Genomic DNA, 136,141 nt, shown 5'->3' with positions numbered 1-136,141 from the left:
TCTTCACTTGCTTTTTTATTAAGATATCAAATTTAATAAAAAAAACTTTTAGACTTTATGCATTTAGCCTTTTAAAAAGTTTTGAAAGCTATGTAATTAACAATCTTATTAAATGGTTTGTTTATATAAAAAAAAGGAATAAACTTGTCTGTATATTTGTTTATTAAAAAAGCTCGTTGTTGTTAATCTTAAAAACTTTTCTTTTTGGCATATTTTTTTTAAATTTTTGCCTCAATGAAAAGTGCAAAGAAATCAAACATAGCATAACAAATAGAGATGACCCTACCCACATGATCTTCATGTATTGCCGAGGGGTGTCGACTTGAAGCTGTGTTGATAGATCCAAAACTAAATCGCTGTTTTTTTCCTCCCGGGCCCTTTTGCCCTATCAGTGTTTGCATGACTTCAATTTTGGATCATTTTTTTCATGTGGTTACTCGGATCAATCTTTTGCTTATAGGTGTCCCTCAAGGATCATACCACAGTACCCCTTTTTTATACAGCACTTCCAGCTAACTTGAGAATGAAAAAAGACTTAACTTCAGACCATTAAAGAGACATTGTGTATCATTTAGCGCTTCCTAGTGATGGATAAAACATTAAAAAAAGATTATTGAAACATGCATTTATTTAAATAATCATAGGTCTAGAAATGTGTATGTAGTTTACATATGTAGCTCGGCTGAAGACAGCTGACATGATTGTCCACCATCTTGTTGCTCAAGGTAACCCAAAAGTCCAAAAACCTTGTGAAAGGCTGGGCAAAATTAGAAGAAAAATGTCACTTTTGAGTCTCCGTAGTTTGTATTTTTCCATGTCCTTTGGAGCGCTCTCTTTCAGTGGCTCTACACATTAGCGTTAACTAGTGGTCAATATTAGTGTGTTAAAAGCAATGCACTAGGGGGGACCACCGGAGCTAGGTTCTAGGGCCAAATGGGGTTTTCCACAAGAGAAGCGCTGATAAAAAAAAACATTGCATTGTTCTCATATGTAATATTTACCACTGACATTCTAGGAATTGATATAAAGGGATCCATAATTAGCATAGGCTTACATTAAACTTGGCCCCTGGGATGATAGTTTGAGTCCCCCGCCATAAGAAGAGTCCAGACTCATTGTTAAAATTTGTCTATTTTATACACATCTCTTTTACAATACCATGTTCTCATTGTTTTTCCACATTTTTTTAAGCAAACTGTTCTCTAATCATTTGTTCACATGCGGTCATTCATATAAAACACCCCCCCACATAAAATTTCATAGAGTAATAATCGGAGTTTAAAAAAAAAAAAAATCAAGTCACACTAATCGTAAGCCGATTTCATAATCATCTCATTTAAAGTGTGGATGGCACGAAAACAATCAGCGGAAGAAATCAAACTCGAAATGCAAAATTAAAAAAAAAAAAAACCTTACTCAACCAAGTGCTGTGTGAAATGTCAAAGTTGACAAAGTTGAAAAAAAAAAGGAAAAAGGGAATGTCTTCCTGCTTGGTCAAGTGGAGATTTTCCTTCTTGCACATTTAGTGGGCGCGTCTATCCCCGGTCTGGAAATGCAGAGTATACAAATCATTTTTTCACATTACAGTATTGTTAAAGTGTCATTGGATAAAAACATCCGAAAAACGAAAAGACCAATAAAGAAAAAGGGAAACAACAGCTTTACACCCGATCACCATCATTTGCAAGAACTACATAAGAAAAAGGTTGGTTTGCTATATTATCATGAGCATCATAATTACCGTATTTCCCGGACTGTTAGACGCACGGAAAACCCCCCAAATTATTCTAAAATTTCAAAGTGTGCCTTTTTATGTGTTTGATCCCTTAAGCACTACGCTTGTAGGGGCACCGTTTTCTTTGGTGTGTCTTGGGTAAGTACAGCCTGGTGGTGCCCATCCCGCGAAATGCATACAGTATTTATACATTACCACACAATGTTTTATGATATACTACCGTATTTCTGCAATGATCGATTATTCAAATAACATGAGTGACCAAAACGGGAATCGAAACTTGGGTCGTGGTGGTGAGTGCTCCAACACTTAACTAGACCCCCACTGGTACAGATGACATACAAAAAGTTGGGTTGGCCGGATCGATCCAATTATTCATATGATACTAAGCAAGTACTTTGTGATCGGAGCAATACTGTTGTCCCGGGATCGATACTTTACTCTACCACCATTTTCCTCAAAGCACTTCTATGTAGATAGCACAGCAGTTTGAGTTGTGACTGACAGAGGCACACTTAACACCTCACGCTACCTGGCCTGCCGCTGCAACCTGTCTGCCACACAGGCAGAAGAGAAAGCCGAATCTTTACACCCTTCCCAATAAGAAGCTAAAAATGACAAGAGACCAACAGGAAACGTCAGACTGGGATCATTTTAGCCAGCTTTAGAGAATTAATAACCGCAGTAACTGAGCCAAGCAAATTTGACCTGCTTTCATGCAAACGAAACATAATAAATGTATAAATATATTATATATTATTATATGTAAATATTTTGTTGGGTTGTAAAGTGCAACAAAATATGTCCTCCACACCCTTCTCACCTCTTGATCGCCAACCCATTTTCATGCCTAAATTACAGGAAAGAACAACGCCAGGTGTCATTTGTGTGGTGGGATGCTACTGTGGCAGCACCACAAATTTACATGAATATGTGAAGGAAGCTCACCCTGCAACCCCAAAAAAAAAATGTAAGCATGTTCCTGAACATAAATCTGTAAATCCATTGTCACTATGGAAACAGAATCAAAAGGGCTTCTTACTGACTTTTAAAAAAAATATTGCACAATAGACAATTTGTATTGTGTTCATTGTTATACAGTATTTGTATTTTCGTTAAAGTGTTGCTCTTTTTGGTTTGACTATCGGCCTTTGATCCAAAACAAATGCTATAGAAATGTTTTGAACTCGTCCTATAGCTGTTTAATAATAATCTTTTCAGTGCCTAAAATTTGTGCGCTTTTTTTTTTTTTGTAAATAAATATACTCATGGTTTGAGGTGCTACTATTCAACGATTGACGTTTCCAAGCAGAAAGTATTAGTATTGGGTTGGTAACGATTGACACTACACTGTATTTACTTAGATCGGCATGATCCTAAGGAAATGAATTGGATTTGAGTCCATCATCACACTAGTTTTACTCATGGTGCCAGAAACAAAAGTGAGAGAAAATAAAAATAAAGACAAAACCGATTCGTCATCAGATACACCAAATAAGCGTGCGTTTCCCCCCCCCTTTCTCTAAGATTTGTTTCTGGTGTTGTGAGTAAAAATAGTGAGATGATGAGATAAAATCGAATGCCTTTGGTGCGTCATCTGTATCACTAGGTGTTACGTTTAGGGGCTCTCACTGCCCAAACCTGGGTTTGGTCCCGGTTATGATTTTAGTCTGACTGACCAATCATTGCATTAATTTATTTATATATATATATATATATATATATATATATATATACACTGTAAGTGTGCGACGGTTATACACTTAAAAATATGTCAGCTTTTAACTGTAGCTTTAATTCCATGCGCCTTATAATTAGAAAAATATGACTAATGACCATTTTTGGGGGGTGCGCCTTGTAGTGCAGAAAATACAGCATTCTGATTTGTTATTGTTGCTGTGTTTTGGGGTGGATGTAGTCATTGGGAGGAGGCCTTTGTGGCAATGGTGGAGACGCAGTGCTGCTGGAAATTGGGCGAATTGCAGCCGAGCCGCTGGTGACGTCCGCCTTTTAATCCCGCGTCGCCCTCCATCGTCCACTGGGGGGCGGCAGCGGCCGAGGCGGGGGAGTTCAGGCCCCTGGGTGGCTCTTCAGAAGGGGGAGGTTCTGGCGGGGCCCCTTGGCTCTGGAGCAGGCTGCTTATGTGGTTGAGGAGGTCGCCGAAGAACTCTGGGACACCCTCGTAACCTGGAGGCGGGACGTGAGATTGACACGTGTCACAACTATTATTAAATAGAACCACAGAAAATAAAGTGGTACAGTAATCCCTCGTTTTTCGCTGGGGTTACCTTCCAAAAACGACCTGTGATGGGCAAAATCTGTGAAGTAGAAACCTGGAGTTTCTTTTACAGGTAGTCTTGTTATATCAAGGTTCCCACAGCTTTAGATATATTAAATTCAAGACTTTTTAATGCCTTTCTAATTCGTAATATTGGAATGTAATATTGTGAATGTGCTTAATTGCTGTTGAGATTGTCATGATTGTTTTCTGTTTTTAGTGTCAATAAATTTGTTCAAACCAAAAAAAATTTAAGACTAAGTCGACAAGGCAATTTTAAACACATGCCTATTTTAATACTATATTGAAACATTATGGTCCAGTTTCCATCTGAAAGATTGCCACTCTCCAAAGTTTTAGACATGGGAAAGAAGTAAAAAGAGCGTTTTCAGTGCAATGTCACAAAAGTAAATCATTATCTGCACTACTTATCCTCAGTAGGGTCGCGGGGGTGCTGGAGCCGATCCCAGCTATCTTCGGGCAGAGGGCAGGGGACACCCTGAACTGGTTGCCAGCCAGTCGCAGGGCACACAGAGACAGACAACTCACTCGGTTATTCACACCTAGGGACAATTCAGACCAGCCAATTCACCTGACATGCATGTTTTTTGGAATGTGGGAGGAAACCCACGCAAGCACGGGGAGAACATTCAAACTCCACACAGGAAGGTTCTATCCCATGACCTCAGAACACTGCGGTGCCCCAAAAGTAAATCAGTGAATTACTAAAAAAAAAAGTTTGAAGTAACGCTTATCAAACAAAAATAATTCTTGAAAAATGGCTGTAAAACCTTTTAATACCAATTCAGGCCTTTATTTTTTAGAACAGTGAATTCAATGCCTCAGGGCTTTTTAAGGATCCGCAGGAGCCCTGTAAATATTCTATCATACACAGGGTTTGAACAAGTGCTTGAAATCGCTTGAATTCATTTTAATGTTGTTGTCAAGGTTTGAAAAAATGGCTTAAATTTTGGATATAATACTTGACTATTTGCTAGAACAATTCCTAAATCAACTAGATTTCGATTTTCATAAAGTTAAGTAAAAAATGAGCAGTGTGGGTCAAGGGTGGACAAAGCCATTACAGTGGTACCTCAACTTATGAATTTCATTTGTTCTGGGAGATGTAAACTAAAACATTTATAAGTAGGGACGCTTTTTTGAATGTAAAGGAGTTAATCTGTTTCAAGTCCCGCAAAAGTATAAGACCATCAGCTAATGAAACAAATACATGTTAAAAATACATTAACACACAATAACACAAAATGAGAGGCACATAATGTCGGGGGGGGGGGAAAGAGAAAGAAATAATAAAAATCTTCATGTACCTTCTAATTTTACCTGGGAACACGAAAAGCATGCCGGGATTCACACTTATGCAGAGAGTTGTCAGAAAGAACTCTGGGAGCACCTAATAGCAGCACGTATTGTACTGTACATTTGAATTCCTATCCTGAAACGCCTTTGTACGAGAGGCAATGTTTTCCTGTTCAGGTACTTTGTAACCTGAAACCTTTGTATGTAGAGACATCTGTAAGTAGAGGTCTCGCTGTATTGGGATATGTAAAATGCGACATACAGACGCTCTCCTACTTACGACAATTCGACTTATTATAAACGGTTGACATGGAAAAAAATTCAGGATATCGAAAAATACTTGGACGTTGCTGAAAGGTAGATTTTGAATTGTGTGCACCTTTTTCCGAGTAGAGGACAGTACTGAAGTGCTTCTGTCCTCCGTGTGGCGCTGTGAGGTGACCCAGAATGCACCAAAAGAAGAACTCCACTTCCTCTTCCTAGTTTGTGTGTAAACATTCTATACCGTATCTCCAGCGCACCAAGAACTTTGACATTTTTACTGTTTAATATTTTGTGCATTATTTCTAAATTGTTGGTGTAAAGAAGAGGGGAGCCGATTCTTTTGTAATGAAAGTGGAATAAGAGTGCTTGATGCGGTTGAGAAAATGGTCAGAACGCTTTTCCCCCTCAACTTTTTACCATGGAGGAGACTCCCTTGAAGCCCATCTTCCAAAAGTAAGTTAAACTCAACTTTATTTTAATCGAGCGTATTATTTTATGAAATGTTTATTTTTTAATACAAAACAATACAGGTTACTTATACAAGCATTAAACATACATTCCGTACAAAATATAACACTGAAGCAACTTACGACCAAATTCAACTAATGAACGATCGTCCGGAACCTAACTTGTTTGTAAGTCGGGCAGCATCTGTATATGGTTTTTTCCTTCATTTAAGTTTTTTTGCCGGCGCGACGTAAACTCCCAAAAATATGGTACTTTTGTATAAATGAAACTTCCAAGATCACTTTAACATAATCTTAGTTTCAAAGATGATTCGTGCAAAGAAATGCAAATGCCAAAAGCCTATTTCTGTCTAAATGAAGCTCCTCAAATCACCAACAAGACAACGAATGATCTCCAAAAGAAGGCGAAGCCAAGCGGTCTTACCGGGGAAGGCGTTGACGTCAATGACCGCGTGCTGACCGCTTTGGTTGTTGATGATGACGTCGATGCCGAACAAAGACACGCCGAGCGCCTTTCTCAAAGATCGCGACAGTTCTCGGATCACGTCGTCGCTCGGGGGCTGAGATACTCCCTCCACATTCTCTCTCTACAAAGAAGACATGAGTAGGAAATTTGTCAATTATGGGTACCATCCGGTATACACCAACTATCACAAAACGGCAAATCAATCAAGTCAAACGAGTTTGAGTTGTATAGTGAAAGGAAGTCCGTCTATTTTTAGAGAACCGTTTTTTATGGCTCAACTCATTAAAAACGACTCACTTGCTTTGATGCATTATCTCATCTCATTAGCCGTACCGCTTATCCTCATTAGGGTCGCGGGGGTGGGGGTGGGGGTGGGGGGGCTGGAGCTCATCCCAGCCATCTTCGGGCAGTGGGCAGGGGACACCCTGAACTGGTTGCCAGCCAATCGCAGGGCACACGGGGACAGACAACTCATTCGCTCATTCACACCTAGGGACAATTTGGACCGGCCAATTCACCTGAAATGCATGTTTTTGGAATGTGGGAGGAAACCGGAGTGCCCGGAGGAAACCCACGCAAGCACGGGGAGAACATACAAACTCCGCACAGAAAGTCTGGAGCTGGATTTGAACCCACGACAGGTTCCCATGACATGAACTGTGCCGCACAAGCGCTAACCACTGCGCCGCCGTGCTGCCCCTTGATGCATTATATTTTGAATTATTATGTTGTATAAAAAAGTTAAGAAAAAAAGGAAGTATAAAAGGAGAAAATGAAAAAAGACAGGTTTGTGGTTATCCCTTTAAATCAGTATATTACCAACAATAATATAATCCAGAAAATGAATTCATAATTTGAATAAGAAAATGTATTATTCTACTCAATTATATTTGCATATACTTTTTCCATCTACAGTGAACGTCCAAGCTACTTAATTTTTGAACCTTTTTTAATACTAAACCTCATTCATGTCAAGCAACTCAGTATCTTACAACAAAATGTTAATTAACAATATATATGATATAACGAAACACATGTACAATATATGTTAAACTACATAAATAAACGCGTTTGAAAAAAAAATATGGTGTAAGATTATTTTGTAAGTGAAAATACGACAGTTTGTAAGGGCATGGAGCCGGGGAGGTTGACAGGTATGTAGTATAATGTGAAATAAGTCATTCTCAGGGGATATATCTAGCTTATAAATAGGTTTAAATTAGCCCTCGAAAACCAATCTGGCTCATTTCACACCAAACAACCGAAAGTATTCGAAAATCGGGCAGGCTGGTGTACCGAGGTTAAGTCCGAGGACGACTCCGGCTTGGAAACGTTGTGGCTGTTGAAGAAAATGGCTTTCCTGTCTGAAACGGAAAGAAAGTAGGAGATCCTGAACAGCAGGTGGCGACAAATGCTAGTTAAGATGAACGGGCAAGCTTTCTTACCTGCCGGCCCGGCTGGGAAATTCTTGAGCGAGGGCCTTTCCACCACCGTGTAGGAGTCGCCCACCACAAAGACTTTGTAGAGCACGGCGTTGTGGTTGATGAAACTCTGAATGACGCAAGGAGGCTTCACGTCCTTCAGGTCCTCCTCGCTGAAGATGATGGACATCTGAGAGCAGGAAATAGCAGAGATTGACTATTGGGTTCAGAGATCTTGCTACACGTACAAAAATAAATGCCATATATGCCATATAAATGAACACGTCAATAAATCACGTTATATTTAAATATGACGTATTAATTTATGCATTTCATTTTGTCAGTTTTTTCAGTGTTTTGTTGGATGTTCTTTCATGTATTTTATTTTGTCGTATATTTTGACAGCTGTGTATTTTGTCGCTGTTTTGCTGCTTATTTTCTTATTGGTCTTTTATTTTGTCGCATATATTTATTTATTTTTTCCAGTTATTTGGTCGTGTTTTTAACATTTATTTGGTCATTTTGTTGCTTATTTTGTCGCGCATTTTGTTGTTTATAATTTTTTTGCATATTTTTCATCTATTTTGTGTATTTTGTCTTTTTTTTGGGCTTTCATTTTGTCAGGTATTTTTTCTGGTCATTTCTTTTGTGGTGTATTGTATCATGTACTTTGTTGATTATTTTGTCACATATTTTGTTATTTTTCACCATTTTGTCGCATATTTTTGTTTTTTTTGTGTGTGTATTTTGTCATTTATTATTTCATTTTTTGGGCTTTCATTTTGTCAAGTATTTTATCTAGTCATTTATTTTGTGGTGTATTATATCATGTACTTTGTTGATTATTTTGTCACACATCTTGTTGCATATCTATCACCGATAGCCAATTCGTTCATCACTGATCAATTAATAGGTGAAAAGCTCAGGAAACTCATTTGAAATGTGGTTTGTTGTCCATAATAGATAACACAATAAATACAGAGGCTGCCCTACTTACGAACAAGTTGGGTTCCAGACGATCGTAAGTTGAATTTGTTCGTAAGTTGCTTCATTGCTACATTTTTTATGTTTAAGGTTTATAGAAGTATGTTTAAAGCTTATATAAGGAACCTGTTTTGTTTTGCACTAAAAAAATAAACGTTTAATAAAATAATGTGCTCTATACGGATAAAGTTGAGTTTAACTTAATCTTGGAAGATAATCTTCAAGAGGTCCTACTCCGTGTTGTAGAGTGGCCCAAAAAGCGTTCCAACCATTTTCTCAACCGCATCAAGCTTATTCCACTTTCATTTCAAAATAAACGGCTCGCTTCTTCTTTACACTTTACACCAACCATATTGAAATGATGCAGGAGATATTGAACACTAAAAATGTCAAAGTTCTTAGCACGCTGGAGATACAGTATAGAATGTTTACACACAAACTAGGAAGAAGAAGCGGATTTCTTCTTCAGGGTGGATGCTGGGTGACCTCTCACAGTGCCACACGCCGGTAGTGGCGGAAAGAAGCATTACAGTGATGTCCTGTACTCGGAAAAAGGTGCACACAATACAAAATCTAACTTGCAGAAATGTCCGGATATTTTTTAAAGTTCCGAAAAAATGTTCGTATCTACAGTTTTTCGAGAGTCTAATGGTCGTAAGTAGGGGAGCATCTGTACTTTAAACATATATGACAAACATGCCGAAATATATTAAAAAAAATGGCATTTGTGTCATATATTTAGGTATTACATGATTTTATTTAGGTTTTCATTTATTTTGAAGGCATATATTTGTAGGTATTTTTATTTAATACAATTAAGATGAGGCCAAAATCCAAGTACTTACCTCGTGGGAGTTGGTCCCGTGAGCCACCCGGGTTTTGCAAACTAAAATAGGAGAGACGAGTCAAAGTGACAACGGTTTAGGGGAACTGTGTGATCCGTATCGGGTTTATTAATCGGCCTCGGTGAGGACTCACTGAAAGGGAACGTGATTCCGTGCTTCTTGATCTGCTCCAGCGCACCCGCGTTGCACTCGCTGTTGAGCACCATGAACGGAGGGGAGCGAATCCTCTCGTCTAAAATGAGAAGAAGAGATTTGAGGAACCTCAAAAGTAAATACGGTCGATGACGTTCTACAGAGAGTAACAGAGAGTACATTTGTGGGGAAAAACATTTTAGACGTACAGGAGCCGCAGCCCAAAAAAAAAAAAAAAAGAGTTGCTCACGTTGTAACACGAAATATTTGCGAAGAAAGACATGAAACTGAAATAGTTCAAGATGTGACACAGCAGTAAAATAACACCAAAATATGGATTATTAAATAGGTCAGGTGGACGTTAGAGCACCCTCTGGCGGTCGATTTGATAGTGGCTGCGTCACGCGTGGTTACAAGTTGTGCTGGTAAGTGGCTTGCCAGAAGCGTAGACTTACACTAAATATGGATAGATAGAACTGTGATATTTTTGCTGTTGGCCAGAAAATATAATTGCTATGTCCTGGAAATCAACCAATATACACATGAGGCTTCTTTAGCATGTAAGTCGGAGTTTGCCTGTATCCCACAGTGCCTTGCGACAATACCCCTGATGAAGGGAACTACGTGTGCCAACATTGAAAACCCTGTTTCAAAATTGACAGAGAATTTTCAGATTTAACTTTTTTTTGTAGTAACCTTTAAGAAGGCCACCTTTAAGTCAAAATTACTTTATAGACAATGTAATCACCATTGCTTGACTTAATTTTGTTTTGTTTTTTTAGTTTTCATATAAATTGCGTATTTTGTAATCTGCTCTAAACTGCCATAAAAAACGACAAAAGATGCCTTTATATGTTATTTATATTGGTTTTAACTTTGCAGAAATTCACTTAATACAGGCGATAATGGAACGGATTAACCATGAAAATTGAGGGAATGCAGTAATCCTTGCTTCAACAGTTTATTTTTTAGTTTTGATACTTCATGGATTTGTGTTGTGCAATATGATTGGCTAAACAGTCTCTCTTACAAAAAATAACTGTTATTTCTTAATAAACAAACTAGGAAGAGGAAGCGGATTTCTTTACTGTCAAGCCTGTAAAAAGGGTTTGTTCTTTGGTATCTGTGAATGGAATGTTATTTAGTTGTAATACAGCAAAATTGGAAAAAAATAAACGTTTCTTCTTTACGGACTTCACACGTGACCAGTTCTTTTTGTGACGAAATCCCTGCGATAAACGAAGGAATACTGAACTGTATTAGAAATTGCAACTTACATACAATTCCCTCCTTGATCCATAAATTGGTTGAATCATTGTCTGAGCCACATTTTTCAAAAGGTAGGAAAAAAGTAGCGGTTCAGAGTGTCTCAAATTCGATACTTTGAGGTTACTGTGGGTACACATGCGATCATGATGACCTGAAATACGGGAAGCAGCAGACAAGAAAACTCTGAAGTCACGAGATGGATGATAAAGGGTCCGTGTGATCAATTGCTCACTCCTCTCGATGAAGACAAAACAGGAAAATGACGCAATGTCTGCATCTTTTTCTTTTTTTTTTTTGCACACCAATCTCTTGATTATCTCCCAGGCTGCTGGATTCATATGCAAGTGAAAAACGGCCCTGTCTTTTTTTTTTTACCCTCACAATTTATTGTCACTCGTTTTTTTCTCTCACAGGAGAGAAAATGAAGTACAGACGCTGCCCGACCTACGAACGAATTCAGGTTTGACGATCGTTCGTAAGTTGAATTTGTTTGTAAGTTGATTCAGTGCTATGTTTTGTATGTTTAAAGTTTATATAAGCAACCTGTATTGTTTTGTACTAAAAATAAACATTTATAAAAGTGAAATGCTCTATAAAAATAAAAACGCTAGCGATATAGTACACGTTGTTATGTTTACACTAACCAGGAAGTAGAAGCCGGATTTCTTCTTCGGGGTGGATGCTAGGTGACCTCTTACAGCGCCACACGGCGGAAAGAAGCACTACAGTAACGTCCTCTACTCGGAATAAGGCGCACACAATACAAAATCTAACTTATAGCAATGTCCGGGTATTTTCCGACATTGAAACATCAAATCATGACGTTATTAAAATATCTGATCTTGCTAAGCTCTTTTACGAAGTACAATATTACGAAGAGAAATGAGCAAGGACATTTCTTTGAGTCAGTCGCGCACTACAAAATGTCCAGTAAGAAAAATATAACATCTCATCGTTGTACTGGCAGATGATTTTCCTTAAATTGAATATCAGCGTTTCTAATTTTATTTTATGATTTATATTAAGATATATCTTAGGGAAATGAGTAAAAAGTGGCAAAACAAATACGATTTTACAATTTATGTTTCTCATTATTTTTGTCTTTTGATTCTAAATACTTTGAAGCAAAATTATTTATTCATTTAGAAAATATTTTCATACTTCACTTGTTGCTCAAATAAATCTCAAAATAAATTATAAAATGGAAATATTCAAAATGAGCAAAGTCATCAGCCATCTGCCAAAACAGACAAATGTGTTAATTTTAAACATTTCTATTTTCCTAATTTTATTTCATGATTTATTTTGATTATTAATTTAGTGAAACGTTTAAAATAATACAGCCAAACCTAAGATAAAACTTATTGTAATTCATTTAAAATAATTCATTAAATGTTCTTATTTTACAATTTATAATAATAATATATTTTCCATTATTTTTCTTATTTTAATAGAGATAATTACAGCTAAATGCAGGGATCAGAATGGAGATTTTCATTTTCAGCTGAAATAGCCAGCGTCCAGGAATAAACCAGGGCGGAGCCCCCCCAACGCCAAAAAAAAAAAAAACCTGGGTTTTAGGCAATTTACTTGTCCAAAACCATGCTTATATTTATCATTTAAGTAACATTTTTAGAAGATTAAAATAATTTGCCCACATAACTGATTTTTTTGTAAATACTGCAAGATAAGTTCAAATGCAGTTCAGTCCCTGCAGCTTGTGCGACAATGCGGCCAATTTTTCTAACGGCCGCCAGGGTGCGCCAGAGCAATAAAGGAAAGAGTGAGACAGTCGGATTTTGAATTTGTTAGCTACGCAAGAGAAAAAGTGAAAAAGTCGGAATGCCTTTGGGGTTCAAAAACAGCGGAAATCCGCGGATCCGCGGAAAATTCTGATCCCTGTAAATGATCTTTATTTTATTTCATTTAAAATATTTATTTTCAAACTATTTCACCTCTACCAAAACAAATTCTTAATAAATTATACAATGAAAATAAAATAAATATTGAAAATGTGCAGTATCATCTGCCATACCAGAATTTCTATTCATTTGAAGTATTTTTCATTTAAAAAAACTAAACTGTACTAACTGTATATATACTAAAAACATCTTTTTTTCTGTCATTTATTTTTCTTAAACATGGTTTGTTATTTTACAAAAAACATTTCCTAAAAACAAAACAAAAGAAATGATATTAAAAATGTGGAAAATGATCATACTGGAAGTTTTGAAAAGTATCTTAAAAGGGCTATGTGTATTATTTAGCGCCTTCTAGTGGTAACGACTATACGGATTACAAATAACAAGCAAACATTCATGAGCTGTCGTGTAAACATGCATTTTTTTAAATACTCAAAGGTCGAAATGTAATTTTACATAAGATGAGGCTCACCTAGAGGAAGCCGAGATCATTGGCGGCTATCTTGCTTCTGCGGGCACTCCAAAACCAAAACCAGCAAATAGCTGGGCACGAAAAATAACAATAAAATCGGGGCAGTTCTATCACTTTGAGTGTCCGTAGTTTGTATTCTTCCCTGTGCTTTTTAGGACTCGTTTTTGGTTGCACTACACAAAACAACGACATTGAGTTGTCAAATAATACACACCATCCCTTAAAGAATTAGTTTTACATTTCTCTAATGGACAAAACTTTGATATTGTTTTGCTTAGTTCACTAAAAACAACAATGTTGTGTTTTAGTTTCTTATTTTGCTAAAAGTAATTCCCAAAATAAATCATAGAAGAAAACGAATGTTTGAAATAACAATTAACCCTTATAAATAAGCAAAATATATACAATATACGGCAAGACCGAGACGCAAACGTAAGTGAACTGAGTGGGGAGTTCATGAGAGGAGAGAGAGTGGGAAAGGTGAGATGGCACAACATTCATTTGGACAGGTAACTTAAAATTAGTTTTACCTGGTTATATCAGTATCAGAAATTATTTTCCCCCCATTTTATTAACACTCCACTTATTGAAACATGAATATTTTGTTTGTTTGTTTGTTTGTACATGATTCAATTGTTTGTTTGTTTGTACATGATTCAAATTGAATCTTTTCTTCCGGCGCCGTCACAAATGGCAGCCACTCCAGCAGCTCACGTGTTATTTTCGATTGTTCTCGATTGTTCTCAGCTCAGGGATGCTGCTGGAAATGTGAATTTCCCTTCGGGGATGAACAAAGTATCTATCTATCTATCTATCTAAGTTACGGATAAATATATTGGAACTATTTTTAGGGAAAAAAATGTCTTAAAGACGCAAAATTATCTGCCAAAAAAGTAGACGCTCCCCAACTTCCGAACATTCAAGTTATGAAAAACGGTAGACACGAAGATTTTTTTGTGGATGTCGAAAAATATCCGGACATTCCTGTAAGTTAGATTTTGTATTGTGTGCACCTTTTTCCGAGTACAAGACAGTACTGTAGTGCTTCTTTCCACCACTACCGGCATGTGGCGCTGTGAGAGCTCACCCGGCATCCACCCTGAAGAAAAAAATACGCTTCCTCGTCCTAGTTTGTTTGTAAACATACTATACTGTATCTCCAGCGCACTAAGAACTTTGACATTCTTATCGTCTAATATCTCGTGCATCCATTCAATATGTTTGGTGTCAAGTGTAAAGAGCAGGCGAGCAGTTTCTTTTGAAATGAAAGTGGAAGAAAGCTTGATGCGGTTGAGAAAATGCCAACTTTTACCACATAGCAGGAAGTCGCCTAACTTTTGAAGATCATCTTCCAAAAGCAAGATAGACTCAACTTTATTTATCATTTTAGAGTATATTATTTTATGAAATGTTTATTTTTTTAGTACAAAACAATCCAGGTTACTTATATAAGCCTTAAACATACAAACTATAGCACTGAAGCAACTTACAAACAAATTCATTTTACAAACGATTTTCCTGAACCTCTCGTTCGAAAGTAGGGCAGCGTCAGGCTTTGTTTCTTAAACAAAACACAGCAACACAGCTAATATTTTTTTGTAACATGCCTGGAATAATGGCCTTTAATCTTTTTTAAAAAAAAGCATTACGTGTTATATTACCCAGCTGCCAAACACTTAAGACTGAAATAGTGTCTCCGAAGCTAACCAAGAAACGTTACGAGACACAAAGTTAGGATTTTCTAATAAACGCTGTAAAAATGTGTTGATGTCCAAAATACTTTTGGACGGACAAAGAAGAAGTGCAGGTGGGGCGGGCATCAATCCCGTTGTGTCTAAACAGCGTGTGCCAGTGTCAGACAGAGCGGAGTCTACAGTAAATTTTACAGGACTTCATTACGGGATTGCTTTTGAAACATCACCAAGCAATTCTATTGCTTTCTTTCTGGAGCCTTTCATGCGGCGACGACATTTGCGTCATGTCAAGTTGGACGGTTGAAGATATTTGGTTGTATTGAACAGTAGGATCCCGCATCAACTAATATCTGTTGATCTGAGCAATACGTGTGTAAATATTTTAGAGACAAATCTGCCCCCATATAGGTGTTGGGTAGAAATGACAGTAATATGTAGCTTACATTTTCAGTTACAGGAAGTTCTTCCAATTACATTTCACTAATGGGTAACCCTACCTTTACTTTAGAATGGCCCATTACCAATGACCAATATTGATACGCATTCCTTGCACTTGTAAACATTTCATAGTGCCCTGTTTAGGTGTTGCATGCAGCTGTCCTCTTGAGTGTGACGAGTAGGGGGCAATGGCACTTAACAAGACAATGCCATACAAACTAATGCCAGTTGCCGTTAATCACAAGGGAAGAAGAAATGCAATGGCAAAACAAAGCGACCAGAGAGCAGTGTCTGTGTCATTTTTAAGAAGGCTTGCTGGGAACCAAGGCAACAATTTCAAGCATTTACAAACACTTCAAAAAAATTCAAGCACTTTTCCAAACCTATAAAACACAACATTAAAATTCAAGCATTTTCAAGGATTCAAGCACCCATAGGGACCCTGCACATGAAAACAAAATCGCTAGGTAGATTAAATTTCACACCGATAGTCAAAACATTTCAAAGTTCGAAAAACCAACGAAGCAGCAATTCCTAAGATGATAAAACGATGGGGAAATGCTTACACTACATGTGTGTAAAAACAGCAGATTTGCAACAATGGCTACATTTGCATGCAGGAAATATTCAGTTTATGATCAGACACTGAAGGACGAAGCAAAGGAAGCTAATAATAACGATAGCAGCTAGTGATGATCCAAAGCCTTAAGCCAAGAGTATAACATGAGTGGCTAGACAAGGAAACAGTGGAAAAACACAAAGATTCCTGAATCACTGAACTAAGCGACCTCCGCTTGCATGACTAGTTGTGGAAGGCGAGTGACAAAGCAAGAGCAGCTAACAATAACGGCTAGCAGCAAGCCATAGCCTTCAACTGAGTGACTAACATGACCGGCTAGGGAATGAAACAGGCGGAAAAAAAGAGAAATATCCCTGAATTACAGGACTAAGAGACCTTCGCATGCATGAACAGCTATGGAAGGCAAATGACACTGAAGGACAAAGCAAAATCAACTAACAATAACATAAGCGGCAAGCCATTGCCTGCAGCCAAGTGTCTAATATGAATGGCTAGAGGGGGATACAGTAAAAAAAGACAAATATGCCAGAATAACTGGACTCGGCGACCATCACATGCAGGGTTTAGCTGTGGAGTGGCACAAGCTACCTATGCAAAATGGCCATTCGGGTTTCCGTAAAAGATGATAGCCCAACGTGTTAGCGTCTTTAAAGGGTGTACCAAGTTATGCAATATGAATACAATCTCCTAAAGCTACAAATCATGTCTATGAGACAGTACATGTGTTTTTGCCCACAATTTGAATCATATTTTATTTAAATGAATAAAGTATTTTCCCACCAACATGTGTCGCTCTACAATATACATTAGGCCTTTAAAGCTTTCTCAAGCAATTAAGGTTCTAAAAGTTTGACTCAATTACTTCCAACAGGACAAACAGAAACTGACATCCCAGAATGGATCGTCCCCATCGCTCGGGGATCCACTGCAAAATGTTTACTGTAGCCTTGAAATGAACCATTAGTGATCCGTCTATTATCATGACGGCTCCACACTCGCCGAGTGTTTGCCTTTCTCATGCCGCAACTACGCTTAATTATTAATCTCCCGCATGAACGAGACAACGGCACAGATTAACCGCTGCGGCCGCGGAAGAAAGCTCGAGACAATCTGTTTTTCTTGAACAAATCCCAACGTTTCATCCGGAGCGCCTTTAAAAATGCTGTTGACTTGACGACGGTTTCCGCCGGCAAAAACAGTCCGGCCCGTGAAAACGTGACGAGTATACAAAAGGAAAACGTAGATTCCAGCCCGTAACACAAAACCAGGCGCCTCTGATCCATTACTGTTAATGCTTTAATGTTTTGTTTGGCTCGTTGTACTCAAAGACGGAACCTGGTTGTTCGGTGACTCAGGCCGTTTTGTGATGAATTGATAAACTTTCTGGTTGTGATTGATTCCAAGCTCTAAGAATAGGGAAAAAAAGGGCCCGGATGAATGAGAATATTTTGGTTTTCCAGCAAAAGCTCTTCAAGTGCATCCTGCTATTGAATCCTATTCTGAGACACGTCTCTTTGACCTTTTGCCGAGCACTTATTTTCAGCGAGGCCGAGCTACTTTGTGGTCCAGGCTGATAAGGACAAGGAAGGAGATTTGAAGTTTATTCAGCGGAATGTTTTTGTGTTGTTTTTGCACCCCATGTGCTAATAATTGAATACTAATGCTTAGTATGGCTACGGCTAAAACAAGGAAACATGATAATTTTACATTACACGATCCCATATCAAGTCATGTTTATTTGCATAGCCCTTAATCACAAGGAGTCTCAAAGGGCTGCACAGACCACAGATTATTGCAAACCAGACTATTATGACACCATCCCCTGATCTAAAACCTACATGAGGGCAAGGAAAAACTCAAAATCCTCAACTTGAGAAGGGGCCGCACATGAGGTAATCCGCCTTCCGGGATGACCAGGCTGCCATGGATGTTGCTATAACAATTAATACACAGATATTGTCAACAGGAAATATTGGTCATTCATATTCTATGGAATAAAAGTGTGTTTTAATCCTAGATTTAAACAGTTTCACTGAGGTTGGAGATCAAATCTCAAGGGAAAGAGCATTCCACAGCACCGGGGCCCGAATGAAAAACGCTCTCAAACTTGCGGATTTCTTCTTGGCTCTTGGGATCACTAATAAACCAGCATCAATTTCCTTACAATGTATGTTAACTACATTGATGAAAAAATGTACTATTCCAGAGTAAATGTATTGGTTCACAACCCCACAGAGATTTTTTTTCCATTGTCAGAAATGTATCTTTTTATCTTAGTAGAAATAATTCTTTAAAAGGTGGGGTGCATCATTTTAGGTGTCCTTACAAATGTTGAAATTTAAATACATACATATTTTGATGTGTTAACAATGCCCAACTGAATTCAATGCCTTATGCTTTATTTTCAAATGCGGATATTAGCTTTGAGCTTACTTTTCGAAAAAGCTGTACAGGGCAGAACATTAGGTAGGAGGATTTTGAGTTATGTATTTATTTGTTAGTGTAGCATGGAAACGGTGAAAGTAAGAAAAGTCTTGTTTCAAGTACAATCCAAATGCCAGAGTGTATTCAAGCATATCCATGAAATACACTACTTGGTCGCTCATCATGAACAAGCTGACTGAGGCTGCAATGTTGACATTTGCCAAGAGATGGCAGCAGCAAGTAAAAAAGTTCAAAATTCCGTACAGCTCCTTTAAAATATGAAAAAGAATCTTCACTGTAAGGTCATTTTTTTTTCCCCTCATAGTAACGATTTTAAGTTAAGTTTTTGTGAAGTATCAAAGAACGAAAGTTTTAGTTTTGTTAAAACTTTAGCAAAAATATTTTAGGCTGTTTCAACTTTGGTATTGAAAGATTTAAGCCCAAAGTTCAAGTTTTAAAGCTATTGTTTTTTTTTTTAACTTTAGAGTTCACTAACCTATGGTTAAGTCTGGAGTGAGGACTTTAACTCTTGAGTAAAAGGCTTAAAAGACATATCAACTCGGTAGTTAGCTTTGGGGTCAAAAGAGCTTTAACGATTTAACTCTGAAGTTAAACCTTTATAGGTTATTTAAGTCTACAGTTAATTTTGAGGTCAAAACGGCTTTAGAGCTTTAGGGTTCAGGTGGGGAAGATGTGGAACTACATCATTTATGTTTTACTGCTTCAATTTCAGATTGTAATTTTAACTCTGGAGGAAAAAGCTGTGAAGATAAATCTACAGTTAACCGTGGGGCTAAAACAACTTGGAAATGTTATCTTTAAAGTTAAATATTGATAAGTGCTTTAAGTTTGGAGTCAACACTGAAGTCAAAACAGTTTCATAGCTTATATGGGTTTAAACGAAGTAAAAAGCTTTAAAGCTGCATCAACTCTCGAATTATCCTTTGTGTTATAAAGGAATATATAGCTCCAAAGTTAAAGCTTTGAAGGTGTTTTAATTTTGGAGCTAACCCTGGAGTTAACTTTAAATCTTGAGCTCCAAAGCTTTCACGCCAGATAAAGTATAAAGCTATTATTTTGCCATTAATAGCATTACTACTGTAATTATTTGTACAAATAAAAATAATATGTAACCAGCTACACGTAATACGATTGGCAATTCAAAAGCATCTAAAATGTGTCCCTGACACTGTTACCTGAATATGTGTATAATAAGATTAAATGAAGGTAATTGAAAATGAATTAGAAATCAAACCGACCTCGGAAATCGAGAAACAAATTTGACATATTTTGGAATAAAATCTTAAATTTCAGAAATGCATACCCAAACTAAGAGCCCTCTTCTCTAATCGATACTCAAGACGCAATCTCGGGTTTCATTTAGTTTGCCGATACCAGCACTGATGAACAAAAAGGCAAAAACATTGCACAGTTTTTTTCAACGGCCTGCCGGTGGGTGTCAAATTATAATGTCTTTCAGTGTTTGTGTCGAAAGCAAACCATAGTTGTCAAGGAGGTTTGGCATGCAGGGCCAACACCACCTACATTGATGGAAGCTGAGTGTTGGTGGTTGGGAAGGGACGGTGGGGGTGGAGGGCGTCTTCCTTTGCAAACCAAGTGCACAGAGGGGGACAACGATTCCCGTTTATGTAACCTTCAATGTTTGAAGAAAAGAAAAAAAAACGTCTCGTTGAGATCCTATTTAAGGAAAGCAGAGAGGCGATGTGTGAAACATCCCTCATCACTGCATCTCTACACACACACACAAACACCATCATCATCTTCATCTTCACTAAAAGCTTCGCTGCCATACATGGCCAGACAGGAAATGTGCATGAGTCACAGGTGTGTTCACAGTGCGAGTGGGTAGAGAACACGCCCGTATCGTCATAGGTTCCTGTCAAAAGACCCGGCAGTGATTTGATAGAACTCGACAATCAACAAAGGAGGTTAGATGAAAGCTGCATGAAAACATACGAGCTCTGATTCCAGCAGCAAGAAGATGCAAAGACGGCGTCGAGGGAAGGGTGGGGGCGACTTAAAATGTGAGCGTCCAGCCCCACAGGCGAGGATTAAACATCTGCTTGGAAACGACGGGGGCGTATTTCAAGTGGACGGTGACGTTGCAGTCGCCCGTTTTCCGCATGTCTTTAATGGAAGCGAAGAGCAAAGACAGAGCTGCCATGACGCTGGCAACCACCCATAGAATCATTACTTTAGCTTGGACATAATCAGATTAAGCACTCGTTGAGAATTGTGACAATCATTTAAATTGATTACCCCATATACTCGCCATGCTATATAAGCCCATCCTATAAAACTGCTTCAACATAGCCATATACTAAAAGAAATACTTACCTGAAATATTAATGAAATCTGTATCCAAACAATGATACTTGTGTAAATGAGTAGATAACAAAGATGAATATACAGGTAATAAAGCTTAAAATCAAACGATCATTTTCTTCTTTGAATCATTCGTTGTTGTGAAGGTTTTCCCTTTTTCCTTCTCCTTATCCCTGACTTTCTTAAGACCCATTATAATGAGCAAAAAAAAAAACAATAAAACACACTCAATCGAAATAAAATGAGATATGGTCCCTCTCAAACACAATCAGAACAGCGCCCAAAGACAGAACAGTAAGATAAAATTGGGCGAGAGGGAAGCATGGGGACACCGCACGCATGTGAAAAATGTAGTGGTTATGCATTATCTAAAATTGACTGTTGAATCGAGTGGAACTGAAGCCACCTGGCAGCATGTATCGAACTCAATGAGATTTCTTTTGTTATTTTTAGATAATGCTTGAGGTTATTTTGTTGTATGCAGGTATGCCTAATTTCAGTACTCATAGTTTAAAATTCAGCTTATATGTGTGTGTAAAAATGAACTGAATCGTAATGATTAATTAGAATGTATAACACTTACAGGCACAGCTGATTCAACATTGAGTTTGGTGTGTGTGCGTGTGATAAGCTTGAGAGCTGCCAAACATTGAAAATCATATTTCAAAATGTATAAAAAAAAGTTCAGATTTTAAATTTATTGTAGCATTTAGGAGCACCACTTTTAAGTTGAAAGCGTTTTTTGAGACAAAAAAACGCACACCAAACCTGCTGTTTCTGCAAGTGTCCAGCAGATAGCACCAATACTCTACAAATAACCAAGAAACGATCAAAATTGTCATTACAAAAAATAATTTCTAGCTTAGTTTTTCCTTTCAATTTCTGTAGTTTCCATAGAAAATGTGAATATTGTACACCTTGGTGTCGTAAACTACAGAATTTTCATAGCATTTGGTAGCAATTTCACCAGAGTACCGGTATCGACTCAACACTGACACCAACACCAAACCGCATTGTGGTATCAGTTTGATAATGATTCTTCGGGTGTGCGCCCATCCCTAATAATTCTGGAAATAAGCATTTAACTGGACTTTTTCCTGAATGGAAGCATTTCATTTTGTTGAACTGACCTTGCATGCAGCTTTCTATCCTGTGGATGAGCTGGTAAGACTTGCAGCGGTCCAGGAGAGTCCTGATAGCCGGGAGGGGGTCCAGGACAATGGTCTCGGGATGGGCATCAATGTAGTCCTGAGAGTAAAAAACATGCAATTTTATCCAGGATGGCTTGAGGAAACCTTTCCTTAAGTTATGTAAGACCGATACAGGAGCTGTGAAGATCAATCGCGACCAATCCTTTCCAGTCAGGTTTATGTGTCAACCGCAAAGTTAATTAAATGTGGGTGGAAATCTAAGTTACAGTGGCTTACAAAACTATTTGCCCCACTTGATTTGTAAGAAAAGTTTAAAATACCCAATGAAGTGTGTTCCACTTCATGATTGTGTCCCACTTATTGTTGATTCTCCACAAGAAATTACAGTTTTATATCTTTATGTTTGAAAGTCTGAAATATGGCAAAAAGTAAAGTTCAAGGGGGCCAAATAGTTATCATTTTATCTTCTGACAAAAAACATAAATGCACCTTTTTCGATATATCGGGGCATCTCTCATCAATATCAGATCAGGACACCCAACCACATCATATTGTGAAGAATTTGTTTTCATGTCGAGTTACCCTAAAACTCATTCACCACCTGACTCGATAAAGCTGATTTTTGACAGATATAGCCGTTAACGGCACTGATTATGCGCAGAGGATTTTTGATACCACTATAAATGTCAAAAGTAGAAACTTTCTATGTGGATGCTGAATGCCTATATTTTCTACTTTGTATCACTGCCATTACATGCAAATGTGAGCAGTTCCCTATGTCGCGTGTGAACAGTGTGGAGTCAATCTGTGGAGTTGATGGAAGAAGCAATCAGAGATGCCATCTAAACAACGACATCCCGCTCGAGGGTCCACAAGCAGAGAACGAAGAGCGCGCCAGCGTGGATTATACCACCCCCCCGCCACAGCACGGGGTTGCCTGTTTTACATAACAGCGAGCGATCCATCTCGCCTCGGTGGATTTCTCCGCCAACCGTCCAGGCAATTTCTTTTCCTGACACACAAACGCTGTCAGCTGGAGCTGGCGGACGAGCGTGTTAAACTAACAGGCTGCCTCTTCACATCACAGCTCTTTGAAAACGAAAAAAAAGGAGCAGCAGCGCCGTCACACTCAAATTAAACATGCGCCAGGGGCACGCATGCGATGGAAATCTCTTTTTGGAGAAGTGAGGATTTCATCTTAAGGATTGACCCAGATCTGAATGTGTTCTACTGATGAAATGACTTTACGTAAGACTGACATGATGCAACCAAAAGTGAAGCAGTCGAAAGCCTACATGGATAATGAGGACTGTCCACAGCTGATTTTGGCATCCCAAGGAGAGAAAAAAAACAGATTCAGCACAAAGTAAACGAAAAGAGGGTGTTAAATCCAGGCTAGGAAAACTACAGCTTGCGGGCTGAATCGGGTCTGCAAACGGATTTAATGTGGCCGCCAAAACCAAGCTGAAAGAAGCACAAGAAAAGAATGAGCCCAGCTTCAAATATTGACCTGCAGATTTAAATATGTCGACTGTACGTCGCCAAAGCTTAGTGCCGCTCTCAAAGCTGTATTTGCTGACTACCATTTATCAGCCGGAGAACATTTTATGAAACAATTCATCCCTATGTTATTTTACTAAAAGTACAAGTCACAGACGAGCTGTATAAGGCAATACGATTGCACTGGCCTGGATTAAAAAATACACACATAATAGCACCTGGGTGTATTTGCAAAAGTTTAACCCCTTAACGCTCCTGTAAAATTGGCCAAAAATCCCAATCCAAGGCACACCCAAAGCAAAACGAATACTGTTTTTAACCGTTTGGTCTGTGCACTGCGGCTTCGACGTGCGTCTGTGGATTAATTTTGGATTAAGTTAATCAGGCGGGTTTTTATGCTAGTTCGGACTTTTATACCCGCAAGTCGGGTCGGGCTGGATTTTTTTAGGCCTGATCTTACCTCTATTTGGAGAAGACCAGTTAATAGCACTAAAACTTCTGTAACTGTGTATATTACTTTTGAAAGAGTTGTAAATGTTGGATTTCTTTTTCCACATTGCTATCACTGTTGTGTACACTTGCACGTAAAAATGGTACGTCAAAATGAATAACGAGTGGCATTACATATGTTAATCTTGGGGTCTAATTTTACTAACACTCATCTGCGTATTGTTTTTTTCATAGTTTCACTGGATAACCAATGAGTCTATCATCAATTGAATCAGTTACTACTAGCTAAAGAGATTTGGAGCTAAACGAGGCGATGTCAGTTTTATCGATACAGGTCCTCAAGGCTAATGCTGGCTGTGAACCGTGAAAAAAGCATGCAATTGGCAGAGAGTTTAGTCAATCAAAGGTCAGAAGCTTACAGCTTTTTTAGAATTACTTGTGCTGGACTTTTACGAGGCTGTTTATCGGCAAATGGGAATTATGTGGCGAAACAGACAGATTGCAATACAGAACGTCCAACAATGCAGAGATGCTTTTAGGCGGATTTCCTTTTTAATATGTCGGCATTATCGTGAGTTTTTAAGTAAATATTTTACATGGTTGGATTCACTGAATGGACCTGGATGTCCATGTTTGCAGAGAATCATCTCATTAGTTGACTACCAGGGGGTGTTATTGGTGAGCTATTCCAACTTTGTAGTTTTTGGGTACCTCGTTTCAGACTGAGCCTGATGTTTCTGTAACGAGTACATTTTGAAATTGTACCTTGAATTCCAAGAGTTTAAGCTTTTCAAGGTCATGTGGCATGACATATTTCGGTACTGGTGACATCACACAGACACATATTTGCTTCACAACAGTTCGACGGCGGCTATTAAGGGGTTAAAGAAGCTTTAGCTCCTTTCTATAATAAGTATGAGAACTAACAGCGAGGCTCCCAAATTCAGGTAATTTTTTTATTAGAGAATAAAAACAGAAACAACTTTTACATCATTAAACAATAATTTAATACAATACTAACAGATCTGTTAAAAAAGTATTACGAATAGAAATGTGTTTATATTTTGGGGTCTTTCTCATCCCTTGCCCATTTGTGTACCCCATGTAAACATATTTTCCATCGCGCTAATGGCCAACATTCAAATAGCAGCTTTAATTTTTGTTTTAAGTTGCTTTTTTAAATCACTTATTCATCAAGATATTCAATTCCATGCAATAAAACACTTCTGAAGTAGTCTTTCTATGCAAATTATTATATTTAGTGCTTAAAAATGGAAAATATTACTTTGCTTTTACTTTTTATTTAAAGTTTTCAGTTCCATGTAAATATTTTTTTTTGTATAATTTGAGTTTTTCGAAACACATTGGATAAAATCGTCCCATTATTTATAACTATACGCTGAAAAATAACTTGCCGGTAAATGCAAACAAAAATAAAATGGATTGGTGTATCTATGGTCTTTATTTCGGAGGTAGGGATTTAAAACTATCGGCATATATAAAAAATTAAATCCATCAATCAGTCTTTTTTCCCCTTCTTCAGTCCCAATGCATATTTTTTCAAATCCATGTGGCCCACGTCTCAAAATGTTGCCCACCCCTTGTGTCAAATACTCGTGCCTCTCCCAGTGTAAATCAGGTTCTCATAGAGTCGAATCTATGACAGAGGTCACTTAGTTGACCGCTTTCATCATCGACTGTCAGTAACTAAGCATGCATTCTTGCATCAGACACCCAAGAAAAACTGGTTTATGGTCACAATAGAAGCACACCATCTCTACAGATTGTTTTCAGTACTGACATGCAGTGAGCTTTGGGTCTGGTGAAGCACAGCCAGATTTAAAAATGAATGAACCTACATTTACCATTTCATTGAGAGAGTAATAACGCAACATGTAAACTGTAGCAAAGAAATAAAAACGTTATATTGTCTTACCTCAACTTGCCTAATTTAAGTTTTTCCAACAGAGTGAGGCATCACTACAAGAATATCATCTCTGCTTGAGAGTCACTTTACTGCTGTCTCGGGCAGTAAAATACAGAAATGATGGCGTCAACACAAAGTACGTGTACCAAAACAGTTTGTGAGCCTGGATATGGAAAATGAAACGACTACTTGTAAATACTTGCTAAGTTTGCGAAGCAGACCTTGCGTATCATGGCAGTACCCTGGTGATGCATGAACATTTAAAGAGAGGAGTTAGACAGTTGAATGAAACTGAGTCTGACCCTCCTCTGTAATATTCTGGTAACATTCAAGCCAATACTGTTTTGATGACATGCATTGTACATTTTATATGCGTATATATTTCTATACGAGAGCTAGAGCGTTACACCAGACAGTTCCTGTCAACGTATTTGAAACAAAACGCATGCAGTCGGAAGAACGAACATCAGTAGTTAAAACAAAAACGACAAACGTCAATTATTAAACTGTTTGATTTCAAACTGCTGAGAAATCCTTAAGTTCTTTTTTTTACCGACTTTCCGGCTGACAATTAAACTTCATAAAATGCACATAATATTTCATTTACCATTTTACCGCTGCTAATAAGCCTGTTTTTGGTTTACAGGAACAAAAAGCAAAACGTTGTAATGCTTGATTTAAATTTTTTTATCCGCCGGTCCCTAACAAATGACAGAGGTTTATTTTAAGACCTATGTTTCTACTAACCGAGCGCTGTGCCCAATTTGTTTTAAATAAGGGATTTATTTTTCATTTTTGTACGAATCTGGAGTATGTTTTATAAAAAAGATATTTTTTTTGTACCAAATAAATTTTCTTGTGTTTATTATCATTTGCCACAAAAGAAATAAATTTAATGCTAAATTTCAGAAAATAATATTAATCATTAGACTAATTCTTGATAGTCAGTGACTTGGGAAACACTGCTTAGTGGTGAAAAAATAAAGCGATCCAAAGATATCTGGCCAAAACCAAGTTTTTAATGACTTGTTGCCGGAAGCCAAATCAAATCACAGCTCGCACAGTATGAGTTTTCCACATCAAGATTTAAACTAAGTTATCAAACCTTAAATACATTTTTACATCCCAAGCTAAGCAAACAATTATTTTTAATATGAGTATGGGGTAATATTTAGGGCACTGGCCTATTGTCTATGTAATGTCCCTCCCTTTGGGATGTTCCCAAAAAGTTGTGAGGATTTATGAGTTACCATAAGTTGTTAATGTGCTGATTTTTAGCTGCAACAAAGCAATCGGGATAGAGCGAACTGTTGGTGAACAATACCTGCACTCTTTGCACCAGCATCACCGCCTGAGAGTCATTCTGGTCGGCCTCCAGGATGAGGTCCGTCAGTTTGTGGATGATGACATCCAGGGGACCCTGCTCTTCTAGAGGCTGGCTAAGGTCCAGCTGAGGAGAAAATAGAAAAATCAACGCTGGGTTCATACAAGGGGAGAGATGACTCACTACGCTACATGGCCAAAACGATACCGTTCTGAAAGATTTCCTTTCAAGTTGCATAATTGTGATAAAATACTGTAGCCTAAAGAGAGGATAAATGTTTGAAAATGAAGATCTTCAGAATTGAGCCTCACTGAAATTTGGATAAAACTACAATATGCATCTTATAGCTCACTAATATTGTGACTTTTATGAGGGTACAAAGCAAATAAAATATACACGAAAAAAAACAAACCAGAACCATATTTTCTGTACTATAGAGCGCACCGGATTATAAGGCACACCCCCAAAGAATTGTCTTTGGTCATATATTTTTCATACGTAAGGTGCACTGCATAAAATCAAGACTACAGTAAGAGCTACCGCGCAACCGTTGGGCTCCTTAAACACTTACAGCATATTATAAGTGATTTATGATATTAATCAGTCGATAAGTAGTGCCAGTGTCTGAAACTCATGACAAAAAGTTACCTGAGACCAGGGCAGACAACTCTGAAAAATTGCCTGCCCAGCCATAAAAATGCCTGCCCCATTTTTCACAAATTGAAACATAATAAGACAACTCATCGCAAAAAAACCATTGCTGCAAAGTATTAAGGATTGATAATCAGAATATATAACAGAACAACACTTTAAAATTAAGTTTATCATACATCTACTTATAACATTCATTGCATGTATATGACATTGCTGTTTTCCATCTGCCAACAGTATGTACCTGGATTTACTCATCTTCATTCATGCAATGTTTGCGTTGCGTCGTCTGTACAAGCCACGCAAACTCCTCTTTCCACGATCCTTTACCTTCTGTAGTGTCATAAATTTTGTTAGCTTCTTTTGAATCTTTCTTCTGGGGCTGAGGTTTTGGCTTGATTCCTAAGGAGTCAGGTCGGTAGCCTAGATGGTAGGGCGCCCGCTCCGAGACTGGGAGGTCGCTGATTCAAGCCTCGGCCGAGTCATACCTAAGACTTACAACATTGGTACTCATTGCCTCCCTGCTTGGCGCTCGGCATTAAGGGTTGGAATTGGGGGTTTGGTCACCTAATGACTAAAATGGCTGCGCTCTGTTTGGCTGCGGCTGCGGCTGCATCGGCTTGGTTCAGTTTAATTGTACGGGTCAGGTGTATCGACGTTTCATTCTGTGTGCATGGTTACAAAGAATGACAATAAAAGTAAATTCTATTCTTTCTATTCTTCTATTCTTATCAGATTTTCTTGCGTTCTCTGTGCGTCTACTTTGTAAAATGATTGGCAAATGCGTGACCCTAAAACGATCGGGAAAGTCCGGAAGCACGAACTTATACGATGCAGGCTTCTGATCGGCTGCAGAGTATGCAAATTGCCAAACGAACCGAAATTTTGAAATTTCCAAACCAAACTAAGATTTTGAAATCTGAATAAAGCAAATGTTTGATTTGATTGTTTTTTTTTTTTTTTAAGTTGTTCGCCACCAGGGCGGAGACGTTTTGTAAGTTGTACGCCCGACGTAAAAGATGCACGCCCCTGGCGTCGGGGCAGACGTTGTTTCAGACACTGGTAGTGCTGATTAAAATTGCAAAATATTGTTTGCAATGGCCGGTTAAAATTGTCCGTAGGTGTTAATGAGTGAGTTGTCTGTCTCAGTGTGCCCTGCGATTGGCTGGCAACCAGTTCAGGGTGTCCCCTGCCCACTGCCTGAAGATAGCTGGGATGGGCTTCAGCACCCCCGCGACCCTACTAAGGATAAGCGGTGCAGATAACGGACAGATAGATGTTTGCAATGGGAATCAAACCCGTATTGACGCTGAAACTTTACCACTGAGCCACCAGTGGTACAGATGATATTTGAAAAGGCAATAGAGGTTTTTCATTCTCACACTATTTTTAATCACTATGCCAGAAATACTGATTTATATAGTGCATTCTGATAGGTCACCTGCTACAGTCATACCACCCTGACAACAACTGATCTCGGGAAGCTAAGCAGGGTAGGGCCTGGTAAGTATTTGGATGAGAGACCGCCTGGAAAAAACAGGTGCTGTAAATAGGTCATTTGGCGCATGCTCTGCTGCCACAGCACTGACTGTACCACCCCAGTACTGTCGGTGAAAATGAATTTCCCTAGGGGGCCCAAATAAATTGAATTAAAATACAACAGTCTCTCTGTTTCTCCAACTGTGCGTCTATAACCTCTCGGTTTAATATGTATACATACGAAAAGAGCTTGCTTAGTATTTTGCTGAAACATTTTCCATTTTCTGTTTCTGTTTTTTGCAACGTTAATGTTGGCACTCTCTTCACCACGACCCGGGTTTGAATCCTGTTTGGTCAGCGACACTTATCGAAGGATCAATCCTTGCACAAATTTGGTATACCCAAAAAACCTTGTGAAATACCGCCCACCAATAATTACTTGATGCATTACCCAAACTTAGCCGCCGTATTTTGCTGTATATAAGGCACACTAGGTTTTAAGGGGCACGTTCACTTTTCTTGCCAATTTGGGGTTTTTAGATGAACCTTATAGTCCGTTAAATACGGTAGTAATAATGTTGTAGCTATAGTAAACATAAAAGGCGGAAAAAGACAGTGACAATAAAAACATAAAGCATTAAATATTCCATGAACCCTGGTTCAAAGAAGGGCTACTCTCATAAATCATTCATAAATGCATTGTAGCGCGGTCATAAGCATTTTTAAGTATTAAACACATTTGAATTTAATATAAAATAATTAAACTTCTGAACTTTCAAAACACTTTATTTACAAGTCTAAGGGGAATGAAAGCCTGGCAGGCCGCCAGGCAAATGACGTACAGATGGAAACTCGGAATTTTAACATTCTCGAGTTGATCTTTGATGGTTATTTCATATAAAAGCCATACAGAGGGGTAAAAGTGAGTGCCTGAATCAACTGACAAATGTATCTGCTTCTTTTTATCACATAAAGCGCACAATTAATTTTCACTGTGAAGTACACAGCAGCCAAATCGTAAAACTTATAAGCATAATTAAATTAAAGCTAATGCAAATGTTCTTTGAAATTATCTTAGCATTTTTTTTAACAAACATTTATTTTATTACCAGTGAAGAAGGTCGGTCATCCTTTACATGCAAACCAAAGTCAACAGAACTTGAATTATCCTTTGTTTGAAATTTAAAATCGTGTGCACCAGCCAAGTTGTTGGCAAGTAGAAAAATTCAGTTCTTATAGAAAGATAAAAGCACACAAGCACACTTAAACGGTTATAAATTTTGGGTAAAGGGCACCTTGCTGAAGAAAAGTTTAGCCCACTAATACAAGACTTCACCAATTTTTTGAGAAAGGAATAGTGTTCCCTCATCATACTTCTGTTCAACTTTCGTGTCCTCAGTTCATTGCAGATTTTTTTTTATATTAATTAGTTCTGCGGATTTTTGTGTGCAATCAAAGAATTTTGCAGTCACTTTAAGAGTGCACGTTCACTCAAACCAAACAAAGAACTGCATTCTGTTTCCCGGGTACCAAATGGAGCTTCCAAATGAATCGTTTCCAAGTTTGTGAGCAACCTGATCAGCAACAGTGACGTCATCACGAAAACAAAAGTCATAAACGTCCATATTTAACTTTTGACATTAATTAAAGGATTTAATTTATGTCACTAACCAAAAATCAACGAAGTAACCTGTTTGTTACTGCGCCAAAAGTGTCGTCCGTTTCTGTTTTCAAGTGCTTGCACGTCGCTTCCCGTAAGCATGTACTTACACAACTTTGCTCCACCATATATGGCAGGGGCGTCAAAGTCAAACGCATAGAAAGGACAAGTGAAAAAGTTGAACTACAAGTCGAGGACTAAACTGCTTGAATATTGAACATTTTTAAAATATTGCATATAGTCTAGTCCATTGTTTTTGAACCACTGTGCCGCAGCACTCCAGTGAGAAACCCAGGGTTTGTCGGTGTACAAGTCCCACAGTGCTTTGCGGCATAAAAATATCCCAGATGAGGCAACTGCGCGTGCGCACAATTAAACAGATTAATTTTGTTCCACTCTAGTCCTGGTTTCCTTCTTTGCGGAAATTCACCAAATTTGAAATATGATTAACTGTGAAAAAGGGGAAAACTGTAGAAAACTAATTATTAACAAAATAGAGGGCACGATTTTCATTTTTTGAAATAGACTTTAATTTGCAAGGAGCAGTAAAAAGTATCATTTTTTGCAAATTGTTAGATAAATGCCCTACCCAGATCTTGGTTAAGGGCATCAAGCTAAAATGTCCGATTAGCTAAGATAAAACTGACACATCAAGAAGTATAGTACAATTTCCTGTACAGTACCAAACCTAATAAAATAAAATCATATAAGCAAAAAAAACAGACGAACCTGCATGCAAATTCAAATGTAACATCGAAGCACCTGCGCAAATAAACCTCCTGAGGTCAGGCGGTACAAACCGCAGTATGCAAACCCGCTTTCAGCACCATGGGGGCGATGATCAATGCCAGACCATAAAACGCTACGTGGTTTCGGTTAGTCAAGGGTGGGCCACATTCAAAGGAAGAACGAGTTAATGATTATAAAAATGAACAGATTACTCATTATAGAGCAGTAGTTCCTTCACCGAGGTTTAAAACATCCCACGATTATGTTTTTCTTCTTTATCCAAGATAAAATTCAACAATAGCTCCAGTCAGACTACAAATAGGGAAGATCTACAGTATTTCTGAAATTTTTGTTTAAAATCTACTGTAATACAGCAGTACAACAAAAAATGCAATGAAGTAAATAGTCCCTTGGTTTTCGCATCTAATGGGGACCGGAAGCGCCTGCGAAAAGTGATAATCCACAAAGTACTGGGCGCACCTTACCGCAAACTTACCTCGAGATGACATCCTTTCCAACTGAGACTATACAACTGTAACAAAATAACAGCTATAGATCTACAATAAACACACAACACGGACCTGCCGCCTCGCTATTGCCTTCTCTTTTGAAGACGCCTCAGTCTTTTTCCGGACCTAATAACACTCCACCGACCACCCACTGCTAATACCCATTTATTTGCCCTTTTCTGAATTTCCTCAGAGTCTGATTTAATTGCTGGATTTTTTTTTATGTAACAAACCGCTAAAAGCTAGCTGACGCCGTTTGTTTTGGGCTGAACTTGGGTGACTTGTGTGCCCGCTCCGCTGTTTGACTGACAGCATACACCAGCCTATCACTGTCAAACATACAGATAGTCACACCCACCAAACACACAAAGCCATCCCCAATCCGCCCCATGATTGCATGCAATGTGCTGCCCGCTCAAAACACAATGCGCAATATGTTGATATCAATGACAATAAAGACATTTTAATTCGATTCAGAATCTGGGAATCAGTGAAATAGCGATAACCAAAGGGCTACGTAGTGAGGGATTACTGCATATCCTCACTCTTGTATGAAATACAGTACACACACACACAACTTTTAGAGGAAGGTGGAATATTTTGACTGTTCTGTATAATCCTGAATTGCCGTTTGGCCACCACCATGGCCTTTTAGCGCAGTGCTTAGCATATTAAGCTATTGCTAGCAAGTCCGCTTATTTTGTCATACTTTATCATACATACTGAAATGACAAGGACATCATGATTGACATTTCGTGACAAATGACAGAAGATTGCTGATTTACTTTAACGACATCGAAGCACTTTAAAAGCCAGGTCGCTCCCATGCAGAGGAAAAGCAGCATTACTGTCTTTAATAGAATCAGAGCCCCAAAATAGCTTGTTCTTTTTTCACTAAAGGTTAAACCAACAGGCGACGATAACATTCCCACTGTGATTCCTGCAAGACAACCTGGTGTTTTTGCAACAATGAAAAACAAAATTCGTGGACTGACTTAAACATTTTATTATTTCTTTGCGTTACGCCTTGACGACATTTTTGAAAAACAGTTGCGTAAGTATGATACATATTCACATACCACTAAAATGAATCATCACTTCTCTGTTAAATGCACAATATAATTCTATTGATCAAAAATGTTAGGGGATTGATAATTGATAATAGGAGCCCCTGAACAGGAATATGTACAATAGTCTGAAGTTATATTTCTGAATATTTTTCTTCTGGCGGTGAAATAATACATTTTTGTGTACAAGTCATGATAGAAAACATTTTTTTTGGGGGGGGGGAATCCTTAAAAAAAAATCTCTAAAGTGGCTTGTTCTTATTTCACTGGTCCTCTGAAAATATTTGGCATCCAATTAAGTAATATGCCAAAAAGTTTGTGGATATTTTAGTGTGCAGATTATAAGCAGTGGTTGAGGAACATGACAGATGTATGAGACATGTAGGCTTGGTTTCATGGCTTGAAAGATGGTTAAGTCAGCACAACTAAAAGTATGCCGTCACCTGTGGATAAGCTCCGGTCCGGGACTAAAACAAGAGCTGCTGTGACAAAGACTATTTAAACCAAGAATTATTTTTTCGTACATATTTCTTCCAAAGTCAGATGATGTAAAAAACAAATACATCTCAGATAATGGAACTGAACGAGCCCACTTTAAGAGCTCCCCTGGAAAACCCAGTGGTAAAGTCATTGATGTGCTGCTTAAAGCAGAAATGTCAACTGACGTCTGCGCCGACCCCTCTGGGACCGAGAGCTTTGGTGGTGATGGACGGCAGAGAAAACAGAGGAGAACCTGAGGGGAGAGGCCAGGTCAGGGCCGATATATTTCCAGCTTTGATGTAACGTCGTAATGGGGCCGGGCTACGCTCATGGGAAAGAAATGATTTTAGACAAGACCGAGGTCACATGAGAAAAGTTTGCCATATTCTGTAACATTGCTGAACAGACTAAGTGGCAAAGTCAAAAAAGTCAAAGTCTTATGCCAACGAGAAAAGTTATAGATTTTTTCTGGTCTTCTCCATTGTCCCAAATACAGTGTTACCTCTTTATACAAGCTTAAATCGTTCTAGGGTAGCTTGAATTGCTTGAGTAACGAACAAATTCTCCCAATATGAAATAATAAAAAACGTATTGGTCTGTTCCACTCTTCCCAAAAGCATACCAAAAGAAACCCTAAATAGCTATATAACACATCTTCCTTATCACTAAAAACTAGAGGTAAGATCGGGCCAACAAAAATCCAGCCCGACCCGCCCCGCCATTATTTAACCTCGGCCCAAACCGAGCCCGACAAATTAACTGAATTTGAGGGACTGAGCCCAAAGAAAACCTATAGTTTTATATTTTATTTAGGAGGAGGAGGGGTGTTTTGGGCCAAATCTGGTCGGTGGTTCGCGCCCCGGCCGAGTCATTCCTAAGACTTAAAAAGTGGTCGGCGGCGCCCTCTGTTGGCTGCGGCTGCATCGGCTCGCTACAACGGGTCAGGTGCAATCGACATTTCGTTCTGTGTACATTGTTACACAGAATGACAATACAAGGAAATTATTATTATTATTATTATTATCTCAACCACCAATCCCCCCAACGCTCTAGAGTTTTGGGTCGGATCAGACTCGGACTGAGCCTAAGATCTTACCTCGACTCAATACACATTCAAATAGTTATCAAAGATAAAACACAAAAATAAGATGATATTAGATGATATTAACTAAATAAAATGCGAGTCCATGATGAGCATTTATCATGGAATGTGCGTGCGGAGTAGCTTGGATGTGGGAGGAGTGACGGCGATCGTATACCTGTCAATTTATACGCTTTCCCCGTATTTTATAAAATTTTCAATTATTTAAAATTGTGTACATGGAAATTAAAAAAATAAAAAAGCAAAAACGTACCACAAAAAAAACATTCCTATCCCTGTGAAAAACACAATATAATCCGTACAACAATTTTTCTAAGATGAATTACATTAAAAAAAAAACAAAAAAAAACAGTGAGACTGTACTTGTCTTTCCCATTTTGGCTTTGATCTTGACTGTCTCAGTCACTGGTAGCAATCAAAAACATAATTTAGATAGCTCACGCTGTATTGTTGCGGTATTCTGCATGGACTGTCTGTAACTCTGTAAGCATATAGGTGCCGAGTTACGTTAGTAAGGAATATAAACGCTTAAGGGAAAACGCAAACATTAATACGGGGAGCAGTTGGCCGAGTTTGACGGGTATGAAATCGAGATACTTGCTGTAAACTTGAAATGAACGCATACACAAAAATGATCACAGCACTCCCTTTTTTGCCTGTAGTAGTTTGCATGCCCCAACTGGGACCAGCGATGAGCAGTCACGAGTGGTGAGTGGCCTCGAGCAGTCTCTAGTGGTAGTCTCGTGATCTGGCTTTTTGGTAGCATGCAGAGCAAGATTTTTTTTCCATATAAAACTCGTCTATTATAATTCTCGTGTTTATCGGTGCTCGTATCGAGAGGTGCCACTGTACGGCAAAGCAAAGGATAATTCTATAAAGTTATCACCTATTTCTTTATTTCATCTCACCTGGCCTCAACTTTCTTCCCAGGATTGCTTTGACAAGGGAGTGTGCAAAGCTCAGATAAGGATTAATGATGAGTTAATAGGCAGTGCCGCGTCTGACATCCTAGTGTGAACGTATGTGTCTGATAGGCTAAACAAACAGTGCGAGAAGATCAACATGAAGGTCAATGTTAAGCTAAAAACGTGTGGCTGTACAAAGTGGGAACGAAAGGCCAATTACGAGTACAACAGAAGAAGCCTTTGTGTTATCCCTTTCTTTTGTTGAGGATATTTGATATCACCTTATAATCTAGCGCTTTGCCACCTGGGTGTCTCCCTTTGCAACATTTTTATCTCCGATATGATACTGATATTTAATCCAGACATGTATTCCCATACGATTTCCTCCGATCCGATATTTGCAGAAAATAGGCATGCTGTAGTGTTTTTTTCTAATCTGAATTGGACATATAACAGTTCAAATTTAATAATGAATCTGATTCGGCTTCATGGCCAACACAACTAGTTAATTCATTCAGACAAATATTTGTTTTGATCTCTGCAAGCTAATTCTAGAAGTTGCCGTAAAAGCAGTGACAGAAAAAAATTCACTGCTTGTATATCAGAGACTTTGGATGAAACCAAATACAATCGGATAGGTTTCTGGGCCAATATGAGACCTATCTCAGCGTTTTCCATTGAATTTTGTGAGACCCCGGTGGGTGACAGTCTAGGCATTCCCAGGAGCATGCCGGGGGGTGTCCCACGCATTGCCCTCGAACACACCACCAAGCAAGCACCAATGTTGACTGAAATAAGACAGAACCTCTGAAAAACCACGCAACAATAAATGTTTAAAAATATCATTAGTCTCTACTGAATATTGACATTTAGAAACACAATGTGCTAAGCTTTGAGGGAATTATACAGATACTTCTGTCAGTAATAGACAATGCGCGATAATTATTAGTTTGTAGTCTGTGCAGCCTTTTGAGGCTTGTGATTAAGGGGCTATACAAATAAACATTACTTGACTTTCTGAGCCATTTTTATAATGAAATGAGTCCAAATAAGGATTATTTTCCTGCTTTGACTTCTTTTATTTTTCTTAATTTCTTTTTTGTCCTCCGTACTGCACTCTCTTTTGAACTGTTCTTGTGCTCATTCCCCAACACAATCTTTGGTCCGGTCCGACCCTTAGTATAGAAGAATAAAAGAATAGAATAGAATTTACTTTTATTGTCATTCTTTGTAACAATGCGCACAGAACGAAATGTCGATCCACCTGACCCGTACAGTTAAACTGTAGCGAGCCGATGCAGCCACAGCCAAACAGGGCGCAGCCATTTTTAGTCATTAGGTGACCAAACCCCCTAACTCCAACCCTTAATGCTGAGCGCCAAGTAGGGAGGCAATGAGTACCAATGTTGTAAGTCTTAGGTATGACTCAGCCGAGGCTTGAACCAGCGACCTCCCAGTCTCAGAGCGGGCGCCCTACCATCTAGGCTACCGAGCTGGTATCTCCTCTATTATATGATAAAATACTGATAAACTGATTATTAAGAATCCTGTCAATGGTTTGGGGTTGACTTGATATATAGGATTAACATAAAACATTGAGACACATGTTTTTAGAGTTTGGCTGAATAAAATCAGATTTTTTAATGTATATATAATTTCAAAACCAGCCATAAGAAGACTCTTTTCTTCGTGGTGTATCAAGCGCGACAAAAACTACAATTTTTAATTACATAAACGAACATGACGTGCTATCACCAGAGCAGTGTTTTCTACGTCCAAAAATAGTGTAGTTTTTTTCTATGCTGAAAGCTAGTGTGTTCATCTACAATCCAGACTAGTAGCTTTATCTTGACCAAAAGTTTATGTAGTAAAATAATTACATAATTCTAAAAAATGTGTCTGTTTTTCCTAACTTCCACACATATATGGCTTAGTATGACTTAAACTCAGGTGCATTTTATAATCCAGAACATATAGTAAGTCATATTGGTAGCCTGTCATGTAAATGTTGTTAATTCATAGGATAACAACAGGTAATTGTACAGGAAATATAGAAAACAGACAACCACAACTAAAGTAAAATAAAGTCAAATAATTTGGAAATATTTGCTTTATAATAAAATAAGTAACTCAACTACTGCTCAGCTCAGTCATGCAGAAGTGATTTACAGCCACTGGCTTTCTTTTAGAGAGTGAATATTGACTCTGTAAAGAACAGTACTTTAATCTCATCAGCGCTGAGTTACAGACGGGCTAATCTGTACAGATTGCTGCAAGGATGGGCCTCAAGGGCTCCATACACAGGGGTCAGTATTGATGAGCTGGTGAAAAAAAAAAAGCAAGCGGAGGTTCAAGGGCCGGTAATGAGCGAGTCAAATTCTTCAATAGTGGATGTGATGTATATGCTGCCCGGAGAAGCGATTATGTACACGAACATATAAAAACAAAAAGCTTCTGTTTTTAGATGTGAATATAATGTCTAAAATAAAATAAGTGTTTTCCCACATGTAAACTAGAAAATCAAATCCCAAGGGTTGTCTGTTTTTGTTCTCAAAAAAGGACGTCGCCGGCAAGTCTCTGGAGAGGGTTAACGTCTCACACCACACTTACAAAATATGACATGGACATTTTGTGAGTTTTTATTTAACATCAAAGACAACTGAGTTATTACATAGTCATATATGGGATTCAGAAATTAGAAGGGGCATGAAGTTAAGAAGGAAACCATTACCATGATAAAAAGGCTACCAGGTGAGCAATCATATAATTAGACTATAATTATAGTCGCACAATAATTGGAACATTAGTGGAAAATCGAACGAGTCATCGTTCATCTAATGGTACTCTCACCTACAACTCAAAAGTATGATTCATTCAATAATTGTGCATATTTTTAGAGAACCACAAAGGTAGTTATTGGCGAAACCCCACCGAAATAACTAATTTTAATGATACCCCCCAGAACTGGGAAGAATATGTTTAAATAACGCCCAATTAGTGAGCTGACCAATATGAAGTACAGTGACCCCGGTATATGACCTTATGATGTTTTCACCTAAAATGTGAATAAGATGTTTTTGCAACCCCTCTTTACAGCTTTTTCCTCAAGATACAATGTCAATGAAGATCTTTCTGGTGCCCAAGAACTTAATTTATTTTGCATATGCCAGTCACACGGGCGCATTGGTCTCAAAGATTCCTGTCTGCTATTAGTTAACGTCATACAAGATGCTGGTCTGCTATCGGTTTGCCTCACGGCTCAATGAAAATTCTGATATGCTTTTAGCTGAACTCCCTCCCACAATGTCTTTTTCTTCATTCAATTTGGAATCTCGTGCGCTACGCAAAGACTTAACAAGTCAGCAATACAATACTGTGTTTTTCTTATGTAATGATTTGCAAAAGATCCTAAGGCTTGCAGGGATGATAAAAGAAAACACAAAAACATAATAACAATGTAAACGAAGCATGTAATTATGAAAACATATGAAGGCACAAGCATAGTTACCCTCAATCAATTAATCAACAATTAAAAAAAATAGCATGCTATTAATGTTATAAATGATCAAACATTATTTTGGTTCTCAATGCATCTTCGTGAATTACATTCAGACAAATTAGGCTTTTATTACTTTAAACTCCTTTTGATACCAGTTCCTTGGTACATTTATTGTGTTTTTCTTTCTTTGTTATATCATGAATATGCATGCATACAGTGAGTGACTTCTAAGTGTTGCCTACAATTGGGATTCTAGTGTGTGCTGTAGGGACTATAAACATCACAACATATTGGACAAAAAAAGAAGACTGGCTTGACATTAATCTATGTTTGTGCACAATTCATAGATGACGTGGATCATGACCCAAAGTATTGCATTCAAAAAGAAAATTATCCCATGTGAAAAAGCAATATTTTGTCTATTTATTTTGTTTTTTTTTAACACAAATTATCCCCACTGGGTTAATTAACATGTGAGCTGGAGCCTAGTTCAACCCCAGTCTGGTCTGCAGTTAATCGCAACATTATTATTTTCATCTCCCTAGTGATACAATTTATCCAAGAATAGATAAGGTTGGCTTGTTATCACTGGGATTAGTCAGTCTGACTCTAGGGACAAGGTTGCACAAATAAAATGTTATTTATTGTACTGTAGAGTCTAGAGCAAGTTCTCTTTTTCTTTTTTTATGGATATTTCTGTTGTGCGTAGAGCCCAAAAATCGAAAGTCTTTTTTTCTTATCACTGATTTGGAAACTGCTACATTGATTTAATGAAAACCCAGTTGATGGATTGTAGAGCAGATAATTTACCAGGGAAACGGGAGAAGACAGCTTTGTACACCCTCTTGTGTAACGGGGCTGAGGTATACAAAGGCGGTCATTATCTTCCCTTGTGATGCAGTCACTACAGTACAGGGTGATGAATGGAATTGGGTGCAGCAGAACAGGAAAACAGTGGTGTCAAAGGGTATCAGCAAAATACAAGCTCTTTTAATGGGTAACAGAGGCAGCACCCCCAAAATTGCCATATGTTCGGCACTATAAGCCACACCATGTTGTAAGGCGCACCCCCCAAAAAATTGTCTTTTGTTATATTTTTTATCCATAAATAAGGTGCACCGGACTATAAGTGGCATTAAATTAAAACTACAGTAAGGGCTAGGTTTGCACAATCAGTCGAAAAATATCGCTGAGAACAATTGTAAAACATGCGATAGGATTCAAAACTCAAGGCTGGGGAAACAACACAAATTACAGGGTGTGTACACCATTTTTCCTGGCCAAATTCAAGCATTCTTTATGGACTTTTAGAGCCAATTTTTAATTTCTCCAGGACCATTAAAAGAAGAAATTCAGTGTGAATCGTGTATATTGCCGATACACAAATATATCTGCGCTTCACATATGCGATTTTTACTCTTGCGTATGCATTTATTTATTATTTTTGAGACATATCTATCCAAATATAGGTGTTGGGTAAATTGACAGGAATATGTAGCTTACATTCTTAAATTGCAAGAAGTTCTTCATATCACAATTCACCACTGGGAAAGGCTAACTTGAATTTTTGCATAATCCATAATAAATGACCATAATTAATACGTAACCCTTGCATTAATACATATTTCATAGTGCCCTGTTTAGGTGAAGCATGCACCTTCCCTCCTGTAAGGAGTGATGACACCTCATAGGGCAATGTCATAGAAACTAATGCTACCAGGGAAGAAATGCAATGGCAAAGCTACAACCCCAAAGAGTAGTGTCAGCGTCATTTTGAAGTAGACTTGTTGTAATACACAGCAACAAGCGTTTACAAGCACTTCACCCAAAATTCAGGCAATTTTTAAGCCTTGAAAACACAACTTAAAAATTCAAGCATTTTCAAGGATTTCAAGCACATGTATGAACCCTGCAGACTATAAGGTGCATGGAAAAAAACAACAGTAAGGTCTACGGTTTCACAGCATTTAAATATATATCGTAATTGTACATTAATCAATCAGTCGAAATATATCACCGATCACGATTGCAAAACATTGGATGTGACCGGATTCGGACCGGATTGCTGCAGGGAGAGCGCCTTGTTCTATCCACTAGACCAAGCTGCCTCAAGTGGTCATTTTTGATTTCCTCCGTATATAGAGTACACAGGATTTTAGGACGCACCAATTTGGGTTTTTTAGGTGCACCTTATAGTTCCGTAAAATACAGTACATTCAGTCTTTCATTTTGCACAGGGATCAAATTCACAGAGAGATAAATGAAGTGTAGTGTGGAAGGCTATGCGAGCCACTCTTAGTATCTGAATAGCTGAAAACACAGTGGGAGGTAAAGCATGCTTACATTGGGATTATTCCCATGACCGGCTTCTAACTGGGTGTCCTGCAATGGACGGTGTAGCGCGGGAAAAAAATTTGCAAAGTGTTAGGTGGGGCGATGGGGGGGAGAAGCATCATACTAGAATAGTGAGTCTGAAAGAAAAGCGTGAACCAATTTCTCTTCCGTCTTACTGACAAGAAGTTTTCCGCAGTGAGCTGAATTCTATTCATTTTCTAATGAACAGTTAGTGACTGTCTGGTGTGTACTGGCCCAGGGAAATGTTTTGTTAACTTAGGTATTTAACTCTTAACCGCTCCTGTAAAATTAGCCTAAAATCCCAATACAAGACGTACATGCTGTTCTTGAACCGTTTGGAGAATATGGATGGTTTTGGTCTCTTTTGAAAAGTAATACTAAGGTAATAAGTTTTGTCCCAAACTGAAGTAATCACTGCAAGTGCTACAAATATTGAGTAATCTGAGTTGGAACACACAGAAATAGAAGGTTTATATTCTCGCTTGAATTCGTTTTTTGCAATCAAACGCCTGCAAATAGGTGAAGCATGGGAACCTTACCTAGTACTTTGTCGAATTTTATCTGAAAGACTAAACATTGTATTTTACACATTGTTCTAAGGGTAGGTTTAGGCGTTGACAAACATGGCCATTTAGAGATGACCAATTCACAGCCCCTTAAAACTTTTTACTTGGGCCAATTTTTAGACAATTTGAAAGTTTTAAATGTTTGACGTGCCTATCCAAATGTGATCCCATGATTGTGCACATCTGCGTGTAATATAGTTGCATAAAAATAAATCACGATTGGTTTCTTGACCAACTACTAAAAAAAAAATGTTCTCTTATAAGAAAGTTCATGTATTCTTGTTTATTATTCAAATCAATAGTTTGTTTTAAATGAATATGTTTTTTTTACCAGTAGGGGGCAGTAAATGCCACACAACATCCCTTTAATCAAGTAAAATAAGAAAATAGTACCAAGAGAACATGAATTCATGAATGCAATAAAAGACCAAAAAACATTAAACATGAATGACAAAACTTAAAATAAACTAAAAAGCAGCCCAAAAAGTTGAGATTAATTTACTGTATAGAACCGATGAGTTAAAACCTACAACTGTTGTTGGGACTGAACAGGATTGAATGTAAAATGCTTATCTGTGCAACTCTGGTAAATGTTTAAACAGTGGCTCAAAACTATGGGTATGAATAAACCAAATTATAATATTGTGATTAAGTCTTATTAAACTGTAATGCAGTAGTTATACATTTTACAAACTCCCGTCCTCATTTGTGAGACATTAATCCATTCATACAACAGTGTTTGCTATACAAGCAGTGCTACTTAAATGTGCTATCTAAAAAGGAATCAGAATAAAAGCTGCATAATTAAAATAGAGAAACCGGACTAGCAACTTGGTGTATGCGAGTTTTACAGCACAGGCGGGGCCAAAGTGGGCCCCTTTTTCAGCCCGGGAGTTTTACACCCAAAGGCGGCCTACTTAGCAATGGAGGAGGAATTTGAATGAATGTAACAGCAGCAAGCCCTTAGGATGCATTTTCATTGGGAAGAAATTCAGGTATATGTTGACAAGTTACCAGAAAACACTTTGGATTTAAAAGTACCTTAAAAATTCTGATATACATGAAAACAGTAATATCAGTCATTTCAAAATCAAAATTGTATTTGCCTTCCCAACCGATTGCTTGGCTTCACACTAAACTCCTATAACTCTTATGAAGTAGCTTTACTACACACATTTTAAGTAGGCTACTTAAAACATAAAAATCCTCCTAAGCGAAGCAGTGGTCTCTGCAGGTCTGTTGATGACAATGTCATTGTCTATGGAGATGAAAATTTCCTTTTCAGTGTAGGTCAGCATGAAGGCCTCCAAAGGTTCCTAAAACAGTGAGCTTCTCAGCCTAGTTTGCACACATGCAACCTGAGTACAGGAACTTATATGCCAGCCCAATGACATGGTAGGCATCTGTGAGGAGGTTATATAGGTCCTCTACATGCTTTTTCTGCTTTGTCTTCATTTACTTTACTCTTTTCCTCTTTTGTTTCTATTTTCCAAGCTTTTTTCACATCATTTTTCTCATTTTTTCCCACTTTTCCTTTTTCTCATTTTCCTTGAATTCTTTTGATTATTTGGCCTTTTATATCCTTTTGCTTCCTTAATTATCGTTTTTTCTTTTTTCTCCTTTTGCCTCTTCGGGTGTTTCTTTTTTCATCATTGTCTTTTTTTCCCATTTTAGCTTTATTAGTTCACCAAAAGTACATTTGTGCGGAATGTTACATAATAATTATTGATATAGGGATGAATGAGACAAAAACAATCTGAAGAGGCTTTTGGTACCTCTTTTTAGTGATCCAAGCCGAAAGAGCCGTTTCTCGAAAAAGCGCTGCATCTCAGTGCAGTAGTGAAAATAAATCGTATAGACTTGTGATAAAGTAAAAGTAATTGTGTGTATAGCATAGAATTTTTTGTTGATGGAATTTTAAGCATCTGACCCATTACAGTCACACATTTTTTTCAAAAATGTTTATTCTCCACTACAAAAAAAAGTTTCAGAATAAAAATACTATTTCTTTTTAGCTTGCCTTTTGCACACTTCAGTCATACAGGGTTACACAGGTAGCTTGTATGAAAAAAAAGTCAGCACATGAAGGAAAAAACTACGGATTTATTTCTCTATTTTAGTGCTTTCAAATCATTTATATGCAACTGCAGATTGCTAACACGGCGTAAAGAATGCAAAACCAAGATTTCAAATTCCTGCAAGACACTAAGAAGATATAAACAACAACTCTCACTTATTAGGGGGGAACTACAGCAGTGTCGGAGAAATGAAACCATCACTGCCAAGCACGGTGTTATTCGAGAGTAGAAAGCATTTGGAGACTCGAAAGTGATTTAAAAACAAATATATTTGCACTTACCTTGATAACCTCAATCCCTCTTTTCCTGAAAGACAAAAACCACAAAACATTAGTGAATACAGGTAAAAGTCCAGGATGAGCATATTGAATTTTCTCAATATGTTAAAAGGGAAGTGAAATATATTCGGACATCACTATATAATAAATTGATACAATAATGTTGATGTAAAAAATGAATGCACACAGTAAAAAGCAAGGGTGACAAAGAAATAAACTTGGCCAAGTCCTGTCATGCAGGGCTTAAATTTGCGAGCAATTTACCTGCAAATACGGCCAAAATTAAGATGTGAGGGAAAAAAAAATATAAATCAGGTTGCGCAATGTGAGGCAGTTTATTTTGAGTGACGATTTATCTTTTCTTGTTACGGGACAACTGTGTACTGAAAATATGGTCAAGCTCTGCTGCCACAAATATGGGTGCAATGCAAATCCTGTGCTCTGCAAAAACTAAAAAACATGTTTGCACTTCTGCTACCTGGGAGAAAGTTAGTATAGAACCTTGTCATGTTGACATTGAGTCATAACCCCTTCTACTGTACTCTACATTGGGGCTGTTGTCTATAACATATTCACCGGGAACAGACAGTTCCAAAGCCTTGAACCTTCACAAGGGAAGCGGGCGTGCTGCAGCCTATCCCAGCTGTCTTTGAGGAGTAGTCGTAATACATTTTGCTACTTGCACAACTTGCTTTATCAAACTCACCTTGGGACAATTAAGATTGGAATCCATGAACTCTGAACAGTGAAGTAGACACGCTACCCAGTAGTCGTTCAAAAGACCATTGCGAATACACTTTTGTGAAAGTATTTGCCCCCTTTCTTATATCTGTTTTTATGCATATTTCTCACTAACTCAAGGTTTCAAGATCATTAAACCACTTTTAATATCACATAGAGAAGGAAATACAAAATGCAGTTTTGAAATGTTGATTCAATTTATTAATGCATGAAAAACACCCCATAAAAAACCTATATGTCGCTATGTGGAAAAAGTAATTGCCCCTGAACCTCAGAGCGAGATGGGCCACCTTTGACAGCGATAACAGAAATTAAACGTTTACGATAATTGGGAACGAGTCTTTCACAATGCCGTGGAGGAATTTTGGCTGCCTTTTCTTTTCAAAATTGTTTCAAATCTGCCATATAGGAGGGGTTTCTAGATAATTCAGCTCAGCATCAAAGAAAATAGAGAAAAAGGGTCTCATACTCACAGCCCGCAAAATGATAGTTCATGGCCCCTGCCTTAATGCGAAATGGATGCTACCTCATTGTTAATTAGTAAGGTAGGGCTCAAGATTGTCATGCTTATGCTATGAGATCGATGTACGTCTACTACTGATTGGCTAGTTAGTTCCTGGTTAACCTTTTTTGCAATTTAATTACCAAATATTTTAATTAAATTGAAACACGGAACAAGGGGCTTCCAGGGTGTAGGAGGAGATCGTCACCGCTGTCGAACTAAAGCTTAAAGGACAATGAATGTACCTTGCACGTAACTTTGTGGTAGGTTTCTGGAGAGTTTGATATTTAGATTTTTCCACTGACATATTTAGTTTCTTAAAGGAGGGGTGCAATGTTTGTGGTGTCCATAATATGTTGAAAGTAGAATATTTCCTCTATTTAGGCTAAACAGAGGAAGATACTTTTTATCCCAAACAAACTTGGACCTCTTAACCCGCTAAACCTGCTTAGGAGCCATTTGCAAGTCTTTGGCCCACCATACAGGGTTCCTGGCGTGTTTTAAAAAATATTAGTTAGTGAAAATATATGGTTTTTGTAAGACAGAACTGGAAGGTAAATGCAGTTATTCCACATAATGGTGGCAAAGTATCATGTAATGATGGAAAAGTATCATATAAAGAGAAGTGGATCGGGTCCTTATTTCATAAAGTTGTGCTCTAAAACAAAAAAAATATTTTTGAAATTATAATTTGACTGTACAGAAGTTATTTGAAAAACAAAAACATCTTTATAACGTACAGTACTTTTATCTATTAAAAAATACTTGAACCTGTAAATTGGGCTTGTTAATGAGGAATAACTGAATAATTAAAGATATAAATCAAGGTTTCTACTTTGCAGATTTTCCCATTTCGCAGGGGGTTCTGCCCCCCATATACCGCGATATTTGAGGTAATGCTGTAGTTTAAATTGGAATTTCTTTATTGGACCTTTTCTTGTGGAAAGCCTGCCACAGGGTTCGTACACCTTTTTCATGGCCAAATTCCAGTACTTTTTTATTGACTTTTAAAGACAATTGTACAAATTCTCCACTACCATTGTATTTTAAAGAACCACGACTATATCAGCAATTAACATAAGCAAATTTTAATCTTGCATGTGCATGCTTCAAGATATATGATTTTCAGATTGTGAATAAATTGCAAATATATTTGTTTTTGAGACAAATCTCTGTCCATATAAGTGTTGTTTAGGTGGCCATTTGTGCACGCGCTGCATGTCAAATGAGAAATGATAATCTCTAGCTTACATTTTCACTTGCAGACAGTTCTTCCCATTACAATTTACAACTGAGAAACAATATGCACTCATTGCACTAATACACATTTCATAGTGTCCAGTTTGGGTGTAGCACGCTATCGTTCTGTAGGGCGTGACATCATAGAACAATGCCGTACAAACTAATGGTAGCTGCCGTTAATCAATAGTGAAAAAATGCAGTGGTAAAGCCAAAGCACAAGAAAGGAGTCTCAGCGTCTTTTGGGTCCCGATGTTGAGGAATGCTCTGCCCCCTGAGATTCGATCTGAAACCTCAGTGCAACTGTTTAAATCGAGGCTTACAACACACTTCTATTATATCGCTTATGAATGACCTATATTTCCTGTTGATGATATCTGTGTATTATTGTTATTACAACATCCGTTGCAGCCTGGTCATCCTGGAAGGGGGATTACCTCAAGTGCGGTACCTTCTCAAGGTTTCTTCATTTTCCTCATGTTGAGGATTTTGAGTTTTTCCTTGCCCTCGTGTAGGTTTAGATCAGGGGATGGTGTAATAATAGTCTGTAGTTTGCAGGAATCTGTGCAGCCCTTTGAGACTCCTTGTGATTAAGGGCTATCCAAATAAACATGACTTGACTTGACTTTTTTAGACGACTTGTTGCGAAACATGGCGACAATTCTAATCATTTACAAGCACTCCATCCAAAATTCAAGCACTTTTCAATCCTTAACATTAAAACTCAAGCATTTTCAAGGATTTCCAACACCCATACAAAACCTGCTGTTATTGCCAAACCTCACACAAACCTCAACTCCAGCAACCCAGTAAATCAAGTTGGAGAACCCTGGTGTAGAACAAACATTTGGTTAGAAAGAGACAGAAAACGAAAATCAAAACAGGCACAGCAGTTCCCCCCAAGGGCAAAAAAACATTTTAGCTCTCGGCCTTGTCTATCCTGCTTGTTTTTCACGTTGCATCCCCATGACGACAGCGGCTCGGCTATTCACCGCTGCACAACAATGTGGACATTTAATACTGCAGCTGCCGGATCATTTCATGCCCGTGGATGCACTCGTCGATTGTGTCGTTTGCTCTTTAATACAGAGCTTGTCTAGGAACGTGAACATAGTCGAGACGACTCTGTGTGGCAAAAATCTGAAGAAGCACCGCAGGCACGCAAGATTTTATTGTCACGGGCGGTATCGTGTATCCATTCGCTTCTCTTTGGCCTGTAACACAAATGGAGGCGAGCCCTCTGCCTGACGGTACATGTCTAACTGTTGCGAACTTTAGGTGCGTCTGTGCTGAAGTAAATCATTTCAGATGAGAAGTGATAACAAAAAAGACTTTGTCACTGTAATTCCACACATAACGCAACAGATCAGGTCCTTTCTGACACCCAAATATGATCTTAGCCAGAGGCAGGCCGTGCATTTCACGCCTAGGCCTTCAGTAGAAAGAATCAATCCAACCCTTAAACTAGTTTATGGCTATAAAACATTTACTGCAGCTACAGCTGCGACGCATATAAAAAAGCATCAATAGTCTCATGAAATGAAATGATCTGCATTTATATAGCGCTTTTCAAGTCAATGACTTCCCAAAGCGCTTTACATTGTGCTTCACATTTCCCAATAGCGGCCGTGATCTGTGCAGCCATGTAAGGCGCTAACCTGCTTATTGGGGGTATTGGGGGTTCAGTGTCTTACCCAAGGACACTTCGGCATGTAACACGGACAAGCTGGGATTCGAACTGGGATCCCTTAATCCTAACACGATCGCTCTACCTCCTGAGCTACTGCCGCCCCAAATAATAATAATAATAATCATAAAATCGCAATGTAGAAAAAAGCCACATTTTACCCACCAAATAATTTCTATCCTATCTTTCCTTGAGAATATTTTAATTACTCTGTCGTACAGATTTTTCGAGCATTTCAGTTTCATAAAAATGTTTTTTCCAACGTATTTTTGGCATACGTTTTTATTAGATTTAGGGCTGAAAGGGTCCTTTCAACAGAAGCAGAAGACACAGGGATATTTTGTTCACATTTCGTTGTGATACTTCCGTTACTGCTCCCTTACCCATTATAGTTTGTGAAACCACTGACATTCTAGAAGGCCAATTCACCAACTCTGAATCTGATTGGCTAAACTAAAAGGTTTATCATCACTTATTTGATGCCTCAGGGCCTCCAGAGCTGATTGTGAAGGCCTCAAGGTAGATGTCTGACCTTGGCAGCAAGTAATGGCTGAATTTTGATTGGTTAAATGCTTGAATCTGAAAGCAGCACACAGCTAAAAGACAATTTTGAAGTAAGTGATAAGTATTCATGAACAAAATATATACAACATCATAATTCTGATATTTACCAGGCCAGCAAAAGATACCTTGCAGACCCTGAAGGCCCACCACTCATGTTCGTTCACTTTCTTTAGAAAAGCTACTTATACAAGGACAATTTTAAATAGTTCCATATAAAATAATGAGTGTATGTAAAGCAGCACATAGTTAATTAAAACAATATGGCTAGCACGCACTAATACATTTAAACATAGTGAATCTGGTTGCTGCTTACCACAAGTATGTTTTTTTTCTTACTGGAGAACAGTTTTCCTAATAAAAAGACGCGATCCATTTTGTTTTGTTTTTTGCACGAGTGAGCGTTACCCATGTTAGAGTTGAGCGCTGATGGAACAGTTGCCTGTTAGATTTTTATGTGTTTTTTTTCGCATGTTCAGCTCTACTATCACTTACCATGTTTCAGGAAAATATTGCTGTTTAAGATGATTCAGATGATACTGGTATCTGTGGCTATCAATCTGCTTATGCTAATTTCATTCTCATTCCTCCTATAGTTTTCTTCGGAAGATAGGCACTGACCTTAGTGAAACTACACCTGGTGAAGGAAATTGAGCTGGCAAATAAGAGGAAGACGATGTGCTTGTCAGACCCACCATCTCAGCCCACTGCGTTTTTTCTATTATTCATAGGTCCAGTTTATTATTTGATTGAAGGAGTGTTCGGCCAACAAAAATTGTCACATTTCGTGGTTTAACAGCGCCACAAGCAGAAGCAGCCTTAGTGGCTAATTACATTGATAAGAAATTAATTAATTAAACCGGACTCCGAGGAAAGTCAGAAAAGAGCAAGGAAAACCTGATCACCAACGGGTGCTCCCTGGATTTTTATCGAGTACGGCAATTGACTGAGGCGGCGTCGGAGAGGAAAGTTAACAGCTAGGCTAACAACTCTTAAGCCACCACTGCGGATGGTAGCTAGTCACCAACGCCATATCCATTACCCATAAAAAGGACAACTTGGAGCTACTACTTGTAAAAAAAACGTCTACATTCGTGACTCTTGCATTTTCATCATTACAAAGACCTTGCAGGAGTGGCGGGGATTCAACACTAGTGTGTAGCTAGCCATCCGCTCTCTAAATCGCTTTCTTACACTGAAAGGAATAGCCCTCCAATTTTGTTTTCCTTTTGTATAATGACAATAAAAGACTATTTATTCAACCACATTTCTGTTTTCATTTGTTTATCTATAGTTAATAATTTGTTACCGTCGTATACTCTTTGTCTTAAGTATGTCATTTCAAGTTATGTTTGCATGTCAATATGTTTATGTTTTCCCTGGAAAAAAAACCTAGCACAGAAAATACACTTATCTTTTAAAATCGAATCGAAATTACAATTAAGGTTTACCAAAATCGTGCAGCCCTACATGGCAGGTTAATCGGTGACTCAAAAATTTTCCCTTGATATGAGTTAGCGTACAAATGGTTGTCTGTCTCTGTGTGTCCTGTGACTGGATGGCAACCTGCCTACTGCCTGAAGATAGCTGGGATGGGCTACAGCGCCCCAGCGACCATAGTGAGGATAGGTTGTGCAGATAATGGAAGGATTATAAACTGCAGTCTTCCACTTAAAAAATGCAATACACAAACAACTAAAAAAAATTCTAAAGGATTTATTGAGAATTTAGAAAGCAGTTAACCTGTTGCCTTTTGTCAGCTTGATTTTCAAAATGGGCAGGTAGGTTGTCCTCAATGGATGAGCCATTTTACAACCTAGTTATGAGCTCCGTGAGGTTTTCAAACAGTTACACAATCTGCACCCGAGGAAACGACCTTAAGTTTAAGTGGCTTGAAAGCACTCTCAGGATTCTCTTGTCCAGTTGCATGAAACAGGCAAGTTCAGTGCGTGCAGCATGATAAACAGCAATAAACCACCGGAGCAGAATGTAATTTTGGTGCACTTTAGTGCAAGGAAATGGGTTTACTAGAAACAAAATTTACATTCTTTCACTCTTAAAGGGACACTAAATGTTGCAGTATTCAATAAGTCGTGCAACCGACGGAGTGACCAAACCGCACCCCTTTGTTTCTTATTTTTTCAGCTTTTTGCAAAGAAAGTTACAATAAAAAAAGGAAAGTAAAAGCAAAAAAAAATCATAAAGAAAAAAACTAAATAAAAAAACTAAGAAAAAATAAAAATAAAATAAAAGAGGGAAAAAACAATAAAGGAGAAACAAAAAAGAAGAGGAACAAGGAAAAAGAAACAAGAAAACAGAGTAAAAAAGAAAATCAATAAAAAATAAATGAAAAAAGGAAAGAACAAGATAAAAAACATGGAAAAAATAAAATATATATGAAAAAATGAAGACAAAAGAAAAAATAAGAAAAAAATAAAAAGAGAAAAATAAGAAGGCGACAATAAATAAGAAAATAAAAAGAAAACAGGGTGAGGAAAGAGGAAAAAGGGGGGAAATAAAGAAAAGGAAAAAAGGGGAATACATCTAAAAAAAAAACAGTATTCTGATTTTAAGGGGATCCCGTGGCATCAAGATGGCGAAAATTTTGTCAGTTCCCTCTAAGTTAGCCTATTGTAAGGTGACCCTCCCACCCATTTCAACCTGCTACCTTCAGGGAAAAGACTTCAGTCTCTCGGAGCCAGAACGAGCAGGCTAAAGGACAGCTTCTTCTATCAGGCAGTCAAGGCTCTGAACTCACTCCCTGCCCTTTCCCCTGCCTTCTGCCAAATAAATGCAATTTAGATTCAGGCTATACTTTGCTTGCTGATTTCTGTTCTTGCTGCTATTGGTTATTAATATTGTTTTATTTATTGGATGTTTGCACGCAGAAAAGAGGAAGCAATTTCATCCGTGCTGTATGTTGTGCATATAGCATATTTGACAAAAAAGGTGAAGTTGTTATGTCAAATAATTACAATTGTTTTGACCTACTAGTATTAAAAAAAAATGCATGTCTATATGAGCGTTCATGTATTTTTGTATGATTCAAATCGATGTTGGGTTTTTTTCAATTACGTTTTTTTACCACTAGGAGGTGCTAAATAATACACACTGTCTCTTTAACGTGTTACGGTAATAGGGGTGATCAATCTATTCCAACCGGGTTGGCGCTGATCGAGCTTATTTAACTTTTTAGGAAATATTGTTTTCTTGTGACAACAATTCGAAGTAGGGAAGAATGTCCTGATAAGGATAACCGCAGCTGATGTTGACATGTGAAAAGAGACCTACTCTCTGACTTCCATCTTTTCCTTCCTCTTGAAGATGACTTTTCATTTCTCAAACAGTGACAGAGGAAATAGCAGTAAAAAGAGAACCACTGAAAGTGACGTCCCGAATACAAGCACACCCTTCCCCAACTGTTTTCTCGTGTTATTCTTTCTTCATCTTGACCTTCCACGATAAATCCCCGTGGGTCTAAGTCTGAGAAGGATCTAGTCGCTGCTCGAGAGTTTAAAAGAGATTAAAAATGTTTTGAGGATTACAGTGTCTGTGCAGGCTCAATCGGGTCACTTTGTGAGGCAACAACACTCTTCACACTACACTGAGCACTGAACCCAATCTAAACACTGATATATATTGGGTGTTTTTTTTTTTTTAGCTTGCATCAGTGTTTCTCAACTGGTGAGTCCTGGCCCAAAAGTGGGACGTTGACCTGTTTTCCATGGGTTGCGGGCCTTTGTCTCAGCAAAATAATGCTAAGAAAACAATAAACAAGAATCATTTAGGCTAGGTTCACACTGCAGGGTAATCGAATTTACTATTTATGGATGGACGCAGCTTGTAGCCGATCTGTTAACTCCATCTGAACGGCACATATCCGCTTCTTTCGCACCACCTTCATATGTGGTCCTAAATCAGATACATAACCGGTATTTTGATTTTTGACTACTTTGTGAACCGCCAGGGCGCATTCATGCGACCCGCACGTCATCATAGGAAGCAGACGTCACTATTCTGCTTTCAACCAGGTGGGAGGAAGCTGAGAATTCAACAACCACCGTGGACAAAAACACGGAGTGTCATATGACATATTCATGGTAGATGATCACTTCTTTATTTTGTAACTCACAGAACAGCCAACCTCACATTGAGGATTGACAAAATGTCGCTCAAATTCATTCTCAATGCAGTAGTATCCTCTAATAATAGATAACAATATTTACATTTAAATGTCACCACACAGACAGCATTCAAGGGGGAAAGCGGCATTTTGGATATAATTAATATTTAGGAGGACAACATTCCGCTGTTACCATCCATGAGTACTTCCCCAAACATGAGTGCATTGCGTGTGATGTCACGTGTCCACTTCTGCGCCTACGTTACAGTTGTGGTGCATTCACACAGGAGGATTAAGTCGCATTTGAATAGAAATGTGAATACCAAAAAATGAGATTTCATGGAAAAAAAAACGGTATTGCGCATTATGCTCTGCAGTGTGAACCTAGCCTTACACTCTTTAAGTCCAAGTCACACTAGAGAAAAAGACTGGGAGAGTCTGTGATAAGTTTGTTACTATTGGATGAGTGAAAGAAAGATTTCATGGGATGCCAGTTCCTTCTTTTGACTCACTGTCGTTTTGACGAATGCATCATTATTGCTATTGGCTAATCATGTTGCTGTACTTTGATTACCACACCCTTTAGGGATAATCTTTTTTTTCTTAACTTTGAAGATTTATTAAAAAGAAGTGGCTCAGAGGAGGTATTTAGGAAGAGATGGAATTTGCTTATCTGAGAGCCCTTCTCCCATTCCTTTCAAAATCCATTGATGTCTTAATAATAATAGTAATAATAATAATAATTTCCTTTGTATTGTCATTCTTATCGCCTTTTTCGAATGTCTAGTAAAGTTTAAACTTAATAGTCTGTTTCTAATGTTGAGGATGGCGAAACAGAGATTCAGCAAAGACTATTTGCGATGTGGATTTTAATATCTTGAAGACAAATGAAGAAAATAAACTCAGTATGTTTTGTGCAGCAAAAAGCTGGCACCTAAAACCGTCAAAACAGGACCAAAATAATATGCTTACTTCTCCCATTAGTTCTCCCAAACTCAGGTTAGTGATCAGCTGATGTGGAAATAACCGCTGCTTATTTTTCTTCAAAACACGTAAAGTTCAGTATTAACACATAAATAGCTTAGCAGAAGAAAAGTTTAATTTGTGTATTCGAATAATTTTGAAGAAATTTGCTTTGGGTTTTGTGCTTATGATGTAAGGGGTGTAAGTTTTCTTTGTCCCACTCCCTTTCAGGCATTCTGTTATTATTTAAGTTGTATTTACATGTGTTTACAAGAAATGTAACTGCCTGAAATGAATGAATAAATGGCTGAATTTACATGAAAGAATGAGTTGCACTTTATGTTGAATTTATTTCGAGTTTGTGGTTGTAAACTGCCACAGAGAAACACTTTCATTTCTGGTTTAAAGTGCAGAATCCATTCATTCAATCAATGAAACAGAAATGTTCTCTAGATTAGAGCGGCTTGTAATTCAGCAGTGGGTGGTGGATCCTGAACTCAAATGAGTTGAGAACCACTGGCCCACAAAATAGTTAATAAATCGAAGAGTCAAAGTGCATTATTTTATCCCGAATGTCACAAGGCCTTCAGAAAACCCTGTCCTACTTCTGTCAACTTACATAACTTTTTACACCGTTGACTGTAGATAAGATAAAACACAATAAGCAAATGCCATAGCCTGCAATATCTGGCCCGCAACCAGGAATGCCGAGACACAGGACTCAAACCTAAATCCCTGGGGTCAAATCAAATTGGCAAATTATTTCATATGGCCCAAGAGAACAAACTTTACTTGCTTCTTGGTAAATACATTTAGTTTCATTGAGGAAGATATTTATGTCTAACAGACTCTTTAAATGCAAGTTTTTCTTTGTCATTGTTTTCTTTGGCATTCAATTTAAAATTAAGTACGAAACTTTAAAAAACCCCAAATCATAATCAAATAAAGTTACAATTGTGTGTAACATGATGAGCCACCATTTGTTTCAAGCGATCTGAACTCTGTGTATTATGTAAAGATGCACTAAAGTATCAATAAATACGCAAGCTTAACGAAAAAATGGCAATGGCTGTCGGGATAAATGAAGATGACGGTAATTTGTGGCTGATGTTAGTTTCATTGGGGAAGAAATTTGTGTCTCATAGATATTTAAAATGTGAATAGTTGTTTTAATGACTTACATTTTTAAATTGAATAATAAAATACATTTTTTTTAAAACACCACAGAAATCAATGAAATGAAGCGACAATTGTGTGTAATATGATGAGGCAATCGTCTTTCAATGAGCCACTACTAATTTCTACCGTTCTGAACTCAGGATTACATAAAGATACCACTAAATTATCAATAAATACTACGCTAGATTAAAAAAAACCCACAATAACCATAGAGGGAGAGAAAGATGACGGTAATTTGTGGCGCAAAAGAAGACTGTCTAAGGGTAGGTAGAGGGTTCTGTTTTTTAACAGAGGAGATGCTGAACCAGGAAGTTTCTGCACAAAAGTTCCCCTAAATAAACATTTTCTGGTTTAATTTTTGTGTGTGTTTTGTCTATATATAATCCAAAGCAGCCAATAAATTAAATACGCTGCAATCGTTTTTGACGCACCGAGGAGCCTCAGTTTAGAAAATGATGTGCTTTAAAATCTGAAAAAATATGGTATGTATGGCATTTAGTCAGAACATAATTCTGGGGGAAACACTATGTGAAAAAATGTGAAAAAAAAAATTGAATTGTGCTTTTATCCAATGTCTTTCTAAAAGAAAATAGAATTTAAAAACACCTCTGCAGGTTGGAGTAAACCTGTGGCATTAATGATAAATGGACTGCATTTATGTAGCGCTTTACCAGCCACTGAGAACCCCCCGAGCGCTTTACAATACACTTTACCCATTCACACACCAATAGCGAAGTAAGCCATCCAAGGCGATTACCCTGATATTGGAGGCATTGACTGGTTGTAATCATGGCTGCAACAAATAATCGATAAAATCGATTAAAGTCTATGGTTAAAAGCGTTGTCAACTAATTATATCACGCGATTTATGAGCCACCAAGTACATTAAATCAATGCAAAACAGAGTGCATACTATTCTGTTGTGACGCTGGGAGTTGCAGAAATGCTTTGGTCCAGAGAGAGCACCAAGACCGTTTTAATAAAAAGTGTATCTTACATTTGTTTTAAATCCTAAATATAGAACAAGTTAACTTAGTAGTGTTTGACTGTTTCATCATGAAACAAAGTTAACAATTTACAAGAGAGAAGACAGTGCTGCAAACATACAGAGAGAAGAAAATGTGTAAAAAAAATAAACAAAGTAAAAAGAAAAACAATAATGACAGGTTTAACTCTACACAAGGGACAGATTCTTCAGCATAAATTATTTTCATATTGGGAATGTTTATCATATTCCAAGTTTCAACTCGAAAACAAACTTTTTGATGAACTTTGAAAAGTGGGTGGGTTTACATTTTGGATGTGTTTTTTGTGGATAAAAAATGGAAACACATGAATTGAAACGTATTACTCTTTCTTTTTCGCTTTGTATGATACAAATATAATATGATCTTTGGAGAAGGTGGTGGAAAAACAGTACAGGTACCTAACATATCTGCAGGTGTATAGCATACATTTCGATCTATTTTTGATTATTGTAGAGTTAATTAACAAACACACCATTTTTTAAAATAGTTTTATGTTACAGGATATACTGTTGTTTTGTGCACTATTTTCTATCATTACAAAACAGACAAGAGGAGGAAATTGAAAATGTCTTTGAGAAATCCGATTCATTGATTTATCGAAAAAAATAATCGACCAATTCATCAATCACGAAATTAATTCTTAGTTGCAGCCTTAGATGTAATTGCATAATTACATGTTTAACTTAACAATTCATCCATCAACACTTCCGTCCATCTAAATAAACGTTGTTGGCGATTTATTTTTCATATGAGGACACTTAAAGCTATGCATCAATATTTCCTTCAAAGAATTTCAAGAAAATAACAAATGCCAGCCTGTTTTCAAACAAATAATCTCTCACAATAGTCTTTGATGGTCCATTAAGAATAAATCATTCTCTAATCAGAACGCATGGAATGCCTTGGACTTTAATTGCACTAAAACAGTTAATTGCATCTTGAGATTTCTGAGCCATGAGCACTCGGGACATTTCTTGCGCAGAATGCTGTGTCTCAACAAGCTTCCACTTAAGACATAACAAACACAATCTAAGCCAACTGAGGGCTTGTCTCTGATAGTCCCTCGGTGCATTAATGCAAACCTAAAACTGTTTCTGATCTAATCTAAAAGGCGTACGTGAAAAGCAAAGTGCACCCTGGATAAGGTTCTCTTATTGCATTGGTTCCCAAAGGGGGGGATGTTAAATGTTAACATGATTTTTAAAGGTAGCCTCAATGCAGAAGCACTTAGCTTACCTTCTAGCTATGCAGAAACATTCCTGTCTGATTGGGCTCTTATTAGGTAGAATGTTTTATATTACTACACTTTTACCTTAAAAAAGAAAAATAATAAATGGAAATGAGATAAATTGTCTCATGGCCAAAGACATACAATTTTGCTCATTTTGGGGAAAAACATGGATTATATCTTAAAATTACGACACAAAACAATGAAATATGAAAGAATCTAAATACTTCTTAATGTATACAAATTATAAAAGTACAGAAACAAAGATGGAGCAAATATATAAATACCTTCTTCAATTTCAGAAAAACTTTAATTTGATGCGTTTAAATATGATCATGATAATAACAACCACAAAAAAAAAATCATAATAAAATACTTAAAATGCTTATCTGACTTCTATTGCATTTTCTTTACTTGGGGGATACAATTTAAAAAAAACCTTCAGTGAAGCACTGGATAAAGGTGTATTTGCGTCAAAAATATTTTACTTGGGGGTATATACTATACATGAAGAAGGGTAGTTAAATAATGTTGGATGCACATTTAATGTTGCATCTTATTTGTCCAATTAAAATAAAATGAGAAATAATTCCAAATTCTATTTGGTGCACTAATTTGTGATGTATATTTTTATAACCAGTGACGTGCAGTCAGGGGAGGCTGATGAAGGCCGTGCCTCATCTGTCATTACGAAGTCTAAAGTAAAATTAAAAATTGTTTATTCAGAATTGAAGTTCTTTTTAATTTAAATTCACAATCTTGGGATTTTCTTTTTTCAAAATCGCTGAATTTTCATATTATGAATGTAATTAATATAATTAGTATGTCTGCAGATACAGAGTGAAGCACGCAATTCTTTTGCCTCAAGGCAGAGGGCAATAGTGAGCTTAAGGATTCCGATTGAAAGCACAATTCAAACTATCCAGTATTTTTTTTTTGACATTGCATGGACTTTTTTTTTATAATAGAGGATCTATAGATGATTTTACTCAAAAGGAGCAGCAAATAGACTTCATTTACAAGGTAAGAAAATAAAACTTGTTTTCCCTTTGCAACAGTTAACATATTGCATTATTTTTCTGCCAAGCAAATGATAAATAAGTTGTAGGTTTATTTACTTGTAAATCAGACTGTGCTTCACCAGACACCCCACAACACTATATACAACAACAACTCTATCCCGGATCTCCTAACAGTTTAGAAGGTGAAAGACATCCCTTGAAATCGTGTGTTTAAAAATGGCAATAACTTTGGAAATCAACAAACATCAGTGCTTCCGCTGCTTAAAAAAAATGGTGGGAAATACCTGCACATGTCCGCAAAAGCCTGAAAATTCAGCTTCTTCATCTTCTTTTCACTGAGCCAGAAGCCGACTCGTCGGCCTTTGAGAAAGGTCTGCATCTCCTCAGACGTCCCTCGAGCTCCTCGTTGAACGTGAAAGATGTGACTCGCTGATGAGAGATCAACCTAAAAAATAGAATTGAAAAACAAATGAAAGCTGTAGGGCTGCATCGATAACTCGACGTTGTTGACAAAAATTGATACTAAAAATGTCATTGTCATTGATTGTCTACTATTGTCGCCAGACACGTTTTTCCAAAAGGCATCTCTACATGATTATAATCTCTGCTGAGAATCTCTCATGCGCAATGATGCCTGTCTGGAGTGGCAACATAAATACAGAAATGACGGCGTCAACATAAACATACCAAAACTTGTAAAGTTTGGGAGCATTTTAGCCTGATTACAGTGAGTAATATACACAACTTGCAAATGTAAAAAGCACGTTGGACTTTGTACCCAAATGGAGTCTGACTCGCCTTGGCCAGATTCAAGTAAAATTCAAGCCAATAAGGTTTTTATGACATGCACTGATCATTTTATACGCGTAAATTTCACAATGATAGAGAGAGGTTGAGCGTTGTGCCACATTGTGCATACCTCACAAATTTAAAATTAAAGGCATGCAGTCCAAAAAAACTAACGTCAGTTTTTAAAATGTTAAAAATGACGAACATCAGTTGTTAAAACTGAATCGTTACGTTTTTTTGTTACACTTTCCAGTTGACCACTGACTCTAATTCACAAAATGCACTCTTTTTTTTTTATTTACTCTTCAACTGCTGCTGAAGAAATTGTTATCGGTTAACAGGGATAAAACTGTTAACTTGATTTTAGTTTATCATTTATTTGCCAGTCTCTAAAAAAATGGACAGAGGTTTATTTAAGGATGTCCTACTGACCGAGCACAGCGCTCAATTGATATATATTTTTATTTTATTTTTACCAGGGATAAAAACATAGAAATATTTGTGCTTATACAAAATAAATAAACATGAAAACAACAGAACCTTGTCAAACCTAAAAAGAGCAGATAGAGGAAATAAACCCATTGCAGTGGGCGACTTCCCATGCATAAGACACCTGAATGCATATTTGTAAAGAGAAGAAAATAGATAAATCAATAACCTCACACAGCACGATATACATAAGGCTGTAAAGTTAAGAATTCAATGAAAAGGTTGGAACAGTCATCAGGAGATTCCACCAGGCTAGTTAATCAATCCGGGATGTCTGGAAAATTATTTTTTTCTAACAAAGACTTGACCATCTTGCGTAGAATACATTCACAGAATCTTTAAGTGAGTATCTAATTTTTTCAGATGTTAACATTGCAGGGTAGATTTCATCCATATAGTGTGGGAAATTTGGGCTGACAATTTCCATTTTAGTAGGATCAGACAACGTGCTAATAGGGTGCAAAGGCAATGCTGTCCTTGTATGGATTTGGGTAGTTTTTAAAGTAATTAAAGTAGTATTTATCAAAGTAAGTTAGATTTTGAGTAAACAACAAATATATATTTGTGGACCTGACCTATACATGTGTAAAAATTTTAGAGACACATCTGCCCTCCATTTATAGGTGTTATGTAAGCTACATTTAATTGTCATTTTACCTTTGCAGTTGCAGGAAGTTCTTCTTATTACAATTTACCACCGAGAAACGCTACCTTAATTTTTTGCATAGCCCATGATAAATATCAATAATTGATACATAATTCTTGCACCAATACGCATTTCATAGTTTTAGTGAAGCATGAACTAGTCCTCTTGTAAGGAGCGATGACGCTTCATAGGGTAATGCCATACAAACTAATGGCAGCTGCCGTTAATCACAAGGGAAGAAATGTAATGGCAAAGCTACCTAATGGCAGTGTAAGCGTCATTGTTTTAAGCAGGTTAGTTGAGAAACATGCAGTGTTCTCGTTTGCCCGTGTCCCCGTGTCCTAGACGCATCATTTTTGCTGGGGACGGACAGTGTCGAATCAACGTGCGTCCCCAGGACTCCACCTTTTTGACACAAAATTGACATTATCACCCGATTACTTTCTTTAACAAAGATTTATCGCACTCCAAACTTTTCGTCACTCAGATCCGCCATTGTTGTTTTGGTCTCGCGGTTCGAGATTTCGTCTGCACGCCGATCTCGGCAAACGAGATCTCGTTGCTTCGAGATTACGTCATTGTTGTGGTGCTTGTCGTCGAATGAAGGTTAAGTATGCCTCCGAAAAAAACAGTATTAGGTAAAAATCAGCACAAAATTGGTAATTTATCAGTGTCGGTGATAAGTCGAAACATAACGCAGAGAGTGATAACAACGGCAATAATTCCAGCAAGAAAGGCACGTGTGGGGTTTTGGGATTTTTAAGGGTTATTATTCTATCTTCGTTATTCATTATCCATTATCCGTTATCGGTCAGTTCATAAACGCTACAAAGCCTAGGAGCCGGGACACTTACTCTCAGCCAAAAGGCCAAGCTAAGGTCCTAGCCCTAAAGCCTTGCTGCGATCATTGCGAATGCACCGTTCCCGGAGGTACTGCAATACCGGGCCGATGCGTGGAGTGGACAGAGCAAGCTCTTATTCCATCTCCGGATTGCAAAAATCTGCGAGAGCTTAAAGTACTCAGTTCAACAACCACAGCCGTGTTGAAGCGAACGATTCGACGAAAGAAAATAAACAAAAGAATACTCCTAGCAAGAAAAGGACTTTTCTGCCAAAATGGACTCAATTATATTCCTGGTTACGCTATAGGGAGGATGATAATGGAGGCTACATGTTCTGTGATGCGTGTACCCAGTGTGACAAAAAAAATGGATTGCATAAATCATTTCGCAATACGAACTTTCAGAAGAGCACATTCGATTGGCACCACGACAATGAAAACCACAAATTAGCTATGAAAATTCCGTTGCTGCAATTGGACCTTGAGAAGGCATTACAACTGTGGCGGGACAGCAAACCACGAAGAATACATGAACTGAAAACCTGAAGTGATAACTGCCTTGTATTACCAATTAACTGTGATGATTAAAACTGCATGAATATATAGACTAATATTTCACCAATATTATTTTGTATAATGTACAATATTTTTGTGAACTGAAAACTCTTGAAGTGATAACTGATTTGTATTACAAATTACCTGTGATGATTAAAACTGAATGAAAATTTAGATCAATATTTCAGCAAGATTATTTTGTATAATGTACAATATTGTGAACTGAAAAATCTGAAGTGATAACAGATTTGTATTACCACTAAACGGTGATGATTAAAACTGAATTAACATATAGATTTATATTATATATTTGTCGCTGATTTACAATTCCAATATAACACTAAATTTTGGGGACCCATAGATATCTGTTGGGACCCATAGATTTTTGAACATGCGAGTAAAATGAACACTGAACATGTCAACAATTTCATGCGCTTCACACAAAAATAAAGCACTTTTCAATCCCTGAAAACACATTCAATTCGAGGATTTTAAGCACCCATATGAACCCTGTATTTTTCATTGTGCCTATTTTCTTGTGTTTATTACCATTTTCCAAATAAATAAATGAACTTCATGCTTAATTTAAGAAAACTAATAATAATCAGATTCGACTCATTGTTTTTTTAATAAAGGTATATTAAAATAGTCGTTAGTTGCATCCTCAGTAGGCTGTGTAAAATATCTGAGCACTTAATTCCAAAAAGGCTTCGTCGTTGCATGCAAGCAGGCGTCCATCACTAGTCTGCCAAAACGAATTTAACTCAACAAAAAACAATGTATACACAACACAACCATGGAGGCATGTCAGATTGTGAGGAGCATCAGTCAAACTCATGCACGCGCCCCTCCAAGCTAACTTCACTTGCTAATGTTAGCCAGCTAGCTGGCCAGTCCAAACGATGTGGCACTGCAAAAAAAACGTAAACAGGTTGAAAAAAAAAATCGAAAACGAGGCCGATGTGAGAACGTCGCATTCACAAGATGTCAACACTCCGACGTGGAGAAAAACGCCGAGGCAGCGAATAACGACGAGGCGCCTCGGTGAGCTAACTAACCTGGCACTTTGGGCAGCAGCCCGCCCCTGAAGCTCGAGCTTCTCTTCGGGAACTAGCTCGGGTAGTTTCCCATTTTCGTTCGGAGTGAAAGGAGAAGTTTCCAGGCGTGGTGGCAGTTGACAGGCACGGGCGAGCTGCCGGAGGGACTCACGTTGCGATGTTGCTGGAGCCTTCTCCCCCTCCCTGAGCTTCCACTCACTGACTGACTGACTGACTGCCTGTCTGCACACACCCAGGATCCAGGAGGCTGGTGCTGCCTCCACGACCTGCTCGGAAAAAGTCACTTCCTATTCCGTTCTCTCGCTCTCTGTGGTTGAGATGACTTCACATCTCACGTGTTTACACCTCCCGTCAGTTTGTAAGAAAAACAAGTTCAACCGCAATGATATATGTATCCTGACTTTTTTTCTTATTTTTCCAATCAATTTTATTGTCCTAATTTTAAAAATGAAATAGTCAAATTTCCGAAGGTATTTAAAAGCAACCAGAGACTTTGGTTCCTGTTATTAATGTCCCGGGAGATAAAAATGAAGACCCCCATTTTTTATTTTTTTATTTTTTGGGGGCTTTTTATTTGGGGGCAGCACACAAACAACACACACTAATAATTAACAAAACGAATCTGCAAAATATTTGCACACAAACAACAATTATATAATAGGTAAGAACATGGGCGTAACCAGCCCGTTTCAGGGGTGCTCAAGCACACAAATTCAACCCTAACCCCCCAAAATTATAGTATTTTTAAAATTATCGTTACAGGTCGGGATAGGGGCTTAAATATAATGAAAAACGCTATTTAAAAAAAAAAAAAAAAAAAAGAAGAACAAAACAAAAAGGTGAGCGACGCTGCGTCGGAAATACTCCACTACATTGAAAGGTTGCTCGCTTAGCTAGTGTCACTTGCAGCATAGCAGCAGAGTCTGTGGGGGCCCTGGCGAGATTATGTTGTTATGGAGGCCGGGGAAGGCCATAATTCTATCAAAAAGTGTAGCATTCAATTTAAAAAGCAGGCCTTGAAACAAACATTTAATTCATAAAAACTTTGAAACGAACATTCAATACAAATTGAAAACAACAGCCTTTTAAAATAAAAAAGCCTTTCGCAAAATATTTAAACGTTATAATAATTGAATTTACCATAAGAATCACTTTACGTAAAATGAACATCGCCCCTGGGTAAAAATAGGTAAGTAATTTCAGGCTTGTAATTACGAAGTGAATCAAATTACATCTAATACTTATTCATATAATGTATTTATTTTCCTCAGTATATTTATCGAGAATATGCTTGTGTATTTAATTTTAAAATGTATATAAAATAGGGACATTTTTAAAGGGACAATGTGTAATATTTAGTGCCTCCTACTTGTACAAAAAAATCATCCAGTAAAAAACAACATTGATTTTGATTAAGAAGAAATTCATGAACTATCGTGCCAATCTTTTTTTTTTTAAAATCAAAGGTTGAGAAATTTGTATTTCGTTTACACCGTGGAATCCCCACTTAGATCGGCGCCATATTTGTCCAGCATCATTCCGCCAAGCTGTGCCGTGTATCACTGGCCCTCACTCATGCCAGACAACACAGTGCCATCTAGTGGTCAAAAATCACCGATTGGGGCTTTAAGGTCATCATCTAAAGCTGGGTCTCAAATTCAGTTTACTGGTGGGTCCACTGGAGTTAAGGTCTGGGTGAGGTTGAGCCATAACGGCCTTTCTACAGGAAATGGTCCAATAAGGACTTCCCACTATTTTGAAAAATCTTTTTCACACAAAATAATAAGATCTAAAAAAAATCTCATTATAGGAAAATTGGAAATTAATCTGTAAAAAATAATGATTAAAATATACATATATATGGTTGGTTGGATCCCTTAACCACTAGGATCATAGGGGCACCATTTCCTTTGGTGTGTATTGGGCAAGTACAGCCTGGTGACGCCCATCCCTGTCCGGGGCAACATATGTTTCCACCTGGTCTCGAACCGGGGACCTTTGGTTAGCGCAGAGGTCTGGGGTTCAATTACAACTACTGCAGCCTCCCCGTGTGGAGTTTGCGTGTTCTCCCCTGCCTGCATGGGTTTCCTTCGGGCATTCACACCGAGGGACAATTTGGACCGGCCAATTAACCTGACATGCATGTTTTTTAGGAATGTGGGAGGGAACCAGAGTGCCGAGAGGAAACTCACACAAGAACAGGGAGAACATGCAAACTCCACACAGGAAGGTTCGATCTCATGACCTCAGAACTGTGCCGCACACGCGCCAACCACTGCGCCGCTGTGCTGCCCATTACTACGAAAATACAATTTCATAATACTATAATACAAAACACCACCAGAAAAATATTACTTCGGAAATACTACTACAGAAGTATTACAATAGAAATACTGCAAAAATGCGACTAGAGCGGTACTACAAAAATTCTACTATGGAAATACAAACAATTCTACATACTTTACTACAGAAATACTACAGATGTACATCAACAACTCTACTATGTAAATACTACCAAATACAGCAGAACTAGTAAAAAAATACGAAAAAATAATAGTAGTGTATTTCTACAAAAAAAATCATTGAAGTGCTGTAATACTAGATAAACACTACAGACATGCAACAATAATAATCTACTATTGTAATACAACAAAAATACTCCAGAAATACTAAGAATTTACTACTATGGAAAAACTACCACAAAAAAACAACTACATAAATAGTACAAAAATAAAATTAGAGTATAATACTACAAAAAACTACAAAGCTTCAACTGAAAGCCGACTACAGAAGAACTAAACAATACTTTTTAAAAACTACAACTACTTTAACTCTTGAAAACTAAATATCAAATGAAGTGCTTAAAACAGGGTCGTTTCAAAACCAATTTGATGAGACTCATCTAGTTCAAAAGAACTATACCATGTATATTTATTCCCATATATATATATTTTAGATCTTTTTCCAAGATTGCCCCCTTGGCCAACACTTTTGAACTCGATGCGGCCCCCGACTCCAAATAGTTGACCACCCCTGGATTACAACATGGAATGAGTTTTAGTAGGTATGCAAATGATCAAGTAATAAGGGGCCCAAAATCTAATTTTGCGTAGGGCCCCCTGAAGGCTCAGGCCGGCCCTAGATGGATAGAAACTATTCAAATATGTGTTTTAATTTCTAGGGCTCCTTAACCTTTTGTATCGCAAGCTCGTTGGGGAAGACAATCCAGTTGTAGCGCTCTCTTGTGGCAATTTTTGCATCGACCAAAATTTGAGTAAAATACTGAGATAGCTACATGTTGAGACGAACCAAAATAAAAACAAACCTGTCAACCTGTACGGTTTTGCCGTACAAAGTACGTTTATTATGCATTTAAGACGTGTACGACGTACAAGAAAATCTGTACGGAAAAACGTAAAATTGTCAATTATGGGTACCATCTGGTAAACACCGACTATCACCAAACGGCAAATCAATCAAGTCAAAGGAGTTCGCCGCGGAAGCCTCTATCTCGGTATCGTTTTTTTTCCGTTGCAAACGAAGCGAGCGGTTTGATGTAGTGAAAGGAAGTCCGTCTCTTTTTAGACACCCAGCTTTTTCGGTTCAACTCATTAAAGAGAGCCGGCTCTCAAAAATGAAAAAAAAGACAGGTTTGTGGTTATCCCTTTAATCAGTATATCATCAACAATAATTTAATGCAGAAAATGAATTCATAATTTGAATAAGAAAATGTATTATTCTACTAATTTTATTTGCATGTATTTTTCTTTCTACAGTGAACGTCCAAGCTACTTCATTTTTTAACTTTTTTTAATAATAAACCTCATTCATGTCGAACAACTCAGGATCTCACAACAAAATGTTAATTAACAATATATATGACATAACAAAACACATGTACAATATAACATGTTAAACTAAATAAATAAACACGTTTGAAAAAAAAATATGGTGTAAGATTATTTTGTATTTTGTAAGGGAAAATACGACAGTTTGTAAGGGCATGGAGCCGTGGAGGTTGACAAGTATGTAATAAATAAATATATGAAAAACAACCTTGGAAAAACATTTAAATATTTTAAGTTTTACAAACAAGAAGGGTCAAGTCGCGTTTATTTGTAAAGCCCTTGATCACAAGGAGCCTCAAAGGGCGGTACAGACTATCATTACACCATCCCCTGATCTATAACCTCCATGAGGGAAAGGAAAACTCCAAAACCTCAACATGAGGAAAATGAAGAAACCTTGAGAAAGGACCGACTTGACTTGAAAAAAAATCCAGGCAGTATTTTTGATCCAACCCGAATGACGTATTTCCTCCACTTGTTATTGTCTCCAAACTCCCGCCCGGAAGTTCAACATAGTTTAGCGCCAAATCCGTCCACGGCAGTACTGCACACAAACACACACGCTTATCTTTCCGGCATTTTCTCCAACGACATGACAGAAACAACAGCTCTAGATTCTTCCTTTGACGATTTCATCGACGATCCAGAAGATCTGGAGCGTGCTTTCTGTGTAGTGGCGGGCAGTGACCCAGAACACTGCTCTTATTCTCGGGTAAGAATTGAAATAAACCTACCTTTGCTCTCTCCGTCCATGCACAGCAATCTCGATTTGATTTCATGTGGATATTATCTTTCCTGTTATTTTTTTAAACTCCACTTTTTATTTTTTGCAGGGTTATGTGAAGAGGCAGGCGGTGTTTGCATGCAACACATGCTCGCCCGATGAAACGCACCCCGCCGGGATTTGCTTGGCTTGTGCCAACAAATGCCACGACGGACATGACATATTCGAGTTGTACACCAAAAGGTACGATTTTTCATTTAAATTGAGCTCCAAACAAATTTAGTGTGCCCAGGAAGACGATTCATGGTGTGAGACGTGTGTTTTAAAGGGACAGTATGTATTATTTGACCATATGTAACCGCGGTGTACCTGTCCCACCAAAGATCCACATTCACGCTGGGCTGGAAGATGAGTTTTTTTTTTATTACAGTTTCTGCAGATGAAACGAGTCACAACATTAGCTTCTCTGCTCGCTGTGATCTCGTTGGCAGCTCGCTCTGTAGACTGCCCAAAAGCACATCAAAGAGCTTTCTTTTCACTTTACATGAAATAGATTTTAGAATATCACAATACATTTTTACATCCATTTTAACAAGATACTTTTAGCAAGAGATCGTATAGTGTTTTTTTAACGATTACAATGAATTTAACATATTTTTCTTTAGTCTGAATTTTAATTAACATCATCCTATATATATATATATATATATATATATATATATATATATATATATATATATATATGAGAAGTAGAAATAATAACAATAATGAGTATAAAAACGGGTACAATTTACCTGCAGCTGAAATGAGTCACAACATTAGCTTTTCTGCTGGCTTTGATCTCTATAAGGGGAATTAACATTTTAGCACAACAGAAACAAAACGAAAATAAATCCAAACAGCTTGACAACATGAATCACCTTACTGTGCATGTTGAGAGATTTGTCAGCTGTGGTTATAATTTTTAAAATTAACTTTTTTTGTGGAGCACCAAAAGATGTGTCTTACCGTTGGCAGCTCGCTCTGTAGACTGCCAACAAAACCCCGTCTTCCGGTCACATGTCAAAAGCCAAAACAAACACTACGCCATACTCATCATTGCAGGACACCAAAAGCCATACACATATTTCAGCAGGAATTTGAATAAAACAAAAGTTATTATTACACCCGTTACACATAGACGACGTCGTTTTGTGTAGTTCAGGGGTCAGGGACCTATTTGAGCCATAGTAACAAACTATATACATTTTTTTGTTTTGAGAGGGAGCCATACCATATATTTTAAGTAAATTTCGGTGAAACTACCAAACCCGCTCTTCAGACTAAATCCAAATTTAAAATTTATGTGAAAATAATGCTAGAGCCTTTGTCCCGTATCAACAAATATACTACTCAAAACTTGTCTACTACCACAGTTACTTGAGATCGTTGAGTTATTTTGTAACAATTTCACAAAATACTGCAAACAAGGATACAGACGCTGCCCCACTTACAAACGTTCGTAAGTTGATTCAGTGGTATATTTTGTATGTTTAAGGTTTATATGAAAATGTTTAAGGCTTGTATATGTAACCTGTATTGTTTTGTACAATAAAAATAATTCATTAAATAATATGCTCTAAAAAGATAAAGTTAAACTTACTTTTGGAAGAGTTAGGGGTCTTCCTCCTCTGTGGTATAAAGTGGCCGAAAATAGCAATCCAACCATTTTCTCAACTGAATATGATATAAAAAAATGGCACAGCATTTGACAAAAAGAACATAATGCCAACAGTATACCAAGGCAGTGCCAGTGTAACGTCTGGGGCTGCTTTGCTGCCGCTGGACCAGGGCAACTTGCTTTTACGGAAGAAATCATGAATTCTGGTGTTTACCAGAAGATCCTTAAGGAGAACCCCCGGCCATCAGTTTATACCCTCAAACTTGATCACTCTTGAATCGTGCAGCAGGACAACAATCCAAAACGCATCAGCAAGTCAACGTTCGGATTTAAATCCAACTGAGATGCTGTGGTGTGACCTTAAACAGGTGGCTCATGCTAGAAAACCATCCAATATGGCAGATTTAAAACAATTTTGTAAAGGAGAGTGGTTAATTTCTCCATGGCGGTGTGAAAGACTCACCACTAATTATCGTAAACGTTTGATTTCCGTTATTGCTACGAAAGGATTTTTTTGTGCCTTAATAAATGGAATTAACATTTCACAACTGCATTTTGTATCTCCTTGGGTTGTCTCTGTGATATTAAAATTGATTTGATGATCTGAAACCTTTTGTGAGTGATAAACATGCAAAAAAAAAACACCGAAATCGGGAAGGGGGAAAATACATTTTCACGGCATTGTAGAAAATTATTTTCAATGTTTGGCAACTACACATGGCTGGAACAGTGTTCATTTTAGCTCTGAAAAGTGATGGGTCCCGAGGACTCGCATGCTGAAAAATCTATATCTATTGTTTTTTCCGGGGGCATACTTAACCTTCGCTCGATGACAAGCACCACAACAATGACGTCATCTCGAAGCAACGAGATCTCGTTGGCTGAGATCGGCGTGCAGACGAAAGCTCGAACAGCGAGACCAAAACAACAATGGCGGATCTGCCTGACGAAAAGTTTGGAGTGCAGTAAATCTTTGTTAAAAAAAAAAAGTAATCGGCTAATAATGACAATTTTGGGGCAAAAAAGTTGCGTCCCGGGGTCGCACGTTGATTTGACACGATGCGTCCCCAGCAAAAATGGGACGCGGGCAAACGAGAACATTGCTGGAATGAAAATTGAAATTGACTGACTTCCGCTTTAACCATTTACAATGTTTTAAATTGTTGCTCATGGACTGGTGTGCATTCTTTGTTTTCCATAAAACCGACTTTAGTACATAGCAAATTAAACCTTTTCAGATTGAATAGCCTTTAGCTTTGGATGGAAAAATAGCCTTCATGGTGTAATCTTTCATGTATTAAAATCCACATAATATTCTTGCGTTAAATGTAGTCTGATTTAATTCAAGGGACTTCATAGAATAGAAGTTAGAATAGTATAGAAATACTTTTTATTGTCATTCTTGTACCCGTGCACACAGAACGAAATGTCGATGCTGCGTGCATTTTAACTTGCGTTAGTTTTTCAAATAACACATAGTGTTGAATGAGGGCACTGACTTAATAATATGTATTTTAATAATAATCTCCTTTTTCCCCATAGACATTTTCGCTGCGATTGTGGAAACGGCAAGTTTGGGGATTTCCAGTGTACGCTTACTCCGGTGAGAACTATTTTCCACTCATATTGAACTTTAATTGGTGAAAATGTGTACTTTATTTTCACAAGCATAACGCGCGTATATGTGTTAGGCCGCGCTGCACAATTTGACGAAAATTTATCGCCCAATTTTGATAGTTTTGTGAGATTCTGACCAAATGTGATCTCCTGTGCCTTTTTTGTGTCTCTTGTGTGAACGAGACAAGTGTCCCGCTTGTGCAATAAAGGACACGTGCCATCACATGCAATGCCTCCACTGTTTGCGGAAGTACTCATGGATGCTAATGCCGTAGTGCAGTGATTTTCAACCACTGGCGCGACACACTAGTGTGCCGTGAGAGATCGTCAGGTGTGCCGTGAGAAATTATCCAAAGTTGCTTTTTAAATTTATAATTTTATAAAACGTTTATGAATCATTTCCTGCAAATATTATGTCATTGTCAAGTGTCTGTGCTGTAAAAACCGGGGGTATTATGACTTATATTGTAATTAAACATACTGTTCAGTGTCATTTTATAATATTTTTGGTTAGTGGTGTGCCGAAATGTTTTTCCAATGTAAAAAACATGACCTGGCTCAAAAAAGGTTGCTGTAGTCTATCTAGCATTTAGAAAGTTATTGCGCTACCCGGAGGCTTACAGGAGTTGTCCCCCCAAATTTTAATTATACTAAAAACCTCACTTTCCCCGCTTTTCGTGTTTTTGTCCGTCATGGTGTGTTGATTTCTACACTACATGGAAGAACACGGAAACCGAGAAACCACGAGTGAAGATGAATGAATCAATGGTTCGCAAGTGGAAGCTGTCAAACGAACTCTGACTAGTTTCTATCCATGTATTTTAAGCTGTAATCTGTACTTAAATACACCATAACCGAACTCAGTTTTGCTCTCGCTGTATTTTTCAATTCGCACAGTTGTATGCCCCTCTGTTGTTGTACGGCGGCCACAGTAGAGGGCTCCCTATCGTGCGGTGCGTCCTGTGTATGTGTTAAATACAGAAATAAAACCAGCTACCGAGACTGCTCCTTTTAACACTGTACGCCCTATGGTTGTGAAAATACGATATCTTGTTTATCGTTTCCTCTGGCAGACCAAAGATGAAGAAAACGCAAAGAACCTTTACAATCACAACTTCTTCGGGCGCTACTGCTCGTGCGACCGACCGTTCCCCGATCAGGACGACAAGGTATAGCCTTGTTTATTTAATTATATTTATTGTCGTTTTTTAAAATTAGTCATTATTTGTTAACAGGTTGACGATGAGATGATTCAGTGTGTGGTCTGCGAGGATTGGTTTCATAGCAGGGTAAATTTTCTTCACTTTTGACAATCCACGTGTTCTGCGGTGAAGATGAAGAAAATCTGGACATACATTTAGTTTCCACTTGATTTAATAAATAACTCCATAATAATATAGTTGACTCGGTACTACCAAATACAGATGCTCCCCTACTTATGACCATTCAACTTACAAAAAACAGTAGATCCGGACATTGCTGTTAGATTTTGTATTGTGCACCTTTTTCCGAGTAGAGGGCATTTCTGTGTGGCGCTCTACGAGTCCACCCAGAAGAAGAAATCTTCTTCCTCTTCTTAGTTTGTGTGTAAACATTATATACTGTATCTCCAGCGCGCTAAGAACTTAAACATTTTTATTGTTTAATATCCCAACATGGTTGGTGTAAAGAGGCGAGCCGTTTTATTTGAAATGAAAGTGGAATATTGAAGCTTGATGCTGTTGAGAAAAATGGTCGAAACGCTTTTTCTGCTACTTTTCATCACTGAGGAGGAAGTCGCCTAACTCTTGAAGCTCATCTTCTAAAAGTATTTTAAACTTAACATTTATTTGTCTTTATTGTCAAGTCATGTTTATTTGTATAACCCTCACAGACATCAGAATATCAACGCCTAATGTGCAGCTTTGTTTTTCAGTACTAGCTTTCATTTAGCCTGCTTTGTAACTTTATAGAGCATATTGTTTAATCAAACATTTGTATTTCAGTTTCAAAACAACATAGGTTACTTATACAAGCCTTAAACATACTTAAATGAACCTTAAACATACAAGATATAGCACTGAAGCAACTTACAAATGAATATTTTGTAGTTTACTAAACCATTTTATAGCAAATTAGGAAATTTAAGGGGGGGAAAATCGTGCATTGCTCATTTTTGTATTGAAAGTGTTGATTAAACCCCTGGTTATTTAAGGTAAATTAGTGCCTCATGCACTTGCAATGACAGTAGGTTTGATTTTTGTGTTTTTAAGCGAAATTTGTGTCTAAAAAGCACTTTCAAGCTAAAAAATGCTACTAGGGAAACAACTTCAAAATCTGCAATAGTTGTTTTATCCATTTAAAAACTCAAAGCTGCAACCGTGACTTTAAGCCGGAAGGCAGCAGATAACACATGATTTGCATCCATTTTTTATACTCGCTCACACCATGCAATTTTATAATAATTAAGATAAAATGCTTACCAAACCATCTGGTTAACTCAATCACTAAATCCAAAGAAATTCTCCTCAGTAATGGGGTAAAAGATGCACGGCTTACTCTTTCCACCTCCCTCACGTCAGACGTCATATCTTCCTCTTGCCAATAGCTTACACGCTTTACAAACTTTCTTTCTGCTTTTTGGCCATATATTTCTCTATTTGCAGCTTTTAATCTGCAGAATTTGATTTTCTTTTCGGTGCCGGTTTGTTCAGTTTCACTTCGCCGAGATGAGCTTTAGAAGAGTTTTGTGTTGCGTTGTGTTTATGCAATAAGCGAAAAAAGGAGGTAAAATAAAGTGCCATCACATTTTTATTTAAAAACAATATTTCTATAGGTTTTTGGACTCAGGCGGTTTCTTTTTTTGCTGAAATTTCACCTGCTTTTGAAAAACTTTCACATGGTGAAAATGGAGCAGGGGTGCGTATATGTGTGATTGCAATTTTGTAAATAATTGGAAGTGGATATTTCGGTGATTCCCAGTTTTTGAAGGGGACTTTTTAACCCCGGGCGGTTCCTAACTGCTTTAATATTGAACCAAACTTAAACCTAGCAAATCAGTCACGTGGTACACCTGCTTCGCGGGCCTTCAAACGTCACCTCGACTGACCGTTCATGAACCACTCATCTAAAAATACTTGGCGCATGCTTCAGGGATTTGAGCAAAGGAGCACATTAATACTTGATAGAGAAAACTTAATTTCTTAACTTTTTAAGGGCACCTCAAACTACACACCACACCTTTAATTTATTAGAATATGTTTTTTTTTTTTAAATATAGTGACTATATTTAAGCAAATGTAATCGAAATTCATTCGTCTTAATAGCACTGTTTGGTCAATTTTAACACTGAAATGCAGAGAGGTCGACAAACTCATGAAAAAATATACAGACACTGCCCTCCAGACGATCATTCATAAATTGAATTTGTTCGTAAGTTGCTTCACTGCTATATTTTGTATGTTTAAGGCTTGTATAAGTAACCTGTATTGTTTTGTACAAAAAAATAAATATTTCATAAAATAATATGCTCTATAAAAATAAAGTGACGTTTAACTTACTTGTAGAAGATGAGCTTCAAGAGTTAGGCGACTTCCTCCGTGGTAGAAAGTGGGCGAAAAAAGTGATCAAGCTTTCTTATTCCACTTTCATTTCAAAAGAAACGGTTTGCCACTTTACACCAACCATATTAAATGGATGCACGAGATATAAAACAATAAAAATCTCAAAGTTCTTAGCGCATTGGAGATACAGTATGTTTACACACGAACTAAGAAGAGGAATCTTTTTTGGGTGGATGCTGGGTGACCTCTCGTGGTGCCACACGGAAAGAAGTACTACATAATGTCCTGTACTCGGAAAAAGGTGCACACAACACAAAATCTAACTTAAAGCAATGTCCGGATATATTTCGACACCCCAAAAAATGTTTGTTTCTACCGTTTTTGTTACTCAAATGTCCGTAATTAGGGGACGCAAAAACCTCAGGCTGCAAAGATTTAAAAAAAACCTCAAGTGCATAGTCTCTGGAGAACAAAGTGAACTGAAGAGTATTCTGCACGCTTGTCTCATTATAAACTACTGCTTTCAAAATAGTATCTTGTGCCAATTATTTCTCTGTGAATTAACAAAAAGATCTCGCATAGGAACAGCTAGCATTAGTGCTACTGTACAGTTTAAAAAAAGCGATTGACCCATGTGAGTAGATCTAATGTGTCCTGATGTATTTACCTGTAGCATTTAGAGTGTGAGGTGTCGGATCTGGATGAGATGGTCTGCGAGGACTGCATGAACAAAGCTCCGTTTTTGTGGACCTATGCCGCTCACCTTCCAGGTAATTCGTCGTCGTAGGTGCAACAATTTCTCAGGTGCCAAAAATCTTGAGTTAATATTATTTGTCCCTTTTTCAGCTTCAGCTGGAATAAAAGAGGGTGAAGATGTGGTGGACGAAAAAATATCTGCTTTTTTGGAGTCAAAGGGAATTAGTCATGAAGAGCCTTCTTCTAGTCTTGAGCCGATCAGGCCAAAGGTAAGACAATTATGACCTTCACAAGTGCCACTTCATGTTATGGTGGTCTTCGAATTGTTTAAATCACCATTTTACCATGAGTAAAACAATTGTTTTTTTATTTGAGAACTTACTACAATTTTAAAAACGCCACTAAAAGAGGCATCCATTTTATTGACATAGAGAAATTAAATTTATAATCTCAGCAATTATCGTATTTTCACAACCATACGCACCTCTAATATAAATTAACACATAATTCTTATCTAAATATATGACGCAAGTAGATGGCCCCGGTATTGCCGGGCATTCTACTTGAACAAGGTTGTTGAGGCCCTGGTTTGTTGGGGCAGCAGTAGCTCAGGAGGTAGAGCGCTCGTCTTCAGTTCGAATCCCGGCTCTTCTGTGTTGCATGTCAAAGTGTCCTTGGGTAAGACACTGAACCCCTAATACCCCCAATAAGCAGGGTAGCGTCTTACAATGCTGCAATACAAGGCCGCCATTGGGAAATGTGGAGCACATTGTAAAGCGCTTTGGGAAGTCATTGACTTGAAAAGCGCTATATAAATGCAGATCATTTCATGTCAAGCGTGTGCATAAGAAAGAATTACATCAATCAAGGTGTTAATTCTAATAGAAAATTGGATCCGGCTGCTTAGAGTGGTCAGGAGCTACAGTAACCTAACTTGGCCATCAGAGTACACCACATTAAAGCTGGTGTTTATCGATTTTGTTGGTATGAATTAGGGGGCCTTGACACAAAATGTGGCTAAAGACACTTGCAGAAGTCCAAAGTGTAACTGTCGGTTTAGCAGTTTCAAAGCCTATTAGTCACATACAAACACACACATAAATAAGTCTTAGATTTTCTTCAATCATGCAGTGCGGCGTATGTGCGTTTTAAGGCAGACTATATCAGGGAAAGGATAAGACTGCTAAAGAGTGAACCGGCCGATCAAAGTAAGGCTGCGAGCGGCATGGGAACAATGGATGTTCGATGGAGACCAGTTACCTTAAAAGTGGAAGGCAACGCTAAGGATTGTAGACCTTGGGTAATACGGATTACCGGTAAAAAAAATTCTAGTAGCAAACTGTTTTGCGCCAGTTTTAAAAAAAATAAAATTCTTATCAGTGATAAAATTCTTGACCCATCATGAAATATGATTTTCAATGTATGGCAGCTTTGCAACAGTCAAATAAAAATAAGAAATCTTAAAATACGCAAAATGATACATTTCATGCTTTTCCCAATCCAGCAAAGTAATTGTTTATAACGTGCTCTTTCCTGGCTCGCGCCAAAATATCGTTTTCTTCCATCTAATATGAAAGGATACGCACACTGTACTTTTTGTACTTGCCACTGAAATTACACTTTCGATTCTGTGTATTTGCGTGTAATGTGGAAAGCCTTGAAAGGTTCCGTCACGATGAATTCATGCTGCGCAGATGTGCAGTGCTCCAATAGGTCTCTTGATGTGGCAGCTGCTGGTTCGTCATTTGCCACTTGGTGGTGCTGAAAAGCGTAAGTGAAAGTTTGAAAAGCAGGACCTTCTTTAGGGTAATTAGAGGAGCCGTGACCCGCAAGGCCCCTCGGCATGCGGCTGTGCACACAACTCTTGCCACGCTTCACAGGCCGGCTTTACTGTAAAGCCCTTGTTTTCAACGCCCAATCTTTGCGTCTTCCAATCCGGTGGTTTACTTTGAGTTGTGTCGCCTTGTAACTCAGACCCCCACCCACCCGTTTTATACGAGGATCCCATCCTGCCATATGAGGAAAGGTATAAAATCAATATATGCCTTATAAATTAGGGGCAGGACGCTATTCTTTGGTCACGATTCAATTGTATCACGATACTTGGGTGCTGATTCTATTTATATCACGATTCTCGATAAAACCCTGTGCTGCTGTCGATATTGCTGTCTAAGGCGGTGCTTTAAAGTGCAATAATTGCCTCTAAAAAGCTGAGCTTTGAAATTCAAGTTTCACAAAACCCTGTATTGCAGATGAACTATACTTTCCACTTTTGGTGCATTTCTTGCATTCTTACGTACAGGATGCCGCCACAAAAATCGTTTCCGGGGAGAACGTTGATTTTAAAAATCGCCCCCAAAAAAATCAAATGTATATGAATCTTTTTTTTTTTTCCCGTCCCATCTCGAAGATGTATTTACTCATAATTCATGTAATATCTAAAAATATGGCACAATTAAATGGCCTGGTTTGCCGGGCATTCTACTTGAACAAGGTTGTTGGGGCCGTGGTTTGTTCAAGCGTGTGGGTAAAAAACAAATGCATCACTGAAGGTGTTCGTTCCAACAGAAGATTGGAATCGGCTGCTCAGAGCGGTCAGGAGCTGCAGTACCTAATTTGGCCATCAGAGCAGACCACATGAAAGCATATGTTTATTTTTTTGGGGTGTGTTTATTGGGGGTGCCTTGACAGAAAACCTAGCTTAAGACACCCGCAGAGGTCTAAAGTGCAACTGTTAATTTTCTAACTCCATTATTACTCATTGCCTGTACAGCCTTTTCCGTGTTTGTAAAGTGTGGCTAAGCCAAGCTGCGCATGCATTGTTGAAGCAGAATGGCAGAATTCATGAGTTTATTACAACCCTTTGACACCAAAAGGTTGTGGATCGTAGAACAGCTCAAAATAGCACAAAGTATATGCCAGCAGCAAGATAGCGACTTTATTTTAGTCATCAAAGTAAAAGAAATCGTTCTTCTGATCGGCACTGGATTTCTTCCTTGAAAGATTGACAAATTGACCTTGAGAGTGCTTGAAAGTGCTTGAATTTGGCTATTTAAAAAAGCCTGCTGATCAACTAATACAGTGGAACCTCGGTTTTCGAACGCCTCTCAGTTCGAACAAATCGGTTCTCGACCAAAATTTGAGAAATTCTTGCTTCGCTTTTCGTTCAAAAAATCGGACTTCGAATGCCGGCACGCTAGGGGGGTGGCTGAGCGGCGTACGAGTGTAGATTGCCCCCACCCCTCGTGAAGAACTCACGGCAACGCGCACTCCTTTTCTGTTTTCGTTTTTCAAAAGCGGTGAAGGGAGTGTTTTAACCCCTAATTATGCCTCGGAAGAAGGTTGGTGCAAGCAGCAAAGTTGCTACAGGTGAAAAAAGAGGAGTAGTGCGTACAACTATTGCATTTAAGAAAGAAATAATAGCAAAACATGAAGAAGGTGTGTGAGTTTCCCTTCTTTCAGGAATACAGCATGGCTTCTGCCGACCGGTAAGAAATCCTATTCAAAATTCTTTTCTTTATCCTTTAACCGCTCACCACTTGTTGTGGAGACCTGGGTGCTAAATGACGTGTAAACGACCTGATTTTTTTATTTTTACACGTTCATGTTAGCGTAATCTTTCGTACGGAAGATTACGCTAACGCGAACGTACGATTAGCCTGGGTTAGCTTTACGTTAAATATTCAAGATAAACATTCAGGTTGTTGGAACGGATTAAACCAATTTTACAGTACTTTTAATGGGGAAAAAACGGCTTCGGTGATCGTACAAATCGGTTTTCGTACAAAGAAATGGAACGGATTATGGTCGAGAACCGAGGTTCCACTGTAGTGGAAAAGCTTAGGCAACTACGCTGCCTCATCATTTGGAAAACAAATTGGTTGTGACAAAATCCATGACACGATGCACGTCACGACAAAACCCAGTACACGACACACATTCGTCAGTAGATGTACTACTGTGTTTAGGCATTATGTGATTTATTGGTGTTTTCATGTATTTATATGGCATACATTTGTCGCTATTTTTCCAAACATTTATTTCTACTCGTGGCAGGATCGCGCTTCCATAGTTTCACTCCAGGGAGCGACAACCGGGAGTCTTCGGCTTAAACGAAGTTACGACGACATGACTGATGATTCCAAGGAGGGCAAATCGGCGGCGTGCAGGCTGAAGCAGTTGCAGTCCCTGAAAAAGTTGGAACTTCGAAAGGGGGCGGTGTTCTGGCCCGCCGAGTGGCGCTCTTTTTTGTGCACTTGCACGGACTGCAAGGTGGGTTTGCACATCAATAGAAATCAAATATTTGCTCCAATAAATCTAATCTATCTGCAGCAGACTGCTAATTTAAGGTCTATTATTTCCTTAAATGATTTTATATTTCTCTACTCAAAAAACAACATAATGCTGAAAATCAGGATAGTTACTTCATCCAGTACACGGTAAATAGTTTTGCTTCTTTTTAATACGTTTTTTTTAATCAACTTTTGAAAATAAACATGTAGCAATTTAAAAGGAAAATAGGCAAAGAACCTACACACCGCTGGTTAGTTTATCCTATCTTAGGCTTCAAAGATAAGATCTTACCAAATTGGCAGAAAATGCTCTTTTTAAGTATAGATGTTTGACTTGAAAACAAGTATTTTAAGAAAAATTCAATCTGACCCAAACATGCAGAAAATGTTGCTTATTTTAAGTATAGATTTTTATATTTTTAAGACAAAAATAATAATGCTACTTTGCTATTTTAGCATTTTATTTTACCAGCAAAACAATATAAAATATTAAGTTTTAGCATTAAAAACAATTTACAAATTATTCAGGACATATTTGTGAATGAATGCTTTTTAATTTTCATTTATTTATTTACTGCAAATATCTCTAATTACCTAAAATAAAGGACATTTATTATCCTTCAAATGTCTACACTGCAAAAATAAATTGGCTCCAATACCCCATTGGTAGAAAATCCTTTTTATATGACTTTTTAAAAGCAATTTTTTTATACCTATTAAACGATGTCGTTCCTGATTTTAAAATAATGGCCACTAGAGGGCAGCACGAGCACATTAACAATATCTGGTACTTACACATCGTCGGTGTTTTATATTTCTGTGCTGTGGTTTCAGAATAAAATATCTTTATAGTCGAGTTTTTTGCTTATTGTCATTAAAAGTCGATTGATATATTATTTCATCAATTGATTAATCTGGTCTTGCCCATTTCTGCTCCAATCCGGATCGTCTTGGTCACTTGTGGCAGACATCATCATAGATTGCTAAAATTGTCGCAGTATTTTATAAAAAGTTTATTCCTATATCCCTTAATCACAAGTCTTAAAGGGATGTAAAGTCTACTATTAGACCATTTATTATTAAATTGTCAAAAGTAACGCACAAAACCCGAATATAAATACACCATACACATAAGTGGCAAATAGTTATAAAAAATGCTTGAATAATAAATACAAATACAGTAAAAATTGTAAATATATTAGAAAAAAAATCGAAAGTGAAGATAATTTGTAGATGGCAATGATGACCTGCTAAATCTTCTTTCTTGCTCAGTCCCAAGAGTGTTCGAGAGGAACCACATCTCATTTTTTGTGGTTTTTGTTCGTATTATTTCCTTTTTATTCCTCGAATAACGGTCCTAAAAAGATTAGTGATAATGAAGTAGTCGGTCATGCGGTGAGTAAATAGGTGCCATGTTGTGTTTGTAAGGTTGAGATGTTGAATGAAGTGGGCAGGTATGGAATCGAGAAACTGTTGATGATTCTTAAGGACTTACTGTACACTTAAAATGAAAGTAACTCTAATCAATGTACACTAGGGCTGCAACAAATGATTATTTTAATGTTGAATGAATCTGTCAATTATTAATCGATGAATCTGATTTCATATATGATTTCCTCTGTTTAAATTTTGAAGTTTTGGACTGGTATACAATAGTGCACAAAACAGAATGAACTATTATGCAAAAAAAAAAACATACATTTTTGTCAAATAATTTTACAATAAAAGAAAATACACGCACGATTTCGGAAGCTAAGCGGGGCCAAATAAATTGAATTATTATAAAATAAAAGCTCTACACCTGCAAATATGCAAGATATTTTTTGCTCTTTTTTTAATGTAAATGGTCTCTAGGTGCCCCTTGCAAGACCAAAAAGGTACTACAAGCATGTCCCCTGAATGTCACCACAAAATTCAATGCACTCTTATTTGTATTGAATTAACGTGCCGAGTGGTGGATATATTGCGCGACACAAAGAATGGCAAATGTTTTAATAATCAATTTAAATTCGTTTTATTGAATTGTTGTTGCAGCTTTAACTTAAACATTTTTACATCACAATTATTTTTTTCGCCTGTAGTAGTTTGCATGCACAAACTGGTACCAGCCGATGGTGGCAGTGAGCGGTCACGAGCTGTGAGCAGGGTCCAGTGGTATAGGGTTCCCGCAGATCCTTAGTCTTAAAATGTTATGTTGAAGTGTCCTTGGGCAAGACACTGAATCATAATGCCCCCGATAAGCAGGTAGGCGTCTTGCATGGCTGGCGCCGCTGTCTATGTGTGAGTATGTGTGAATGAGTAAGTGTGAAGCACATTGTAAAGCGCTTTGGGAGGTCTTCATTGACTTGAAAAGCGCTATATAAATGCAGACCATTTACATTCAAAATGCATTATTTTAAAAATAAGACCTAAGATCTATTTTTCTAAAGCTTGAACACATTGATAAGATTTCAATTTGTTTGAACTAAAAAGATTTAGTAACATTTATCAATTTTCTTTGATAATTTACCCATTTACTCTGTGGCGTGACTACAATAATGGAACCATCGAAATTGTTATGGTTTGAGCGGTTTCAGTCAGACCTTTCTGAGCAAACACAGGTCAACCCACAATACACATAACAACTTATTATTTAAATAAAGAATGTGCCTACCAAACCATCAGTTTAACTCAAAATCACTAAATCCAAAGAAATTTTTCGCCTCGGTGTTGGGGTAAAAGACGCACGTCTTCCTCACGTCAGACGTCATTTTTGCTTCTTGCCAACAGCTTACAAGCTTTACAAACTTTCTGCTTTTCGGCCAAATATTTCACTATTAGTAGCTTGTAACCTGCAGAATATAATTTTATTTTCTGTGCTAATTCATTCAGATTAACCTTCTGGTTTACTGCACGTTGTCAAATTGCGCACTTCGGCATCAAAACGTTCATTTCGGTGCTGCACTTGCAGTGCACGCTTGATTCAAGGGACTTGACTCCAAGCTGCGTATTTCAGCAGAAACGCACAGTTCGGCTGAAGTTAAGCTTAGGGGTTTGTTTCGGGCTCAGTTAATAGGGTTAATCCGTTGTGTTTGGGCGGGTTCAGGTTTATATACCCGCGACTCGGGTCGAGCTGATTTTTTTCCCCCCCGAGTTGTTGTGCATTGTGGTAGACCTAAGACGTATACCTCCTCTGAAAGGCCGGACTGAAACCACATCACTGTTTTGATAGTTGCGGTCACGCTGTTTCCACCATAGTAAATCGGTAAATTATTAAAAGACAACTGATAAATGTTATGAACATTTTTTTAGTTCAAAAATAAATCCTAACATGTTCACAATTTTAAGACTTTGAAAACAAGGCCTTATTTTTACAAAAATTACTTCAATGCATATTGATACTTCAAGGATTTGTGGGAACCCTTTTTTAAAAGGCATTTAGGTCTTGAATTTGTAGGAACCCCGTGATAGTTTCGGGGACTCCTCTTGACCTGGAGTATTCTTCATATAGCAAGCAAGATTTTTGTGGCAACCAAAACCGGTTTAGTGAAATTCTCATGCTTGGAAGTGCTCGTTTGAAAAGGTACTATACTTTATTGTGTAAGACTTACCTGAACTCATTTGCATATGGCTTGTCCAATTGTATTAATACCTGCTTTTCAACTCGTGCCCGTCAATGCTCAATGGTCCATTGTTTGGTGCCTTTGTCTTTCCCGTGGCGCACAGAGGTCTTACGTAGCTGCTCAGATCCAGTTCCTCATGGACCCCTCGGACTCTCTTCTGGCTTACGAGAAACGAGGCCTGGAAACGCCGTTCGGGAAGCACCGGCTAGAGTTGATGACCGAGTCCATGAGCAGAATCCAGCAGCTGGAGTTTGTTTACGGTGAGAACCTCGATAAACTCCTTTATTTCTGCTTTCAATAATCGCGCTTCGATTCTTTCAGGTTGTAACGAGTTGGCGACTGCGCTTACAGAGTTGGTTCATAAATGTGAAGCAGAAGAAAAGGTAAGGATTGGACAATTGGAGTTAAAGGGACAGTGTGTATTATTTGACCTCCGCATGTTGCTGTATTGTGTTGTGCAACCAAAGTTGAGTATAGACACTGCTCAACTTCCAGATGATCGTTAGTAAGTTGATTTTGTTCATAAGTTGCTTCAGGTCTCTATTTTGTATGTTTATGGTTTATACAAGTATGTTTAAGGCTTGTATAAATAACCTTTGTTTTGTACTAAAAAAATAAACATTTCATAAAATTTTGTTTGTAAAGATAAACTTCTGTTTAACATACTTTTGGGAGATGTCCTTCAACAGGTGGTAGAGTGTGGACGGAAAAAATGATCCAGCCATTTTTTTTCAACCGCTTCAGGCTTTCTTATTCCCCTTTCATTTCAAAAGAAACTGCTCGCCACTTCTTTACACTTTACATCAACCATATTGAATGGATGCACGAGATATTAATCAATAAAAATGTCAAAGTTCTTAGCGCGCTGGAGATAGTACAGACATAGTTAGACTATAGAATGTTTATACACGAACTAGGAAGAGGAAGTGGATTTTATTTTCTTCTGGATGGATGCTAGGTGACCTCTCACAGCGCCACCACTCCCCGGTAGCGGTGGAAAGAAGCATTTCAGTAGTCTGAAAAAGGTGCACACTAAACATTTTTTGTCATCCTGAAAAAGATGTTAGTATGTACCGTTTTTCGTAAGTAGAATGGTCGTAAGTAGAGTGTCTGTAATAAACTGCATAAGGAAGAATACACTGGACCAAATAGCACAATTTTGTTAGAATTTTTGGGGCCAGTCTTTCACAAGGTTTTCCCGTTTTGGTTTACCCATAAGATGGACTCTTAAGGCAACTGTAGGTGAGGTTTATGGTTTTTAAATAAATGGCAAATTTCTTTGGCAGTCTTTAAAAAAATAATAAATTTTATATCATAGTGCAAGACACCCAAGTTCTGTTCACAGAATTTAAGAATAAAACAAACAAGCAATTAATATAAAAACAACAAATTACAGTTAAAAATGCACGTTTCTGATTTTTTTTCCCTTATATTTTTTTAACCACTAGGTGGGACCAAATAATACACACTGTCCAGGGGTGGGCAAACATTGTTTTGCAGGAAGCATCGGGTTAAAAAGAATGGCAAAGGTCTTTAATACCTCTGCAATACATGAGGAAAATGAGTCTTTCTCTTTCTTGCCCAGAAAAATTGATGTCTATTCTAGAATAGCAGTGATGTCTACTCATAAATGTATATCCAACATGGGAGACAAATACTAATCTCCCCCCCAACATTTAATCATATTGGTTTTGAAACGTTTAGTTAAAGCAAAGTAATAAATTGTGACCCTTTTAAAAGCACTACATCTCTGGTAGTCATTTAAAAACTGCTCAGAAGATTGTAATGTTTCATAAAATTTGATAAATATCTTAATACATGTTAAACATGGCATGTAAAGAAAAATGTAGCCAGCTTATTGAAAAGTGTAGCACAAAAAATAACACATTTTAATCGGTGTCTTTTTTTTTTTTTTTAAATAACCCTACATTTGTTTTTTGGGCTGAATGAAAAAGCCTGGGGGCTGCATGTGGCCCGGGGGCTATAGTTTGCTCACCGCTGTGCTAGGGAGTCATTGTGTCAGTCAAAACATTACATAATCTTCGTTTGTGTGCTTTTTTTTCTCTCCAGGTAGTCAGCGTGGAAGCTGTGCACGAACTTTTCGAGGAGCTGTACAGTAAACGGCGCAATACTAATACGGACTACTGAAGGCTTGGCTCATGAAAATTAAATGCTTTTTCCTTTGAACAAAAATGCTTTTTATGCTGTCAGAATTCTCAGGGAAATAGTGCAAAGGTTGCACACTTTTGTTAGAAGAAGCTTCAACTTGAAGACAGTTCTTTACTCTGTGACCGGTTCTGTTTCAGAACTGTATGCTGTTGGATACATGCTCCTGAGTGTTGATATTGCTGGAAATTTGTAATAAAGGTGTATAATGAAATGGTGAAATTCCTTGTCTTAATTATTTGGGTGAAAGGTAAAAAATGTATTACTAAATGTGTGTCTACATCAGAGTCTACATGATTTTTTTGTTTTTTCATACAATGTACATAAAATGACTCATTTCTGATCCATGTCGATATTTAACCAAGAGGCTCTCCCTTTTCTCAATTTTGTAGAGTGGTGGATTATGGTTTAAGGTTGCAATGAGAATGGCTGAATAGAGGGTAAAACATTTTTTTTTTGACAATACAATTTGGCACAATGCCAAAATGGATTAGAAGTGAGGCAAGTTTTAAACCCAATTTTTATTACATATAATGCAAAACTAGCATTTGTGATTTGTTAGTCACTCGCAAAACATTGTGTGCAACGGGGAATCAAACCCAGGTTGCGGAGGTGAGGGCACCCACGGCTAACCACTAGATCTCCACGATGTCATACGAAAAGGTATACACACTTCTAACAAACATTCGACTTACGTAAAACGGTAGATACGAATATTTTTCCCGGTATGTCGAAATATCTGGAGATTGCTGTGAATTAGATTTTTTTTTTACTGTGTGCACCTTTTTCCAAGTAAAGGACATTGCTGTAGTGCTTTTTTCTGCTGCCACAGGCAGCGCTGTGAGAGGTCACCCAGCATCCACCCCAAAGACATCTGCTTCCTCTTCCTAGTTTGTGTCTAAACATTCTATACCGTAATATCCAGGGCGGTTAGAACTTTGACATTTTTATTATTTAATATCTCGTGCACCCATTCAATATGGTTGGTGTAAAGAAGAGGTGAGCTGTTTCTTTTGAAATGAAAGTGGAATAAGAAAGCTTGATGCGGTTGAGAAAATGGTTGGATCGCTTCTTTTGGGCTACTTTCTACCACGGAGGAGGAAGTCGCCTAACTTGAAGCTCATCTTCCGAAAGTAAGTTAAACTTAACTATATTTTTAGAGCACATTATTTTATGAAATGTTTGTTTTTTAGTACAAAACAGGTTCTTTATACAAGCCTTAAACATACGTTATACAAACCTTAAGTCGGGCAGTGTCTATTTGAACGGTACCAAAAGATGAATGTTGAGAATAGAGAGAACATGTCCTGAATGATGAACATATAAAAAGCACGAGGGATAACGGATATGCTTATGAAGGACATTAAAATTCACAATGTATTCATGTTGGTATTGTGGTCATAGTTTACGTTGTCAATGTTTTTTTTTTTAATCATGGCCGCATGTATTCAACAATGTCGCTAAAATTCTTGGTTTGAGCCGAGAAGTTTGATACCGACATTTAAGCCAAAATTAGCAGCGTGCATAATACATAAGTGCACATTATAAACAAATACATCCATTTTGCATCTTAATTTATATTCCAGTAACACACTGTTCAGATTTATGAGTATGAAATCCTTTCTATTGAAGTCCCCTTTGATTATTAACCCCAGTGTAAAAAAAGAAATTCACAAGTTCAATTCATAATATGAAACCGGTTTATTTTTGAGGACCACTGTTTCACACCTTTTAAGGTGCCAGTAGAAAAATAGATTAGGTGAGACGAATGGCAACAAAATCAGTCTGCAAACATCGACAACTAAGATGTCATCCAAGTACAACGTACCTGTGATGAGCTAAAACATTTCAGATGATTCAATTAATAACAAGAAAAAAAAAACTAACAAAAAGGTGCTAAATTACATCTATGTACACAAAGGAGAGCTACGACTAAGTGATGCCGGCTGGTAGCTTGGTACAAAAGAGCTTGCATAGACATCAAAGTCTCCAATAAAAAGCCAGCTGCAGGCAGGAAAGGCACTGACCTCTACAGCGAAACAGTAAAACAACCGCTTTCATCCAATGGGACGTCCTCTTGGAAAACTCAACTGAGCCTTCTCTTTCTTCCAAGAAGCGAATTGGGATTCTGCGAGATTCTCTCCCGACGAAAACAAAACGACAGGCCGCGCCATCTACAAAAATGTCACCAACATTTACAAAACATGAATTGAAAATCCTTAGAACACGTTTACGGTGAGCTTTCATGACAGCAACGAAAGCACACCGTTACAAACGCAACTTCAATGCGTCGTTGGTTATGTACAACTTGCGGGATTTTACGTTCAAACTCGTTTTGGAAAACAAAACAAAAAAAACCAAGCCTGTCATTTTGATATCGAACCTTTTGGGTCGCCGAGTCGCTTCAGTCATTGAGTTACATCGTTGTGTGGAGCTACATGTTGCAGTGACAAGAAATAACAGTCAGTTAGTTGAATGATTCCCAACCATTTTGTATAGAGACCCCTCGCTACTTCGCGCTTCGGTTCTGGCTGGTTCACGCCTTCGTGGATTTTGAATTGATTTAGTCTTTATTGTCATTGATATTGAATCCTGCATTGTGTTTCATTAGACAGGACACCGGGGGAAAGATTGGAGAGGGCGGTACATTGGGTGGACGTAACTGTATGCACGCAGTGATAGGCTGGTGTGACTTTGTGTGCTCAACAGGGATAGGCTGTGGTATGCTGTCAGTCAAACAGCCTGGGTGGGCATGCGCGGTCAACGTCTCCGAATCAAAACAAACTGGAAAGCACCGTTTCCGCTAGCTTTTAGTCGCTCATTACATTGAAAAGAAATTCATCAATGGGAGCGTATGGGAGAAGGTAAGAGCGGTGCTGCTGGTCTGGCTTACTACTAACAACTAGGCTAACATTTCTTCGAAGCCACTGCACGGACACTGTATCTTGCCAACGCCAGGACCACTAGCCATGAAACAGATGACCTGGATCAATAACTCGTGAAAAACTGTTACATACTGGACTTTTTTATCTTGCTTATTGGTGAGACAATGACAATAAAACCATTCATTCAAGTGCAATTATGTGTTGAGTGTCATTATTTGTAGATTTATAAGTTATTTTGTTACAGTCGTATACTTTCAGTCTGTAGTGACGTAATCTGGAGGTAAGTTTAACCCTTTGGGGGCTTTTGTGAAGGTGCGACGCTACTTCGCGAATTTTCAATAATCGCAAAAAAAACGAGGGATCTCTGTACTGGCAACAAATCAATCTGTCGATTGTGTTCTCAATTTATTGCATAACCATATTTTCATTTTAACCAATGTCTTTTATTAACAAAACGTTAAAGGTGCTGTCTGGAATTTGAAACTTTGTCACACTCTAATCTAAATGATCAAACGATCATTGAAAGAGATGAATCAGTTATAAAATCAATCTGCGTCTATCAAAATGATGATTTGTTGAACCTCTACTTGAATTAATTACAGGGTTTGTACACCTTTCTCATGGCCAAATTCAAGAACTTTAAGAACTTTCAAAGACAAAATTTCCAGAACCATTAAAAGAAGTATTCCAATTTCAAACGGTAGACCTGTTGTTTGAGGTCAGTGAATACTGCCTGTAGGAAAAATAATCCGAAATTATGATACATCCTATGCCAAATACGAATGCAGCAGCTATCACTCACGAAATGGGGCATATAAAATAATATTTTTGTGCCCCATATCATTTTTGTTTGATATAACATGAACCAAATGGAGATGGCAGCAAAGTTTGTTGTTCTTTTTTTTCTTACTGGCAGCACTGAGTGTCATTTTTAAGCAGACTTATTTTATTTTTCTTCATGTAATGTGTTGTCTATCGAGTCAAGACCGCCGAGAAACATCGGAACAATTTCAAGCACGTCACCCAAAATGTAATCACTTTTCAAACCTTGAAAGCGCAACATTAAAATGTAAGCGCTTTCAAGGATTTCAAGCACCTGTACAAACTCTGTATTTAAATATCTATCGCTAGATGACATCATAACCCGCATTGCAATGTGTTGCCTTTCATTGAATAAAAGTTTTGTGATCAAACATACACGCTTCCCTTTCTGTCCTTCCAGAGGTTGGGAAACACCTTTTAAGTGAATCAGCAAGTAATTTGCGCTAATCTGACATCGCACAAACTCGTTTTGAGGGTAGCTGAAATGGAATATTCAGAGAATTGGTAAAGGCTTCAAGACAGGACTACTTGATGCTATTCAGTTAGGAAGAAGGAGCACGAGCGAGCATCCGGCCTTGCAGCGCTGCTTCTGATATGTACAAAGACACCAGGCTGACCATGTGCGAGTACAGTACTGAGATTGTCGCCACACCTTTGTGTGTCCAAGTTGCAATAAGACATGAACTGCTACAGGGTTTTTCTTTAATGCAACAGTTGAGGCTGGGGGCCAGCTTCGTGAGAATTTTTCAAGACTGTTGCTTTACCGTAAAAAAGACATCACTGAGACACAGTATTAACAGAGTTGCATGCTAGGAAAATGTTGAAAAAGACTCAAGTGTTCACGCTGATCGTTTAGACGTGGCGGGAAAGATACACAAGCTGTCTTTGGATCAAGTTTGTCCATTCAAGCCGGTACCAGTGCGGCAGAAACTACTGTATTTTCCAGACTATAAGGCGCACATAAAACCTCTAATTTGGCTAGAAATTTGAGACTGCGCCTTTTAACCCATTGTGCCTTTTATACCTTTGAATACAGCGGGATAGAATTACAAATGCATACAGGAAGAAATTATGCATTACCATGCAAGGTTCTACGGCATACTATCGTATTTGAGGAATGTTTGTGCAATGATTGATCAAATCGATGAACATTTCTGACTTAAATTGCAAAACATAGTTTACAACAGGAATTAAATTAGAGTAGTGACAGTAAGAATGCTAACACTTTACCACTAAACCACCTATGGTACAGATGACATCCGAAACCATTACTCAATCCGTTGGGATAGGTCTGCACCCGTCCCGTTACTCGGCGCAAAAACACGTTATTTTTCCTCGCTTGCAGAGGATAAAGACAAGTTTGTCCCATTGAGCATCATAAGCTTAATCAAACAAATAGCTGAGCACCCTTCCAGCACTCCGGCGAGAGCCGCCATGGTTGCAGATAATCTTTCGTGGCTACCGATGGAGTTTTTGACCTTGGCTACCTCGGGATCGTTCACGCAGGGGTGGAAGCAGTGTCAAAAATATAATCGTGCTCAACTCCTGGCCCGGTGCCACGCCTGGGACACTGTTTTAACCACTTACCACGTAGAGCCCAGACCTAAAGTATAAGACTCTTGGAGAAACTACAATATGCCTTATAGTCCGGTGCACCTTATACAAGAAAAATACATGATTAAAAATACAAGATTATTTTTGGAGGATGTGCCTTATGATCTGTGTGCCTTATAGTGCGGGAAATGCCGTAATTGCATGGACATGATATTTATTATCAATTATAATTTTTATTATCCCAACACTCTGTTTTTTCTGTAAATGCGCAATCAAATCAATTCCGCCATCTGATACTCATCAGCATGAATGGAGTCTTTGACGACTGAGCTACGGGAAAGTCATGAATCAACAGACCCTTCTATGCCGTGATGGATGGAGTCAAGTGGCAGAGGTAGGACAGCAAGGACACATCCTATAAATAGCAATCATTTATCCCCTTCTGTTTAGAAGTAAGATCCTAAGCCCAAGCCCAACACATATATCGCCTCGAATCGGGTCTAAAATGTCAATCATTACATTCGGCTCAGGTTTCTCTCTTGCTGACTTAAAACAAAAACAAAGTATAGTTTTGGCCCCAGGAGCAGAAGTCGCATCATTTTGACACATCCTGCACTAAACGTCAATTCAAAGAACTCCTTCCTGTTTCTGTCTATTATCCATCAGTCATTATTCTTCTTTTCTCTCTGCCACTCTCAAGGGGCCGCACTAGATTCTTAGAAGTATTCGCAAGCAGTTTTTATTTAAATTAGGCTGGGGTGATTCAAATATGTTAAAATATTCCACGCGCAGAGTGACTTGAGAATACTGGTCTAAAAGTTGACCCATCTGGCTTGTTTGCAGCAGAGTTCAGACGTCATTGAAGGAACACACTTTCAATATGGCGAATCCAATTAACATGTGAGGCTAGCTCGGAAATTGACAGCGATTGTGGTAAACAGCGATAGCATACCTCTTATTTTTACGATTGTGGCTTTTTTTTGTGTTTTTTGCTGCGCGTGTTGCTGTTGATATATTTTTATCTGGCTAGCTTCCTGTTAGCATCGGGGCTACCGATGGCTTTCCGGTTTTGTCTGCTCCCGGTTCGGATTTGAGTTTATCGCTGTTGCCGCTTTTTGTTGTTGGTTCCCAGTTAGCCTGGGTGCTCACCGCGTGTTGTTTGATTGGATAGCTTGGCGTTAGCGCCAGTTTTGTCATGTTCCCAGATTTGTTTATGCCTGGTCGGCTTTGCGTTTGTCGCCATAGTCGTTGCCGCCTTTCATCGTTTGTTCCTTGTTAGCCTGGCAGCTCACTGAGTGTTTTTTGTTTGGCCAGTCTCGCATTTCTCCGATAAGGCTGCAGCTGCCTTTCATTGACCGGCCCTGGTTTTTGGCTGCTTGCTCTTTGTTGTACCGTTACTGCATCCACCTGTGACACAATGCCTAGGCTTTCTCCGCAAAAACATCCAAACCTTCGCATAAAACCCTTGTTACCTCTTCTACAAATCAACACGTAAAACAGTATGGCGACTGGCTTTCTAGGATGCTGGTGTTCAATCACGTCACAGCTCAGGAGGACGAAGACCATACATGCCTTCTTCAAAATGCATTACGGACGGCCTTAAAATATTGTCAACTATCAAAAAAAATCTGTCATGATCGAAAACTGCCGTTAAAGAAACCTTTGCAAACACGAATGTATAAAAGATGTACATGTTTATATAGTCTTGTTTAACTTAGATTTAGTTACTAAAGTCGGGCTGTAATTTGTTACTATATCACCTCTCCTCCTATCGAGTCCTCACAAATCAAATTTCGGGTTTACTCGGCCTCGGTCCTGCAAATCAAGTTAATTGTTTTGGGCTCAGACTAGGTCGGGCTTTAATACTCGCAGGCTTGGGTCGGGCTGGATATTTTACTACTGTTTTAAAACACACGCACGCACGTACACACACACACACACACACACACTTAGTGCTTACTGTCAGTCATTCCCTTTTCCAAGTTCAATCCTTACAGTTAAAGTGCAGATTTTTTATACGGGTACTCGGACTTGCTGGGTGACCTACGGTCTCTGACCATGTCCTCGCTGACACTGTTCCGGTGAGGCTGTTGAAGGGGCCCTGGGCCGGGCAACTCAACGGAGAGAACCATTTCCTCAGGGGGGTCTAGGGGTGCGGTTATCCGGTCCTCATTTCCGCTGGGTGAGCGGAAATGACCCAAACCGTGGGTCAGGTCTGTCTCGTTTGAGCGGCCCCTGGCTGTGTGCCCCGCCCGGGGCTGGGGCCCTGAAGGGCTGACTGTGTCGTGTCTCAGAGGGGTCATACCCAGGACGTCCAGCCGTAGCGGGTCCGGGCAGGTCCGTCCCTGGGACTGTGATTCGGCGACATACGAGGGCGTAAATGGTCCGGAAGTGGTGCAGCTGTGACTGTAGAGGTCCGGTCCCGTAAAGGTGGTCAAAGTGTGCGCGGGAGCCGGAGACGAAGGGCGTCGGGAAAAGTCGTAAAGGTCGGGAAACTCTGTTTGCACCTCCAATTTGGTATCGGGGGCGTGTCTCTTGCAGGAATGGGCGTGGCTGTGGCGGACAGAGTGGCGGTGTCCTTGGGGCAAATGAAGGCCTGAGAATCCCATCGGGCTAGGACTGTGTGGGTTTTCCCGGTCCATCTCTACCATGTGCTGCTCCCTGAGCGACATGACCGACACGCCCAGAGCGATGTCAGGCATGAACTCTCTCATGATTGGCTCCATGCCCATCTGAAACAGATGACACACGGGTTCAGTTGTACCTTTTCTATGATCTAATCATGCACACAGTCCTTCATCTAGAAAAAAAATAAGCTAGCCTAAATTAACTACTTATTTGTTCATTCATTTATTAAAAAAAAAAACCTACAAAGCCTAAAAATTGTATGGAGTAACTAGAGCTGCAGGTAACACTGTAAACTGCTTTAAATTCCAGGCTACAAATGTCTACATTTAAAAAAATGCGCTTACGATACGGTTTTGTTCCCTTTTTTTTAGTGACGTGGGCAGTCGCGAGTGTGTGAGCGGCGACTTAAGAAAAAAAAGTTTTTTTCTAATTGTGTGCATGCGGCTTTTATTCATGTGTGCTTTGTAGTCCTGGGTTGACCATATGTTTGTTCAACCGCCTGACTCAAAAAAATCCTACAACATATAAAAATTGTATACAGTAACTAGAGCTGCAGCTTACATCATAAACTAATTGAAAGCATAAAAGTTATACAAACATTGTGTTGATAGTGTTTAAATAGGGTGGCCAACAACAGCTTTTGTATTTCATAATTTTTTATTGCTCTCCCAAATTTCAATGATTAATATGTTGAAGGTGGGGCTATCTTGAGATTTTGTTTATAAACATTTTTAGATTTTCTATTTTTATATGAAGAACCGTAAGGTTTAAATGAATATCTTTATTTTCAGTATACTTAAAATAACATTAAAGTTAAGGGCTTGATTAAATTGACACCAAAATCACAGTGTGTAAGTAAATAGTTATGGTTCTGGATTATTGGGTCATTTGGAAAAAAACGACCTCATTACATTTTGAAATGTGAAAGCCTAACAATCATTGTACTTTAATCTGTACTTGTGTAGTTTTAGGCTTTCCCTAAAAATAAACAAAGCCTTCTGATTTATAATGTGACTGTTGATTAGGTTAAAGTAGAAATCACCCCAAAGGAGTGTTTGAAAATATGTTTAGGCACCTCTGCACGACAAATTGTGTTTGTAGAATTCAAGGGGCAATAGCTACTTGTTTTAATTCATATCGAACAATGGCCATTTTGAGACAACAACCAATCAACACTCAACTTCCCAAAAACGTGAGCTTTGATTGGTCATTACACAAACCCTGATCAACTGTAGTGGAATTCAATGTCTCACTTAATGGCTATCCAGTCACTTGTGTTTGGGAAGACTCAACACGAGAACGCACTTACCGCTTGCTGTTCAGACAGCAAGGCTCGACCCTTAGCTTGTGGTTCGGTGCAGTCTGGGGGCTGGGGTCTGGGTGAGGAGGAGAAGTCCGAGGCGCCATGCTTGCCTGCCGCATGGCGCTGGCTAAGGGTTCGGTTGCAGGGGTAAGAGAAGGAACGGGTGGGGGTTGGCATAGGGACGCGAGGTCGCCAGGCGCCTTTGAGTTGAGCGTGACTAGGTGTGGCAGGGGGGTGGTATGGGGGAGGCGGGGGAGGCAAGGGCAGGTGGAAGCCTGGGACGCCTTCTAGCTCTGTGAACATGCTGTCCATGGCCGGGCTGCTGTTTACGCGACATCGACCCACCTGCCGTAGAGCTAGAATTGGACTCTCGTCTCCGAAACGTTCATCTGGAAAGAACTTGTACGGGTTCTGAAATGGGGAAAAAAACGACATTCATTCGTTTGAACGTTTGCGTCCCTTTTTCCTTTTCTTCGCTAACCTGTAGAAGTTCGGTGGCTCCGTCAGCCAAACCAAACTCCCGAAGCACTCTTAACTGCAGCTCGTAGCTGACGGTGGCGCCCTCGCCGCAGTTCAGAGCGTACGCTCGTTGCACCTGTTCCGTGTGTCTAAGTTCCTGCAGTCGCCGGATCATGTCCTTTACCACCGAAAGCTGCGGCACTGCAACAACGGATATCAGGATGTAACAATTAAATGCACCGAATGTCATCATCCTCAGAACTTGAGGGTTCCTTGGAGCTCATCATTTAGCCATATGTTGGTCCAGCTCGATGTCAAGACTTGTTCTCCAGCACTGTTCTGAACCTCGACAAATGTAATGTAGTAACCATAGTCACGCGGTCAAGTGTCATATTTGACCATAATCGGTGATTTCTGTTTCATGTGAAATATATTACAAGAAAAATTTTTTCCATCATTACAACATTGCAAAGATTTGCCCGATGCCGTCTTAATTTGACGCACAGATTATAGTTCATTCGTTTGTTACTTCTCGTCTTGATTACTGTAATGTATTGCTCTCTGGTCTGTTGATGTCTAGCATTAAATGTTAGCACAGCTGGTACAGAATGCTGTAGTGGGACTTTTGACAAGGACATGAAAATGTGCTCATGTAACCAAATTTTAGCGTACTTGTATTGGCTCCAAATCAGTTTAAGATGTAATTTTAAGGTTATGTTGGTAATATACAAAGCTTTGCATGGACTTGTATTTCCAATCTGATTGGGCCCTATGTTTCTGCCTAGACCATCTGCTCAGAAACTGCTGTTCTTCTAGTGATTTCAAGAGCCAAGAAGAAATCTGCAGGTTAGAGGGCATTCTCCATTTGCGCCCCGGAAATGTGGCATGCTCAACCCTCTGAGATAAGATCTGCAACTTTAGTGGAAGTGTTTAAATCTAGACTCAAGACGCACCTATACTGTGAAGATTATGAGTGACATTGACCTCATTATTTGGTATTTCATGTTGTTGAGGGAGAGGGGCGAGCCGGGATGTGTTCTGAGCCATTGTTACAGGCACCTGATGCATTTGATCATCAGGGGCAGTAGCTCAGGAGGTAGAGCGATCGTTTTAGGATTAAGGGATCCCAGTTCGAATCCCGGCTTGTCCAAGTTACACGCCGAAGTGTCCTTGGGTAAGACACTGAACCCCCAATAAGCAGGTTAGCGCCTAACATGGCTGCACAGATCACGGCCGCTATTGGGAAATGTGAAGCACAATGTAAAGCGCTTTGGGAAGTCATTGACTTGAAAAGCGCTATATAAATGCAGATCATTTCATTTCATTTCATCTAGAACCTGCTGCATCAATCGAAATTTTGAGACGGGAAGCTTGTCGTTGCCGTCAACTGGATTTTTTGCATGACTTCTGTTATTACCTATACTTAATGTGTGCCCCGACGGATCACCACCTTATCGTGGTGGGGCACTTTGTGCGTCTCAATGACCCCTAGAGCTATGTCGGCGGGAGTCTCGTACTCCTGGCAGGGTTACCCAAGCCGAACAGGTCGAAGGGTAGAGTCCAGACTAAGAGTGATCCCAAAAGCTGGTGGCGGCACGCTTTGAGGCGGTTTCCCACAGACCTGGATTCCGGCAGCCGCCTGCAGTTGTGGGAAGATGCCGGTCGTCTAGGGTCTCCCTTGCCACTGGATCCATCTTCTCTACAATCAAGATAGTGGCGTTGGGGAAAGCGCACCCCTTACGCCACTTTAAAAACCATCATTGCGCAGGTATCTTCTTTTACCTGAGTCCCCGACCACAAAAGTCTGGCGGCGATGGAGTAACCAGTGACGGGAGCAGGTTTGAATGAGCTGGAAGCTCTTAGCTGGACCTCTGCACGTCAGCGGCACAGGGCAAGGGTCGTTAGCAGCTGGGATTGAGTGGCAGCTGTTTCCGGCAGACCCCTGTGCGTCTGAGCAGCACTATTTAGTGGCCGCACTGCTCACCCCAATTGGGGAAAGGCCTAGAAAAGGTGGCCTAAAGATTGCCCACTCAGCACAGTACCCGGACAGGAAACCGCGCCTGTCGGGACATTCCACTATGCGGTCGAAAAACAATAGCATTTAGAATTGCAGCATGGAACATAAGGACACTCCTGGATACCAGTCTGGACAGACCACAGCGCAGAACAGCACTCATTGCCAACGAGCTGAAGCGATATAATGTGGATGTGGCAGCGCTCAGCGAGACCAGACTCCTTGAGGAAGGCTCACTCAATGAAGAGGGGGAGGGTTATACATTCTTTTGGAAGGGATACCCCATGGGCGGACACCATCTTCACGGAGTTGGTTTTGCAATTAAGAACACTCTACTGCTGAAGCTCACAGAGTCACCAGTGGGTGTCAGTGAAAGACTAATGACTCTTCGCATCCCACTTGCAAAATGCAGACATGTCACATTAGTTAGTGCCTATGCACCAACACTGCCATCGAATGATGAAGAGAAGGATCGCTTCTACCAGGCACTCGATGACATCCTCAGTCACATCCCGAGGAATGACAAAATCATGCTGCTTGGTGATTTCAATGCAAGAGTCGGAAAGAACTTGCAAAACTGGGATGGTGTGATTGGTGCCCATGGCATTGGAAAAGTTAATTCCAATGGCATGAGACTTCTTAGTCTGTGCGCGGAACATAACCTTACCATCACAAACACCATCTTCCAACAAAAGAATAAATATAAGGCATCCTGGATGCATCCCAGGTCCAAACACTGGCATCTGATTGACTACGCGATCGTGAGGAGGGCTGACCTGAAGGACGTGCTCATTACAAGAGCTATGCGTGGGGCAGACTGTTGGACCGACCACCGCATGATTCTGACAAAGGTCAGAATGCATGTCCGGCCCCTAGCACGTCATGGTGGTTCAAAGAGGAAGACACTCAACTGTGCCAAACCCTCCAGTAGCGACACCCTTGACAACTTCCGTTGCTCTCTAGCTGAGAGGCTGGCAAACATTGAGCAGCTGGTCATGTCAGAGGCTGGGATGGATGAGAAGTGGACCTATATATCTACCACCCTCTTTGACACTGCAGCCCAAACCGTTGGTTTTAAAACTAAAAAACACCAGGACTGGTTTGACCAGAATGCCGGAGAGATCTCAACCCTCCTGGACAGAATGCACAAGGCACACAGAGCCACCCTGAACAACCCACAATCTCAATTCCATAAAAAGCTATGGCAAGCCCTTCGTTCCGAGGCCCAGAGAACTCTCAGAAAACTGCAAAATGAGTGGTGGATCTCAAAAGCCAATGAAATCCAGTCTCACGCTGATAGAAGCGATATGCACAGTTTCTATGATGCAGTAAAAACCATCTATGGCCCCAGACACTGCTCACTGGCACCTGTTAGATCTGCTGATGGAACATCTCTAATCAAGGATCAGGCTATGATAGTGGAGCGGTGGGCTGAGCATTTCAACACCCTGCTCAACCAGCCCACCCCAGTGGACCCAACTGTCCTTTCAGAGCTCCCTGAACATCCTACATTGCCAGACCTCGACCTCCCGCCAACTTTCAATGAAATCCTGCATGCAGTCAAAACCCTGAAAAACAATAAATCCCCTGGACCTGACAACATCCCAGCTGAACTTCTCAAGGTAGGAGGCTACCTCTGTACACGGACACTGTTTCAATATATTTCAGAGGTGTGGAGACGAGAGTGTGTCCCGCAACTGTGGAAAGATGCGAACATTGTGACCATCTTTAAGAATAAAGGAGATAAATCCATCTGCTCCAACAGTAGGGGTATCTCTTTGTTGGCCACTGCTGGAAAGGTCCTTGCCAAGGTCATGCTCCGCAGACTCATCTCCAAAATATCGGAACGCGTCATCCCAGAGTCACAGTGTGGTTTTCGAAAGGACAGGGGAACAGTCGACATGATCTTTGTGACACGTCAGCTCCAAGAGAAATGCCGGGAGCAGCACAAGGACTTGTTCATCGCCTTTGTCGATCTTTCAAAGGCATTTGACACAGTGAACAGGGACCTACTGTGGCAAGTCCTGAAGAGATTTGGGTGTCCACCCAAGTTTCTCACCATTCTTGCACAGTTCCATTCAGGGATGACGGCCAGAGTGGTAGTTGGAAGACACAGCTCAGAGCCCTTTGGCGTCGAAACTGGAGTGAGGCAAGGCTGTGTGCTGGCTCCAGTTTTCTTCAACATCTTCCTCGTCTGTGTTACAACACTGCTACGTAGAAGGATGGAGGAGCAGGCTGGAGTTACCATCAACTTCAGGGCTGATGGTAACCTGTTTAACATCAGGAGGCTACAGGCAACTACCAAACTGACTTCAGAGACCATCATTGAGCTACAGTATGGTGATGACTGTGCCCTGGTTGCCCATACACCGGAGGCTCTGCAAAACATTCTCTCGGCAGCTGTAACTGCATACACCAGAATGGGACTGACGATCAACACCCAGAAGACAGAGGTACTCTGTCAGTCCAGTGCTGACCTCTTACCAAACCCAATAACCCTCACAGCATCAGGGCAACACCTGCTCATGGTGCCCACCTTCAAATATCTGGGGAGCATAGTGTCTGACACCTGCTCATTGGATGATGAGATCCAGAGCCGCCTCAAGCAAGCATCAGCATCTTTCGGTCGACTAAGGATAAGGGTCTTTCAAAACAACAACCTTAGACTCCACACCAAAATGCTGGTCTACAGAGCTGTATGTATCACGACATTACTGTATGGATGTGAGGCATGGACTATCTACAGCCGCCATCTGAAGAGCCTCGAGACCTTCCATGTAAGATGTCTTCAGAAGATCCTTGGCATCACATGGAGGGACAGAGTGCCGCACACAGAGGTGTTGGAGAGGGCAGGCAGCTGCAGCATGGAATCCATTATGGCCCAACGCCAACTTAGGTGGCTGGGGCATGTTGTTCGAATGCCCAGCCACAGACTGCCACGCCGTATCCTCTATGGTCAGTTACATCTAGGCCAACGCAGTGCTGGTGGGCAGAAGAAGCGGTTCAAAGACCAAATGAAGAACATCCTGAAGAGATGTCGGATAAACCCCTCCTCACTGGAGGAACTTGCTTCCTGCCGAGACCTCTGGCGCTCCCACTGCTCACATGGAGTGGATTACATGGAGGAACAGCGCATGCAACACCGTGCAGCAAAGCGTGCAAAGAGACATGCTCGCCAGGCCACCCCTGCTACCCCCAGCACCCCCTTCACATGCTCTGTCTGTAACCGCATCTGTGGATCCAGGATCGGACTCTTCAAACATCAGCAGACTCACAATTAAAAGAAGATGGTCATCATCGTATCGATGGACAACCCCAAGCATACTTAATGTTGATGTATTGTCTGTTGATAACCTTGCAACATCCATTGCAGCCTAGACATCCTGGAAGGTGGATCACCTCATGCACGACCTTCTTTATTTTCCTCATATTGAGGTTTTTGGGAAATTTCCTTGCCCTCATGTATATTTCAGCGCAGGGGATGTTGTCATGGTGGTCTGTGCAGCCTTTTAAATCTTGTTGGGATCAAAGGCTATCCCAATTATGGACTTGACATAAGTAGACATTTACTGTTATTTCTCAGTATAGAAGAATTACAGACACTAACCTATTGTTGAAATGTACTGTGTTACCTGGGGAGATCAAGTTACGCGTGTACAGGTGTAAAATGAGCAAACAAGTTTCTCTGCTATACCATACCTGGTATTTCGTTGGCTACAACTGACGGAGCAGTAATGGAGTTAACCGCCATCTGCTGATGGTTGACCATGTGACAGCACTGTGGCACTGCATTGTTGACCATGTAGAGGGTGTCGGGGACGTTGGACATCCGAACGAGTCGCAAACGCACTAGATCAGTTTGCTCCACCATCATTTCATCCAGCACCAACTGAAGAAAGAAGACAAGATAGTTTTTGGTACCACTACCCACGTCATTTTTCCCATTATTTTTGAAAGATCTTATAGGCAATAAAATTCACCAAAATAAACTAAAATAGTCTCTTAGTCCTTTATGACACTCTTATGGACTTTTTAAGAGCAGAACCAAGTGGCAATGACTTTTTATTGGAGCAAGATGTGTGTTTTCCGACAATGAAGATGTCAAATATTGACAAAGGAATCCAAGAGGACTAATAATTACCACTCGATTCCTGAGAATTAAATGGCAGATCCACGTCTCAAAGCTCATTTGGGTGAAACTCATTTGCAGTATTAAGTCAATTTTTAAAGAAAAAGCGACAGATCATTAGGAAACCATAAATGAAACTGACGGCAAGAATGACTGTTGGATCTTACATGACTTTAAATGACACAAACTGTAGTTGGGTCATTTATTGACTTAGGGTGCAAGCCGGCATATTATAGAATTTATTGACGGAACAGACTATACATAATGAAATAAAACAAATCTATGAAAAACATATTAAACAATCTAAAGAGCAAATAATAATTTAAAAAAAACGGTTGTGAGAATCACACATTTTGGTTGTTTCTTTTTCATGTTTGTTGAATTAATATATATATATATATATGGTTGTTTTATATGTATGCTAACATAAGTTTTGGGAATTATATTTCTCTGTGTTTAGGTGCTAAGATAATGTTTAGGTGTCGACAATATGGTTTAATTTCCAGAAAATGAAAATCTGGTTTTGAAGTGTGGGGCTGAAGCCACCCTTTGACTTTGATAAATGATGCACAGGAAGCTACGTATGTTTTTTAAAAGTTAATGAGTCCCCCAAGACCAGTAATTACACCCACATATGTGGGTCGCCCAACATTGAGCAATTTGAAAAGCATGACATTAAATAAATGGTGAACAACATATTTCAGTACAGACATCAAATACTTGTATTTTCAGAGTAAAGAGGATCAAAAATTGATTATTTTTAAGGATCTAGTATCAGTACCACCATTGCTGAGGTCCGACACATTTCAGAAGAGCGGAACAACGCTGTACACGGAAAAAAACAACGGCAAGCAGACTAAAGAAAAAACAAGGGCAAGCAGATGATGAAGGTGCTGTATCTGAGTCAAGATACACGACAGGAAGTGGTGCCCCTTCTCTCTGGACGACCCTTGCGGTTAAGGGATCCGTGAGTCGTGACAATGTTGAGAAGCTGACATTCTGAGAAATGTTGACGTTTTCCAATTCAATGGTTTTCTAAATTGATTATAAAAATACTTTTTACTTAATCTGATAATGATTAGTTGTCAATCCAATTATTAATCATTTGTTATACTCCTTGGGAAATATGAAAATTACCTCTAACAGAGTGTAATTTGTGAGTGATAGTAGCACTCCAAGCACTTTCAAAACGTGACAGCCAAATCAATTGGTGAGTGTCCTACCTTCGCCTCCTCTACATAAGGAGAGAAGAGGCGAGGTCGCACATAGATGCCGGCGTTCTTCTGCCTCAACCAGGCGTTGGCTTTCCCACCCTCGGCTGTGGGTAGCATGTCCGATGGTGGGGTGCTTATCAAACCTCTTTTGAGCTGTGGGTGAAAACGGCGTGTAAGGGCACCTCAATGCAAGATACAGGAAGTGTCCAGAAAAGGCAGGGAAGGAGCACTGACCGCGTCAGAGAGGACATCGCTGTGCGGGGGCAAAATGTGCTCAGTTCGGATGAAGGGCAGGAGAGGGGAGAGGATGTCTTTCAGCTCCTCCACGTCAAGGTCTCTCCTTTTCACTCCACGTTTGTTGACGCTGTGGGCTGTGCCGCTTAACAGATTGGGCTCTGCTCAGATGCGAACATGGGACAGCCAAAGTTAAAATCAAAGCAGTTAAGAGTTATTCCTCGTTTATCGCGGGGGTCAGGTTTAAAAAAAAACCTGTGATGAGCGGAATTCGTAATATAGAAACCTATATTCTTAACGATTATACAATGAAATACTATGTTTTACAAGTGAAACAAAAGAACAAACCTTTATTACAGGCTGAAGCATTTGTTAGACAAATAAAATTACCTCTTTGGTGAAATATATGTTTTCATATATAAAGGCGCACCGGCCTATAAGTTGCATTCCATTAAAACCACATTAAGAACAAGGGTTGCATAAAAGTCAGAAAACAAAAATGGGTATTACATAAAAGATAAATATTACAAAATATGGTTTCAGCGCTAAAATGTGAGTTTTTTCCCAAATGGTTACAATATGTAAAAGCATTTCATTGTAATGAATTTAATTGTATTCACCATATTTTTGGGTCTATAAGGACCAATTTCTGGCAATTTTGTCTTTAGACATGCCTTATAGTCCGGAAAATACAGTACTGAGTAAAAATGTTATTTATTTTTTACAACTGCCTACTGTACTGTCAAAGCAGGGAGATTGTTTAACCTAAAAGAAAGCAAAACACAATGCAAATCTGTCTATAGCGAAATGGTGAAAAGTGAACTGGTTTATTGTTTCTACAGCTTTAAGAAAGTTAAATTCAAGTATTTTCAAGACTTTTTTAATGCCTTTTGAAATCAAGTTGACAGAAAAAAAACACAATTGGACCCAACACATTACCTGGCACAGCCTTTAGCCATGGAGAAAAACCTTTGTTGGACAGCCTCTTGTTATTAAATGTACACTTTAACATGGTCCAAAGTAAACAAGTCTGTCCAAAGTTGCTATGTGTATTGTGGGATGACCCAAGACATGGGTCTGCTTTGAAAGGCCCGACTGAAACCACATCACAGTTTTTATATTTTTGTTATCGTGGTCACGCAATGTTGCCACGAAAACAAATGAGTGACTTATTAAAAAAGACAAATGATAATCGTTCTAAATCTTCTTAGTTCAAACAGTTATAAAATGCCTTTTGATACTTTTGAAAAATCCGCAGGAACCTTGTTACTGCATATAAAATGTACCGATTTGGTTGCTGATAGTGTTAAAAAGGTTTAAATTACCATTAATATTTTAAAGATTAATAGGTCCATTTCCTGGCATGCTGCTAAACAAACATTTATTCATATGGGTAGGCCCCATCTTCGGCCACAAAGCATTACCATTTCACACTATTTAAAAGCAATATCAACTAAAGATTTTGAAATTAGAATCATGTATTTTCAAATAAAAGTTTAATTAGCATCTCCATAATGATTAGGTCAAAAGGTATTAAAAGTAAAAATAATAACACTGTTTAAATCATTGTTACTGAAGAATCTTAAAAAAATGTATATAATGTGTGAACCTGTACGTGACAAGAAAGAATCTGTTCTTATCTGACTGTAAATTATCTGTATCCAAGGAAAGAAAATGGTTGTGATTTCATGGGTGACAAAATTTCAGTGGACTGATGTTCCCTTTTTAGGTCCAATTTCATCCACAGTTTGACATGCTTTTAAATACAATTTTGCGGCAGTACTAAGGGTGAAATGTCCTCACAGAATCATTACGGGCTGTGCTCGGAGGATAATTACAGAGTGTATTATCTTACCCCTGTCTGCCATCCTTTTAATAAGCTGCTGCTCGCCCCACTTAACAACATACTTGAGAATGTCCTGCTCGCTGGCCTGCAAATGAGAAGAAGACACGGAGATAGGGGAGGGGAGTAGGGATGCAGGGAGACAACATAATTATCAGGACAAGGAGGTCAGATATTGTCAAGGGGGGAAAACAGCTGCTAAATTAAGATAAGGTGACAGTGCAACATGTTCACACAGTATTTTAGCAAGCTGCAAACCAGGTTGGTTTGTGACTGATTACAATACTTCACCTCTCTGTCTGTCCAAAGGCCGGAGTAGTTTAGCAGAAATTATGATCGCCCACAAGGGACATATACTGCTAATACAAAGGTGAGGACGACTGATGTCAATAACTTTTCCAATGCCATAAGCATTCTCCCTGAGTGCCAAAATGTAAAAATCTCATCTGTCATCTCATTAGCTACACCGCTTATCCTCAGTAGGGTCGCGGGGGTGCTGGAGCCCATCCCAGCAATCATCGGGCAGTGGGCAGGGGACACCCTGAACTGGTTGCCAGCCAATCGCAAAATGTAAAAATACATTTTTTTACTTTTTTAAACTATTACAAAAGATATAGAACAGCTCATCAGTAAGTATCAAGCCTTTAGGAATGACTCTGTATGAAAATCACCATTATATGGCAGGAATAGCATTGAGCAGATCTTTGTCCACAAATCGTGAAAGCCCCCACTTACTAGTGATGCTTACTGTATCCCACAATTGAACGTGCTTAGGTGGCCCATATAGCAAGGAGGTGTAGTGGAGAGGTGTTGTAAGAAAAGAAGCATAATTAGTTAACGCTTCAAAAGAGCTTTTTTTTCTCTCTAAAACATATAAAGAAGTCCCTTCATTATTGTTGGGGGAGAACAGGATAACGTTTCATGCACATCCGCAGGAACTCGATCGCCATAGTGACTGGAATCGTGTAATCATTACCAAAAACCTCCGGCGCTAAAAAGTTCTAGCAAAGCTCAGGCATAAATGCATCGTTATTGCAATACAATCTTATTTTGCAAGGAAAGTGCCCCCGTGTTTAAGATCATTTACAGACGCTACAACTAGGGCAGGGTTCGGGAATGTACGACCCGCGAGGCAGATATGGCTCTTTTCAGTAGTATATCATCCTCGGAGATAGATTGAAAGCCATACTAATATTCTACAAAACGTTCCAACCGTGGTATATTGCCAAGCCGAAACACTACATGGTGGTTGGATCGGTCCAGAATATATATGCCAACTACTGTCTAGTGGCAGTGTCAGACCAATAGACTTCGTTTTGGCTGTACGTCTTTATGGAATCCTGTATGTAAAAGCTTATTAAACATTGCACGTTCACTGTTGAGACACTAAGTCATGAAAACCCACAAAAAACTGTAAATGACCAAAAAGCCTAGCACCCAGAGAAATTTAAATGGATCAGCGGTATGGGTGGGCATAACTCACACACATAGCGAACCCCCCTTAGGGTTAATTTGGATGTTTATGGGAGGCCAGGAACAGATCAATTGATTTTCAGTTGTTCAGTATCGGAAGAATTTGCTTGGGATACGAGCAATACTAGATACGAGCATGACCTATGAACAAATTATTCTCGTATAAATAGGCATCGCTGTATTATGACAAGGACAAAGGTATTATAATGGTAAAGCCGTACATTGCATCTGAATTTGCTTACCTGTAGGTAGTCTGACTGGATGGCACTAAGAAAGTGCTCCTTGCCCAGCTCATAGAGCACATCCGAGCTGACAACTTGACTGAACTCCTCACAGAGGAAGTGCATGGCCTGCCTGTGAACCCACTTGGAGCCATACGGTTGCGAACTCCACTTGAGGATGGGGATAAGTGCGTCCAAAGACAAGCTTTCCACAATTATGTCTTCACAGCCTGTATGGGGGCAATGTGAGAGAAATAACAGTGAGACAGATGAGCCTGGATTCATTCTATTACCTATATGTAATGTTGACTGTGTGTTGTCCGTTGATGCGCTTGCAACATCAGTTGCAGCCTGGTCATCCTGAAAGGGGGATAACCTCATGTGCATCCCCCCTCTAATGTTTCTTAATTTTCCTCAAGCTGAGGTCTTTTTCCCCAAGTTGGTCCAATCCCTTTTGTAAGATTCAGATCAGGGACTGTTTGTCTGTGCAGCCCTTTGACCTTTTGTGATAAAGGCTATACAAATAAACATGATTTGGCAGTTTTTAAGGCGTGATTTGTAAGATTCGAACCAGGATTTAATTTGAAACATTTGTTAACTCAAGTCAGTAATTTTCTCCTCTCATTTATGCACTCATGAACTTGATTTCAACCAGCGTCCCGATCTTCCTTGCTGTGCTTTGCAAATCAGAACGCATACCAGAACAGCGGGCAGTGGTTTAACTCGGCAACACTTCGACCCACAGAAATGCTTTGAGAGATTGAGGTGGGTTTTTTTGCCTTTTAAATAAATAAAACATATAAATGTGATGTGCACTTTAGAAAATGTGGACACATATGCATGTCCTGGTTAAACACAAACATGTCTTCTTAAAATGACATACCAAAAAAATAAAAGGTCATGTTCAAGTATTGTTAAAAGACCTCTCAACACTATGATGACATATATTCACATAAATTAATGAATTTTTGACTAAAGGTGGCACATTCCATTATCAAGTACAAAAACAGCTGTAAAGAAAGAAAGGGTAAAACCCAAAAGTTTGGAAAAGCACTGCTTTAAACTAAATGACTGTCCTAGTTTCCCCGCCAGCTGAGTCTGTCTTTTGACAATCTTCCCTGCCGTCTGTCTTATCCAGACTTTTAGCGCCGTGTATCCTTGGCCACACATGCAGAAAAGTAAACACTTGCAGCATACAGCTTTGCTTCACATTAGCTCATTAAAATTCACAGCAGCCTCCAACATAAAGAGACAGCGCTTTCATTAAATTAAAATCAAAATTCTCCTTGACACCCAATATAAACGCTCCACAGCTAGTAAGCTCGAACAAGTGATGTGCAATAGAGCAAATTATTAATAACAGACAACACCACAAAAATTATTTCAAATGCAGACCTCATTGGACTACTTGTAGACAAGCCTTTAGATGTAAAAAAAAAAAAAAAATCAATAATGCCGCTGAACTAACCAAGCTGCAACCACAAGCAAGACTGTTGAGGTGGGTGGACGGAGAGAAAGAATAAAACTACAGTACTTTCTGTGCTCCTTATAACCAGGTACGCCTTATATATGGGTTGAATTGGATATGCAAACAGTATTTACTCATCTACTACACTACACAGGGCTTTATGGTATCTCAACGCATTTTTCAATCATTGATAATCAAAAAAACATCGCCTACCAAAATTGCAAAACATCGATTGCAGCGGGAATCGAACCTAGGTAGCGGTGGGGAGAGGGCAGAAACCAACCACTAGCAATACTGGCAACATGCAAAAAGGCATTCGATTTTATCTCATTATCACAAAACCTTGACTCACAGTGCCAAAAACGAATGTTGGAGAAAGAAAAAGAACAGGAAGTCATCCTGAAATATATAAATGCAAGTTCAGATTCATCATCTGATACACCAAAGAGTTGTTTCCTTGTCGTGCTTTTTGGCGTTTCAGGATGTATTAACGTTTTCCTTATACTCCAACATTAATTTCTGGTACCATGTGTAAAAGTAGTGAGATAATGAGATAAAAATCGTCTTTTCATATGTAATCTGTATTACTAGTGGTTGGATTTCGGCGCACTTACCACCAATACCCAGGTCCGATTCCAGCAACATATGTCAAGAGATTTTGCGGCTAATTAGTAATTCAAATCGAGTCATGTTTATTTGTATAGCCTTTCATCACAAGGGGTCTCAAAGGACTGCACAGACCAAAGCTGATTGAAAACCACGGACAATTATTACACCATCCCCTGATATATAACCTACATGAGGGCAAGGAAACTAAAAAACCTCAACATGAGGAAAATGAAGAAACCTTAAGATGGGGACCGCACATAAGGTAATCAACCTTCCAGGGTGAAACGTATGTTGCAATGAAAAATAATATACAGATATTGTCACCCTGAAATATAGGCCATTCATAAGCCATAGAGGTTTGTTTAAGCCTAGATTGAAATAGTTCCACTGAGGTTGCAGATCAAATCTCCGGTGGCAGAGCATTCCACAACATCAGGGCCCCAACCTGCGATAATCATTGCACTAGCATACAACGTAAGTGTATAACATGCTCAAAGTGGTTTTATTTCCATGCGCCTTATAGTCCAGTGCGACCTATATATGTAAAACATAAGACCGAAAACTTTTTGGGGGGGTGGAGCGCCTTATAATCTGGTGTGCAGTATAGTGCGGAAAATACGGTATTTCAAACGCGGATTGCAGTGGACTAATTGTAGACACACCCTTAGATGTAAATTCTGTTTAAGAATCAATCAATCCCACTGAACTAACCAGACTGCAACCACAAGCAAGACTGTCAACAAGGGTGGATGGAGGAAACAAAATCAACAAATAAACAAATAAATTGGCCTTCTCTGCAGGGCATTTCAAACATAGCAAGACTTTTAATAATGCTCGATAGCCAGGTGAGGTGGAAATCAAAGTGAAACACGTCTGGATTGTAAATAAAAAGGGAGGACTGCGCCCAGCTACTGCTGAAATGCTTCCACCCAGTTACCTCTTACAGACAGCAGCGAAATGCTGTTGAGCAGCACAGCATGGTGATGACAGTGTGACAGATGAGAGGATATTCTGGCTCATCAGTCTCCTGAAATACACGTCTCTGCTGCCTCCCAAAGAGACCTTGTGTCCACTCAAACAGTCAACTACTTCAGTCTGGTCGAGACCCAAAAAGTTGGCTTATGTGAACTGGCTAGCCTGACATTTGTTGTGACTTATAGGAGTGGAAAATGGCTACGTCAGCAAATCTCCACTAACAGTCACACAGCTGCACTATTTCAGGCAAGATATTCTCATATGACAAGCTGCCAGCATACAAATATTGTGTTAAGTATGTGTAAGTCTCAAATTGACACAGGGTTAAGTTGGGATACTTGAAATCTCATCAAGCCAGGGGTTCTTAGGAGCATGGGACAAAATAAGTGCAAAAAAAAGAACAAGTAGAAAAAAATGTAAATTGAGAAACTTACAACAGAAATAAGCAAAATGCCAATACAGTACTACAAGTTTTTTTAATGTAAAATGGAAAAGATCTTTTATGAAGCACTGGTTAGGAGAGTACTTGCCTGTATCTATAAACAATGATGAAATTTCTTCAATGTACACCCCTAAGAATGCCTAAGTAGCCAACAGACAGGTTCTGAAAATAGCTCACCAGTGATGGGCCATTGAGATTTTCCAGGATTATTGGTTTCTAACTGGCATGATGTGTTTGTGATGGATTGAGCTCAACTTCTAATAACTACAACCTGATAATAACACAGTACAGTGAGACCTCGCTACATTGCGGTTCGACGTTCGCGGGTTCAGAGCTTCGCGGGTCTAAAAATTAATAATAATAACATTAGATAATATATATTATTTTTTTTTAAAGCATTTTGAAGGGGCGTCGCTACTTTGTGGTTTGCAGGTCTAAAAAATAATAATAATAAAATAAAATAATTTAAAAAAATATATTATTTTTTTTTCTTAAGCATTTTTGAAGGGGCATCGGGTTCAGAGCTTCGCAGGTCTAAAAAAATAATAATAAAATAAAATAATAAAAAAAATATTTTTCATTTTTTTTAAGCATTTTTGAAGGGGTGTCGCTACTTCGTGGATCCACGTTCGCAGGTTCAGAGCTTGGCAGGTCCAAAAAAATAATAATTAAAAAAAAAAATATATGTATATATATATATATATATATATATATACTGGACTGTCTCAGAAAACTAGAATATTGTGATAAAGTTCTTTATTTTCTGTAATGCAATTAAAAAAACAAAAATGTCATACATTCTGGATTCATTACACATCAACTGAACTATTTCAAGCCTTTTATTATTTTAATATTGCTGAATTTGGCTTACAGCTTAAGAAAACTCAAAAATCCTATCTCAAAATATTAGAATATCATGAAAAAGTATACAAGTAGGCTATTCAACTAATCACCTGAATCATCTAATTAACTCGAAACACCTTGCGAGGGTTTCCTGAGCCTTAAAAACACTCAGCTTGGTTCAGTAAACTAAATCACAAGTATGGGGAAGACTGCTGTCCAGAGGACCATCATTGATACCCTCCTGATGGAGGGTAAGACACAAAAGGAAAATTCTCAAAGAGCAGGCTGTTCACAGAGTGCAGTTTCAAAGCATATCCACAAAAAGTCTGTTGGAAGGGAAACATGTGGCCGGAAACGCTGCACAACTAAGAGAGATGACCGCAGCCTTAACAAAATTGTGACGAAGAGCCGCTTCCAGAATTTGGGGGAGCTTCAAAGACAGTGGGCTGAAGCTGGAGTCCAGGTATCAAAAGCCACAGTTCACAGACGTGTCCGGGAAATGGGCTACAATAGCCGTATTCCCATGGTCAAGCCACTTCTGAACTCAAGACAAACGGTAGAAGCGTCTGACTTGGGCTATGGAGAAGAAGCACTGGACAGTTGCAGAGTGGTCCAAAGTCCTCTTTTCAGACGAAAGCAAGTTTTGAATTTCATTTGGAAGTCAAGGCGCCAGAGTCTGGAGAAAGGCTGGAGAGGAGCAAAATCCAAGTTGCTTGAAATCCAGTGTGAAGTTCCCACAGTCAGCAATGGTTTGGGGAGCCATGTCAGCTGCTGGTGTTGGTCCACTGTGTTTCATCAAGTCCAGAGTAAATGCAACTGTGTACCAAGAGATTTTAGAGCACTACATGCTTCCATCTGCTGAAAAGCTCTATGGAGATGAGGATTTCATTTTCCAGCATGATCTGGCACCTGCCCACAGTGCCAAAACCACCAGTAACTGGTGCACTGACATTGGCATCACTGTCCTTGATTGGCCTGCTAATTCCCCTGACCTGAACCCCATTGAGAATTTGTGGGGTATAGTTAAGAAGAAGATGAAAGACACCAGACCTACAAATGCAAATGAGTTGAAGGCCGCTATCGAAGCATCCTGGGCATCAATAACACCTCAGCAATGCCACAGGCTGATTGCCTCCATGCCACGCCGGATTGATGCAGTAATCCGTGCAAAAGGATTCCCAACCAAGTACTGAGTGCATCAATGGACATTTTCAAATGTTTGATTTAGTTTTGCTGTTATAAAATTATTTTTTTACTTGGTCTGAGGAAGTAGTCTAATATTTTGAGATAGGATTTTTGAGTTTTTTTCAGCTGTAAGCCAAAATCAGCAATATTCAAATAATAAAAGGCTTGAAATAGTTCAGTTGATGTGTAATGAATCCAGAATGTATGACATTTTTGTTTTTTTAATTGCATTACAGAAAATAAAGAACTTTATCACAATATTCTAATTTTCTGAGACAGTCCAGTATATATATATATTTATATTTTTTTTTTAAGCATTTTTGAAGGGGCGTCGCTATTTCGCGGATTTTCACTTTTCGCGGGTGGTTTTGGTCCCCATTAACCGCGATAACCGAGGGATTACTGTAGTAACAAGTTGTCATTTCAGAAATGCATATCAAACTGATAGTCCTTAGGGGCCGGTCACACAGACATTTACGGCTGAATCACGGCCAGAAATTTCTGCCTTCGAGGCGGACGCTATTGGACGCATTGAGTTCGCCATTCAGACGGGATACAGCGGTGCTGAACACGAGGTCGGAAATTCGCGCGCGGGTGGCAGCGCGAAAAAGATTTGCGCTGCTCAATTCTTCAGAGCGCGGGTACACAGCCTTTAACGAGCGCATTGAGGCTGAACCACGGCCAGAAATTACTGGCCGTGAAGCAGATGCTGTTGGGCGCTGTTGGACGTATTGAGACCGCCATATAGACGAGATAGAGCAGTGCTTTACTCGCGGTCGGAAATTTTCACGTGGTTGGCCGCGTTCAAAACTTTTGAGCCGCTCAAAAGTTTGAGCATGTGTTAAACCGCGTGCCGCACACGTGGTCAACACGAAGTAATGACGCGGAAATGACGCGGAAATGACGCGGAACGACGTGCTCTGGCCGCGGCCAGGGCGTGGTTACACATGGGTAGGACGGGAAATTTCAGCGGGTAATCGTGGGTGGAGCATGGTAATAGCATGTTCTGCGCCTGTATCGCGGTGTTATTACGTGAAATTAGCGTGTTACGCGTGTGACAGTCAAACGCCTTTCTCCGCGTATATACAGCGCGATTTGCCGATCACACGTCATTTGTGCTCGTGACGTCAAGGGGGTGAACATGGATCCCCGTCAGCGTAGTTTCTCTTCATTTCGAATAAATCTTTCGGTGCATTCGCAGCAAGGCTTTAATTCTGGGACCTTAGCTTCGCCTTTTGGTTGAGAGTAAGAGTCCCGGCTCCTAAGCTCTGTAGCGTATTATGAACTGATCGATAATGGATAATGAATAAAGAAGATAGAATAATCCCCCCATAAGCTAGTCTGAATCTGACAGATAACTACATGTTTTTGGCAAGTTTCATATCTTGCTTTCATGCTCAAATCTTACTAGACTTGTCTTGTTGGAAACTCTTATGATGGCGGAAATAACAGCCACGATAATGAGTCTAGCAGCGCTATTCAGAACTCTCCAACATTTGGACCACCTTTTCCTTAACCTTTGCGCAGTTTGTGGAAAAGATCACAGTCTGGTGCGAAAGACAAAGACAGACAACAAAGTGCTTAATTTTTAACAACAGAAAATACCAACCAGTTACAATTTCAATCGCCAGATTTCTAAGTTTCCTAAAAAACATCTGTGCGAGTTTTTGTAAATATCCAATGCCATAACGAGGAGACAAACGGATTCAGAGATTAAGTTGTACACAATATTTCACCAAAAAAAAAAAAAATAAGAGTCCTCTTATTCTTTCATAGCAGTTGTTGCAGAGAAACCTACAGTACACAGAATACACTCCAAAGGAAGTGTTCTTTTATTGTTTAATCATACGTTCAAACATATTTGTCTATAGGTGGAAAACTTCATTGGTGGCCTGTACCCAATTTACAGGGAAGGGGAAAAATGGAATACATGTAACTGCATTCCGTAATCAAAATACAAAACAAATATCATGATATTCACATAAATTACAAGAAAAAAAATATGTAATCAAATTACAGGTACATCTAGTTAAAATAAGGATTGCTTTGCAGGATTACAATTTGATTTAAAACTATATTTACATATGCATAATGCGCCGAAAGATGAAATGTGTCATAATTTCAAATCACTGACAGGAAAGAGATTAGATTTACACACGATGTGTATTTTGCAGTTAATTGTTGTTCAAAATTCACTACTTGATAACTATTTGATTGTTGTTTTGCCAAATAAATCTAAATACTTTCATGAAGTTTGTTGTCCCCACTTTAAACAAGTTTGCTGAAAATTTACAAAGTGAACAATTGGTGTGTTCAAAACAATAATGGGTTCTTAATCTAAAATAAAACAGCATATATTTTTGCCATGTGAAAGACAAAAAAGTCCTCAAATTTATCCACGTAGCATAATACTACAAGCAACTACCTGACCTTGGTTTTCTTTAGTTCTTTTTCACATTGTTCATTTATGTTAAGCACAGTTTAGTAATTATAGTTATATTGTTTATTAAGTATATTGTATTATACTGTATTTAAAGTAATCAGAAGTAATGCAGTTACATATAATATTTTAGTATTCAGTTTACGTTACTGATTACATTTCTCAAAAGGTAACTGTTGATTGTATCGGATAACATTTTTAAAGTAACCCTCCAAACCCTGCCAATTTGTCACGTTTTTGGGGAAAGGCTGAATGCAACTCTGCTGAGAAAATATTATTTCTCAATGGCCATCAAGAAGACTTGCATAGCTGCTGTGTGTAATTTGTTGACCACAATTGTCTGAATGTCAAGTCAATCACAATTCTGACTGCTCAGTAATAGCACAGTTGACACAGTTCATTATAGCTGGCACTCTGCAATGTAATAATGACACTGACGCTTAACACAGCAGCTGTGGAGAAACTTACTTTTGCAATGTCGGCTGCCACAATTGATTTTATAAAAGCCACAAAACACAGCCTTGAAAATGACACCTTATATTGTTAGGGCTTTTGTGAAAGATGTATAAAATGGGATTTCAGAATGGGAATAACAGGAAGCAGCATGAAAGACAACTTGTGGGACAGGATGACATCGGGTGAACCTCAAGTATCTTACCACATTCTTCAGAGGTTTTATGGGAACTGATCATTACTGCACAGCTCAGTGGATAAGGGGGAGTGGACGGGTATAAAAATATCCTATGAATCGGGAGAGCTGTGCTAGATGGCACCATTTGCTTCTTCTGCAGCTGTCAGAATGACAGCGACAGCACTTCTCCAGGGTGTGACATGCACTGTGATCAGCTGACTGGGTTTGTTTACATCAGACCAACGCATGTCGATAGTCAACAGACAGGTCTCCTGCTTTAAAATTCTTCCCACAGGCATAAATTAAATCTTAGATCTTACTACGGAAGAAGTTATGTTTTCTTCTTTACAGCTTCTGCTAATAAAGAAGTATTTTGCCACTTTTCGCAAGAGAAAAAATAAAGCTCCGGGACATGAAGACAAAGTGTAATATGTTATGAAATATGAATCTGCACCAAAGATATAAATCGGAAAAGGTAAAATACGGACCATACAGGACATCGATGTTGATACCAGAATCACCTCAAATGACTTCTCAGTGTGAGGCAGCGCAGCTGCCTTGAGGTAGAAGACATTAAATAGGCTGGGGCAGGGACAGTTTCCCATCGTTTATAAAGATACAAATGAAGTCACGCCTTTAAACCGTGTGTGTTGTGATACACTATGAAGGAAAAAAATGTCTTAGCTATACACCGAGCAATCTTTACAGCCCAATGTTATCTTTTCCATGCTGCTGAAAACTTTAACACCTCTGACTTGAGACAGCAGTCTGGACAGGAGAACTCGTACTTGAAATATTTAAACATGTCATTGATTTGCTCTAGAGGGTAGAATGTTTACCAGAGTGTAACAGAAATAAATAAAAACCTATCCCAAGATAAAACGAGGAAAACCTTGCAAATAATTCTTAAAAAATCATTGCTGGTCGATGACACTTTGACATGACAGTGTAATATGCATTAGTATGTGCTTGCTGTTAACAGAATAATCACTCACCCTGTGCCAACATGCTGAACTCCAAGAATAAAGCGATATGGTAGAGTTCCATGGCTTCTTCTGTGCGAGTGCTGGCTCCCCGGCCACCTGACACCAAGGCTTGTACCTCCCCAAGGCTACCCGCAGATGGGCTGCCATGCAGTACTAGTCCCAGCTCCACTACATCGGTATACATACAGTGAAGAATCACCTGTACATATTTGCGAGGGATGATGGACTCATCCAGTACTATACGTGTCGGAGTCTGCAGAGTTCGCTCAGTCATTTCCTCTCCTGTGCGAATACGCCTCTGCAAAAGGTTTCTAAAGAAAGGGGATCGTGCAGAGAGGATTGCCTTATGAGCTCGAAGGTCCTCTTCTGGGATCGCTGGTCCTCCGCCGCCTCCTGAGACAGCAGCTGGTGCTCCAGCACTTCGCTCATTGAAACTCTCAACCATTTCAAAGTCTGAAGAAAAACTCAATAGGGCATCGAAGTAGCACATGTAATCGAACAAGCCTTTCATATCCGCTTCGAGAGAGTTGGGGGTGCCAAACTCTTCACTCAGCTGTACCAGCACGTCCACATTTTGCAGCCTAGAATCCTCTGCGCGACTTACTCCAAACTCCCCTGTGTAGAGATAATGCAGCAGCACGGAGAACATGGGCACGTCGATGCCGGCTGTCTCAATATCAATGTGGACCTCTGCTCCGTAACCAGGTGATGAGGACAGAAGAGTCTTAAAAAAGGGGCAACGAGCCGCCAGGATGGCTCGATGTGCTGGAAAACAAGTCCCTTGGAAGATGAGGTCCACGTCGGTGCAGTACTTATGTTGATATAGGGCAGCCAAATCCCTGGGCAAGCTTGGGGCTTCAGCCCGTGCGAGGCTGGCCTGAAAACTCAGCTCCTTGAGGGCTGCCGTTCCCTCGTATTCTTCCACCAAGGCATTAGTGTCTCGGACGTCCCACCCGGACAGAAGCTCGCGCATCTGTCGGGCGTGATCGGCAGAGCGGCTAGACTTTCTCCTCTTGATAAACCGTCGTTTGAGTGTAGCCAGGCCCAGGCTTTTCTTCTTCCTATCGGCCGGCCGCTCGTTGCCATGTTCCAGGCTGTAAAGCTTGGACTCCCAGGCATAACCCTGCTGTGAGTAGGATGAGGTCCCTAGAAGGATCACACACAACAGAATGAAATTAGCTTCAGCCTGGCTCAACATATATCGTATTTTCCAAAATATAAGGCACACCTAAAGTTTTACTCACGGTGCCAGAGACGATTGTCAGAGAAACAGAAAATAACAAGGAAAGAAGTGGAGGGACTGTTTAACCCATCAGAATGCTGAAAAAAATGCACTATGCCAATATTTTTTGGGGGGCACCATGAGTAAATAGTGTTGTGATGAGATAACCTCCAATGCATTTTCATAATCATTTGTACCAATAGCGGTGCACCTTATGTGTAAAAAATATATGACAAAATACTATTCTTTAGGTGATGCGCCTTATAATCTGGTGCACCTTATAGTATGGAAAATATGGTAATATGAAATGATGATTCTGAGTTGTATTTTATGGTCAATTTTTTTACCCCCTTATTCTTACTAGAGTGGTGAGCATGATGGAATCTAATCAGGCCCTTTGTGTTGCAAATGGAACTAGATCCTATAACTAGTTCCAATCTAATTGCAATTCACACAAAAGAATAATAAAGTGTGAATTTTCCTACGGGGATGAATAAAGTATCTATCTAATCTATTTGGGCCAATTTAGAGCAGTGGTACCCAAAATATGAATGGAGTCCATTTAGTGGCAAGTTTAAAAAGTAGGAGGATGTTATTGAAGTTAAATAGATCATTACTGCTAATAAATCAGTTTATATGCTGTTAAGCTTTATAGATTTACAGAGCAGTAACGAAGGAAAATAACATTTTCCAAATGAAAACAGATCCTCCTCTTTCTTCTCCCTGTCAAGGTCATGAATAATAACATGAATAATTTCAATGCAGAGATGGGTTTCAGTCGCTCTGCACAAGAATAGATCTAGTCTTGTAGGATGCAGTTGGAGCCACACCGTAAAATCATGCATGCTAAACTGTTTATTGCATTTAACATAATGAATATCTGAAGTTGAAAATTGCTTTCCTGATTAGAATTTATTTTAGTGCATCAGTGAATTTCAAAGCAACCCTTAAATCTTTCAATTTTACTATACGCAGCTTTCAAAAGCAAAAGATAGGACACCGCTGATTTACAGTGTTTGATGAATCAAATTAGAAAGCTGTGCAACACCCTGACACAGCTACCAAAGAAACAAACAATGACATTCAAAGACATGGCGCAGTAAAGAACATTTTTTTAAAAAAAACTCCGGTATGAAGAATGCATGTTTAAGCAGGACTAAGGATCCATCCTTTTAAAATATAGACATTTGTCTTTGCAGAAAGAGGGCCAGGATTCATGTCTGAGGAAGCTCTGCCAAGGAGTCCCTTTTTTACCGTCCTCTTTTCAACATCAATCATTTTGGCCCAAACAGTAATAATAGAAATGCAGTGTTTCATCAGCATGCCAGACCAGCTTAAGTGAGCAACACTATTGCGTATTAAAAAGTGTTTCCTTGCATGAACCTCAGTAGCAGTGGGCTGATCCAAGAAATGGAAGCCCTGGGCAAAAGGGGATTTTAGCATTGCACAATTACACATTTTCTTATGAAAATGAGCTGCTCATACTTTTTTAGCAATTGCAAACTCATACACATCAATCTGTCCTTCTAAATAGCAAATGTGATTGTGTAGTGCTCAAAATAGCAAAGAACAGGCAAGACTTCAAAGTCAAGAGCTTCGTTTCCACAGTGATGAGTTTGTACAGCTGGGAATGACAAACCCATGTGGCTCGTGCTTCAAATGCAGCATTTGTTGTAAACACAGAAAATTGGGACATTATGATGCAACATTCCCGCGGTAAACTAAATGTCAATATCTCACACATACTACTGTTTTTTTTAAACAATGGAATCGTATTGATGTGGACAACAATAGACTAAGCAGATGGATTATGAGGTGGAGGAACATTTAATAAAAGCTTGAGGTGGAAAAAAGGTGTGCACAACAATAGTCTTTGTCTCTGAGAGATTCAGGTTACATGTGGAAGATGCTGGACTCAAACTGAATTATTTAAAAGAGATGGTCAGAGTACTGTTGTGTATTTGTATTAAAAAGTTTGTTTGAAACATAAACTTTAGGTTTTAAGTTTTCTAAATATAATTAAAAAACGGTACCATTGTTTTCAAAACACAAGACCAATCCCACATCCCAAACAAAGTGGCCTAGAACAAGGATCCCTAACTTGTAGCCCGGGCGTGTTGCAGCAATCAGGATGATAATTTGAGGCACCAGCTTTAATGTCAACGTTAAAAGGACAGTGTGTGTTATTTGCCCACTAGATGTCGCTGTATTCTGACGTGCAACCGAAAAAGAGTGCTAAAATCACTATGAAAGAAAGCAAAATTTGGAGACCCAAACTGACTAAAACACAAAACCTATTACTTTTAAAAAGAGAAATAAGTAGACAAAAACAAAATAGAAAGAAAAAAGATAGAAAAAAGCAACAATACAAGAAGGGCAAAGTAAAAGGGAAAAAAAAAATTAAAAAAGGACAGGAATTGAAGATAAAAATGAGCGGGAAAAAAAGGAGAAAAGCAAGAAAAAAGGGGGGAGGCAACAGAAAAAAAACAAGAATAAAAAAAGAAAAAAAAAAGGAAAAAAATGCAAGGAAAAAAAAAAAGAGAGAGGAATTAAAAAGAGGTTTTTGTGGGTACTCATATCAGTAAGCTGGCCAAAAATGATGTCAGCTCCCTCTAGGTGAGCCCCATGTTATGTCAAATAAATACAAATATCTCCACCTACGAGTATCTTAAAAATGCACATTTATATGAAAGTTTTTTTTTTTGCTTGTCTTATTTAAATCAATAGTGTTATTTTTTTCAATGAGTGAAGTTTTTTTGAGCAAAAGGATGTACCCAATAATACACACAGTCTCTTTAAGTGCAGCTCATGCAGATTATGGATTAATTTATTACTGATTGATTTTAAAACACATTTTTAAAGTTGTTCTACTTTCTGATCTTAGTTTTCACAGATTTTTCTAAAGCTATTTGAGAACAGTGGTTTGTTTTGATCTTTTGTGGAAAACCAGATTCTGCCTAACCTCACCTGGACTCCTAGCTCTGCTGGCCCCCAACTCCATTAAGTTTGAGACCCATGCTTTAAAACGATGATGTTCCATTGTAAAAAAAAAATCATACTGTGTCAGGTAAAATCATGCAAATGTAAGTATTGGATTTACCAATAAAGGTCTGCTGTGTCTGCGCATTGGCCCCTATCCGCGGGGAGCATGAGTGTGGATAGCTGGATCCATTGGCACCCATCCTCACGTCTCTTCACTTGCTACGTGGGGGTCCTCGCTCTTGCAGAGTCATTCTGCTCAGGCGATGGTGCTCCCTTCACTCCTCAGTCGTGTGTCTGTTTGGGATCCTCTGAAGAGCTCTGAGAGCCCCTGGCCCCGCCTGTCATGTCCAAACAGTCTGGATGAAAAGGGATGAGAGAGAAGAGGGGGAGCTTGAGCTGAGGGATATACTTGGACCCACGGACATGATTGTGTTTAAAAGAGTTGCAGAGTAGACTAAACTCCCATCCAGTGATAAGAGCATAATGAGCTGACTGTTTGAAAAGATAACAAAAAGATACAGTTGTCAATTTTTGGGAGCCTGAACAACAGGACATTTAATTTTATCTTGGACACTCTTAACCACACTGATCTCTAGAAACGCTTACAAAAGCAAACAAACAAAAGTTTTGGGAATAACGATTGGGCTGAGTGTAAGAATTGCATTGACAGTCCCAAAAACAAAAATACTTTATTGGGTTAATTTGTAATTCTGGCCTAAAAGCAAAAACATTTTGTCAGACAGAAAAGACAAGCTTTAACAGGGACATCAACATCCTAAACGAGCACGCAAAAAATGTGAAAACATACATCTCATTTGTGAATGTTTTTGTTGCTGCTAAATGTTATTGCACTACTTTTCATTGTACAGCTGGAACAGTGTACTATCAATATAACTTCTCTAAGCTTTGCTTTGTAAATATTTTAATAGTAATCTCATTATTTATTTAATTTTTTTACATGATGTCTATTGCCGTTGCATACAATGTTTCACAACATTGATACCACAAACAGTAAAGCCAATTTTATTCAAAAACCGAAACCATGATACCGTGATGCCATTGATACAATAAGCATGTTGCAATTTTGTTCTGCAATGTGGCGTCTTTTGGTTTGTTGGGCAGTAATAACTGGAATAACTCAAGACAGAAATCTCCCTTATTGTAAGTTACCCTATTGCCCAACAGTAAACATTTTACTATGAAAAATAATGCAGAGTGGAATTTTTTGTTAAGGCCAGGTTCCTGGCAGACCACCAGGCTAATAAAAGACTGGAGAAATTTCATACAAGATATAGACAGAAATAATAAAATCTCGAGTTGATCAAAATAAAATATTTTTAACAATAAAGACACTTGTTTAACATTTAGAGACATGTTTATTGATGAAAATAAATCCTGTGTTAAATAATCTAGACAAGAAAGACACATTTTAATCCGTTTTAACAGTAAGTTAAGAGTAATAGCTTGTTCAAAGAAAAAGAAAAACGGGTACCCAGAGCCTAGAAATGATCTACCTGTATTTAAATGGAACATGAACTCCTTAAAAACGATATTTTGATAATCAGCACCAGCTTGTGTGTGAAAACAAATTCCTAAAACATTTTGCCAACTTCAAGATTTGGCAAAATGTTTAAAAATGTGGATTATTAAAATGGCAAATTAGTGCTTTATAAAACCATTCAGTGTACAAAAATAAAATCCAATATCAATAGAATAAAATAGAAACATATTCTTCATTGGAAGCAAGCAGAAAAAAAGCAAATGTCCAAATAAACATGATTTTCTCATCACAAAGACAGTGTTCTCGTTTGCTCGCGTCCCTGCCTCCTAGACGCATCATTTTTGCTGGGGACGCATAGTGTCGAATCAACGTGCGTCCCTGAGACGCAACTTTTTCGACACAAAATTGTCATTATTTCCCGATTACTTTTATTTTTAACAAAGATTTACCGCACTCCAAACTTTTCGTCAGGCAGATCCGCCATTGTTGTTTTGGTCTCACGGGTTTTCGTCTGCACGCCGATCTCGGCAAACGAGATCTTGTTGCTTCGAGATTTCGTCATTGTTGTGGTAGTTGTCGTCGATTTAAGGTGAAAATCAACGCAAATTGGTAATTTCTTCAGTGTCAGTAATAAGTCGAAACATAATGCCGAAAGTGATAACAACAGCAATAATTCCGGCACGAAAAAACGGCGGAGTAATTCTCCGGAAGATCGCTAGGAAAACACGAGAGGCTAGGAAAAGACGTATGTTGAAGCGAACGACTCGACGAAAGAAAATAAACAAAATAATACTCCTAAGCAAGATAAGGACTTTTCTGCCAAAATGGACTTAATTTTATTCCTGGTTACGCTATGAGGAGGATGATAATGGATTGGACCTTGAGAAGGCATTACATCTGTGGCGGGACAGCAAACCCCGAAGAATATAACTGTGATGATTAAAACTGCATGAATAAATAGACTAATATTTTAGCAATATTATTTTGTATAATTCACAATATTGTGAACTGAAAAATCTGAAGTAATAACTGCTTTGTATTACCAATTAACTGTGATGATTAAAGCTGAATGAAAATAGAGATTAATATAATTATTTCAGCAATATTATTTTGTATAATGTACAATATTGTTGTGAACTGAAAAATCTTGAAGTGATAACTGATTTGTATTACCAATAAACTGTGATGATTAAAACTGAATGAATATATAGATTTAGATTATATATTTGTCGCCGATTTACAATACAATTACAACACTAAATTTTGGGGACCCATAGATCTCTTTTGGGACCCATAGATTTTTGAGCATGCGAGTCCCGGGACCCATCACTTTTCAGAGGTAAAATGAACACTGCAAAGACCGTAAGAATTTCTGTAATCATTCTGCACTTTTTATAGGGTTTTAGGTTAATATTAATCAGGGATAATTTACATTAATTGCCCAGCCCTAAACATTTATGTATATTTAAATACGGGACAAGTAGATTTTATTACAAGTGTAAATAGATTAGAAGTCGACTGATTATCGGGCGGCCCGATTATCAGCACCGATATTTGGGAATTTGACAGATATGGGTATCGGCATTTTATTAGGCTGATTAAGCCAATATTAAGCACAACACCAAGCAACAGCCGAGCCAAACATTTCTCTTTCTCTCCTGCCTTGTCCCGGACGCTACTCACCCTGCGCCTTCTGATTGGATAAGGGATGAGGGCAGAGCCACCGAAGCAGGAAGCCCACTATGCACTGTCGGTAGTAACAAACTGCAGACTGGAGCTAGAGTTATGGCTGTCGCTAATATTTTTCATATTTGTGGAAATTTTTCCCCATTACGTTTGTCTTTTTTTTCTCTCCACCCTCCTTTGTGACTACCCTTGACTGAAATGTCGAGGAAATATCGTCAACGTACAGCGAAGCACACACAGAAGCAGACAACACAGGTTACTTACTCTTTCCTGTGAACGGAAACTTTTTCCTATGCTTAATAGGGCTGCTCTTTTGATTGGACGAGCATCACAATTGTAGTCAGAATATTTTGTTCATTTAGAAAATATTGATTAACGTGATTAAAACAAAAAAAGCGATTAATAAGCTTATTAATACATATTCCTGCGAATGTCACCAACACTGAAGGCGCCACAATGTAACTAAACGCTATAATATTTACAACCACGGCTAGTTGTACTCAAGTAGTCTTTATATAGTGTCCTATAGTAGCCTTATTGTAATGCATAGATAGATAGATAGATAGATAATTATGATACGTAGTTGTTCACTGATCGCAGTAACCAGAAAATCATTGTGAATGAGACCCTGGTTTTATTGGATTTCAAAATTGGGATTACATTTAAAATCTGACTACTGTATACCGTTTGGAAAGTAAGACACATTTCACATTTCAGTTCAACATATTGTGCTGTGTGGCTTTGGGAACCTACAGAGAAATACCACACTAATTAGTCATGTCAGTTTTGTTGAAATTCTAATTTATTTACTACAAAAAGATTCAGAGCGCTATTAAAGTTTTATTAAATTCATAAAATATTATTTATTTTTACAGCAAATTACCGTAAATTCCGGACTATAAGCCGCTACTTTTTTCCCAAATGTTCAGCCCTGCGGCTTATTCAGTGAAGCGGCTTATTTAAGTAATTTTTCTAACGAACACCAGCGGCACTCGAGTACAAAAGATAAAATTCAGACCGGTGGAATTGTGCGCCGAGGTAAACTGCATCCTCTTGGACTGTGATCGAATTGTCCGTATGACAGAGGATAGAAATTCGTTTCGAATGTGAGGAAGACGCCCTTGAAGACGTCAATAATGACGAGAAAGACGAGGACGGCTTACCGTGAATTTCATATTTGCGAGACAGCTTTTTTTTAACAGCTAGGCTTTGAACCCTGCGAGCGTGTTACGAGTAGCGTGGTGGTACCTTTTACAGGCACAGTTTGGGATGAAAGTTATATTATTATTATTAAAGCTTTGAAAACCCTCTTGGTGTACCGTCTTTCTTTGTAATTATGTGCAACCATGTATAATATGTATTTGCAACTGTATATTTTTGTCATGTATTTATTTTGGAGACTTGTTCTGATAAGTCTTGCACTGACCATTTAGAAAGAAGGGGCGTAACAGACGCAGGGGGTTATGGGAAGTAGAAACCAGTAAAGGTGAGTGTTTGTGGACACCGCAGACAAAAGTGCATATATATTTTTCCCACCCTTACCTTCGGAAATATACACTTTCTTTTCCTTGGATTACTTTCAACGGGTACCTGGACTTTGCAGGTCTGCATCAAATGATAAGTACCGGTATCATTTTCCGTTCAATCAGCCAACCATAAGTATCTAGGAATGTCGGCATGTTGTTTCGGCTGAGAGTAAGAGTCCTGGCTCCTTGGCTTTGTAGCGTATTATGAACTGACCAATAACGGATAATGGATAATTAATAAAGAAAATAGAACAATAACCCTTAAAAAATCCCTCCCCCTCCTCTTCGCTGGAAACAACCGTTTTAACCTGATGGCTAGAGGTATAGTATGATATGTCTGATAATTAGCAAGCAACAGAGAAACAACAAATCTATACAGGTTCTCCTCATTAAAATTGTTCAGCTCAAAAGGACTTCTTTTCTCAATGTGGATGCGTGGGGCTAATATACCGGTGCGGCTTGTGTATGTAATAAATCCGTTTTCCTCCCAAAATGTGGGGGGTGCGGCTTATGATCAGGTGCGCCTTAAAGTCCGGAATTTACGGTAATGTGGTCTCCAAATATCAGTTATCGGCCTCCTCTTAATACTAATCAGGGCCAATACCAACATCAGTTGATCCTTACAACAGAATTAAAAAGTATTCCTCAACGAGAATAAACCAAGAACTGGTCTGATAGTGGATGTGTTTTTACTCCAACCGAGATAGTAATTGACCACTGTGTCAGCACCTGCAGGGAAGCGAGTTGCTCATCACTACATAGCGTTCAACTGTAGTAGGTGTCTACCGCTTTTCTTTTGTACTCCTTTACACTACTCAACAAACAACCATAGTGTACCACACCACTCACAAAAACATGCTCATTTTTTCATTAGCCTGCATTCACAATCTGCCCAGAAACTGAACGGAAATTTAAAATTGAGGTTATAAGAACGCATGATTTACTATGTACTGCACCTTTAAAACAATACTCAACACTGTGATCATCAACACACGCAAATAATGGGGCAAAATTAATTTGCACTGCAGCAAAGAAGAAATGTTAAATCGCTGTCGAGCACATCAACTGTTCTTCACAGGAGCTGCCTCCCGCCATTAAACAAAACACGCCCCCTGACGTGTTTTATTAGCCTGAGGATTCAGGAGACTTTTCTTACATTCAAGACTGAAACAGGCGTTGTTGCTGTGCTGAGCCCTGATGAAGGCATTGGCATAGTGCAGGGCTTGATGGTAGGCAGTGCTGGACTACATGTTCCTAATGAGAGGTGACAGCATCCTCTCCCAGCCCCCCTCCACACATCACTTGGCACATGCATGAACGTATGCGAGAATTTAACATTTTCCAAACACTCACCTCACAGCACTCCTAATTCTTTCAATAGAAACCGACCACTTACACAATCCCGTACAAAAACAATTGCCTCAAGGTTACAATCCATGCATTATTTAAATGGGAGTCAAGTCTTACCCGTATTAATCATTTATATTAATTTCCCAGCCAGAGCAAGAGGTGTGTTCCAGGTCGGCTCTCATTATTTACAATTTCCAGTAGTAGGGGTAATTTTGGTTCATTCCCTTTAACTTTGATTAAAATGTTCTTGATGATTGCTGTAAATATGTTACTGTTTTTATTAGGGCTGCAACGATTAGTCGAAGGTGTAGACAGACATCGGTAATAGAAATAGTTGACAATAAAATCCATTGTAGATTATTGTCACCAGACACGGGGTCACCTCTACCAGAATATAATCTCTGCTGCAAGTCACGAATGCGCAATAGTCTATGTCTCGAGCGGTTGCACAAAAATACAAAAATGGTGGCGTTATCATCAAACACGTGTACCAAAACTTCGAAAGTTTGGGATCATATTTGCCAGGATAAAGCGAATAAAAAGACCACTTGCAAAATTTGCAAAGCAGACATTGCGTATTTGCCAGTAGCCCGGTGATGCTGAAACAATTAAGGAGAATGTCGGACAGTTGAACATAACTGTCTGACTCGCGTCAGTAAGATTCAAGATAACATTCAAGCCAATATGGTATTGATGACATGCATTGTACTCATTTTATACACCTATATTTTGCTGTAAAGGAGAGCTTGATCTTTATATCAGACTGTGCAAAACAATTTTAAAATTGAACGTATGCATCCGGAAGAACTAACGTCAGTGGTTAAAATATTTAAAACCACAATGATTCTTAAAAGTTTTAAACCAAACGCTTTGACCAACTGACGTTTAAAGTTCTTTTCTCTTAGACTTTGCAGTTGACCACTGAATGTACTTCACAAAATGCATATATTTGTTTTATTTACCGTTCTACTGCTGCTAATGAGCCTGTTCTTGTTTAACAGGGATAAAAAATGTTTACTTGATCTTAATATATTATTGATTTTCCTGTCCCCAAAAATGGACAAAGATTTATTCATTGATTTGTGTCTCTACTGACCAAGCAGTGGGCCTTGTTTTTTTGTACGAATCTGCAGTATGTTTAATAAAATGTTTTTTTATTTGTACCCATTTTCTTGTGCTATTTATCATTTTCCACATAATTAAATCAATGACCTGCTAAATGTAAGAAAATTATTCTAAATATCCAATTATTCAACTAACGGTTTCAATAGTAGATGACTAGAAAACTTAAAACAGTAGTTAGTTGCAGCCCTAGTTTTAACGTATAGACAGCCACTAACATACATTTCTGCAAGGCTATAGAGCCCAGTACACTATTTTTTCAGAGAGGTTACTTCAGACTGCTAAATATTTGATACCACTGTAGACCCCTTTGTATGATCGTAATAAACAATGCAGCTGTAATAGACACCCCAATTCTTTCACCGTGACCTTTCTATACCTAGGTCTGCCCTTCTTCTACAGTTAAAGAAAAAAATAATGAGCACCTCTCGGATGGAATGTACAAATAGGAAGTTATCCAATTTCACTTGACTGACTAAAAAAGAGGGTTTACAAATTTTTATTATCTCTTTTGGTAAATGTATTCATGTGGCTAATCTCCTATACAACCATTTCATACTCTTGAAGGTACACAGAAAATGATCATGTGTTATTATCACCAATGCACAAAAAAATTGTTTTTTTTTTTTTTTACTAAAAAGGCAAATGTTTCCAACATTAACGAATCAATCGTTTGGATGTTTGGTTATTGGCCCCAACCCCAATCTAAAATTAGTCAAGAAGAAAAAACATGTTAAAAATGTTGATTCACTTAATGGAACCGGCAAAATGATATTTTGCAGCCGCTGTGGTGCCAAAATATTTTAAACCTCTGGCAGGCTGCCACAAATTCAGTTTGCCACTGTCAATATATCAGATTGGCAAAACCGCACAATAAAGGTTTACAAGCAGGTAGTTCTGGATTTCGTCAGGTTTAGTTAAAGGTTTCAAAGTCGTTCACCGCGTCATTATTTAAAGAGTCAAGAACTTGGGCAAATCTAGAATACCTCGCCATTATTTCTTTGGTCGTGCGGCATTACATTTTTTCACAGCTATATAGTGTGGGATTAGTTAATTCGTGGGAGTTCTTGACCACATGACTACATTTTTGATTCATTACTTTTATGAGCAAATAAAGAATATTGAGTCATACGATTGCAGTGGACAGAGCAACGTGATAGCACCAAAATAAAAATCTTTCCAGAAACATTATTCGGTCTATAAAAAAACTAATAGAGGCTTAATTTGAAAAGAATATTCCCATTTCTCTGGTAATAATGGCACATATTGGATCAATGAATTTAAGTCAACATTCGTCCTTGTTGTCACACCTAAGAAGAAAGAAACTTCAGGCGAAAGACAACCATAACCACTTAAACATTACAGGGTCGCTTTCTGCCAATGAGATCATACAGCACACTCGCGAGTTGGACCATCTGAATGACAGTCATAAGAGAGACTTGAAACGGAAGGAATTAGAAGCGTCCAGAATAAACACACACACGCAGACATGAGAGAAAAGCAAATACAATGTCCAGAGTGATGACTCATGGTGGGCAGCCGACGGATTACACTGGGTCAAGCGCCACTAGACATGCAGGATTTTGTCAGATGACTTCCTTTGAAACTGAAACACATGATTTCTCACGTTATTAGTCTACATCAGGAACTGTTCAGAATAAAATCTTAATATGCTCCAGAAGCATCTAGCTCTGATGACTTTACAAAACACAAGGTTAAATGGATTACTCTAATAACAAGGCAAATGAGGTCTGACAGCCAATGTCCAAGGAATGAACGACAGCTAGAAAAGACAATGCGTGCTTCTTTTAAGTGGAATGTCAATGCATCTTGTTAAATCCTTATTGCACAATCACAAAATATCAGTCAGGCTAAAGTCTTCCTCACTCAAAAGCTCTGAGCAAGTACTTGCAAGCAAACAGGCTTTTATTCCAGTCATGGAATTAACAGTGCATGTCATTCCAATAATGACATGTCATTATATGGCTTCAAAACTCTGACTCCAATTCTAAACCTGATCAGAAGGAGAACCTCCACGATGACAATTTAAAATCACTCAACAAACAACATTTCAATGTCTGTATCGTCTTATTGCCTTTCCCTTTTTTAGTATAGTCACATATTCACAGAATCCTTCCATGTTGTGACTCTCAGGCCACTTTAAATAAACAAAAGCACCAGTCACACTCCTACAAAAAGTTGACACCAACATGTAATTATTCGCTATTATTCTACCACATTGGCAAAGAGGAAACCATGTTTTTTTTTCATCATGCAGTTATTATAGCCATAGTTATGCCTCATAGATCATTACCCCCCGAAAAAACTTGCACATATCTCAGGTTCACGATAGTGACAGTAAGACAACAACGCGTAAAATAAACCGCTACAGACTTGTGTAAACAAAAACAGATGTTGTACCTAAAACGAACCAACAGCTTTTCTTTTTGAGAAAGGTGCATGTCTACACACTTGCGGTGAGGGCTGCTTATGTTTTCATTTTTCAAACGTTAGGCATACCAGTAAATACACATTTATTCGAACAACAGTGTATGCCTACAACAGACATCCCGAAACAAAGTACCACAGATCCAGGTTCAACAAAAATAGTGAATTTAAATAGAACATAATAGCAGAGTTCAAGGATCCCAAAACCGCCAGGGTCGTCGGGGCACCACTTACCTGCAGTGTGTCTTGGCACGAACAGCCTGGCGGCGATAAGCCCTCTGCAGGTCGAATAGCAGAGTATATTAATATTAAAATTACTTTTTTTTCCTCATGTCACTAATTTTTTTAAATGAATATAAAATGAGAAAATAATTGATGGAGATTGTATCTAACAACAAGGAAAATTACATTTTCTGAATGGACTTTTTTGTGGTGTACTTTTCGGTTGGAATTATTTATGTCATGTATTTATACAATTAAAAATATGTGTTCAAAATTGTATTTAATGTTTTATTTAATTGATATCCTGACCCCGAAAGCGTTGACGTTTGTTTGTGGTAAGTGGCTTAAAATATTTCACAGTTGGTATATCGCTTAACTTTGGGTTCAGAACAGCGATGGGCAAACCACAGCCTGCGGACCACGAGGGACCCATCAGGCTTTTAAATTGAGGTAAAAATCTACTATTAATAATTCAAGACAGAGACCAAACGTATGGCTTTGCTTTAATTCTATTGTTCAAAACCAGTTTGCCGAAATCACTCTATTTAGAAACAAATGTAAAATCAAATACAATGCAAATGTCTGCACGTATAATTGATCATAACTGCAAATGATATCAATTAAAAAGGTTGTATCATCTATTTTCCCCATGTATCAACGAGGTATCGGATTTGAGAATATTGGCAGATTAAAAAAAAAAAATCGAATCAATCCATATTTTTCTCTGCTGGCTACCAAATCTTTAATCCAACGTGGCCCACAACTTGGTTTAGAACTACTGGTCTAGAAAGCTATACATGTTACATTGATATGATAAATAATTGATTTCAAATTTGAATATTATCAAGTTGGTGGATTCTTTCAAAGTAAAGATAATTTCAGGGCAAGCTTTTGTGGCCCACATGAAAAGGTACAGTGAGTCCAATGTTTTTGGTGCGGTTGTATTCTCCTGATAACGAAGGGCACATGACTAACAAACAAAACCTGGATCCTAAACTAAATTGCAGTCATATAAAACAGAAAGCAACTCCATGATAAAATGATAAACTTATCTGCAGCAATAAGATCATAAGCAATATTGTGAAAGAGACATTGTATATCCTTTGACCAGTAGATGTCACAGGATTATGTAGTGCAAACAAAATCAAGCCAAAAAGAACACAAGGAAGAATACAAACTACAGAAACTCAAAGTGACCAAACCGCACCATTTTTCGACAAGCCTTTTTGCAAGATGTTTGGGTTCTTGTAGCTGCAAAACGGTGGACATACATGTCAGCGCCTTGTTTGTAAATACAAACATATTGACCAACGAGTATTTAAACAAATACACGTTTACATGATGGTTCATGCACTTTCGCATATATATATATACTCATTTATAAATCAACCTTGTTTATTTTTAATGAACGATTTTAATTACCACTAAGAGGCACTAAATAAAACACACTGTTACTTTAAAAATGGAATGATCCTTAAGTGAACTGTCGTCATATAAAACAGAAAGAAACTCCATAACAAAGCGATAATCTTATCTGCAGCAATCAGCTCATCAGTGATGTTAAAGGCACATTGTGTATTATTTGACCACTAGATGCCGCTGTACTATGAATGCAAAAACGAGTGCAAAAAAGCACAAGGAAAAATAAGAATTCTGAAACAAACCGCAGCATTTTTATCTCATTGCTTTTGCCCGGGCTTTTGCAAGGCAGACAAACGTCAACTCCCTGTTGGTGAGGATCATGTTACGAAAAATAAATGCTAATTTATTGACCAACAAGTATTAAAAAAAAAAAAAATCACGTTTATGTGACAGTTCATGAACTTTCTTTTTCTATATTATTTAGTGCCTCCTGTTGTGAAAACAAATCATTACTCATTAAAGGAAACAATATTGCTATAAATAAGCAAAAGTACATTAATTATCAATACATGTTTCTTTTTTCAAAGACTCGTAGTTCGAGAACTTTGCATTTTTGACATAATTGTCTGCCATCTTGTTGCTATGGGTACCCCAAAAAACAAATGTATCTCCACAGGCTGGGCAAAAAAAGAGAAAATTGGTGTACTTTAGTCACTCTGAGTCTCCATAGTTTGTATTCCTTCTTGTGCTTTTTGAATAAATCATGGTTTACAAAATGCACTTATGGGGAAAAGAGCCTGTGTTGTGTTAGCTCCCTGAAAACGATAGTTTACTATTTACAGTGGTACATCTGCTTACGAATGTTTCTGCCCAAAAAAAAAGTTTCAGGTTTCACAGTACCTAAATGGGAAAATATTGCCTCTAGTTACAATGGCATTTCACAATATTAAGTCAAAAATCGAGTGCAATACGCGCTGGCATTTGCCTCTCCAGATTTTCCCGAACGTAAACAAACTGGCTATCATTTTAAATCTGCCATGCAATCCAGTGCGCATGCGTCTTATCCCAGCTTGCCTTTTGTGACACTGTCACAGTTCAGAGTTAAGAGGAGGAGCAGGGGTTTCGGCTAGATAGCGAGGAAGCCACAGCCATCAGCCCAAGTTTAAGAAGTCTCGGCATGGTCTACTCGTGTTTCCAAGAGCCAAGAAGAGATCCGCACGTTCGGGAGCGTTCTCCATTCGGGCCCCAGTGCTGAGATTCGATCTGCAACCTCAGTGGAACTGTTTAACTCAAGGCTTAAAACACACTTCTACTCTATAGCATATGAATAACCTATATTATATGTTGACAATATCTGTGTATTATTTGTTATTGCAACATCCATTGCAGCCTGGTCATCCTGGAAGGAAGATTACCTAATGCGCGGTCCCTTCTCAAGGTTTCTTTAATTTCCTCGTGTTTTTGGTTTTTGAGTTTTTCCTTGCCCTCATGCAGGTTTTAGATCAGGGGATGACGTAATAATAGACTGTGGTTTGCAATAATCTGTTGTCTGTGCAGCCATTTGAGACTCTGTGATTAAGGGCTATACAAATAAACATGACTTGACTTTTTAGCGCTCGTTTTCGGTTGCACGACACAATACTGGGCGAGATCCTTTGGTCATGTACAGGGTTGGGTAGGGTTACTTTAACTGGATTACTTTCAATTACTTTTGGATTACTCCAATACCAAATATGCTAATAAAAGACAAAAGAAACTAAATATGATTAAAATTACTACATTTTGTGCAGGCTTGGGGAGTAACGGAATACATGAAACGGCAAAAATGATGTTGGCAAGCTGTTTGGATTTATTTTTATTTTGTTTCTGTCGCATTTTAGGTTAGTTTTACCAGAGATCAAATAGATCAAAGCCAGGAGAGAAAACTTACCACGTGTTGTGAGTCATAATTTTATTCATATTTAGTTTCTTTCGTCTTTTATTAGCATATTTGGTATTTGAGTAATCCAAAAGTAATTGACAGTAATCCAGTTAAAGTAACCCTACCCAACCCTGCATAGTACACACTGTCTCTTGAATCCATATTGTTATTCTTAATGAATGGGTTTTACGGCGTCAAATAATACACACTGCCCCTTTAAAAAACAAAACATATGTCTTGAAGTGAAAAACAGTAGTTTAAATCAAAAATCAACTACACAATAAAGCGATAAACTGCTATCAGTTCGGAAGCGATGTTATTTAAGCTCGTTCAAGCAACACGTTGCCTGACCCTTAAAAGTATAAATCTTCTGTACTAATGTAAATTTATCCAGAGAGAAAAATAAGAATATTTTGTATTTTACGGAATGCATTGGTTAGCTGTGGCTTTGTTAGCTCAACGTCAGGGATGAGCTCGTGTAGCTTGGTGGGCTTGGGGGGAGGGGGGTTGGGTTCATGTGAGATTCTTAGCGTATTTTTCGCTTTAAAGTGGTTTTATGGCGAAAATATATGAATAATAACAAAAATACAAATATCTCTTAACTCAGCACCCGGGACAAATCGTTCGGGAAACGCCGCGAACCGAAGAGATGACTGTTCTTAGTAGCATATCTCAAGCTGGAGGCTAAAGGTAAAGCTATCTACTTCGCTGCTCGCAAAAAGCAATTTAACACCGCAAGCGCCGTGCCATGTAACAGCCATTAGTCAAATAATAGGTAAGTGTTACCAGATGAGCAGTAGTCCTCGTTGGGTATCTTTATTTTCGTCTCTTCTCTTAAGGAATAAAGGCAGCACTCCGACCCAAGTTGTCTCTGGAAGAGGGGGAAAAAATTGCAGCTCAACACCTTCTTTTTCCAACTCCGCTCGTTACGCACGACTCGACGTCAGCGTCCGCATTAGAACGCGGGTGAGCGCTCCGGTTCCGGTTGTAGGGACTCCCGGGTAAAGCACCGACGTTAGTCGCCCGTGAGAAATTAAAATCGGATGGTTTTATGTTCGGTTTTGGCACCGTATTTCTTTCGTAGTAGCTCAACGCCTTCTTGGGTGGTTGTTATGGCCCACTGCTGTTTTTTTTTTTCAAGCCCGCCTACAATACTGCGTAACATTTCCTATTGTGTCTTTCAAAATACAGCGTACTTGTGTATAAATTATTTTTCACTGTTGGGAAGAATGCGACTGTTAATTGATTTTCTAGAGAAAAACTGTGAAATCGTTCCTAAGGAATTCATTTAACAAACGATAACCTAATATGGAGGAGAGGGTTTACTATACATTGTTAAATTATCGTACTTCCGTTATCAGAGCTTACTTGACAGTCAATACATTACTGTGCTCGCGCGGGTTGTTCCAAAAGGTAATAACGAGCGCCTTCTTGTGGTAAGTTGTGTAAAAAGGCAATTCATTTTCATAGGTGAAAACTGGAATTAATTCTAACTCATAATGAACATACATTAAATTACGGAATAACCTTTCCCTTATAGTACAACAGAAATGAGTGAGAGTGAGTGATCTTCATGTGTGCTATTCTTTAGAAGAAAACAAAAAGAAAATAGAATAGAATAGAATAGAATATGCCTTTATTGTCATTGTTACAACATGGGATATGCTGTGACAACGAAATTGGACGACTCCAGGTCCACATTTACAGTGAGGATAAGGAAACAAAGAGATAAAGGAACAAAGAACTAACTGTCTTTGTTGTAAGTAGGCTTTGTTTTCCTCCGGTAAAAGAAAGGAAAATGCAAGAAAAGAAATCAAAAGAAAATAAAGGAGAAGAGAAGAGAATAATGAGTTCAATGAGTTCTTATGCTTCATTTTCCACAGCACCTATCTGTTCTTATCTGACTTATCTAACTGACGTCATGCTCATTCCCCTGGGTTTTTATTTCTTGTATTTGTTAGTGTAGCATGAAAATGGTGAAAGTGAGAAAATGCCTGTTTCAAGTAGAGTCCAAACGCTAACCCAAATTCCAAGAAAGATTAAAAAAGAAGAGTTAATTTAAATACATCTAAACTATACACATACTTGCACGCGATTCATGAATGAGCTGACTAAGGCTGCAATGTTGACATGAGCCAGGAGATGGCGGTAGGGAGTAAAAAGGTTCCAAATTCCATATACAGTGCTGTGGTACCTCTCCTTACTATTTCAATTTTTTCTGGCAGTAGCATTGTCTCCTGAAATATTCGTACAGTGGCTTGCGAAACTATTTGGCCCCCTTGAACTTTGTGACCTTTTGCCACATTTCAGATTTCAAACATCAAGATATAAAACTGTAATTTCTTGTGAAGAATCAACAATAAGTGAGACACAATCATGAAGTTGAACACACTTTATTGGATATTTTAAACTTTTTAACAAATAAAAAACGAAAAAGTGGGTGTGCAAAGTTATTCAGCCCAATTGAGTTAATACTTTGTAGCGCCACCTTTTGCTGCGATTACAGCTGCAAGTTGCTTGGGGTATTTCTCTATCAGTTTTGCACATCGAGAAACTGATATTTTTGCCCATTTCTCTTTGCAAAACAGCTCAAGCTTAGTGAGGTTGGATGGAAAGCGGTTGTGAAAAGCAGTACTCAGTTCTTTCCACAGATTCTCAATTGGATTGAGGTCTGGACTTTGACTAGGCCAATCAAACACCTTGATATGTTTTTGGGTGAACCATTCCATTGTAGCTTTTGCTTTATGTTTTGGATCATTGTCTTGTTGAAAGACAAATCTCCGTCCCAGTCTCAGGTCTTTCGCGGACTCCATCAGGTTTTCTTCCAGAATGGTCCTGCATTTGTCTCCATCCATCTTCCCATCAATTTTAACCATCTT

General features: G+C 38.7%; 4 protein-coding genes and 1 pseudogene across 6 annotated transcripts; 2 read left to right on the top strand and 3 right to left on the bottom strand.

Moving 5' to 3' along the window:
- Window positions 1-1,112: 1,112 nt before the first annotated feature.
- Window positions 1,113-63,685, bottom strand: LOC148351660 (inositol-tetrakisphosphate 1-kinase-like). The gene is made up of 11 exons (XM_088354343.1): window positions 63,416-63,685; window positions 59,322-59,482; window positions 44,768-44,792; window positions 27,407-27,532; window positions 22,185-22,302; window positions 9,911-10,009; window positions 9,778-9,818; window positions 7,973-8,138; window positions 7,824-7,891; window positions 6,486-6,648; window positions 1,113-3,922 (listed from the first exon to the last, which is right to left on the bottom strand). Exons 2-11 carry the CDS (start codon window positions 59,414-59,416, stop codon window positions 3,654-3,656), a joined length of 1,170 nt encoding a protein of 389 aa, XP_088210469.1. The 5' UTR covers window positions 59,417-59,482; window positions 63,416-63,685; the 3' UTR covers window positions 1,113-3,653.
- LOC148351661 (U2 spliceosomal RNA) lies at window positions 61,870-62,014 on the bottom strand (annotated as a pseudogene).
- A 4,069-nt stretch (window positions 63,686-67,754) lies between the features above and the next one.
- Window positions 67,755-85,776, top strand: LOC148351659 (putative E3 ubiquitin-protein ligase UBR7). Its single transcript, XM_088355048.1, has 11 exons — window positions 67,755-67,975; window positions 68,097-68,230; window positions 71,190-71,250; window positions 72,338-72,433; window positions 72,500-72,553; window positions 75,480-75,576; window positions 75,653-75,771; window positions 79,559-79,774; window positions 83,500-83,656; window positions 83,718-83,779; window positions 85,467-85,776. Exons 1-11 carry the CDS (start codon window positions 67,856-67,858, stop codon window positions 85,542-85,544), a joined length of 1,194 nt encoding a protein of 397 aa, XP_088211174.1. The 5' UTR covers window positions 67,755-67,855; the 3' UTR covers window positions 85,545-85,776.
- Window positions 85,777-87,244: 1,468 nt separating this feature from the next.
- btbd7 (BTB domain containing 7) lies at window positions 87,245-134,360 on the bottom strand. Of its 3 annotated transcripts, none has more exons than XM_088354108.1 (11): window positions 134,049-134,360; window positions 120,243-120,480; window positions 115,930-117,066; window positions 106,363-106,571; window positions 104,660-104,735; window positions 102,805-102,965; window positions 102,580-102,723; window positions 100,927-101,116; window positions 95,236-95,414; window positions 94,761-95,165; window positions 87,245-93,555 (listed from the first exon to the last, which is right to left on the bottom strand). In XM_088354108.1, exons 2-11 carry the CDS (start codon window positions 120,322-120,324, stop codon window positions 92,821-92,823), a joined length of 3,318 nt encoding a protein of 1,105 aa, XP_088210234.1. In that variant the 5' UTR covers window positions 120,325-120,480; window positions 134,049-134,360; the 3' UTR covers window positions 87,245-92,820. The 3 variants fall into 3 exon arrangements, with proteins under 3 accessions (XP_088210234.1, XP_088210236.1, XP_088210235.1); XM_088354110.1 differs by having other exon boundaries at window positions 95,100-95,165; XM_088354109.1 differs by having other exon boundaries at window positions 134,167-134,360.
- Window positions 96,656-100,526, top strand: LOC148351658 (uncharacterized). The gene is made up of 2 exons (XM_088354318.1): window positions 96,656-97,051; window positions 99,628-100,526. Exon 2 carries the CDS (start codon window positions 99,648-99,650, stop codon window positions 100,506-100,508), a length of 861 nt encoding a protein of 286 aa, XP_088210444.1. The 5' UTR covers window positions 96,656-97,051; window positions 99,628-99,647; the 3' UTR covers window positions 100,509-100,526.
- Window positions 134,361-136,141: the final 1,781 nt, after the last annotated feature.

The sequence above is a fragment of the Urocampus carinirostris genome, chromosome 15 (assembly GCF_059441175.1).
Source record: "Urocampus carinirostris isolate Australia breed hairy pipefish chromosome 15, RoL_Ucar_1.0, whole genome shotgun sequence".
In the NCBI taxonomy this organism is placed as follows: domain Eukaryota; kingdom Metazoa; phylum Chordata; class Actinopteri; order Syngnathiformes; family Syngnathidae; genus Urocampus; species Urocampus carinirostris.
The sequence above is the reverse complement of the archived record's forward strand: the minus strand, read 5'-3'. Positions and strand labels throughout refer to the sequence as shown.

Coding starts and splice junctions, on each gene's coding strand:
- LOC148351660 (XM_088354343.1), bottom strand. CDS start 59,416: ATGCAGACCTTTCTCAAAGGCCGACGAGTCGGCTTCTGGCTCAGTGAA. Junction 22,303..27,406: donor TGCTGGTGCAAAGAGTGCAG/GTATTGTTCACC, acceptor TTTTACTCTCAG/GACTACATTGATGCCCATCC. Junction 3,923..6,485: donor TGACGTCAACGCCTTCCCCG/GTAAGACCGCTT, acceptor TCCCGCCTCCAG/GTTACGAGGGTGTCCCAGAG.
- LOC148351659 (XM_088355048.1), top strand. CDS start 67,856: ATGACAGAAACAACAGCTCTAGATTCTTCCTTTGACGATTTCATCGAC. Junction 72,434..72,499: donor TCCCCGATCAGGACGACAAG/GTATAGCCTTGT, acceptor ATTTGTTAACAG/GTTGACGATGAGATGATTCA. Junction 79,775..83,499: donor GCACTTGCACGGACTGCAAG/GTGGGTTTGCAC, acceptor CGTGGCGCACAG/AGGTCTTACGTAGCTGCTCA.
- LOC148351658 (XM_088354318.1), top strand. CDS start 99,648: ATGGGACTGACGATCAACACCCAGAAGACAGAGGTACTCTGTCAGTCC.
- btbd7 (XM_088354108.1), bottom strand. CDS start 120,324: ATGGGTGCCAATGGATCCAGCTATCCACACTCATGCTCCCCGCGGATA. Junction 104,736..106,362: donor TCCAGTCAGACTACCTACAG/GTAAGCAAATTC, acceptor TCTCATTTGCAG/GCCAGCGAGCAGGACATTCT. Junction 95,415..100,926: donor TGTAGCCAACGAAATACCAG/GTATGGTATAGC, acceptor CCGTTGTTGCAG/TGCCGCAGCTTTCGGTGGTA.